The sequence below is a fragment of the Carcharodon carcharias genome, chromosome 16 (genome assembly GCF_017639515.1).
Source record: "Carcharodon carcharias isolate sCarCar2 chromosome 16, sCarCar2.pri, whole genome shotgun sequence".
NCBI classification, from domain to species: Eukaryota; Metazoa; Chordata; class Chondrichthyes; order Lamniformes; family Lamnidae; genus Carcharodon; species Carcharodon carcharias.
In genome coordinates this window covers 89390674-89527760 of record NC_054482.1, presented here as the reverse complement: position 1 = coordinate 89527760, position 137087 = coordinate 89390674, and the positions used below count along the sequence as shown (strand labels likewise).

Below are 137087 nucleotides of genomic sequence, written 5' to 3'. Positions count from 1 at the left end.
TTCAGCTACTTGCTGGCTTCTACAGCAAAGCAAGTGCAGCAACTAAATAAATCTTGAGTAGAATTTCCTTCAGTGGGTTTAGAGGCTGGGCTACAATTTTTAGCACAGTGGGAGGTAGTCAGGGACGGGGTTATGGGGAAGCCCGGCAGGTTGGGCCTGCTCTGTCCTCGGTGAGCACCCCTCATGAGCCCCCTTTCCCGATCAGGGGGCTCAACCCCTCCCCCTGCCCCCCAGCCCCCAACCTCACGTGCCCCGCCTGGGTGTCCCCACTCCCTCTGACCTTTGTGACCCAGCATCTGTCACCCCCATCAGGCCTTCTCGCCTGATCCTGCCAAAAGATCCCTGGACTTAATCTGCAACCTGGGCTCCCATCACTTGGCTCTGTGGGACACGGTGAATTTTCAGTAGTAGCAACCACTCCCGGTGGTGTTGCTGGGACCAGAGAGCTGCCAATCAGATGGTGTGGAAGACCTGCTTCAAGACAATTAACGTTCGACAAATTGTGTGGGCAACTGTCAGGAGTGGGGTGCATTCCCCACTGACTTTTTTTGTGGTGGGGTCGGAAATCCAGCCATTCGAAAACTTCTTCCCCTTAAATAGTTTGCTGTACTGTGAGAAGGCTGAAGAGCAGGAGGAGAAGGGAGATCTTTGCATTCCTGGAAGATGCCTCTACAATGAAGAACAGCAGATGTGACCCACAACTCTGCCAATAGTGACAAGACCTCCAATTTCTGCTTCCCTGCCCATCCCACAGTGGCTCAGTGGAAGTTAGAAATTTGGTTGTAGTTGATAACAAACTCACTTCCTGTCACCAGGCTATTTTAAATAAAACATTTCCTTCTGTGTACAACAAAACTATCAAATGAGTTATGAAAAAATACATGTCATGCAATGGTTGGTATACTGGGCAGAACTTTAATACCCGTGCCCTAAACCTGTTGCCAGGATAAAACCCACAAATGTTGACGGTGGGACTGAGAGAGTGACTTTTGGATGAGGTGGCTAATCAAATGACTGCCTCCAGGGAGCTTAAGTGAAGGAACCCTTAGGAGGAAGTGACCATAAAATGATAGAATTTACCCTGCAACTTGAGAGGAAAATGCTGCAATCAGATGTAATGGAATTACATTTGAATAAAGGCAACTACAGAGGCATGAGGGAGGAGCTGGCCAGAATTGACTTGGAGATGAGCCTAGCAGGAAAGACAGTGGAACAGCAATGGCAAGAGTTTCTGGGAGTAATTTGGGAGACACAGCAAAAATTCACCCCTAGCAAGAAGAAGCATACTAAAGGGAGGACGAGGCAACCATGGCTGACAAGGGAAGTCAGGGACAGCATAAAAGCTAAAGAGAAAGCATACTATGCGGCAAAGAGCAATGGGAAAACAGAGGATTGGGAAGCCTACAATGACCAACAGAGGGCAACTAAAAAAGAAATAAGTAGGGAGAAGATTAACTATGAGGGTAAACTAGCCAATAATTTAAAAGAAGATTGCAAGAGTTTTTTTTAGATATATAAAGGGTAAGAGAGAGGCAAAAGTGGACATTGGGTTGCTGGAAAATGACACTGGAGAAGTAGTAGTGCGGAACAAAGAAATGGCAGAGGAACTGAATGGGTACTTTGCGTCAGTCTTCACAGTGGAAGACACGAGTAACATCCACAAAGTTCAAAAGAGTCAGGGGGCAGAGGTGAATATGGTGGCCATTACCAAGGAGAAGGTGCTAGGAAAACTGAAAGGTCTGAAGGTGGATAAATCACCTGGACCTGATGGATTACACCCCAGAGTTCTGAAGGAGATAGCTGAAGAGATAGCGGAGGCGTTAGTGGTGATCTTTCAGGGATCACTGGAGTCAGGGAGGGTCCCAGAGGACTGGAAAATCGCTAATGTAACCCCCCTGTTAACAAAGGGAGTGAGGCAAAAGACGGAAAATTACAGGCCGATTAGCCTGACCTCAGTCGTTGGTAAAATTTTAGAGTCCATTATTAAGGATGAGATTCCAGAATACTTGGAAGTGCATGGTAAAATCGGGCAAAGTCAGCATGGTTTCATCAAGGGGAAGTCATGCCTGACAAATCTGTTAGAATTCTTTGAGGAGGTAACGAGTAGGTTAGACAAAGGAAAGCCAATGGATGTTATCTACTTGGACTTCCAGAAGGCCTTTGACAAGGTGCCACACAGGACGCTGCTCAGTAAGATAAGAGCCCATGGTGTTAGAGGCAAGGTACTAGCATGGATAGAAGATTGGCTGTCTGGCAGGAGGCAGAGACTGGGGATAAGGAGGTCCTTCTCAGGATGATGGCCGGTGACTAGTGGAGTTCCTCAGGGGTCAGTGTTGGGACCACAACTTTTCACTTTATACATTAATGATCTAGATAAAGGAACTGAGGGCAACCTGGCTAAGTTTGCAGATGATACAAAGATAGGTGGAGGGACAGGTAGTATTGAGGAGGTGGGGAGGCTGCAGAAGGATTTGGACAGGTTAGGAGAATGGGCAAAGAAGTGGCAGATGGAATACAACGTGGGGAAGTGTGAGGTCATGCACTTTGGTAGGAAGAATAGAGGCATAGACTATTTTCTAAATGGGGAGAGAATTCAGAAATCTGGAGTGCAAAGGGACTTGGGAGTCCTAGTCCAGGATTCTCTTAAGGTTAACTTGCAGGTTGAGTCGGTAGTTAGGAAGGCAAATGCAATGTTGGCATTTATTTCAAGAGGACTAGAATATAAAAGCAGGGATGTGCTGCTGAGGCTTTATAAGGCTCTAGTCAGACCACATTTAGAATATTGTGAGCAATTTTTGGCCCGATATCTCAAGAAGGATGTTCTAGCCCTGGAGAGGGTCCAGAGGAGGTTCACGAGAACAATCCCAGGAATGAAACGCTTAACATTTGAGGAACGTTTGAGGACCCTGGGTCTGTACTCGATGGAGTTTAGAAGGATGATGGGGGATCTGATTGAAACTTACAGAATACTGAAAGGCCTGGATAGAGTGGACGTGGGGAAGATGTTTCCATTAGTAGGAGAGACTAGGACCCGAGGGCACAGCCTCAGAGTAAAGGGAAGACATTTTAGAACAGAGATGAGGAGAAACTTCTTTAGCCAGAGAGTGGTGAATCTATGGAATTCATTGCCACAGAAGGCTGTGGAGGCCAGGCCATTGAGTGTATTTAAGACCGAGATAGATAGGTTCTTGACTGGTAAGAAGATCAAAGGTTACGGGGAGAAGGCGGGAGAATGGGGCTGAGAAACTTATCAGCCATGATTGAATGGTGGAGCAGACTCGATGGGCCCAATGGCCTAATTTCTGCTCCTATGTCTTATGGTCTCCCAGAGCCCTGTCCAAATAATGGGGTCAATCGGAGGTCTTCCAGCAGTCATTGCCCCACTGCCAGAGGTGGTTGCTGCTAAGTATGTTGGGAGGCACAAGTCATCTCCATTCCACAAGTTGCTGGTGTTAGAATCATATCAATCAAGACTGAAGATTTTTTTTACAAAATGGATCTGTTCATTGGATGCTAACCTGGGAATTTTTTTAAAAGGTCATAAGTTCACCTTGGAACTGTCAAGAAATCACCTGACCTATATGTTACTTGAGAAGGATTTGTTTGTGTTGAACTGAAAAGCACTTTAATGAAGCTGGGAGATGAAAAGACAATCACATGGGAGAGAGGGGAGAAGTTGTGAACCTGTTTGTTTTGAAGTCAGCCTTGTTGGAGAACAAGCTGAGAAAGGAAGGCTCCCTCTCTCTACTTTGCCTGAAATTGTGTGTGGCTATCAACCTGTAGCCAGAGAACCCTCCTGAGTGTAATTGGTCTGCATTTGTACTTGCAAAGCTGAACAGTTGGTGGGAACTTCCAGGCATCCACCAGCCCGTCTGCACATGAGAGAACTCCAGGTGGACAGTGTAGAGATCCAGTGGACTTTATCTTTTATTTTATAACGCCCATCCTCCAAAGCCCATTTCTGCAGAGTGACTCTATTTATTTGTCCTTTGTTGATCTATGTGAATATCTGTGTACGCTAAGGAATTCTTTAGGAAAAGATAGATAGTTATACTTCGCGATTACAATTGTATGTTAACCAGTACTTGCAACTTATTAAGAGAAGTTTTGTTTAAAATAAATTAACAATTCTGAGTTTTTGGAAGAAGCCTGGTCAGGGTCTCTGTTCTTCTTGTTACAGGTGCACAATTGGCAAGTTCAGTGGGAAAATTAAACATTTAAATTAATGGTATGGCCTGCAGAGTAGTGGGGCTTGATAATTCGAGCACTCCACTCATCCCAGTTGTAACACTGGCCACAATAGGGCTAAATAAGAGGGCCAAAATGCTTACGGCTGTTGAACATAAGAGGGGAAAGCCGTCCACAGTAATGGGCACTGCCATGGTTGCAGCCAGTTTTGGCGTGAAACCTTCCATATTGATTGGGCACTCCAGCTCCGATGTCTAGCATGCCTGCCGCTGGGAGCCTGCCGCTGTTTCACGGATGCTCTCCTGATGGTTACCCCATGCCCAGTCAGTATTGGGAGAGTGACCTTAATTAAGTCCTCATGGGGCTAAACTAGCTGACTGCTGTGATCAAACGCGTAACTATTCAGGCTATCGCCCCAACTCCTACATAATCCAATGGAGGAAGGAAAATTATGTGGAGCTGGCATGATGGGATTTCCCTGCCATTTTCAGGCCCACCCTCCTCTAGACCTGCCTTCATGGGCCATTGAAAATTCAGGCCGATATTGCGGGAACTTGCATCGCCTTTGGCAGGTCCATTGCTGAGTGGCAGAATCTCAATTCTGAGTCTGAAGTTCGTGGGTTCAATCTGCACTCCAGAGACTTAAGCATATATTTTAAGGTAGCATTTCAAAGCAGTAATGAAGTGCCATCATTCACACAAACCAAGGTCCCACATAGATATAAAATATCCCTTCAGATTATATGAAGGACAGGAGAATTCTCCCAATATCCTAGCCAACATGTTTTGCTCCGCAAACACTATTGAAAGGGGCTGGCTATTTAATCAGTGCTGTTTGTGGCACTGTATCTCACCTATGTGAAAATTGACTGCCATATTTCCTCACATTACCATAGTGGTAATTCCCAAGCTTCAAAAGTAATTCATTGCCTTGGTCATATTTTGGGCCATCCAGAAGGCATGAAAGATATTATATAAACGCAGGCTCTAAATCTTCATATGCTGGCTGTTCCCGAGTGCTTAGAAATAGGGTAATTTGCGACCTAAACTGTGAGCTCTGTGCTTCCCATCATCTGCAAGCTTGACTGTTTAGCAGGCAAACGTGCATCAGTCACATCTGACAAATTCTTGATTACTACTTGATTATTAGTTGATTTGTGGGGGTGTGGAGGAGGAGGAAGGGGGAAGGTGGTGGTACAGTGGTAACGTCACTGGACGTTAGTTTCAGGCTAATATTCTGGGGGCAAGAGTTCAGCTGGTGACATTTAAATTGGTTAAAAATAAAGTCTGCAACTGAAAGCTAGCCTCAGTAATGGTGACCATGAAACTAGCATCAACTGTTGTAAAAATCCATTTGGTTCACTAATGCTCTTTAGGGAAGGAAATCTGTTGCCCTTCCAGGATATGGCGTACATGTGACTTCAGACTCTCAGCGATGTTCTTGACTCTGAAATGGCCAAGCAAGTCATTCAGTTAAGGGGCAATTAGGGATGGGCAGCAAATGCTGGCCTTGCCAGTGACACCCATGTCTCATGAAAGAATACAAAAAAGATTAATATAATATGTTTGCATGTAACCATTTTCTAACAATGCATTTTATTAGTTTCAGGGCATCTGTTAAGGCTAAGGGGGCCTTGGCTTGTTTCTCTAAGTGGAGTTTTTTGATATCTCCCAGCCAAAGCTGTCAACCTGAAAGACTGACTTTAAAAAAAATTAGGGTTCCGATTTTTTAAAAGCCAGATGGAGGAGGTGGCATGGTGATATTGTCACTGGACCACAGCAGATGGTGGAATTTGAATTCAATAAAAATCTGGAATTAAAAGTCTGATGATGACCATGAAACCATTGTCGATTGTTGTAAACACCCACCTGGTTCATAAATGTCCTTTACAGAAGGGAATCTGCTGTTCTTACCTAGTCTGACCTACATATGACTCCAGACCCATGGCATTGTGGTTGATTCTTAAATGACCTCTGAACAAGGACATTTAGGGATGGGCAATAGCCTAGCCAGCCATGCCCACATCCCATGAATAAATAAAAAAAGTCTTTCAGGTCAATTTCACTGATTTGTTGCACTGCTGCTTCTGATCTTCAGGCAGCTTCATGGTTCTGATTTTTTTTTAAAGCCCACCAGGGGAAAACCACAAAGCTGCCCAAACATCAGCAGCGCAGCAACTGAGAGTGTTCCTGCTTGAATAATGGTAAGAGAAATCTCTACTTCAGAGCCAGTTGGACAGTGGAGGTTTATGGCGGATGGAGTGGGGACAGGGAGGTGGTTGGAGGGGTTGGGGGGGTGTGGGGCGTTTGCAGGCATGTTGGAGGGATGGGAGAGTTGGGGAGATGTTGGAGGGGCTGGTGGTGGATTTTGGAGGTGCTTGAGGTGTTAGGGGGAGTTTAGGCAGTGAGGGAAGAGTGGGGGAAGTTTGGGGTGTTGAAGGGGTGAGGGAGGTTTGGGGGTGGGAGAGGTTGAGGGAGTTGGATGGGTGGGAAAGGGAGAGGTTGGGGTTTGGATGGGTGTGATGGCACAGATTGGAGATTGGGGGATTTGGGAAGGTGAGGTGACTGGGGTGGCTTGGGGGGTGGTTGGGGGCAATGGAGTGCGGTGGGAGAGTCACTTTTTTTGCTGATGGAGTTTCTTATTTATTAATTATATTTTCCCATTTTAGGCTGCAAATCCACAATTTGTATGACAGTTTCTCAGGGAAAGGAGAAACAATCCAGTTGTTGAGTTAAGGCCACATTGAATTTATGTACCTTGTATCATTCTTCTCTGAAAAATTCTGATCAGCAATTCAATCTACATTTTTCCTAAGCTTCTGGTAGACTTCTGGGAATAGTGTCATTAGCACAAAAGAGGTTAGATGCCATTTATGGTATATAGTGTGTTGGTGCCAGAGAAGTAAGGATTGATTAGCTACAGGATTGAATTGTTTTGTAAATGTAGTGATTTATTTGTAACCACTTTCCTAATATCAGCTGATTGCTCTATGATTAATTTTTCTTAGAGAATCAGCATTGGGCATCTAATTGCAGCATTGCGACACTCTGGCAGATGTAGTGAAAGAAAGAAAAAAACTACATTTACAAAGCACATTTCACAATGTCTCAAATTGCTTTACAGCCAATTAAATACTTTTGAGTTGTAGTCACTTGTATAATGTAGGCAATATTATCAAATGGCGGAGCAACCTCGAGGAACCAAATGGCTTACTCCTGCTCCTAATCCACGTGTTCGTATGCATTCTGGATAGATCAGATGAGGTGGGCTAGTAGACCTTTTGTCATACATAATTATCTTTCAGACAGAGGATGGAATCATGGCTGGAGTTCTTTATTTTGTTGCTAATGGAAGTTTACTGTGAACAGGCTTAGTGGAGTGAAATTGCCAGGACAGGAGTGCATAATGGGCTCAGAGTGAATCAGTAACCTGTTTTATCCTGCACATGATTCTCAAGTGTCTTTTCCATTGACTTAATTTTTGTCCTTTTGTATACTTGCCTATTATCCCATTCAATTTTGGTACTTTTATGAGATTTTTGAGGAATGAAATATCATAATAAAGTTGTGTTGCCTGGTAGATATTGAAAATATATTGTATTGAGAAGCAGCAATCAGCAGAGTCTTCAAACTTTCTGATCAAGAAAACAAATAGAATTGTTAACCAATTCTGTCTTTGTCCTCTGGCCTCTTAAAAGTTGCACAGACACCTGAGGACTCCAACACTTCTCACTGACAGTGAAAACCTATGTTGTTCAATCATTCCACTTTGTTGCCCAGGGGTCACTTGATCTTTCTATCCTGTGAAATTACTGATAAAATAGAATCCAATTACACCCCTTGTATGAAATAATTATATTGAATAATATCATGCACAAAGGCAGGAGAAAGTCTTCTAATTCTTCCACAGAATGGAAAAGATTTTGTACAATTTATCTGGGTTGCAAGTATTAAATTTTTCCCCCAGATGTGAATTTACTGTCAGTGTTCTCATATGGTGCGATGTGCAGGACAACTTAATCAGGGCTGAGGCAGTCACCGAAATCAGTGTTGTCATCTGCACAGTGTTATAACTAATGGGATATTTTCCTGTCAAATTAACAATATTACACAATGCTGATAAAGTAAAATTTGTACTTGTTTTACTAGTTGTAGTGGGATCACTTAAAGGGTGCACACAAACTAACACTGCATTATAACATTTGCTGCTCTTAATATTAATGACCCATGCTGCATATGATCCATTGTACGTCCAGTGAAATATATCATAGATGATATATCATCTGATATCAGATACCAACAATTGGTGTTATCATTTTACTAGGACCTTTCTATGATTGGTGAATTTATTGATGAATCTTGAAAGGGGAAAATAATATCATGTATGATTGAGGGGGAGGGTTAAGTGGGGGTTGTGAGGAATAAGGGGCCTGGAAAGAGGAGGAGCACCAGGGCCCATGATTTCTCCCTCTGGCCCTGCTTAAGGTATATCATTTCTTTATCCCATTTGAACTACATTATGAATCTCGGGATAGTTTACAGCTCTTGGTCCCCATCTGCTGGTAAGAAAAAAAATAGCACCTGTCAAGATACAAGATGCAAAAGAGGATTTGAGAAGCTGAAACCCACAGCCAATCATTCGTGGCATAAGTGCCAGAATTTGTGGGGTCATCCAAATTAAAGATGAGTGGTAGATGTTATACCATCACTTGAGGAGCCTGCCATGGTGGTTAGGCTGTTAATTATGGTTCTAGGTGCCTATTCTGGGGGTGCTGCCAGAGATACCTCTGCTCCCACCTCAGGATCATTACAGAACAGTTTACAATTCTCACAAAATCTTTGAGTGCTTAGACCTGGAATTAGGGACAAGTAGGGCCAGCTTCTACTATTTGAGTGGCCAGTATGCCGTTTTCACTGGGTGCACAACATGTCAACTCTGTACCAACCTGGTTCTTACATTACGGACATAGGAACTACTGTTGCAGGGGTGCCCATCGTATACCACTGGCCTTGAATGAGTAAGCTTAGTTTTGATAGACGTAATCACTAAGAATCATCACATTGTCGTGCTTGGAAGTTACACATAGACAGGGTGACTTTCAACATAAAATTTGAGTATAAACATGGGAATGGAGCACTTGAGCCAAATAGGAGCAGTTGAGCCAAATAGTTTGTTACTGTGCTGTAAAAATACACTCCCCTTTTAGTAAGTAAAAAAATATAAATAGGCATTTCCAATCTTCGACACCCCTAATCACCATCCAGCATCAAATAGATACCAATCTGATTTAATTTTCCATGGTACCGGTTGCTGACAGCTCTCGTCTAACATCAGCTCTTGGAACAATTACAAGTTTAAAATATCTACTTAAATCTAGGGATAAATTTTATGGGATTCCACACTGCCATCGAGAGAGGAAGAAATTACAGGAACATTGGAATTACGAGATGATAAAAACCCAAGGTCCATCAAGTTCACCTTCCATAATCTTGGTTATTATAAGATGTAATAACATTAAAACAGCACTCCCTTATAAACAGCTTCAATTCCTTGGCAAGTTTTAAATTATTCTTCCCTTATTTCGAACTTCTTTAGTAATACAGCATGTTTTACAGGTGGCATATCAATTAGGGCAAAATGCTCATTGTCAAGAAAGAAGCGCACAGGTCAATCAACAAATCTGTATCCCTGATTGTTATGGCAATAAGGGTGAGCTGGTGACCTAGTGGTAATGTCCCTGGACTAATAATCCAGAGGCAAAGGCTAATGCTCGGGGGACACAGATTCGCATCCCACCATGGCAGCTGGTGGAATTTGAAAACAAAACCTAGTCTACTGACAAACACAAAACCATTGTCGATTATCATAAAAACCCATCTGGTTCACTAATGCCCTTTAGAGAATTAAATCTGCCGCTCTTACCTGGTCTGGCCCATGCATGACTCCAGCCCCACAGCAATATGGCTGTCCTTTAACTGCAATAACAAGCCATTCAGTTGTATCGAACCACTATGAGGTCTAAAAGGAATAAAACTGGATGAACCACCCAGCATCGACTGAGGCACCGGAAACAACAACAGCACATGTCGACCCTGCAAAGTCCTCCTTACTAACATCTGGGGGCTTGTGCCAAAATTGGGAGAGCTGTCCCACAGACTAGTCAAGCAACAGCCTGACAAAGTCATACTCAGGGAATCATATCTTACAATGTCCTAGACACCACCATCACCATCTCTGGGTATGCCCTGTCCCACTGGCAGGACAGACCCAGCAGAGGTGGCGGCACAGTGGTATATAGTCAGGATGGAATTGCCTTGAGAGTCCTCAACATCGACACTGGCCCCCATAAAGTCTCATAGCATCAGATCAAATGTGGGCAAGGAAACCTCCTGCTGATTACCATGTACTGCACCCATCCCCCACCCTCAGCTGATGAGTCAGTACTCATCCATGTTGAACGTCACCTGGAAGAAGCACTGAGGGTGGCAAGGATACAGAACGTACTTTGGGTGGGGCACTTCAATGTCCATCAACAAGAGTGGCTCAGTAGCACCACTACTGTCCGAGCTGGCTGAGTCCTAAGGATATAGCTGCTAGGCTGGGTCTGTGGCAGGTGGTGAGGGAGCCAACAAGAGGGAAAAACATACTTGACCTTGTCCTCACCAATCTAATTGTCGTAGATGCATCCATGACGGTATTGGTAGGAGTAACCACCGTACAGTCCTTTTGGAGACAAATTCCTGTTTTCCATCATGTTGTGTGGCACTACCACCGTGCTAAATGGGAGAGATTTTGAACAGATCTAGCAACTCAAAACACGGCATCCATGAGGCACTGTGGGCCATCAGCAGCAGCAGAATTGTACTCAAACACAATCTGTAACCTCATGGCCCGGCATGTCCCCCACTCTACCATTACCATCAAGCCGGGGATCAATGAAGAGTGCAGGAGGGCTTGCCAGGAACAGAACCAGGCATACCTAAAAATAAGATGTCACCCTGATGAAGCTACACCTCCGGACTACTTGCACGCCAAACAGTGGAAACAGCAAGTGATAGGCAGAGCTAAGCAATTCCACAACCAACAGATCAGATACAAGCTCTGCAGTCCTGCCACATCCAGTCACGAATGGTGGTGGACAACTAAACAACTCACTGGAGGAGGAAGCTCCACAAATATCCCCATCCTCAATGATGAGTGAGCCCAGCATATCTGTGCAAAAGATAAGGTTAAAACATTTGCAGCCATCTTCAGTCAGAGGTGCTGAGTAGATGATCTATCTTGGCCTCCTCCTGGGGTCCCCTGCATCACATATGCCAGTGTTTAGTCAATTTGATTTACCCCATGTGATATAAAGAAACGGCTGAAGGCACTGGATATTGCAAAGGCCATGGATCCTGACAACATTCCAACAATAGTACTGAAGACTTGTGCTCCAGAGCTAGCTGCACCCCGAGCCAAGCTGTTCCAGTACAGCTACAACACTGGCATCTACCAGACAATATGGAAAATTGCTCAGGTATGTCTTGTAAGTACAGAAAAAAGCAGGACAAACCCAAACCAGCCAATTACCACCCCATCAGTCTACACTAACACTCAGTTTGGGTTCTGCAGGGTCACTAAGCTCCTGACCTCATTACAGCCTTGGTTCAAGCATAGAATCACACAGTGAAGAGGAGGCTCTTCGGCACATCGAGTCTGCACTGACACATGAGAAACACCTGACCTACCTATCTAATCCCTTTACCAGCACTTGGCCCATAGCTTTGAATGTTATGATGTGCTAAGTGCTCATCCAGGTACTTTTTAAAGGATGTTAGGCAACCCACATCCACCACCCTCCCAGGCAGTGCATTCCAGACCGTCACCACCCTCTGGGTAAAAAAGTTTTTCCTCACATCCCCCCTAAACCTCCTGCCCCTCACCTTTAACTTATGTCCGCTCGTGACTGACCCTTCAACTAGACAAAAGAGCTGAACTCTAGAGGGGAGGTGGGAGTAACTACTCTTGACATCAAGGCAGCATTTGACCAAGTGTGGCATCAAGGAGCGCCAGCAAAACTGGAATCAGGGGGAATCGGGGAAAAACTCTTTACTGGTTGGAGTAATACGTAGCACAAAGGAAGATGGTTGTGCTCCCAGAACATCACTGAAGGAGTTCTTCAGGGTAGTGTCCCAGGTCCAACCATTTTCAGCTGTTTTATCAATGACCTTCCCTCTATCGTAAGGACATAAGTGGGGTTATAAGTGTCCATGGATCTCTGCACAATGTTCAGCACCATTCACAACTCTTCAGATACTGAAGCAGCCCATGTCCATATGCAGCAAAACCTGGACAATATCAAGGTTTTATAAGTACCAAGCAACATTTGCACCACACAAGTGCCAGGCAATGACCATTCCAACAAAAGAAAATCTAACCATTGCCCTTGACATTCAATGGCATTAACATTGCTGAATCCCCCACTGTCAACATCCTGAGGGTTACCCTTGACTAGAAATTGAACTGGACTAGCCATATAAATAATCTGGCTACAAGAGGAATTCTGTGGAGAGTAACTCACCTCCTGACTCCCCAGAGCCTGCCCACTATCTACAAAGCACAAGTCAGGAGTTTGACTTGCCTGGATGAGTGTAGCTCCAACACACTCAAGAATCTCGACACCATCTAGGACAAAGCAGCTCACTTAATTGGCACCCTGTCCACCACATTAAGTAACCTATCTGCCCACCACCAACACACAGTGGCAGCAGTGTGTGCCATCTACAAGATGATCTGCAGCAAAGCACCAAGGCTTCTTTAACAACACCTTCCAAACCCATCACCACCACCATCTAGAAGGACAAGGGCAGCAGATAGATGGGGACACCACCGCCTGAAGATCTTCTCCAAGCCACCTACCAACCTGACTTGGAAATATATCACCGTTCCTTCACTGTCGCTGGGTCAAAATCCTGGAACTCCCTTCATTACACCACTGTGGGTGTTCCTGCAACACATGGACTGCAGCGGTTTAAGAAGGCACCACAGCACCATCTTCTCAAGGGCAATTAGAGATGGCAATAAATGCTGGCCCAACCAGCGAAGCCCACATCCCGTGAAATAATAGGAAAACATTCAGATAATCTTCCATCTCCAGCATTACTCTTAAACTCTCCACCAAACGACTCTTCTGAACATTATTTCATGTCTACCTTTTCCACTAATTATATCCTCTTTTCAATGTTTGACACAATGTATCCCCTTACATATTGGTTCACCTTTATGTCACTGCCTTTGCTGGTTTTCACTCTTACCTGTTCCATTGTAGTGAGCGCAGTGGTGGATTTAGAGTTAGTGGGGCTCTCTGCACAGCTTCTTTTTTGGGGTGCCCTGTCCTTACCCCTTTACCTTCCTCTCACACTTTGGCATTCCACACTGACAGGCATAACATTTAGGAGCAGAAGTAGGCCATTCGGCCCATCGAGTCTGCTCCACCATTCAATGAGATCATGGCTGATCTGATAATCCTCAACTCCACTTTCCTGCCTTTTCTCCATAGCCCTTAATTCCCTTACTGATTAAAAATCTGTCTATCTCAGCCTTGAATATATTTAATGACCCAGCCTCTACAGCCCCCTGCTGTAAAGAATTCACTACCCTTTGAGTAGAAATTCTTCCTCATCTCTGTTTTAAATGGGCAACCCCTTACTTTGAGATTATGCCCTCTGGTCCTAGAGTCTCCCTCCCACAAGGGGAAACAACCTCTCAGTATTGCCCCGTTTCACATATTAAAAAGATTTTCGATTCACCTTGCAGCTTTCACAAAGGAAATTATGAAATCCTCTAAGATCGGAATTTGACAAGTTCACACGGCTTTTCCGTTGTGGTTTCCAAAATGAGGTTCGGTGCCAACGTTCAATAATTTTATTGCAGTTTAATTTAAACCGCAATGCTCCCCCCGCCTTCTTTGTGCCCGCAATTTGTTAGAAATACGTTCGTTTTTACCATAAGGTGTCCAGTCGATTTTAGTTTCCTTCATATTCAGATTTATGATGCCGGTTATTAATAACATTGCGGTCATAAAACAATGTTCTATTATTCTTGCTGAAATGACAATATAAAACTATCAAGTGTTACCGCTTAGCTGTTATGATGTGGTTCCTAACTGTTATCAACACCCAGTTCAGGTTTCAGTTACACAAATGTTATTACCTCTTAAAATATACTTTAAATACAATACCTGAATTCCTATCCAAAAATTTATTTCAGTTTTCGACACAATATTAAATGTTCAGTGCAAACCCCTCACAATATTCGGAACTACTCGGTAAAGAAATACAGTCGGATACCTAGTACAGGCGAGTCTATTTAAGCAGTAACATTGTTAAATCATACATCTTGCTCTGTAAGCTATTAATTCCTCGAATATTATCAGGAACGACATTATAAATAACCACCTCCCCAACAATCTAATCGCTCACCAATGTCCCGAGCCACCCTAATTTACATATAGTTGACACGATTTATTAATTCAAGTGGCCTCTCATTGTGAACTGGTCCTCGTATCTTTCACTTCTCCAATTCATTGCAAACAAACAACTAGTGCCTGTGTGGGCTGTGGTGGCGAGCGGATTCAAACGGGTGGCTACCACATTCAACAGCGTGTGCGGTGTTGTGGAAGGCTCAGCCGAGGGGTTTTGGGGATTACAAGCTTTTTGATCACATTTGTGAGCAGTGTGTGTCTGCCAGTTGCAAGGGCAGACAGAGCTGCTGCGTGATCAATATTCATTCAGTTCAAACTGCACGAAATCAGCTCTGCTTGTCCTCTCTCGCATCTCGTTCTCCCTCCCCCCGCTCCTACTGCAGCAATCCTATCACTAAACACATGACATTTACCACCACAGTACACAGCAACCGCCCCCGCCCCCCCACCCCCCAACAACCCAGAAAAACAGGTCTTTTCTAACGCTGTAAAATGTTCTGAAACAGCAACTCTATTTGATGATGCTAATCGATAATAATATCACATTTACAGATACCCCATCATTCCTGTGCCCTATATGTATGGGCTGGATGGATGGCTGCATGTGTAATTTATTTGGTTTGTGCGTATCTGGTAAATAATAGATTCACTTTTATATGGAGGATTTGCAGACGTGCAAACGTTCAAGATATTGTTTAAGTGTACATTCCATTTAAGAGAAAATATCTAGGAAAGATTCGGCAGTAAGAAATATGAATACGTAGTATGGTCTGTAATATGTGTTCCTATATACATGGGTCTGTACATAAACAGCTGTATGCTATGCCTCTCCACGCTTGGATCGACTTGGGGATATTAATTTCGTGTGTATTTGTACCATCACCAACATCAATCAATATGAGAGGAAGCATTATTGTACTATCTTTAAGAAGTGTTAAAGTAAGGCTTCAAACAATATTGATATTGCTGTAGATACGAGTATTGTTCATTTTGTTTCTAAATGATATCATGCCTGCCACTCATACAAGCTGTATCGTTCCAGACACGAATTTTGCGTCCGAATCCTTTAAATAATTTATTGTTAATGTTCAGTCCACAGACAAGGAAGGGCATAAGAAAGTGAAGTGGAAAGGTCAGATCCGTATGCAAACGCCAATTCAGCGTCCAGCAGCATGTTTATTGATCGTATATTTACTGACTCACACAACCACATCAGGATAGAGTGATCAGTAAAATAGCAGCATCACCCTGCTTTGTGATATGTTCTGTTAGTGAGACCTGTACAAACTGTGCGGGCAGGTCAACATATCACTTTGTTTCACGGTGAATCCACCACTGTGAGAGCGCATTTCCTCCAATGTCCTCTACAGTCTTCCCAAGAATTACACAATATTTCAGCTTGGGCTCTTCCTTTTCCTGTCCAGACACTATCTCTTGGTAACGTCAATTATAGACATGGGGTCAGTTTTTATTTGTTCTTTCATGGGATGTGGGCGTCGCTGGCTAGGTCAGCATTTATTGCCCATCCCTAATTATCCTTGAGAAGGAGGCGGTGAGCCGCCTTCTTGTGCACCCACAGTGCTGTTAGGAAGGGAGTTTCAGGATTTTGACCCAGCGACCATGAAGATCCTTACATAAATATGTTGACACTATCCTGTTCTACTTCTCACAGCAGTGGGCCACTAAGAGATGAAGAATAAAAGCAAAAAAACTGCAGGTGCTGGAAATCCAAAACAAACAAAAATACCTGGAAAAACTCAGCAGGTTTGGCAGGAGGCAAGCTGGGGCTGGGCAGTGCTAGGTTAGCATGTATGACAAGTTTCCTGTTGTGCTTTGAAGATCTATTTCTTTTTGCCTTTTTCTGATTATTGTTCATCTTCCATTTTCAATTCTGAAAAATATACGGTTATACATAATCACCCATCTGTTCTCCAAGGATACAAAAACAAAAACAGAATTACCTGGAAAAACTCAGCAGGTCTGGCAGCATCGGCGGAGAAGAAAAGAGTTGACGTTTCGAGTCCTCATGACCCTTCGACAGAACTCCAAGGATGTTAACAAAGCAAAATGCTGCGGGTGCTGGAAATCTGAAACAAAAACAGAAAATGCTGGAAAAACTCAGTAGGTCTGGACTCGAAACGTCAACTCTGTTTCTCTCTCCACAAATGCTGTCAGACCTGCTGAGTCTTTCCAGCATATTCTGTTTTTGTTAACTATCGTCGACGTGCTTCTAATGTTTTCAATTTTCCAGCATTTAGAGTTTTTAACTAGAATAAAAAAGGTTGTACAAAATCCTATTTTGCCAAACTTCCAAACAGAATGTGTTAACAATTTGGCGAACGCCATTTCTTGAAGGCAATGTCTCTTTACAATAATTGCATTCGTGAAGTTAATCAAACTTCTTCGATTCCCAATGGGTCGGACAACATTCTCAGATTTTAACTGAATGGTTCAAGGACAAACACACTGAATGTCAGAGTAAAAAGCAGAAAGTTTTTTTGGAATATTTTTTTCACAAGTGCTGCCCCTGGCGCAGCCTCCTTCCCGCAGTGAGTGTGGACTGAACAAAGCGGGGAATCTCTCTGGGAAACGCGGTCCGGCTCCGCTTCCTGAGCCTCAGCGGCACCCGTAACCCGCACTGTGCAGGCGCACCTCCCGCTCGGCGGCAAGTTTGAGCGAGAGAGAAATAGACATCGAAACACAGAGAAAGATGCCGCGAGTCTCTGCCAGCTAATGGTGAGAAAGCGGTGAAGGGATTGGAGTTGGAGACGTTGGGCGAGGAGCTGATCCCTGCAGCACCTGAATTAGAGAGAGAGAAACTGGGGTCAGGAGAGGGAGGGCCTGGCAGAGGGAGACCGAGACTGGGTCTGGCACAGGGAGACCGAGACAGGGACTGGCACAGGGAGACCGAGACTGGGCCTGGCACAGAGAGGCCGAGACAGGGCCTGGCACAGGGAGGCCGAGACAGGGACTGGCACAGGGAGACCGAGACTGGGCCTGGCACAGAGAGGCCGAGACAGGGCCTGGCACAGGGAGGCCGAGACAGGGACTGGCACAGGGAGACCGAGACTGGGCCTGGCACAGAGAGGCCGAGACAGGGCCTGGCACAGGGAGGCCGAGACAGGGACTGGCACAGGGAGACCGAGACTGGGCCTGGCACAGAGAGGCCGAGACAGGGCCTGGCACAGGGAGGCCGAGACAGGGACTGGCACAGGGAGACCGAGACAGGGACTGGCACAGGGAGATCGAGACAGGGACTGGCAGAGGGAGACCGAGACAGGGCCTGGCGGAGGGAGACCGAGACAGGGCCTGGCAGAGGGAGACCGAGACAGGGACTGGCACAGGGAGACTGAGCTATCACCTATGAAGTTACATAGGGAGACAACTGCAATCTAAGAAATCATATGAAAAAGGGGTACAAAGTATAATCAGATGTTAGGATAGAGTTATGCTTTCTGAACAGTTTGTGTTTGACAGACTGTGAATACAATGCTGCTTTGTTTGGCTTAATTATGTTTAAGAATAAGGCAAAATCAATAATTGCTTAGAGACCTGATCAGCTAATGACGTTTACATTTGGTAATAGATATACTGAGATTGATGAAAAATAAAGGGTAATTGATATAAAATAGCAGAAATTGAGATTGTAAAAGGGAATGACACTATTCAGGTGACTTCATAATATTACGGAAAAAAAAGCAATTAATAATGTGGGTGAGAACATAAACGTCAAGTTGAAACATAAGATTGAAAGGGGTTTTAAGGGCACAGGAATTGTTTAGGCGTGATTATAAAGTAGCTCAAATTAATCGGACAATGTTAAGGTTTTAAAAGTGAGCTCAGCTCAAAGGGAGAAGTTATAATGGAAGCTGAAAAGAACTGCTAAACGATGTTAAGACTTGATAACTGGAGTCACTAAAGCAGTGAATCAACTGCTCTGCAATGGAATAGAGAATCGAAGCTGAAGAAGTCCCAATGTTCAGTGATTATGGACTAGAGGCTGGACCGAGACAAAGCTGCCCCCGTTCAGCTCTTTGAGCAAAAGTCATTGGATGAGAAAAATGCAACTTCAAAGCTGATTGAATAAATAGATATTCTGACTTGCATTGGAATCAAAGTTTCAGAGAATGGTAAGTAAAGTAAGAGGCTGACTGAGTTGGCAGAACATTTAGAATCTCCCTTTCAACTGCCCTGTTTTAAATCAGGATATCCCAATCAGAACTGCAGCCCATTCTTTTGGTACTGCATTCACCTCTGAGTCAGAGGCTTGTGGCTTTAAGTGACAGTACAAAACTGAAGCACATAAAGTAGGCTGAGCATCCAATGCTGTGCTAAAGAAGTGGAGCGCTGTCAGACGTCCCATCCCTCAAATTCGATGTTAAGCTTAGGCTCTATTGGACTTGCATGAATGAAGTGGGTGTTAAAGACCTCGTGGCACTGTTTGAAGAAGAACAGGGTGTTTTTCCAGTGTCCTGGTCAACATATTCCCTTAACCAACCTGACAAAAAACTGAACTACAGTTGGTGAAATCTTGCTGTGTGTAGTTGGCTGCTATACTAACCTACACAATAGTCACTGCAGTTCATAGTAATTCATTATATGGGAAACACTTCGGAACATTTTTGATAAATATGAGAAGGCAAATCTTTCTTTAAACAAGATTTCCAAGCTGGCAAAACCAACCAACTTAGCAACTGTATTAGAAAACTGCATTCTTACCCCAAATACCAACTTAAGCTCTATCCATCAATGCATTGCAGGTTGGATGTATGTTTAGGACTTAAGACTGATTTTCTTTATATTTACTTGCCAAGCAAATGACCCAAAGTCTTTCATTAATGGAGAATTTATATTTAAAATATACTCAAAGCACTCTCCTTAGATTGCTTTCCATTTACAAACAAACCAGAATAATGGTTATTTAACAGCTATTGAAATCTTCCAAACAGAGATAAAAGCTAAATTGCATTTTTAAACTTTGTTTACATTACAAAAGTAATTTGACTTTGATTAGTAGAACAGCTTCGTTGTAACAATGTTAATCTTTCAACCAATTTCACTGAAAAAAAATCTGGTCATTATTGCATGGCACTTTGTGGAAGCTTGCTGTATGCAAATTGCCAATGTGTTCTCTACATTTCACAAGTTTCTTATTGGCTGCATAGCATTTCAGGATGGCCTGAGGTTATGAAAAGTGCTGTAAAAATGCAAGTGTACCTTTCTTTCTAATGTTTTGCAAATTTGTTACTTTCCTTCCATAGAGAAGAAGTCTAGCCCCAAGTCAGCTTGCCAAGCGAAAGCCAGGACATTTACCCGATGATGAGGATGCGGTACAGTGATCTAATACAAATTAGAAATGAATGAATGATTAATGTCTTTTATTTAGGCGCTTGTGTGTGTGTGTTATTTGAATCTGTGCTTTTAAGCTGTCATTTGTGAGTTGTTTTCCAAGTGATTGCTACTGTACCTGATGTGAATAATATTGTGACATAAAAATGGAATGTGTCTTTTGTTGTATATCAGGCATTTTAAGACATTGGTTAGGGGCTGGCAAATGTAAGGATGAAGCTCACTGGAGTGTCCACGTACGGTGAATGTGATGGCTTCTCAGTTGAAATTCCAGTTCTTCAGGTGAACCCAGTTGAAATGCAACGAAAATCAAATTAAATCAAAGAAAACATGTTCCATTCTTTATCACATGAAAAAAACACTGACCTGCCTGGACAACTTCTTGCAAATGATTGTGTTTGAATTGCAATATAGTGGACTTTCCTTTTCATCTCATTTCATCTAATGGGATGGGCTTCAGGAGGCCACTGGGGTTTTTCCTTAACTAGGCTTTTCACATGTCTTTAGGAATATTGCAGTCAAAGCTTCTGAAAAGATAACTGGAATTTCTTAGATAAAAACAAAAAACTGCGGATTTTGGAAATCCAAAACAAAAACAGAATTACCTGGAAAAACTCAGCAGGTCTGGCAGCATCGGCGGAGAAGAAAAGAGTTGACGTTTCGAGAACTGTTCTGTTGAAGGGTCATGAGGACTCGAAACGTCAACTCTTCTCTTCTCCGCTGATGCTGCCAGACTTGCTGGGTTTTTCCAGGTAATTCTGTTTTTGTACTGGAATTTCTTCCTCAAGCGCTGAAAATAATTGCTTAAAAAGTATAATATATGACGGTGTGAAATCAAATGAGGCAGAACAGGAGTGAAGATTGGCTGAAATTGAAGGTTTTTGATTTTACTGACTTAAAAACTTTAGGGCTAGGCGATCAAATCTGGTCTCCTTTTCTCATTTGAGAAGGGAGTCACTGGGCTAACATCCACATAGGATTATTTTTCATTGTGTCAGTACATGATGGAACTCTTGAATGTACAGCATCTTTGAAATCCCTGATGATTTGGTGACAGGACTGGATGGACTATTGATGAGAAAAGCTAGCTTATGTAGTCTGCGTAAGATCAAGAAGTATGAAATTTTAAAAATGGAATTTACTTTTTTTTACAGAATCCAAAAAGGCGAAAGGTGGGATCTGAGCATGACAATGGTAAAAGTTTTATTTCACCACTTCGGAAACCACTAACACAGCTGACCAATCGGCCTGTGTGCCTTGACAGCAGCCAGCATGTAAGTCACTAATGCTACAAGTAGTTGTTTATGGGGAAGGAACTTATGAGTGGGAGGGCCCTGCATATCATTAGGATATAGCTGAGGGTTATTGAATTCTGTTCATTACAACTATCAAGTTAGCTACAAATAGAGTAGAATCTACATAACTGTACAACAATCATCCTTTAATAATGCTTCATCAACGTGAGGAAATCTGGCTGCAGAATTTTGCCTCAATCCATTGATCATGCAGTGTGCTTTCAAGGTACATAGATCAGGTTTGTATGCTAGTCCAGGGTGTCTGTGCTGTTTACCTTTTGATTGTATGGAGTATCATGTGAAGCTTTAGATGCTAATGTTTCAGTCCACATATGCTAAATTGTTGATACCATCAGATCTTGATTTTCTGTTTAGGATTCATTCATTAATAATATGACAGTAAAACAACCCTTTTCAGGCTATAACAAGTGTTACGATCCTTGAAGAGACTGATAACTTGAAGAAAGATATTTGAATTTCCAGTGGATGACTAGCAGGATCGCACAAGATTTAAGGCTTTTACTGTAATAAGTGAACTAAAACCAACATTGTCTGAACACTATGCTGTCGGGAGCTTATATTTTAAACTACAGAAAAATTTAACTTTTACATTGACAAAAAATCCAGCTCCACAGTTAAACTTTACTCTGGCTCTTAAGTGGACACTTCTTCCTCCAGGAACAAGTCCAAAGCTATTCTCAGCTCCCAATGGCTTGCTTCATTTTTCCTTTACCAACCGAACAACTTCTAACCCCTGAACTCACTTTCACAACAAAGGACGAATTAGAGGTTCTTCCTCTAGCTAAGCTAAGCGAATCTTCCAGCCTCATTTAAATCCCACGAACTCGATCACTACAATCTGAGTGCATGCTCCCACCTGTGGTTCATGTGGTGACTGACAGGGCCAGTATTTTCTCTGCTTAAGGTGCAGGGCTAGCTGCCTCTTTCTTTATGTCTGTCTCTCTCTCTCTCTCTCTCTCCCCCCCACCCCGAGATTCTTGCAGACTGACTGCGTCTGTTAGGTTCGGGGAACATTTAGGAAAAACCTACAGCCCAATCCTACAATGGCTTCCTGTGGACCTCTCCCTTCCTAAAGCCCATTTGCATGGAAACATGAATAACATGGGCCTTGTATCCAAGGAGCGAGGCTAATTAGCTGCCCTCTAGATCCCCAACTCCATCCTATCTTGAAATTAAATAGACAGTGGCCTGAATTTTTCCCGCATCGGGCAGGCGCAGTGGGTGGGGCTGGTCGCGGAGCTGACCGCCACCCACGATCAGCTCCGCACCGCCAATTAAGGCCCGCCCAACATAATACGCAAGCGGGACCTGTGCGGTCGGGGGGAGGAGGGAGAGTCAGGTCCAACGTGAAAGACCGCTTCAATCTGCCTGAGGCACGGAACTGCCTCAGGGAGATTGAGATGCTTTTGAAAAAATAAATTAATGTAATAAAAACTTAATGAAACATTTCCCATCATGTGACTGTGTCTCATGAGATGGGACATGTTTTTATTTTTCAGAAAAACTTTTTATTTAACTCATAAAAGCTTTAGGAAACCCCATCCCGCTCGTGGATGAGGTTTCCTAAAAACCGTAAAGGCCGCTTGGCCTTTTCGCTTGCCCGCCAACCAAAAGGTTGGATGGACAGCATAGACTTGAAATTAATTACTTTGTTAATGGCCTTAATAGGCCTGTCAATTATCAGCGGTCATGCAGCCGACTCTGGCGTGCGCCCGCCAAACGAAATATCGCAAGACAGTGCGATGATGTCTGGACACATGCCCAACATCATCGCGTGTCATTTTATGCGCCAGCATGTTGGGCCCACCCCCGCACGCCAACTGTAAAAACCTGGCCAATGTTATGATCCCAGCTGATGTTACTACTGGACAAGTCAGATCCCAAAGTGAAACCTAGCTTGATAGATCCTAATTTATTTTTTTTAGAAACTGTGGAGCTAAATTACTGAACAGGAGTCTGCCGCTGAACTTTTAACAAAAGCAAAACATTGATTAAACAAGAAAAATGAACTGTATTACACCAGACAAAAAGGTTGAAAAGATCTCAATAAAAACACCAGAAAGTGATTCAACTGTTCACGATTCCTTCATTCCAGCTATATCTTTATAGCTTCATACAAATTCAGAAAGATAAAACAAATTACCATTTTTGTCTTCTGCTCTTAATGTTCAGGGTAAGTATGCAGTACATGTGAACCAACTGGTGAACTGTGAACAGACACACCACACTCTAAAGTAAATAGCAGATGCGACAAAGCAGACTCTATGGATTTCTCAGCAACCCACCCAGGTGCTTGTTAAATTGTGAGCCAACTGATCTCACCAAAAGTCTGTCTTTTCACGAGGATTTCCAATCTCCATTTTGAAGAACTTACCTTGAAATTCTCTTCAAACCAAAATCCACCTCCAGGGTTTCAATCTTGCCTTCTGAGACTCCTTTCCTCTGGATGTTCGCGTACACTCGAGCTTCACATTCCAAGCACAATTTCAGATCTTTGGCTGTGCCAATCAGAACATCACTTCTCCAAAGGGTACCTTTGCCCTTACGGCCTGCAGCACAGAGTCACCAACCTTTGGCTGTCCTCTTGGATCATCAGGGCTTCTCTTGAGCCCACTTTGCTTAAAGTCTGCTCTCTACAGCTCTCTCTCTTTAATTCGGAGACAGTTGCTCTACTCCTTTCTCTCAATTTGTTTAACAGGATCTATTTCTGGCCTCCATCCTTGTCCTTTACTTAGGACTGTCTTTTGGGATCTGTTAATGTCCCACTCCCTTGTCTGGGATCTTCTTCTTGGTTTTGGACCTTCTCACTGTCCCCCGCCTGTGTCCTGTTCCTTGGGATGCCTTCCTTCTAATGGCGTGCCTGTTCAGGTCACCTGACCTGTAGTTTTGCACTGTTTCAGTTTTCTTCTGCGCATATGCGCAGGACTGGTTCCCAGCCTGAAGAACTGAAAATGGACGAACTGCACATGTGCGGCCCTTTCCTGGCAGAAGTCCTAAGGCTCCACTGGGAACTGTAGTTCCCGAACTCTGAACTCCCAATCTAAAGTCAAGGTAAGTATTGGAGTATGTTACAATAGTTTTAAAGTATAACCATTTACAAAACCTGACATTCCTAACACCTCCCTGTGACTTGGAGACTGTCTATCCGCTGTCAGCACAGCTGCCCTGGTCATTGTTTACAGATGTGAATATCTCGCACCTTCTTCCCAGTAAGGACTACCTGGGCCCCTTTCTAACTTTTAACAATCAAGTCAAGCTTGTTGTTGGGTGGAGTTCAGAACAGGTCACTTCTGCTGCCTCTAAGTCCAATGACCCCCTGCATTCCTACGTTTTAATCTAAATTATAGAGACCGTCCCAAAACTTAACAATCTTACAAACTTCATATTTATAACATAGGACAGGCCAATGAAGGAGAAATATAAGTGCAATAGGACTGTGTTGTCTGTCTTTAAGACTTGTTTCGTCAAAGGTGGGGAAAGAGGTGTTGTGTAGGCTGATCTTAGTGGTAGGGCTCCTACAATTGGTCTCGCTTTTCCAGACTAAAGGGGAAGAACACAAGTTGCCTGGAAAGTGTATGTGTGGCCAGCATGTGAAGATAGGATTGAGTCTGGTTGCAGTGCATTTCAATCCCATTATGTGTTTTTAAGATTGTGTTATTTTCCTCCTCCTCCCAAGAGCAAAAATGAACAAATCTAAAAACCAGTGCACTGGCCACTTGGAGACATGAGAATAGCATGGTTTCAGTCGGCTTTCAAATTATTTATTATGTGAAAATGTATCAATTCGCAGCTCATAGTGCTAGTATGCATCCAATGAGGGATCACTGAATAGAAATGATGTAGGTGTAGGGGAATAGGAGCCAGAAACCTGGATTCTTTATTTTGTGGTACTGGACTTTGTTGCACCAAAGTGCTACATTATTGGGCACCAAGAAAGCTGTTCTGAACATATCTATTACCTAATGACAGAAAAAGTCTTCATGTTACCCAAATATTATCACCTTAACTGTTGATTATTCAACATGAAAAATATGGTGCAAAAAGAACAGTTTCAAAAAAAAAAACTAGAAAACTAATAATATCAGGCTCCCTTTGGGGTCCTACTCCTGGCATTGATAGAGATCTGGCTAATAAAAAAAATTGTATTTATATAGTGCCTTATTACCTCTCCTAGGAATATTCCTTTAGTGCTTTGCATACAATATACTGGTTTTAAGTGCACTCATTGTTGTACAGATGAATGTGGCAACTATTTTTGTGTGCGGAAACATTCCACAAACTATCAGATGAATGATCAGTTTTTCTGATGCCATTAGTTGATGAAATCATTTTGGCCCAGATTCCAAAGGAACACTGTGCTGTCCTTTTGAATAGTACCATAGGATCCACTTAAATCACTGCTACAGGCACCTACAGTAATGAATTAACATCTCATTCAAAGGATTGCACCTCTGGTAGTGCAGTTCTGCACTGAAATGTTAGTCTCCATTCTGTCCTCAAGTCCTGGAGTGGAGATTGAAGCCACATCTTCCTGATTGGCTGTAAACCTCTATTCTGATGTTTCGTTTTGAGTGATCTTGCTGTGTGCAAAATAGTTGCTGTGTTTTTCTATGCAATAGTTGTTACAATGTGAGAGAATGGCGTTCACTATTTCCCCTGTCACCCCGTCCCCCAACTCCTTTGGCTTATTAAGTTTAAACACTGGAAATTAAATGCTTTTACAAATGCACCTACTCTCAGCATCATGCAATCATAGGTCAGGCACAGTGCTGTTTACATGCAGAATAACACTAACAATACTGCATCAACAGAAGATGCTTCTTACTTTGCTTCCAATGTCTACATCAGCCATAGTTGTGGCATATCTGACAGACTATTTAGTCCTAAATTGGAGCTGATTCTGTGCTGAGAACTGTCCCATCCATTAGGACCCAAGGTGGCCTAAACCTATTTATTACTGAACCCATAGAGCCAGTGGATAGCAGTGACTTTTACCTATCTATTTGAGCTAGATTTGAAGTCAGATCCAAGAGATGAAATTACACTGCCCTTCTAATCAGTTAATTTTGAAGTTTTACACTCCTCTTTCCTAGTGAGGGAGTGGGCCATTACTTCAGAAAAAATTCAGATGATATTAATAAACTTGGGATAATGCCAGAGGCCATACCTTTTTTTGACAGAGTTGAAGTAAATCTCAAAATTGTTGTTTGGTAGTACAGAATTGAGTATTGTTGAAAAAAGAGACATGCTATTGAAGCTTTTCTCATCACTCATCAGGACAGCTACGGAAGATGAACCAACAGTGAAGGGAACAACAGTTTATACTGCATGAGAAGAAAGTGCTGATTGATTGGCAGATGGACTCTGATTGGTAGAGATGTTGCCATGGAGAATGCAGCAGAGAACTGTTAACTTCCAGTTGAAACTAACTGCTAGTTTTGATGATTGCAAGACAAAATGCTTCGATAGCATGTCTTTTTTTCAGCAATAAATCTCAAAACAGAATTAATTACAACATTTTGTTAATAAGCATATCAGTAGAAGTATACAGGATTGTAAAAGACCATTGCCTATCTATCATTTGACTATCTAGCCAAACTCAATGACAATAGAAACATATTTCAAATTGAGTTATCATCAATGCATTAGTAAGATTGCTGTACTTGTTGACTTTTTATCTTTCTGTTCCCCACAGGAGGCTTTCATTCGCAGTATCCTGGCCAAACCTTTCCGAGTGCCTATTCCAAACTACACAGGTATAAGCAGCAGTCTATGTAGAAAAGCCTGCTCTTTGAAATATTATCAATAGCACCTGGTAGAATATGGTAATGTGACTAGACATACTAACTAGATTATATATTGTAGAGCTGTATTGTACTAGCTGCCTCAAAAGTAGTAACTCTTAGTTGATCTGTTAACTTTGAAAATTGTAACTGGATCACTTCAAGATATAATGGATATGCTAAAATAAGTTCCAAGACTAATCTAATCAAGAGGCTTTGATGATTCATAGATCATATATGGAATCATTGGACAGCTTTTGAGAATTATGACACTAATCCAATCAAGGAAATCATAAAGTGCAAAGATGAAGACAAACAATTCATAAAACACTGAAATTAAATTGTAACCTTGAAGTAATTACCCAAGGCCCAATTTAAACTCACTCAAATCCCAGACACTTACGCAGAATTAAATTTGTGCCCTGATGTCTAATATTATTTACGATATTAACCTCTTATGGGGTATTGCTCATTAAAAAGTAATTAAATTTAAATTTTTAAATTCAACAATATTAAAAATAATCTGTTACCCTAACTATACATTATTTGTGGTCCATTTCATATTTATTTTGAAATCTTCTTCCTTCTGTTCCAATGTTTAGCTTGTAATCCTCAGTTTACATTTGTACTTGGTATAATTATCTTTCTGTCACAACTCCTTCCATTGTTTTAAAAATATTTACTTGTGCAAATTTAGGTTTACCTATTTCTATTTAGGAATCAAACATCTGTTTATTAAGGTATATTTTCCTTAACTGCATAAGTTGTGATTAAATTAGAGTTCTTTATTGAAGTAATTTTTTGTTACATATTTATAAATGGAGTGAGCATTGAAGTTTGAGCTATGCATGTAGCTGGGTCTAGGGAGAGGAGAGGGAATGAAGTCTGTAATTGTAGTACAGCTCAAGCTCCAAGCAAGATGTTCCATTAAACAGGGATGGAGAATTGAAGGCATGAGTGTTTTTCGGAGGACAGTGGAAGAGAAAGAAAGACTTGCATTTGTACATCGATTTTCGCGATCTCAGGTCTTCACAACGCAAATCACTTTACATCCAATGAAGTGGAGTCGCAACTGTAATATTGAAAATGGGGCAACCAATTTGTGCATGGCAAGGTCCCACAAATAGCAACATGATAATGACCAAATGATATGCTTTTTGTGATGTTGATTCAGGGATAAATATTGGCCAGGACACTGGTAATAACTCCTGCCACTCTTCTTCGGTACAGTGCAAAGGGATATTTTATGTGTACCTGAGAGAGCTGACAGGGCCTCAGTTTAATGTTTCATCTGAAAGACAGCGCTTCAAGCAGTGCAGAATTACATCAATACGGCCCTGGAGTGTCAAACTAGATTTTTGTGCTGAAGTCTCTGGAGTGGGACTTGAACCCACAATCTGCTGATTCAGAGGCAAGAGTGCTACCAACTGAGAGTGGAAGAATCCATTCTTGTGTGGGGGATTGAGGGGTGCTTATAAATTGGGAGTGTAGGCTTGGGTGTGTAAGACAACAAAATTGAGGCTAAGACAGGGAGGGAGGAGTGAAGTGCGTGGTCTGAGTTACTGCAAATTGGAAGGGAGTAGAGGAGACTGCAGAGAAGTCCAGGACCTGAAATAATGCAGTGACTTGGGGTTGAAGTCTGGTTACCTAAGGAAGGGAAACTTGCCCTAGAGGGAGTGCAACAAAGGTTTTACCAGACTGATCCCTGGGATGGGGGAATTGCCCTATGAAGGGAGATTTAGGAGATTAGGCCTGTATTCTCTAGCATTTAGAAGAATGAGAGGTGATCCCATTGAAACGTACAAAATTCTTATAGGGCTTGACAGGGTAGATGCAGGAAGGAAGTTTCCCTTGGCTGGGGGTCTAAACCAGGGGACACAGTCACAAGTAGGCCATTTGGGACTGAGGTGAGGAGGAATTCCTTTACTTAGAGGGTGGTGAATCTTTGGAATTCTCTACCTTGGAGGACTGTGGTGGCTCAGCCACTGAGTATATTCAAGACAGAGATTGATAGATTTGAGTTATTAAAGATATCAAGGGAAATGGGGATTGTGCAAGAAAATGACATTAAGGTAGAAGATTAGTCATGATCTAGTTGAATGGAGGAGCAGGCTTGAGGGGCTGAATGGCCATGTATGTGTGTGTGTAGACATATTTAGATGAAAGACAAAGTAAAAACATCAGGGTAGCTGCTGTTTTAGCTTTTATTTATGATATTTCACACAGTTGAGTGTAGGAAAAGGATCATATTGGAGTCAGCAAGGAAAATGGAGGTATAGAAAACCTAGTGATGGGTAAAAGTGTTAGTAACAAGGGGCCCGTTGAAGAATGCCAGTCTATTGAAGATGGAAAGGTAGAAGGAAGAAAAGTAGTAACAGGGCTGGACATACAAGATCAAATTGTTGGAGGTTAAATGGGAAACTGATTGCAGTGATTAAAAACTCAGAAGAATTCTGTAAGTAAAAGCACTGTGGGCATGGAGACCCAAGTACAAGACAAACCAGTAACCTTTGTACAGGTGAAAAGGGAAGAGTCAGTATTAGCCAAAGAGATGGGAAGTGTTCGCAATCTACCCAAAGAAGTTCTGAAGGGCAAGTTACAGAGATGTTTAAAGATTTTATATGCAAAGGGAAAGTATATCCATGTGTTCCAGGAAGAGCAGGAAAAACTGTTAAGATCTTAAGAGATACAGGGGTGAGCCAATCATTAAAGTTATGCGATAGTGCCATCTACTGTCCAGAAGGACATTATTGCAGGAGAAAATGTTAGTTAGTGGAATTCAAGGGGGGGTTCAAGTCTATTTCGTTATATAAACTAAATTTAAAAAGTGATTTGAAAGCAGAAGAGGTGACTGTTGGAGTGGTGGAGACAATGCCTATTGCAGGGATTCAATTTATTCTAGGAAATAATATAGCTAGATCGCAAATATGGACTATGCTTAAGTAGAGGAACCTTATGAGATGCAATCAACAGAGGTTTTAATGAAGGAGCATTCTAGATTGTTTCCAGAGTGTCTGGTGACAAGGTCACATAAGCTTAAACAAGAAGAGGAAGAATCTAAAAGACAGAGAGGATACTGAACCTCATTTGGCTGGATCTGTCTTTGAAAAGATTACTCAGGAGGAAAAGGTTGGAGAGGATGAGGCTGAGGTGTTTATTTCATTGAAGTTAGTGGAGTTACAGCAGCAGGATCCAGACTTAAAGCAGTTATGCCATATAGCTTATTCTGAAAAAGAAGCAGAATACATTCCAGAATGTTATTACCTTAAAAACAATGTGTTAATGAGGAAATTGAGACCACATCATGTCCTGGCAGATGAAAGGTGGGCTCTAGTGCACCAAGTAGTGATACCATCTGGGTACTGGAATTAAATTTTGAGAGTGGCTCATGAAATTCCAGTGGCTGGAAATTTGGGAATTAGGAAAACTCAAGCTAATATACAAAAACATTTCTATTGGCCTGGACTACATAAGGATGTAGTTAAATTCTGTCAAACACGCCATATATCAAGTGATCGGAAAACCTCAAGCAGTAATTAAACTTGCACCTTTAATTCCGATTTCAGCATTTGAGGAACCTTTTAATAGGCTCCTGATCGATTGTGTAGGACCCCTCACTAAGATTAAAAGTGGAAATCAGTACTTACTGACAATTATGGCTGTGTCCACGAGAAGCCATTTCTTTAAAGGAAGTCACAGCTGGGAGCATTTAGAGATATCAGGGCAAGTGTGGATAAAAGTGTAAAAGCTCATAATTTTGTGGCTGGGTAAAAAAGTGTTTGTGTTGTTGCTGGAGTCAGACGAACCGTTAAAGGTAAGGTTTAATGGAGCTTACCAAATTGAAAAGAGACTGAGTGAGGTAAACTACATAGTGAATACCCCAGCTAGAAGAAAGAGTCAGCGAGTGTGCCATGTAAATATGCTTAAAAAGGTACCTTGGCAGAGAGGATAAACAGAAGGAGATATTGATAGTGATAGGTGAGGACGAGGAAACAGAAATTAAGATTCTGAAATTGACCTTCCTCTAATTAAATTGGACAATGAGGAAGTATTTAAGAATCTAAATGTGATATTAAGTTATCTTCCAGAACACTATTGAAGTGATTTACAAGAGCTGTTGCAGTCACACAAAGCAATTTGTGGAAATAGACCAGGGAAGACAAATTTGGCTTTGCATGATGTTCATGTGAGGGATTCAGTTTCAATAAGGCAATGCCCAAAAAGATTAAATCTTGTAAAATTGGCTCAAGTGTGGAAAGAATTGAATTTATGCTTGAAAACGACATCATAGAGCCCAGTCACAGTAGCTGGAGTTTTCCCATTGTAATGGTGCTAAAACCGGATGGATCACAGAGACTGTGTTGGTTACCTCAAAGTAAACGCAGTAACAAAGGAGGATTCATATCCTATTCCATAATTGGAGGATTGTATCAAAAAAGTAGGACAGTCAGCGTTTATCACAAAAATTGACTTGCTGCGCGGATACTGACAAGTACCCTTATTGGGAAGGGCAAGGGAGCTGTCAGCTTTTGTGACATCAGATGGTTTATACCAATGCAGAGTAATGCCATTTGATGTGAAAAATACAGCGGCAACATTTCAGAGACTTACAAACAAAGTGATTGAAGGACTGAGCAATTGTACTGTTTATATTGATGACTTAGTTGTATTCACTCACACCTGGAAGGAACGTATATGACATTTAAAGGAACTGTTTGACTGACTACAGGAAGCCAATTTGGTGACAATTTTGGCTAAAAATGAATTTGCAAAAACAAAAATTACATATTTAGACCATTGGACGTGGTCAAGTGGCCCCATGAGGTCCGAGCGTAAAAGCTATTGCAGAGTTTCCAGTATCTAAAATGAAATGGTAAGTTTTGAGGTTTTTGGGCATGAGTGGATTTTATGGGAAGTTTGTGCCAAATTTCAGCAGAGTGTAGTTGCTGCACAGACTGGATCATTGAAAAAGAACAAGGAGATACTAACGGACACAGGAGGGTCAGGCTGCATTTGACAGCTTGAAAGCTGTACCAACCACTACACTCGTTCTAGCTGCACCTAATTATACAAAACAGTTTAAAATGGCTGTTGACACCAGTGATGCGAGTGTTGATGCTGTGTTGCTGCAGGAAGATGAACTGAGACTTGAGAAACCAGTGGGATATTTCTCACAGGAGTTGAATGTGCATCAGAAGAAATATTCAACTATAGAAAAAGAGGCTTTAAGTTTGGTTTTAGTGTTGCAGGCATTTTGAAGTGTATGTTGCAAACAATTCTTCAGAGACAGTTGTATTTACGGACCACAGCCCTTTGAAGTTTCTGGAAAAGTTTTGAGATAAAAATACTAGACTGTTCCGGAGGAGCTTGTTATTGTAACCATTTAATTTAAAAATCATACACATGGCTGGACGAGAGAATTTAATTGCAGATGCATTGTCAAGAGCTTAAGTTCAAAAAGACATGGATGTTGGGGAATTGAGAATGGACTAGAATGTATTTTATTCTTACAAAAGAATTGTGTATATTTACATGGTTGATGCTTGTACACCATTGTGTAATAGTTTTTTTGACAAATATAATAAATAATATGAAATGGGTTGAGAAAATGAAAACATCTTTTTGAAATACGATGTTTCATTTTTTCCGTTGAGAGGTGTGAAGGTGGAGTTTTAAAAATATTTTTGGGAATATGGTGGTGTTCTGTAAAGAAGGCTGTGTGTGTGTGTGTGTGTGTAATTAAACTGGGGCAAGGTTAGTAAATACAGCTTGTCTGTGGGAACAGAGAGATGAAAGGTAAAGGTGATAGATGCATGCATTTATAATGAGAGGCTATGGTGAAGTTGAATGTACGACTAAATGGGTTGGGTTTGAAACTTGCATTATAAGATAAGTAGGAATTTGTCTTTTCAGCTAAGTTTCAAAGGGAGTTTAGAAGTGACAAGAGACTTTTAAAACTTACAAAGGTTTTATAGGTAAACAAGAGAAGTTTATTAAATTTTATTTTACTTGAAAGTGGAGTTAATAGGAAAACATGAAAGATTTTTATATTTTGGAAAAAATTGAGTTCAAAGAGGTGCTTAGAACAATGGAGTCTAAGACCAAAGGCGTAAAGGATATTTAAGGAAAGATGTTTAGTTGAGTTGAGGCGGCTGTGTTGGGGAGATGTCCTGAGACCAGTTCTGTGCTGAGAAAAGTTGTGAATTTGAAGCAGCCATCCAATTTCAATCCAGAGAAGTCTTTGTTTTTAGAAAGCAGCCTGTTTCTGAACTTCCTTCAGTTCCACAGCAGAATGGAAGAGAGCAAGAAGTCGTGTGGTATACTTTATTAAAGCACCCGCGGTTTTTATGCATAAGCATATTATTAACTTCACCAAAGCATAAACACATATGTAATGTTTGAGCATAAATTGCTATATACACCTGCAACCAAATAAATGTGTGACAGATTGACAAACATTTGCACCCCTGGGTGAGAAGGTGGTGTTGAGTTCATTATTTAGGCTGCTGGTTCAATACATTAATGAAGGATTGAAATATTGTCAGAGGATATTAAACTGAGGCTCCATCTATTTGATGTTAAAGATCCCATGGCAGCATGGGAGAGAGGAACAATATTAATGTTTCAGGTCAATGATCTTTTGTCAGGTTAACATGTGATATCTTGAGATGATGTAACTACTAACGCAAATGCTGTTGTTTCTTTTTAAAGTTGATTAATAAAGAGTCACTCAGTATTTTTTTGGTAATCACTGAGACTTTAGTGATTCCAGAATTATTCTCATTCTGAGACCTAATTTTATGTCGGGCCCAATTCAGAGGAAACAACCTCTTACCAGTCTAGAGGCGCAATCTACTCCGGGCACCAACTGTCATTGTCCAAGGAGTTAGAGCAAAAAACCTTGATGGTCTATATCAATAGTGTGTGAAATTTTTGACTATAACTAATTCTTGCACGCATTGTGGTACTTAAGGTTCCCTTGGATTGAAGGCACTGGGGATTAAGCGTGCAGGAGCCAGACGATCTCTCCATGACCCATATGAAGAAGGTGCTTTGGTACTCTTTGACCCTCCACCTCTGAGTGTACATGACCAACTAAAGGCTGACAAGTGAGTATCATAAATTCTTAGTCAAAGGACTTATGTAGTGTAGCCATATCCCAGTAATATCATTACCTTACACTTGAATGCTTTCACCAAGAGTTAACGACCAACTACACTGTAAAATTCATGATAGTTTGATCCATTTTCCTCTTCTTGACATATAGGAACCTGTTAAGTAGAATCCGCTTGATCAAAATATCTGATCTGTATTATGGAGGGTCCATTCTTCAGCTTGGCAGTAAAAGCATAAGATTGGTGGGCTCATGTATCTAGATGCTTTTGGAGTACTAGGACATAACAGATTCTGAGAAGCAGCTGGTCACAGCACGGGACTCAACCTACCAGTGCTCAGGATTATATTTTGTTTGAATTAAACAATACAAGTCAGTTTGTACAGACTCTGTCCACCATTTCCCCAATAAGCATGTTGTATTCTCCATGTTATCCATGTTAGCTATATAAATATTGTGGCTACAAGAGAAGGTCAGAGGCTGAGAATTCTGTGGAGAGTAACTCACCTTCTGCCTCCCCAAAGCCTGTCCACCATCTAAAAGGCATAAGTCAGGAGTGTGATGGAATACTGTCCACTTGACTGGATGAGTGCAGCTCCAACAACACTCAAGAAACTTGATACAGTACAGGACAAAACAGCCTGCTGGATTGGCACCCCTTCAACCTTCACTGCTTCCACCACCAATGCACAGTGGCAGCGCTCACTAAGGCTCCTCCGACTGCACCTTCCAAACCCGACCTCTACCACTTAGAAGGACAGTAGATGCATGGGAACACCACCATCTGTGAGTTCTCCAAGCCACACACCATCCTGTCTTGGAACTATATCACAGTTTCTTTACTGTCGCTGGGTCAAAATCCTGGAACTCCTTTCCTAACAACACTGTGGGTGTACCTACACCACATGGACTGCAGTGGTTTAAGAGGGCAGCTCACCATCACCTTCTGAAGGGAAGTTAGGGACGGGCAATAAATGCTGGCCTAGCTAGCGACACCCAAATCCCATGAAAGAAAAAAAATGTTGATAAAGTTGATGGAACCTTTGACAAAATACTTTTTTTTGGTCCAGTTTAGGCTTAGTAACTGTTTCCTTTAATTCAGTCACTAGTCAAGGGGATTTGTTTTTTTAAATGGCTACAGTTGGATTCTTATCCTAAATTTAACTTGAAACAAATGTTGCAAACCTCATTAGTTGTCCGTTAAGTTTGAGGGAGGAACCAAGCTACTTTAAGTCCAACTCAACCTGTATGATTGTTTTGGCCTGTATCATTCATGTATGTGACAACCAGTTATTTTCAAATATGGTAGACTATTCAAATCTAGGAAATCCTGACAATGGCCTTTTTAAGGAGCTGTTAATGTTCAAACCTAAAAGTCAATTTTACAACCTTTAAAAGATGCCTTTTGGACAACCACAGCTTCTATACTGTTAAGAAAGTCAAAAGCCTTGGAGTACTTATAAAGGGTTTCTTAAAAAGTATAGCATAGCATTTGGATACTACCCTTTTTTATTACTTTGCTTTCAAAGAGAAAAATAGAAGAATTCCTACTGTAAATATAATACCCTTATTAATCTTTTGTTAAATTTGCTTAATATCTTAAAATGAGGTCTGATGTTGTGATGTTCTGCTGCTTCTGGAAGGTGTAAGTGAGTTCCTGCGGAAGCACATTTTAATTTTAATGCCTCAAATAATTTATAGAAGTTTGTTCTGTTCATTACTGCAGACTTCCGGAGATATCAAGGCCAGTGCTTTAAAAAAAATAATAAATTGGGACTCATTTTTGTAAACAATGTGAAATATGGGGACTGAAATTTTCCAAATAATAATAATATCGAAAACCCAAAAATGTATCGGAAATCCACTACTGTTCATAGATTTTAAATTATCTCCTTTTTTTCATTCTTTCACTGGTTAGGCCAGCATTTATTGCCCAATGTCCTTTCTTAATAAATGACTTCTACAGTGAGAATGAAAGCAGAGAAACTTCAGATCAGCACATTGGGATTGTACCTAATATCCGACTTAAAATGATTGTACTCAGATTGTACTGAGGATATGGAGGCATTGGAGAGGGTGCAGAGGAGGTTTACCAGGATGCTGCCTGGTCTGGAGGTTATTAGCTATGAGGAGAGGTTGGAGAAACTTGGGATTGTTCTCTCTAGAGCGACGGAGATTATGGGGCGACTTGATAGAAGTTTACAAAATTATGAGTGGCATGGACAGATTAGATAGTCAGAAGCTTTTTCCCAGGGTGGAAGGGTCAATTACTAGGGGACATAGATTTAAGGTGAGAGGAGAAAACTTTAGAGAAGATGTGTGGGGCAAGATTTTTTACATAGAGGGTAGTGAGTGTCTGGAATTCGCTGCCAGAGGAGGTGATGGAAGCAGGTACAATAGTGGTGTTTAAGAGGCAGCTTAACAAATACATGAATAGGATGGGAATAGAGGGATACGGACCCTGGAAGTGCAAAATGTTTTAGTTTGACAGACAATATGATCGGCGCAGGCTTGGTGGGCCGAAGGGCCTGTTCCTGTGCTGTACTTTCCTTTGTTCTTTTCTTTGTTCTTTGATTTATAAATAAAAAAAAATGAAAGGAGGAATTTAGATGTAAGAAAATGAAACCTGATCGTACAGACCTGGAGACACAATTCTGAAAATGTCTGATACAATTAAAATATTTGAGATATTGGGACAACTAAAGGATTAAAATTGCCTTGCGGAGCCGCCTTTGCTGCTAATTTTAAATATTAAGAGAATCATTAGGAAAATTAGAAAAATATTCCCAAGAAACATGCAATAATAAATGTGATGAGAGTCTGCTAAATAAAGTAGTAAAACCAGACATTGGTTAACCTATTAAATGTCAAGATCAAGCAACATAATTTGTGTAATTATGTTATTTGAATTTTCTCCTTCTGTCAGAGAGAAGCTTCCGGTACATGTGGTGGTTGATCCTATCTTGTCCTCTGTCTTAAGACCACATCAGAGAGAGGTGAGGTCAGGAACGTTTTTGGCATATAGCTGTTAATGTCATTTATGGATGAGAAAAGAGTTCTTTGTTGAATTACTCTGCACGTTAACATAATTGTTGCACTGTTGAAAGAAGTGGGCAAAGCCCCAAGTCATCTGAGTCTAGCATAAGTTAAGTTTATCTTTACGTGGGAACATAACAGGCTTTTAAGTAGGCCATATGTGCTTGGAATAAAGTGGCAGGAGTGGACTTGTACAAAACAGTGAGAATGGGAGCTGGGATTGCGCAGCGAGAGCAGGACCTTGAGATAGACCAGCATGAGCAAAGCTGAGATAGAACGATAAGAGCTGGAGCTGGCAAAGAGCAGCGAGAGCAGTAATTGCGGAGAGGGAAGAGTAGTGAGAGTGGGAACTGGGATAGACCAGCGAGAGCAAGAACTGGGATAGAGCGGCGAGAGCGGACGCTGGTATGGAGTGGAAATTGTGATAGAGCAGCAAGAGCAGGAACTGGAATACAGCGGCAAAAGCAGGAACTGGGATGGAGCGACAAGAGCAGGAACTGGGATGGAGCGGCGAGAGTGGGAACTGGGATAGAGCGGCAACAGCGGGAACTGAGATCGAGTGGAAACTGAGATAGAGTGGCGAGAGCAGGAAGTAAGGTAGAACAGCGAGAGCAGAAAATGGGTTGAGTGGAAACTGGGATAGAGCAGAAACTGGGATAGAATGGTGCGAGTGGAACCTGGGATAGAGTGGGGAGAGAGGAAGCTGGGATAGAGTGGAAACCGGGATAGAGTGGCGAGAGCGGAAACCGAGATAGAGTGGCGAGAGCGGAAACCGAGATAGAGTGGCGGGAGCGGAAACCGAGATAGAGTGGCGGGAGCGGAAACCGAGATAGAGTGGCGGGAGCGGAAACTGGGATAGAGTGGCGGGAGCGGGAACCGGGATAGAGTGGCGGGAGCGGGAACCGGGATAGAGTGGCGGGAGCGGGAACCGGGATAGAGTGGCGAGAGCGGGAACCGGGATAGAGTGGCGAGAGCGGGAACCGGGATAGAGGGGTGAGAACGGGAACTAGGATAGAGCAGCAAGCGTGGAAGCTGGGAGAGAGTGGAAACTGGGATAGAGCAGTGAGAACAGGAAGTAGGATAGAGCAGCGAGTGTGGAAACTGGGATGGAGCAGTGAGAGTGGACATTGGGATAGAATCGAAACCGGGATAGAGCAACCAGAGCAGGAACTAGGGTAGAGCGGCGAGAGCATGCACTGTGATAGAGCGGTGAGAGCAGAAACTAGGATAAAGTGGCAAGAGCGGACATTGGGATAGAGCAGTGAGAACAGGAACTAGGATGCCTGCCGTTGGTCATTTAGCTGCCCACGTAACTGACAGGTGTTCTCTGAACAGTAGGTGAAACTCCTGTTGGCCCCACAAAATCCAGCCTTCAGTGTCCTTCAGACTTGGGGAGGGAAATGTAATGCTGTGGTGTTAGAGTTTTGGAAATGTATTGCACTGCAATTAATCTGGCCTTGTGCCTGTGGCTTCTCCAAACTGTCAGTTGTTAGTATTGGCTGTGTCACTACAGGGAGATCCAGAGTAATAGTTCTTGCACCTCTGCAGGGAGAAGATAAATTAAAGGGCCTGGCCCAGGTGGATCTTGGGTATGTCCTAGCATCTGGCTATAACCTGCTAGTAACAGTGATCTGAGAGTATGCGATTATTCCATCCTCTCAGCTACAGAAGTTTGGTGGCACAGAGAGATGTCAGATGGGGGTGGGGGGCTGGGAAGAGGAAAGGAAACACTGGCTTCCACTCAGTGCCTTCCGTCAAGCAGTATGACTGAGATTAGGATCTGATTAAGATCATGTACCTTTCCACTTGAGATCCTCAAAAAATAATATACTGCCTCTGCCTAGTTTAAAGTAGTAGGTAAATTATGTGCCTGTCTTTCAGGGTGTGAAGTTCATGTGGGACTGTGTGACAGGCCGACGTATTGCGGATGGCTTCGGCTGTATTATGGCAGATGAGATGGGATTGGGGAAGACATTGCAGTGCATTTCCCTGATGTGGACCCTCTTGCGACAAAGCCCAAATGCTAAACCAGAGATTGAGAAAGTCATTGTTGTGACTCCATCCAGTTTGGTGAAAAACTGGTATAATGAGGTGGAAAAATGGCTGGCAGGAAGGTTACACTCATTGGCTATTGATGGAGGAACTAAAACAGAGATTGACCAGAAACTGGGTAGGTATTTTTTTTTATTTTTTTCTGGCAGTCAGTTGTTTGCCAAATTGGCATTGCTTGTAGCATCTTTATTTCTGAGTCAGAAGGTTATAGTTTTGAACCCCAGACCAGGACTTGAGCACTTAATTAGTTGGCATTCAAAGTACAGTACTGAGGGCTTGCTGTCTTTCAGGTGAGGTGTTAAATTAGGATCCTATATAAGTGTCAAGAAGTTGCTGAAGAAAAACATGTCTAAGTTTTTCGTTTTGCGCTTAGCAGGACACCCACAAGAATACCAGTGTAAGGGGAAAACAACAATTTATACTGTATGTGATGAGAGTGTTGATTGATTGGCAAGTGGTGTTTCCATGGAGAATGCACCACTTGCCAACCAATCAGTACTCTCATCACATACAGGATAAATTGTTGTTTTCCCCTTATACTGGTGTTCTTGCAGGTGTCCTGATTAGTGCAAGACGAAAAGCTTAGACGTGTCTCTTTTTTTTTCAGCAATACCCAAGTTCTGTACCACCAAACGACTATAAATGTCAAGGTAGGTTTATTTTGAAAGCTGCAATGACAGGATGATATTCTGGAAAGATGAGATCAAATAGGCTGAAGAATTGGATGAAGGGAGCTCCAAATTGTAAATAGAAATTTCACTCCCTCCCGAACAGCACTGTTGGTGTACATATACCACATGGACTGCAGCGGTTACTCACGAACACCTTCTCAAGGGCAGTTAGGGATGGGCAATAAATGCTGGCCTAGCCAGTGACACCCACGTTCCATGAACAAAAAAAAACACTTAGTAATTTGATTGGAAGCCAAGGTTGGTTAGACAGAATGAACTTATGCTTGGTAGCAACTGACTATGCTGCACATTTGATAGGAAGCATGCTTGGCAATAGGGAAATGTACAATTGTAATTTTGAAAAAAAAATTAATCCTAATTACAAAATTTCAGGAGTGAGTGTTGCATTCCACTATTAATTCACTCCTTCTTCTAAGTGTCAACGAGTTCAGTCCATTTAGAGACTGATCTTGGGTACATTTCTCTTCCTATTCAAGTTGTCAGCCTTGGCTCAGTGGTAGCACTCTCAGCCTCAGTGTCCAAAGTGTCTGGGCTCAAATTCCACTCGAGAAGATTTGAAGCACAGACATGGTAGGCTGAATGGCTCTTTCTGTGCTGTAACTTTTCTCTGGTTCTATAATCTAGGCTGACACTTCAGTGCAGATCTGTTGGAGCATTTCACTTTTGGAGGTGCCATCTTTCAAATGAGATGTGAACTGAGTCCCTGTCTGCCCTTTCAGAAACATTCGAAAAAATTTTTCAAAGACACCACAGATTTCTCCCTGGTGGCTTGGCCAATATTTATTGGTTAATGAAGCAGAATACTCGGAGGGGGGGGGAGGTGTGGTTCCAGATTAGAGGAGTAAGGTCATGAGGTGGTTTAAACATCAGGATGAGAATGTTAAATTTGAGGTGCTGGGAGACTGGGGGCTAATAAGCGAGTGGAATTTGGGTGGGATAGGATATAAGCAGCAGCAGAGTTTTGGATAAGCTGAAATATACGATTGTCAGCAATTGTAAGAAATTTTAAGGACAGAATGCCATACTGCAGGAGTTACACTAAAACTCATAGTTTGAAAATACCCAAAGTTGACATCTACATTGTAACTTACTGCTTTAGGTAGAAATCTATATACTGACTGATTTATTTCATTGTCCTTTTCCTCCTTGTACAGCTACGTTCATGAGCCAGCATGGGTTGCGGATCCCAACTCCAATCCTCATAATTTCTTATGAGACATTCCGGCTACACGCTGACGTGCTTTGCAAGGGTGCTGTTGGCTTGGTCATTTGTGATGAGGTAGAATGCCATGTAACTTTGTTTAACCTTCCTGTTATTTTGTATTTTAACTATACTCCTGTTTTCTGTGTGAAATCTGACCAAATTGGGTATATTTGGCGCTGGACCAACTACTTTTGCTTCATATTTTGCTTGGAGTAACTGTGTCTCAGCATGTATATGTGATAGCAGATATTCAATTCACAAGACCACAAAACAATCACAGATGAGGCAAGACTTTTGGCCATCCCGTGAGATTTGATCACCTATTTAATGATCCTCTCCCATTGTAGCATCAAATTTAAATGATTAGTTGGTTTCAGGGTTTTTGCTTCCACTGCTGTGCCTGAAGTTAATTCCACAAACTGATCACTCTTTGAATGAAATAGCATTTCCTGACCTTGGCCCTAAAGTTACGTTTTACTAGTTTGGACTCAGATCCTCTAGTTCTATTCCTATGGGTTAATTTAAAGTAATATTCTGGGTTAAAGCTTTCTATACCCTGAACAATCCTATTTCCTCTATAACTTTACTTTCAGAGACATACTTTCTAGATTGATTGCAAAGAAACAGAAAATCTATGGTGCTGAAGGAGGCCATTCAACACAATGGGCGTAATCGCCCAGATTTGCACTAAGTGCAGTAGTGGGCAGGTAAAATGATGTTCTACCCACCAGTCACAGTGGCAGCTTTTCACACCATTTGTCTCAAACCTGCTGCATTAATTAGGCACGCACAGGAAACACGTCGTTTCCATAGTGGGCGGGCTCTCATTCGCCCACCAATGTCATCACCTTGCCACTTCAGCACGCCAGGTGCCATATTTTAAGTCTAGCCGCATGCACACCTCTCAGTGCTTCCAGCCCACGACTGCTGCAAAGAAGACATGGCCCTGAAAGGCAAAAAGACTGCAGCTCCCAGGTTCAATGACGCATCCCTCGAGCGCCTTTTGAATGCAGTGGAGGTTCACCGTGATGACCTCTGGCTACAGGCTGAGCAGCAACCTCACTAATCCAGCTTGGGAGGCGGTGGCGGCAGTGGTCAGCACCAGTGTCCTTCAACAGAGCACATCACACTGTCTGATCCACACCAGGCGGCGGCAGGGACTTCCCAGGTGTCTGGCACTTGGAGAACAACTGGAAGCCAGAAATTTGCTGAGTCTGAGTCAGATGACGTATCTCTGGACTCGGTCAGTCACAGTTGCTGGAGCTGCAAATGCAAGCTCGGGAGCATCAGGAAGGGATGTCCGCTGCACTCCTCAGATTGCAAGGCACGACGGAGGAGTCTGTCTGCCTTCAGGCTGAGGTGATAGCGCAGGCATGCCAACGCACTGAGGTCAACACTGGTAGGAAGGTGGCCACCATGGAGATCTTGGTCTAGGACGTCGCTGCTGCATGGGCTCAACTCCTTTGCTGCCGCCATAGTTGGTTTCTAATGGTGTGTACGCAAGAAGGGTGTGAGGCAGCTCAATCTCACTCCAGCTACCCCTTATCCTCAAGGAGTCAGCCAGGGGCCCTTAGGCATCCATAGGGAGGACAATCAGCAGGTGGACCCTCTAGGGCCATCCATCCAGGTGACTCTGGGAGTGTCCGGCCCATTCGAATCCCCTCTTCCTGTGACCTCAGCAGCTCCAAATCCATAGGTTGAGGAGGGTGCCACTGCCACACAGCAGGACTCCGAAAGCAGGCCAGAGCCCTCCAAAGGACACCCGCTAAGGTCATCACAGACAGGGTGTAGCAGTCAGCAGACTGCATCTGCCTCCTCTGTGGATGGCCGGGAAGTACCAAGACATAGCGGCAGGGTTGGGAAAGTTAAGAAGCTGTAGCTGCACAGCATGGGTACGGGTGTTAATCACTTGTACATACTGTTAACTATTGTATATAAAGCTCGAAGAATGTCTCCCTGCCTGTGGCTCCTTGTTCTGATGAGCAGTGTTCGTGTCGCTCGGACGTGAAACCTTTCTGCACAAGATAAAGGCAAGTATTTCAGTCCAGGGCCTCTTCCCTGTGCTTTCTGCAGCTTTCAGACCAAAATGATGGTCCAGCCTCACACTCCCTGAACACATTAATGCCTGCACCTCGACGGTGCTTGATATTGCTGCCAAAATGTTGTGGGCAGGCGGCACAGAGTACTGTCATTCTCTCTATTTGCTCTCAGCACCTTTACAGTGCAGCTGACCCCCATCTCTTCAGCATCTGTGACTAGTGATTCTGTGCTGCTGAAGGGGTCAGGTGCTGAAGGCGGACAAAGGATCCGATGCGTTTAAAGTTTCATACTGCATCTCTGTGATATGACCCTGATCACAGAGCGCAAGCGAGCTACCCTTGGCCAGACAGAAGTCAGACACTCTCAGAGACTTTGTGAAGATCTATGGAGTGTCCTCACTGCATGTCGTTGTCGTCCTCCTGCAATTGAGCAACTATTAATGCCTCCACTGCGTCTCCATAACAGGAGCATTATCACAGAGGGTATGTGCGCTGCCATAAGCCAGACTGGAGTCAAACGTTCATAGATGCAATGTGAGGATCTATGGTGTCTCCTCACTGCATGCTGTCATCGTCATCCATAAATCTATGTGCTATGAGGGCCTCCCGAGAGCACCTGCCTCATGTGGCCAGTGCAAGGGCTTCCTCACCCTCATCTCTGTCAGCATCAACCTCATCGGAGGAGACCTCCAGCTCTTCCATTTCCTCCTCAGCCAGCTCCTCTCCCCATTGCAGCACCAGGTTGTATAGGGCCCAGCAGACGATAACGATGTGTGACACCCTCTGTTGACTATATTGCAAGTCTCCGCCATACCGGTCCAGGTACCAGAACGTCATTTTCAGCATCCCAATGATCTGCTCCACCAAGTTGCGAGTTGCAGCATGAGTCGTTATAACTTCGCTCTGCTGTAGTCTGAGGCCACTGCACGGGTGTCATTAGCCACATCCTGGTCCCCAAGAAGCCATCCCTGCAGCTTCTGTGGATCCAGGAAGACGTCAGGGATCTGTGACCAACTGAGAATGTAGGAGTCATGGACACTGCTGGAAACTGTGCAGACCTGCAGGATGCGATTCTGGTGGTTGCACATTCAGCGTAGTTGTGACGGAGATCTGAGCACCACGTGAGTGCAGTCGATGGAACCCTGCACCTGTGGGAAACCGAGATCTTGCACCCTGGTTGTTCTGGTCCCAGGCAAAATGTGCAAAGTTGTGTGCCCTCACAAAGATGGCATCCGTAACCTCATGGATTGTGATATCCCTCAGTGGTCACCTGTGGAGCCCTGAAAGGAGCCGATGGCATAGAAATTGAGGGCTGCAGTGACTTTCACGTCCACTGGAAGTGGATGTCCTCCATGTCCTTGTGGCACCTAATCCTGCAGTAGCTGGCAGATGTGACCGACAAGCGCAGTCTTCGGCGAAACTGGTTCTCACTCATCTGCAGGAATGAAAGGTGGCATTATAGACCCTGGGTCTAGCTAGGTGCTGACCAGAAATGGCTCTTTGGCAGTGTGGGCTGAAGGCCCAGCCAGCCCTTCTTCCAGAGGGTGCTGCTCCTCCCTCTGTGCAGCCAGGCACCTCAGTCACTCTCTTCTCCGTCGTCTTTGCTCTCTGTAAGCCATGAGGCTTACAGTTAGGTCACCAGGCTCCATGATCCTGTTGTACTTCACCTGCAGGATGAAAGAGAGAGATGTGTGGGTTAGCATGTCTGAAGGTCCCTTAACACATCCTGGCTACCATTTAGATGGCCAGAGATTAGTGCGCTGCATGGATGCCAGAAACCCCACCCACCTCCGCCCCACTCCACCCGACCGATTGGTAGCAGCTTTGCCCATTGGACTGCATACTGTGCTCTCAGCTCAGGCACAGTCATTCTCCTAACCTGCTGTGCAAGGCTGCATTGTTAGCTTGAACCATGGGGGAGACTGGTCCAAACCAAGATACTGTGACCAACTCCAGCAGTGACAGCTCCATGGCCAGCTTTAGCAAGGAGATTGTACAACGTGCCCAGTCGTCCAACGGTTGTGCAGTCCACTAAAATGCTCATTACTTTGCAGTCTGTGCCCGAAGGGTGAAAAGCTCTGGAGCACTTGGTGGCACTTTGATGTGTCTGCGTTGCTTGAGTGGGCAGAGATGCTAGAGACCCGATTCCTATCATATCAATGTGGCTGCGCCTGAACTATCTCAGCTGCAGAGGAATGGTCACTTTATACAAGGTGTCTCCAATGTGTGGCTGCTTCCCTTGCCCCCACATGCTCCCGCCACCCTCCCCCCCCCACCTCCCCCCAACCCTCCCTCCCCCAACAACATATCCGACACCAGCGGTTTCGGATGTCTCCAAAGTGAAATTAGCTATCCAGCCTTATCCCAATTTACAGCTCTTGGCCTGTAGCCCTGAAGGTTAGTGCATTTTAATTGCATATCCAATTATTTTTTAAATGCATTAAGATTTCTACCTCTATCAACCCTTCAGGCTTTGAGTTCCAGATCCCCACCACTCTCCTGTGAAAAAAGTCTTCTCAACTCCTCTCTAATCCTTTTATCAGTTACTTTAAATCTATGTCCCTTGGTTATTCAGCTCTCTGTTAAGGCAAACAGATCCTTCCTTTCCACTGTTTCTAGGCCCCTCATAATTTTATACACCGCAATTAAATCTCTCTGTTCCAATGATGTCTGTTTAAACAGCACTTATTCACAACTTGCTTAAGTTCTACCTCTTGCCTACAGATTCAGAACACACTGCATACAAACTGATAATTCACTCTTAACACATGCGACAGTAATGGTTCTTGTATAGCGTGCAGCAAATCCTAATGTTTTGTTTAGGTCTGGTATGCTGTGGGTTGTATGAGATTTATGTGCGTGTGATGCTGTAGATTTTGTAATCTGTGAACTCACCACAGCAGAAGGGCAGATATTTGAGAAGAGCATACAAGATGATGTTAAGGATCTCCAAGGGATATGGTACCTCTGTAATACTCTGCTATGCATATGTGATGTACAGTCCTGTGTGAATTAAATTAAGTGCCTGCTTAGGTGCAATGTATACTCTATACCTTTCACTTTCACCCTGAGTTAAATATTAATTTCTTTAATTTTTTGCAAATTTAAAAAAATTAAAAACATTTTAAAACCAAAAGAGAATTATTGCAAGTGAAAGCTTTCTAAAGTATTCCGTTCACATCATAGGGCCACAGGTTGAAAAATTCAGACAACCAGACATACCAGGCTCTGAACAATCTAAATGCCAAGCGCCGTGTATTGATCTCAGGAACTCCAATCCAGAATGACCTGCTCGAGTACTTCAGCCTTGTACATTTTGTCAATGCAGGAATACTCGGCAAGTATTTATTTACGTTTTATGATTTGCACAGACGTGTTTTGGTTAAAATTGGATCTTTGCGGGCATTTAACGTTGCTGCGGAATTTCTTCTGTAACTAGTTGCTGGTTGCACTCCATAAATGAAATATCAGTTTCTGTATGGCATTCCTTTGTGCAAAAATAATCTAGAATTTTAAGGTTCACTTTGTGGCTATCAAGAGTTAATTCTAAAGCAGATTAGTAATTGTTTAAACCTTTCTTAAGGCACCGCACAGGAATTTAAAAAGCGATTTGAATTGTCCATCTTGAAGGGGCGTGATGCAGCTGCAAGCGAACGTGAAAGACAGCACGGTGAGGAGAAACTAAAAGAGTTAATCAGCATTGTGAATAGGTAAGGGAACAGATAGTTAAGAAAATAAATAGTTGCCAAGAGAATTACTGGTATAATGCCAGAGTAACTCCTAAATCGTATTTTTTGTAATTGTTCTCGGGATGTGGGTAACACTGACAAGATCATAGTTATCGCTCATCCCTCATTGACCTGAGAAGGAGATGATGGGAGAGTTGCAGTTCTTAATGGTCATAGTTCTTAACAATGGTGTTAGGAAGTTTCCTCATTGTGATTCAGTGACAATGAAGGAATGGCAATAAGTATCCAAATATGGCAATAAAAATCCAAATGAAGAATAAGGACTTGAAACTTTAGCTCTGTTTTCTTTCTACACAGATGCTGTTAGGCCTACTGAGTTTTTCCAGCATTTTCTGTTTTTGTTTCAGGTTTCCAGCATTTGCAGTATTTTGCTTTTATCCAAATATGAGTGTTGTGTGTCTTCAAAGGGCACTTGGAGTCAATGGTGTTCTTGTGATATTGCTGCTTTTGTTTTTGTCAGTGATAGAGATCGTATGCTTCATCTTACATTATTCACTTTTTGTGGTTAAAAGTTCCTTCCTTGTTTACATATGAATGACCTTAATTGATAGGTTTGATCTGGGTTAACAAAAAGCGCCTTCACCTGGATTTGTGTTATTTTGTTTTATCTGACAAATCCTCATTTCAGGTGTTTAATTCGAAGGACATCAGATATCCTCTCCAAATACTTGCCAGTGAAGATTGAGCAGATTGTCTGCTGCAGGTAATAATTATCACATTTAGCATTGCATGTGTTTAGTTATAATATGCTTAATCCAGTTCCCTTAATGCATACCAGTTGACCCAATTGTATCAGTTTAAGTCCTTCACATTGACTCAGCATGTCTGAAGCAGGACACAGAATGATATACTCCTTTTTTCCTACTGACAGACAAGTAAACAATATAGTGAGAAGAGGGGTAATGTGTTCTTTATTATGTTGTGATACACAGGTATTCAACTCCTCCTGCATGCAGTTTAGGCTACTGAATCAAGAAAGTTGTATTGGCCTAAGAAGTTGTACAGCACAGATTCACCAGGATGATCCCACAGATTAAAGGATTAAACTGTGAAGAAAAGTTGCATTAATTTGGCTTATATTCCTTTGAATTTAGAAAGTGGAGGGGTGGTCTAATCAAGGTTTTTAAAATGATTCAGGGATTTGATAGCATTGATACAGATACATTATTTCCTGACTGGGGGAATCTAGAACAAGAGGGAATCATCTTAAAATTAGAGCTAGGCTATAAAGGAGAGAAATCAGGAAACACTTCTCCATCCAAAATCTGGAAAATTCGCCCTTCAAAAGTGGTGGATGCTGGGACAATTGAAATGTTTAGGATTGATAAATTTTTGTTTGTTAAGGGTGTCAAGTGATATGGAACAAAGGCAGATAAATGGAGTTGAGATACAAATCACCATGATCTAATTGAATGGCAGTATAGCTTAGAGGGGCTAAATGGCTTACTTTGGTTCCTATGTTCCTCCCATTGAACAAGATCAAGACTGACCTGACTGCATGATGCAACCTTTATTCTTTACTGGTAAACAGGAATAATTTTATGGTAAGCACTGATGTTTGTAAATAATACACTCTTAAAAGGCAAAAATGCTCCAGTGCATTTTTTTTTCTGAAATCTGTCCGGTAACTTCTATTCCCTGAGTATCAAGGAATTATTTCTGTTGAAGGGGAGGATAAAGTTAATTTGAGGAAGCTCAACTCTGCAAATACAATTATTGTGCTAATTGAGCAGGCTTCAGCTGTCATTATTAATGTTCACATTCATCAGTTTTGCAGTTGTAATGGTTTGTCCTGCATGATATATTTTAAATCAAATAATATATAATATGACCTTGGCAACTATAACTAAATTACATTTGTCCAATTGAACATATTTATGTAGATAGATGCTTCTGTCACTGGAGTCTGTTTTCTTTCATACACCCTTGCCTCCCGCAGGGAAGGATAAGAAAGTTAAGTGAATCTGCCCTTCTTCCCCGATGTCCGTCTATAATTTTAATTAAACCTCTGCCTCTTTTCTTCAGACTCACGTCTCTGCAGTCAGAGTTGTACAAGCTGTTCTTAAAACAAGCCAAACCGGCAATAGAAATGGAACAAGCTCACAGTGGGAAAATGAGTGTCTCTTCTCTATCTTCAATTACTTCACTGAAAAAACTTTGTAACCGTGAGTAGTAAAATAATTGGATTTGGATTTGTTGGCCCGTAACTTCCAAGCTCCCCAGTATCGGATTTGGGGATTACCCCAAAGATGCGCTGGGGAATCCCTCTGGCAAATTCCCAGGTAAGGGTTTGCATGGCAATTGCCCAGAAGTGCTAAATTCCTCCAAACAATTGCGCTGTGCTGGGAGCCATTCAAAAATGTGATTTAAATGGCAAACTTCGGATGGTTCTGCTGGGGTATTACCAATAGTTACCTAGAAAAAGTTAGAATTAAAACCTCTTCTAACTTCTGGGTAACTAGTGTAAAGGCCCAGACCGACCCCGCAGGACTCCCCGCCAGAACCCCACAACCGCCACCCTACCACCCCACCCCCGTACACCACCCTCTACAACCCCCAAATCCGATCCACTTACCTTAGACACTTACCTTCTCCCTGGCCTGTCAGTTTCCCTGGCCCTTTAAACTTACTTGCTTTACGGCAGCAAGTGCTGTAAAAAAGTGGGCATGACCTTCTTGAATTTGCTGGAGCTATACTTCATTGGGGCCTGCGAGGATTAATTCAATGCATGCTTCAAGCAGCTTGGGCGAACGGAAATGGCAACGCGATTTTCAAGACAAGGTAAGTACGTATTTACTATTTCTAATTCCTGCAGACTAGCACTTTCCGACGCTAGTCGGAGGTTATGGCCTAATATCTGAAAAGCCAGTTTTCTGAAATAGAAATTTGGCACAGTAACAATTTTTTAAAACTCAAATTTCCTTTTTATTGTGTAACCTAAGTAATAAAAGAGGAGGTTTAAGTGACTCCAACTATAATTTTTGCACTCTAAATTTTATAGCAGAAAGGCTACCCTTTCTGCTTCCAGTCACTAAAGCAGCCTTCTGTCATCATCCTCTGCCTCCTACAACTAAGCCAATTTTGAATCCACCTTATTAAATTACCCTATATCCCATGTGCATTTGCCTTCTTTATATGCCTCCCTGTGGGACCTTGTCAAAGGCTTTGCTGAAATCCAGATAAACTACATCAACTGCACTATCCTCATCTACACACCTGGTCACCTCCTCAAGAATTTCAATCAGATTTGTTAGGCATCGCTTCCCTCTGACAAAGCCATGCTGATTATCCCTTGCCTCTCTAAGTGGAGATAGATGCTCTCCTTCAGAATTTTCTCCAAAAGTTTCCCTACCACTGATAAGCCTAGAGTTCCCTGGCTTAACTCTACAACCCTTCTTAAATACGGAACCACATTAGCTGTTCTCCAGTCTTCTGGCACCTCCCAGAGAGGAATTAAAAATTTGGGTCAGAGCCCCTGCGATCTCTTCCCTTGCCTCCCTCAGCAGTCTGGGACACAAATTATCTGTACCACAGGGATGTGTGCTGGGTCCCCGATTATTCATCATTTATATAAACGACATAGATGACTATGTAGGGGGTAGGATTAGTAAGTTTGCGGATGACACAAAGATTGGCCGGGTGGCTAACAGTGAGATTGTGTCTTGAGCTACAGGAAGATATAGACGGGATGGTCAAATGGGCAGATAAGTGGCAGATGGAATTTAACCCTGAAAAGTGTGAGGTGATACACTTTGGAAGGAGTAATTTGACAAGGAAGTATTCAATGAACAACATGACACTAGGAAGTTCTGAGGAACAAAGGGACCTTGGCGTGTGTCCATAGATCTCCAAAGGCAGAGGGACACGTTATTGGGGTGGTGATAAAAGCATCTGGACACTTGCCTTTATCAGTCGAGGCATAGATTACAAAAGCAGGGAGGTCATGTTGGAGTTGTATAGAACCTTGGTGAGGCCACAGCTGGAGTAGTGTGTGTAGTTCTGGTCGCCACGTTATAGGAAGGATGTGATTGCACTGGAGGGGGTGCAGCGATTCACCAGGATGTTGCCTGAAATGAAACATTTAAGTTATGAAGAGAGGTTGGATAGACTTGGGTTGTTTTCATTGGAGTAGAGAAGACTGAGGGGTGACCTGATCGAGGTGTACAAGATTATGAGGGGCATGGATAGGGTGGATAGGGAGCAGCTGTTCCCCTCAGTTGAAGGGTCAGTCACAAGGGGGCAGGAGGTTTAGAGGGGTATGAGGAAAACTTTTTTACCGAGGGCAGTGACAGTCTGGAATGCACTGCCTGGGAGGGTGGTAGAGGCGGGTTGCCTCACATCCTTTAAAAAGTACCTGAATGAGCACTTGGCACGTCATAGCATTCAAGGCTTAAGGCCAAGTGCTGGGAAATGGGATTAGGTAGGTAGGTCAGGTGGTTTCTCACGTGTCGGTGCAGACTCAATGGGCTGAAGAGCCTTTTCTGCACTGTATGATTCTGTGATTTTGTGAGGGAAGGACAAAATTTCAATTTTGCGGTCCAAGGAAAGAATGAATTATAGTAGGGAACTATACAATGAATATTGATTTCAACACAACAGGCTGTCGAAAAAGCAAATAGGAAGGCATAGCAGCTTAGCAGGAATGAGGGTTCAAAGAATCAGGTCGCCCCTCAGTCTTCTCTGCTCCAACGAAAACAACCCAAGTCTATCCAACCCCTCTTCATAACTTAAATGTTTCATCCCAGGCAACATCCTGGTGAATCTCCTCTGCATGCCCTCCAATGCAATCACATCCTTTCTATAATGTGGCGAGCAGAACTGCACACAGTACTCCAGCTGTGGCCTCACCAAGATTCTATACAACTCCAACATGACCTCCCTACTTTTGTAATCTATGCCTCGATTGATAAAGGCAAGTGTCCAGATGCCTTTTTCACCACCCCGTTAATGTGTCCCTCTGCCTTCAGAGATCATTGGACACACACGCCAAGTTCCTCAGAACTTCCTAGTGCCATGCCGTTCATTGAATACTTCCTTGTCAAATTACTCCTTCCAAAGTGTATCACCTCACACTTTTCAGGGTTAAATTCCATCTGCCACTTATCTGCCCATTTGACCATCCCGTCTATATCTTCCTGTAGCCAAAGACACTCAACCTCACTGTTAACCATCCAGCCAATCTTTGTGTCATCCGCAAACTTACTAATTCTACACCCCACATAGTCATCTATGTCATTTATATAAATGCAAATAATAGGGGACCAACACAGATCCCTGTGGTATGCTACTGGACAGTGGCTTCCAGTCACTAAAGCAGCCTTCTGTCATCACCCTCTGCCTCCTACAACTAAGCCAATTTTGAATCCACCTTATCAAATTACCCTGTATCCCATGTGCATTTGCCTTCTTTATAAGTCTCCCATGTGGGACCTTGTCAAAGGCTTTGCTGAAATCCAGATAAACTACATCAACTGCACTACCCTCACCTACACACCTGGTCACCTCCTCAAAAAATTCAATCAAATTTGTTAGGCATCACCTCCCTCTGACAAAGCCATGCTGACTATCCTTGATCAAATCTTGCCTTTCCAAGTGAAGATAGATACTCTCCTTCAGAACTTTGTCCAATAATTTCCCTACCACTGACGTGAGACTCACTGGCCTGTAGTTCCTTGGCTTATCTCTACAACCCTTCTTAAATAGTGGAACCACATTAGCTGTTCTCCAGTCCTCTTGCACCTCCCCCGTGACCAGAGAGGAATTAAAAATTCTGGTCAGAACCCCTACGATCTCCTCCCTTGCCCCCCTCAGCAGTTCCGGAACGCAAATCATCCAGACCTGGAGATTTGTCCACTTTTAAGCCTGCCAACACCTCCAATACCTTGTCACTCCCTATATCAATTTGCTTAAGAACCTCGCAGTCTCTCTCCCCGAGTTCGATACCTTCATCCTCGTTCACTTGGGTGAAGATGGACGTGAAATATTCATTCAACACTCTAGCTATGTCCTCTGGCTCCATCCATAGATTGTCCCCTTGGTCCCTTACGGGCCCTATTCTTTCCCTGGTTATCCTCTTCCCATTGATACACTTATAGAATATCTTGAGATTTTCCCTACTTTTACCAGGCAGAGCTTTCTCATATCCCCTCTTTGCTCTCCTAATTGCTTTCTTAAGCTCCACGCTGCACTAATATAATTACCCTATTGTTATTGTTTTTACACAAAGGAGCATGATCATTGTAGTGGCAGTGAAATAAAGAGAGTTTGTCATGGATTTTGCTAATTTTGCATGTAGCAAGGTCCCATTTGAACAAAGAACAAAGTACAGCACAGGAACAAGCCCTTCGGCCCTCCAAGCCTGCGCCGATCATATTGCCCGTCAAACTAAAACATTTTGCACTTCTGGGGTCTGTATCCCTCGATTCCCATCCTATTCATTTATTTGTCAAGCTGCCTCTTAAACACCACTATTGTACCTGCTTCCACCACCTTCTCTGGCAGCGAATTCCAGACACTCACTACCCTCTGTGTAAAAAAAACTTGCCCCGCACATCTCCTCTATAGTTTTCTCCTCTCACCTTAAATCTATGTCCCCTAGTAATTGACTCTTCCACCCTGGGAAAAAGCTTCTGACTATCTACTCTGTCCATGCCACTCATAATTTTTTAAACTTCTATCAAGTCCCTCCTCAATCTCCGTTGCTCTAGTGAGAACAATCAGTTTCTCCAACCTCTCCTCATAGCTAATAACCTCCAAACCAGGCAGCATCCTGGTAAACCTCCTCTGCACCCTCTCCAATGCCTCCATATCCTTCTGGTAATGTGGCGACCAGAATTGCATGCAGTATTCCAAGTGTGGCCTAATCAAGGTTCTATACCGCTGCAGAATGACTTCCCAGCTTTTATGCTCGATACCCCTGCCAATGAAGGCAAGCATGCCATATGCCTTCCTGACTACCTTATCCACCTGCGTTGCCACTTTCAGTGACTTGTGGACCTGGACACCCAGATCCCTCCGCCCGTCAGTGCACTTAAGGGTTCTGCCATTTACTGTATAATTCCTACCTGTATTAGACCTTCCAAAATGCATTACCTCATATTTGTCTGGATTAAACACCATCTGCCATTTCTCCACCCAAGTCTCCAACTGATCTATATCCCGTTGTATCCTTTGACAATCCTCTTCACTATCTGCAACTCCTCCAACCTTAGTGTCGTTGGCAAACTTACTAATTAGCCCAGTTACATTTTCCTCCAAATCATTTATGTATACTACAACAAGCAAAGGTCCCAGCACTGATCCTTGCGGAACACCACTAGTCACAGCTCTCCATTCAGAAAAGCACCCTTCCACTGCTACCCTCTGTCTTCTATGACCGAGCCAATTCTGTATCCATCTTGTCAGCTCACCTCTGATCCTGTGTGACTTTACCTTCTGTACCAGTCAGCCATGAGGGACCTTGTCAAAGCCTTACTGAAATCCATGTAGATAACATCCACTGCCTTCCATCATCAATCATCTGTGTCACTTCCTCAAAAAACTCGATCAAGTTAGTGAGGCACGACCTCCCCTTCACAAAACCATGCTGCCTCTCACTAATACGCCCATTTGCTTCCAAATGGTAGTAAATCCTGTCACGAAGAATCTTCTCCAATAATTTCCCTACCACTGACGTAAGGCTCACCAGCCTGTAATTTCCTGGATTATCCCTGCTACCCTTCTTAAACAATGGAACAACATTGGCCATTCTCCAGTCCTCTGGGACCTCACCCAGTAAGGATACAAAGATTTCTGTCAAGGCCCCAGCAATCTCCTCCCTTGCCTCCCTCAGTACTCTGGGGTAGATCCCACCTGGCTCTGGAGACTTATCCACCTTAATATTCTTCAAGACGCCTAACACCTCTTTTTTGATCTCAACATGATCCAGGCTATCTACACACTCTTCCTTAGACAAATCGACTGCTAAGTCCTTCTCTTTGGTGAATATTGATGAGAAGTACTCATTTAGTATCTCTCCCATTTCTTCTGGCTCCACACACAGAATCCCACCTCGGCCCGAGTGGGCCTACCCTTTCCCTGGCTACTCTCTTCCTTTTTACATATGTATAAAAGACCTTGGGATTTTCCTTAATCCTGGTTGCCAATGACTTTTCATGACCCCTTTTAGCCCTCCTGACTCCTTGCTTAAGTTTCTTCCTATTTTCTTTATATTCTCCACGGGCTTCAACTGTTCCCAGCCTTCTAGCCCTTCCGAATGCTTCCTTTTTCCTTTTGACTAATAACTAGTTTTGACTGGTTTGCAAATGTAAAGATTCACAACTGAGGCTGTAAGTGTGTTCTCCTGAAGTTGCTGGGACAGAGTAGAAAGAACAAACTTGCTGTACATCTTCTGGCAACCAGTTGTGTCACAAAGGCCTGGGAGCAGTTTGCCTCAGAAGCTGGTGGAATCTAAAGAATGGGAGAGAAGATAAGCAAAAAGTACAATTGTACAGAAATCAGATTACGATTTTGTGACACTATGGACAAAGTAGATCCAAAATGAATAATTTCTTTACTGTGAGAATCGCTGCTACTTCTGTTTTTCCTAATGCTCTGTATCTTTTTCTGCCCAGACCCGACATTAATCTATGAGAAGTGTGTGGAAGGTGAAGAAGGATTTCAGGGAGCACTAGATCTCTTTCCATCAGGATACAGCACAAAATCTGTGGAACCTCAGTTGTCTGGTAAAACTTTAAGTCGATACCTATTAAATTTAGGCATGGGAACAAAATTTTCTTAACTCAGAAACTGGAAGAAATGTCACATAGCTTTAGCAGCTTCAATCAAATTGAAGTGCATTTCCAGATTTTGATTTGCATAAAGAATTGTCACTCGGACATGCTGTAAAATGTGCATGTAAGGGCATCAGGTGAGGATATGAATTGGGCTTGACAGTCAAGTCCCGTAATTGAATGGATTTTTAGCATTTACTGTCCAGAATAAAGGTTGCTTGGGCAAAGTGCCTGCAGGTGCCCAGAGTTCATAGAACCAATCTGAACATTTTGTGTGTTCTGTCCATTTACTGAGTGCAATAAGGCAGCAGCTGCCTTCCCTGGTGTGGCTGATATTGGTAATCAGCAGCTTTATGAAAGCAGTGTCTGGAAGCAAAGTAATAAGGTATTAGTCAGGTCTCATGAGTGACTCACTGATACAAGACTGGCATAATATATTTTTTCTACATTGTAGAAAAATATTTGCTAATGAATTTTATTGTGTGTGCTTCAGTGCAATGGTCCATCCCAATGCACTGCAGATTAGTGGTGTAATCACTCTCTTGGAAATAAGTTACCGTATATACTCGTGTAAAAGTTGAGTTTCTAAAACTAAATTTTTAGTCAAAAATTACCTGTGTTTACTGAAAATAGTGGGTCCTGCCGTCCTGGGATGAAGGGGTTATCCTATGAGGAAAGGTTGGACATGTTGGGCCTGTACTCATTGGAGTTCAAAAGAATGAGAAGCAATCTTATTGAAACATATAAGATCCTGAGGGGACTTGACAGGGTGGATGCAGAAAGGACATTTCCCCTTGTGGGAGAGACTAGAGCGAGGAGACACAATTTAAAAATAAGGGACCTCCCGTTTAAGATGGTGATGAGAATTTTTTTTTCTCTCTTCCCCAGAGAGTGGTGGAAGCAGGGTCATTGAATACTTTTAAGGCTGAGTTAGATAGATTCTTGATTGACAAGGGAAGCAAAGAGTATAAGGGGTAGACAGGAAGGTAGAGTTGAGGCCACATTCAGATCAGCCATGATTTTATTGAATGGCAGAGCAGACTCGAGGGGCCAAATGGTCTACTCTGCCTAATTCATATGTATGTTCGTATGTAATAGTTTTGCGAGGTTGAAATCCACCGTCTCCTATCGTCTTGCTATCGCAGAGTTGCCAGATTGGATATTGTTCCCACCACCCTGCCCCCAAAAGTAGCACAAAATATTTATAATATTTTTATTATTAAATTTTTATTTATAAATAAATAATAATCTCCGTGGGGGCAGACATTAATTTGTGTACACTAAATTCATCAAAAACAAAAAATCTATATAATTTCATTTTTTTTTCACAGCAGTGAAGAATATTACTTAGCAGAGAGTGCACTGTATTAAAAATCCATAAAAATTATCCTCCTCTTCTTTGTAATCAAATAATATATCCCAATGTGCTTCTTGAATGGTATCATCATATGGATCATCAAAATCATCTTCATCAGCAACCATATCATCATCAGTCATATCATTCCACAAATAATCATTGTCTGCACCATCAAATGCATTGGATATTACACATTTCTTGAATTATTTGATGGCAATCTCTGTTCCGATTTCACCCTAGGCCTCTACAACCCGTTCACACAGGGTTGCTGTCGTGCAGCCCATATGCTTCTTCCCTTGGTGTATGTCTTATCTCCTCCTATAATTTGGTCATTCTACTTTTTTTTTAATGCTATCCTTGAAGAGCTTGTTTAGAGAGACATGCAATAGCTGAACAAAGCTTGTTAGACTAATATCACTGTTTCGCTATCTAATTTCAACAACATCGTCGTCAAGGTGTATCTGAACATGTCTCAGATGAGAAGGCTTCTTCTTTACATAATCCTCCTGGTTGGAAACTCCAAACTTTCCTTAACCATATTTTCAAGCCACCTTTATCTATCCATCCTTTATCATGAATATGGATGACTACCCCTTTTGGGAATTGCTATTTTGGGAGGGTTTTTCTCTTGAATATTGGCTTAAGCTTTGTCCCGTCAGACTTACATGACAGCACAATGTTGAATCTACTCTTTTCAAGGCCAGTTTACTTCACTAACACTATCCAACTTTGCCTACCGCTCAACCAGTTGGCATGTCAAAACTCATGGGAGTCTCATCCATGTTCCCAATATGGGCCAATCTATATTCATTCTTTTGTTGTTTGATTATAAACCAGTGAAATGTGATAAGCCTGTCATCAAGTTCTGCTGGGGGACACTGTGAAATCTTGGTCTTCTGTCACAGTACAAAATTGTTTCTCTTCATAAACCTGGTACACTATCCAGGGCTGGCTTTGAAATCTGCATGGTCTAATTTTCTTGCTTGTTTCAGGGTGAAGATTCAGATAGATACGTGAGAAACTGAGAGTCCATCCTGGTGATTTTCATTGACTTATTTCGCAACTGAGGCAACATGCTAGGCTCCCCTCTGTTAGCACATTTATTTTTAGGCATCTGCCTAAACTGTGTAGAGAACTCCCTCGAACCTCTAACATTCTTCTCTGATATCTTGAATTCTCTAGCTGTTGCACAATTATTTGTCTGCTCTGCAATCTCAATGACTTTAAGTTTGAACTAGGCCGTGTATCTGCTGCACTTTCTTGATACCATGTTGCCATATTGGAGACTGACATGTGCAGACATGAGGAGCTGAACAGCTGCATTTAATTGTGCACTTTTCTCTAATTCTGTCAATGGGTAGGTTTGCACCAGGGCAAGTTTGGCTTCAGCGACGAGCAGGTGGTAAGTATAAAGAGTTCTGATTTTTTTGGCTAAAAGTCGGGAGCCAAGTTATACACAAGATAGGAAAAATGAATAATTTTTTGGGGGGTTGACTTTTACACAAGATCGGTCATTACTCGAGTATATTAGGTGCCTATGTTCACTGGAATGTTAAAAATACTGTTTGTTGCCCAGTCAGAACAAACCTGTGAAGAATGACTTGAGTATTTTACCCTCTGAAATGTTTTCTGGGATTAGTGTCATTGAGACCATCATATCTGTGTCAGTCAAGATTGAAGCTATCTACTGTCATCCCATTGTCATGCTCTTTCCCTGTATCCATTATTTCTTTTCAAGTATTTAACTAATTCCCTCTTCCAGTGTTTGACTCTACTTCAATATCCTTGCAGTGAATTCATAGTCTAGTGACTGCTTTGCATGACAAAGCCCTCCCTTTATGCTTTTAATATTGACCCTAAATGTATCCTCTCTGGTTATTGATTCACCACCTAGTAGAAATAATCTCTGTTTGCTCTCCCAAACTCGTCATGTACTTCGAGCAACTCTGTTAAAACGCCCTCAATTTTCCCTTGCTATAGTTTCTCAATTTGTCCATCGTAACTTGTGTTGAGGGGATGTCCAGCTGCAGCACCTGTATAAAGTAGACATGTTGCTCCTTTAGGATGGCTGATTTTACTGTGGTAGAATTTTATTTTCTGTGACATTTTGTCCTTGGAACATTCATGTGGATCCCACTTACACTGCTCCACTTACTGAATGCTGTACCAGCATGTAGCACAGTCAGAGAAGGTGATGTCCCAGCAGGATGGAATTTTTTATGATGCCCAGCTTCAGAGGCAGACAAAAACCAGTGAGAAAATTTCCTCATGGCTATCTTCAGATAAAGGCCTGCAATAACCAGGTTTCACCTCATTTTCCACTCTGCATGCAGTTACTCCGGGTTACCTCCTAAGTATAACTCTGACCTCAAGGAAATTCAATGTTACAACCGAACAGCTTTCTTGAACAGAATGTGGAATATTTCTTATTTCACAATTAAACCACAGGGTGGAAAATATGCTTTTATAAAATTATTTTAATCCTTACACATTATACTATTTCTTGTTTCAGGCAAGATGCTTACCCTTGATTATATCTTGGCCATGACTCGAAGTACTAGCTCTGACAAGGTGGTACTGGTATCAAACTACACACAGACTCTTGATTTGTTTGAGAAGCTCTGCAGAGACAGGAGGTGAGTTGCGTGACATTGCAAGTAAATAAGTGATGTACTGGAACCCTTTTAATCTCCTACAAAATGTGGATAAGAGAGGAAGAAGCTTTAAATATAGAATTATGTGACTAAATCCTACAAGATATTAGCCATGGTATTCTGAAGACAAAAAATAGCTACATAATTTGGTTATTTGATTTGGCTGAAAATGACAACAGCTGTAAGTCTTGGCTTCTGTGGTTGTAAACCCACAACCTCTGATTCATAGATATGAGAGTTACCAGATTGCTCAGTCGTGCTTCCTCTCTAATGCTACAAAATCATATCAAAAATTCACTTGTGTGTTTGTAATGTCAATCTTTTGAGGGCTGATCCAAAACCCAGTTGCCATGCTAATTCACACCAATCTCGTTCACCCAATGTGCTCCCTAATCTACGGTGGTTCCCAGTCTGGCAACACCTTAATTTTAGAATTCTAATTCTTGTTTTCAAATCCCTCCATGGCCTCACTGCTCCCTAAATCTGTGTTATGACATAGCAGTTGGTAAAGCTGAGTTATTTAAAAATCCCGGAGGGAAACTTCAGATAACTGTCATAACCTATATTTTTATTTTGTATGTTTGAGATGCAACTCTGAATTCAGGAAGCAGACCACCAGTTCTCGAGAGGTTTTTATATCAAATTACATGAGACATTTATTAGTTTATTCAAGTTAAACATATATTCATGGCTACAAATCACTACTATCATAACTTTTTACAAATTCCCAAACTAATCTCCACTAAGGCAACAGCATCCATTGACTTTAATCAGATACTAGGCAAAGCATTTTCACCGTACAAATTTAAAATGAGATTCCTTTCACTTTGGTGCTTTTGCAGACACAGTGGTAGGCTTACAGGCTTTGATCTCACATTGCCTCTGCCCTGCACACACACAACTGCTATCTGTTATACCTAGCTCGTCTCATTGAATGTAAATTCTCATTGTATCACCAGCCCCTTTGAACTCCACCTCTTCTAATGATAAAACCCCTTTCATAGTACCAATTTTATTAGTAATATAAACATTGCTTGGTTTCTGCTAGCTAGGTGCCACATTTCACTCCCCTTCTTGAATGCTCTATTCTACGAAATGCAAATGCACTTGACCTCTCTTACATCTCAAAACTAGTATACATCAAAGCACCCAGACTAGCTGGCTTTAATCCAACTAAAACACACCCACAGACTAAACCTCTATTTTTTAAAAAAATTTCTAATAATATTATATACATTAATAGCTCATGACACCCTGTAACCTTCTCCAGCCTTATAAACTTTTTGCTGTCTAGGCCTTAAACTCTGGAATTTCCTTTCCACCTCATCACCTCTCTCTTCTGCTTTAAGACTCTCCTTAAAACCTACGTCTTTGACCAAACTGTTTTTTTGAGCTCATTGTCAACCAATTAGAAACCATTTTTTAAACGAGGTTTGGATCACCTAAAATGATTCTCCATATGAGCTATACAAAAATAAAAAGAACAATATTTAAACACTTCTAAAAATGTTGCCTTGACCCAGTGGTGGCACTGTTGTTTCTTCAAGTCCCACTCCAGAAACTTGGGCACATATCCTAGGCTGACACTTCAGTACAATACTGAACGACTACTGCACTGTTAAAAGTACTGTCTTTTGGATGAGAGTCGTTGAACCAAGCACCTATCTCTCCTCTGAGGTGGATGTAAAAATGCTTGAGCATGATTTGAAGAAAAGCAGGAATGTTATCCTTGGTGGCCTAGCCAATACTTATACTTCAACCAATATTATTAAAATGAATTATCTAGTCATTATCTTTTTGCTGTCTGTCTGACCTTGCTGTGTGCAAATTAGCAGCCAGGTTCCCACATTACAACAGTGACTATGTCTCAAAGGTGCGTCTAAGGCAGTGAAGTGCATGAGATGCCCTGAAGTTGTGCAAAGCATTATAAATGCAAATCATTTCCTAGTTTATAGAAATATTAGGATTTGGATTTATTATTTTAAAATTAAGTTCTAACTAAAATGGTAAAGTGAGAAAAAAAGGTAGTAAGCAGAAGTTTAAAAAACCGAAGGGAATAGGGTTTAAGGTAATTAAGAGATATAATATTACTATAAGAAACTGCTACTTGCATCCAAGTGGTTTTATTACATTAACAGGAGAGCTTATTTCAACATTGTGGTATTTGAGCTGAAACCTAATGAGTGACTAGGGGATGCTTAAGCTGCCAACAATCTAAGAATTATATTTAAATAATTTATTTTTGAGCGTTGCAATAGAGGTGGTGCAACAAAGGCGAACAAGCAATAAAGGTGATGGAGACGGACCCTGAAGTTGTGCGCATACATTTTTTACATCTAGTTTACAGCTTTATTTACAGGGACTTTTATATTATACAAGTATATGTTACAGAAAAGAAAAGTGACATTGAGAACATCCTTTGGTGTTTATTTCTGTTTGAAGTAAGGTTTTTTTCTTGTTGTAGCTTTATAGTTCACACTGCAGATTTTGTAGATACTGTAACTGAACGAGATGGGCTGAATGTTTCTTGGTGTTTAGTATTAAATATTGTTTATTTCTTCCTCAAGGATGAATAACCTTTTAGTATGTTTTCCTTCTATCAGATACCTGTATGTTAGATTGGATGGTACCATGACAGTGAAAAAGAGGGCCAAGATTGTGGAACGTTTTAATAATCCCACAGTAAGTGACAGCATACGTTTTTGTGTAACATCTTGATGCCATAAAGTAATTTCTGATTCCTTTGCACAGAGATAATGTATCACATGACTTGAACTTTAAAGCAACAGCCAACATGTCACTGTCCCTCCAACATGGTAGTAACAATAAATGGAGTTACTCTACCTAGATACAGATGTTTCATATTTTTGAGAACATAGTGGAATATCTACTTATTGCAACTTGGTAAGCCCCAATAACCTTATTTGACACTAACTGCATATTTATCTAAGCTACATCCTGTTTCAGGCTGGCCTGGCATTAGAGATTCAGTATTTTATCACACTTTCAAGTTTCTTATACGGAGGTAGGTGTCCATGTTAGTAAAATGAAGCTGCAGATAGAAGTACTCCTAAAATTAATTCAAGGTGAGCTATTTCCTGTAACATCAGGCAGAATTTTACGTACCACAGGCGGGTGGGTGCATGCCCGACCCAAACGGGCATAAAATCGCATGAGATAACGTCGAGTGAGGGTCCCAACATCATCACGCACTCACGTGATATTTCACTCGGTGGGCACGTGCGGCCCAACAATTAAGCGGGTAATTAAGCTCATTAATGGCGCAATTGTCAGCGATGTTTCGTGGCCCGTCCAACCTTACAGTTGGCAGATGAGTGAATCAGCCAAGCAGCCTTTACATTTTTGATGAAGTCTCCGTTAGGAAATAAAATAAAAAATATATCTGGGGACAGTATTTGTATGAAGTATGCTTTCAGGTGCTTGATTGTGCTGCATGAACATTTTTTTGCAGCTTTTTTGTGCTTTATTTTATTATTTGCAGGTCTGCAGCTCCCCAAGGCAGCTGTCTGCCTTTAGGGAGATCTCTGGAAGCGATCGCCCATGCCCATGGTGAGGTGGTTGCCCGCCCTCTTCCCATCCCCTGCCCTCTTCCTGTCCCCACCCTGGCAGTGTTCAGCTTTTCAGCATGCGTTTCACATTGGCTGGCTGTTAACTGGCCAGCCAGCGTGAAATTGCAGTTGGGGGCCAGTTTCCCGACTCCTCCCGGGCTCATCAATCGCACATGCCTGATGAGGGAAAAATTCAGGCCATCCTTACCACACGGATACATTGAGATGATGGCTGCCAGCTTGTTTTACTTACAATGAATTTTTTTTTGTTAATGCAAAAATTAAGTAGTGTAACCTTTGTAGATTCAAAAAAAGCAGTGACATTTTAGGTACATTTTCGCAAGGAAAGGCCTTGTTTTTTTTCCACTGAGGTACCTCCTGCTGATATGTGATACATTATCTAGTTCATTTCCTAAATAATTTACTGCAGAGTTCTCAAATATGTGCTGAAAGATATGGAGAATCTGAATCAATGCTCTTATTTGGAAGGGTGCTTTTACTGCTATGGTATTTGGTGGTCTTTATTATCTTGACCGACCCTTTATATCTGTCCAACTGCCTGCTTTTCCTCCAATTCTCTCGTCACACATCATTCCTAACTGCAGGAAAGGGAGCAAAGAGAAGGAAATGTTTCAGTGACAAACTGGAAGAAGGTATAGCTTTTTTATTCAATCTTGGTGTGGGAGCATCACTGACAAGGCAAGCAATTATTCGCCATCCCTAACTACCTTTGAGGATGTGGTGGTGAGCTGCCTCCTTGAACGGCTGCAGTCTATGTGATGTAGGTAGACCCACAATGACTGTTTTTGGTAGCGGTTTAATGCAGCTGAGTGGTATGCTCAGCCATTTTAGTGGACAGTTAAGAGTCAACCACACTGCTGTGGATCTGAAATCACATGCAGGCCAGACTAGGTAAGGATGGCAGATTTCCTCTCCGAAGCTCATTAGTGAACCAGATGAGTTATTATGATAATCCAGTAGCTTCACGATTATTATTGATAAGACTAGCATTTTATTTCAGATTTATTCAAATTCCCCCAGCTGCTGCTGTGGGATTTGAACTTATGTCTGCAGATGATCTGTCTGGGTTTTTGGTTTACCAATTCAGGAACATTATCACAATGCTACCATATCCCTCGTCAAAGAAATTGGAGGAAAAATGACATCATATGGAAAGAAATGGAAGAAAAGCACTAAAGGAAAAAAGAAATGGAGAATGAGAATCTAATTGGAGGAGGAGCAAGAAGAGAGGGAGAAGTGGTAGAGAAAAAGGAAAGATAAAGAGCTAGCATTTATATAGCACCGTTCACATCTTCAAGATGTATCAAAGCACTCCACAGCCATAAATTGCTTTTGAAGTGCAATCACTTTTTTTTATATAGACAAATATGGCAGCCAATTTGCACACAACAAAACCCCTCAAAAAGCACATGAAATAAATGACCAATTAACTTGCTTTGATTGAGGGACAACAATTGGTCAGAAAACAAGAAAACGCCTCTGCTGTTTTAATCGTGCCACTATTAGATTGTTTACATCCACCAGAACTGGTTTAACGTCTCATCTAAAAGAATGCACCTAGGATAATGTAGTTACTTACATAGAACGTACAGCACCAAAAAAAACCCAACCAGTCCATGCAGGTATTTAAGCTCCACTTGAGCCTCCTTCACACCATCTAACTTTATCAACATAACCCTCTATTCACTTATCTAGCTTCCCCTTAAATGCATCTTCACTATTTGGTTCAATCACTTCCTGTAGTATCAAAAACAAAAACAGAATTACCTGGAAAAACTCAGCAGGTCTGGCAGCATCGGCGGAGAAGAAAAGAGTTGACGTTTCGAGTCCTCATGACCCTTCGACAGAACTTGAGTTCGAGTCCAAGAAAGAGTTGAAATATAAGCTGGTTTAAGGTGTGTGGCCCACATGTCTGTCCTTGGCTTGCTGCATTGTTCCAGTGAAGCCCAACGCAAACGTTTGCGTTGGGCTTCACTGGAACAATGCAGCAAGCCAAGGACAGACATGTGGGCCACACACCTTAAACCAGCTTATATTTCAACTCTTTCTTGGACTCGAACTCAAGTTCTGTCGAAGGGTCATGAGGACTCGAAACGTCAACTCTTTTCTTCTCCGCCGATGCTGCCAGACCTGCTGAGTTTTTCCAGGTAATTCTGTTTTTGTTTTGGATTTCCAGCATCTGCAGTTTTTTTGTTTTTATCCTGTAGTATCAAGTTCCATATTCTTACCACTCTCTGGGTAAAGAGGCTTCTTCTGAATTTCCTCTTGGATTTCTTGGTGATTATCTTATGTTGAAGACCTCTAATGTTCTTCCTCACCAATTGAAGCACTGTTTGTATCTTCTCTATCAAAACTCTTCATTATTATAAAAGCTTCAGTTAGATTACCCCTTTCCTGATAGGTATGACTTTTCATTTCTGCTGATATCCTTATGATTCTTTTTCACACCTTCTCCACTGCCTTTAAATCCTTTTTATAATATGGTGTAGTACTGTACTGAAATGTTATCCCAGTTTATGTGCTGAAATCATGGGCTTGAATCCCCAGAGTTTTGAATCAGAGAGGCAAAAATGCTACCATTGGCACCAGAGAAGTAAAGTAGGGAGGGAGAGAAAAGTGGAGAAAGAGCAGCAAGCACAGATAAATGAAGCAGAATTTTTTTTTCCTAACTCTCACTAGCATTCACAGTGAGGGGATACAATATTTTAGTGGGGACCTTGCTATTGTATTTTCGAATTAAAATTCTTCTAGGTGGGGGGAAGAAAATGGTAACTAGCTGTCTCCTGGAAATCTTGATTCCCTGTAGTCTTTTGCCATTTTTTATTAGCTAGCAGACTGTGTGAAGATGAGAAAGCTCAGTGGAAGAAAAATTATCAGGATGAATTGAGTTCAACCATTATTAAAACAGTGATATCTGCTGACATATTTTGAACGTGCTCTAATCTTCATTACCCTCTCCCAACCATGATGTCCTTCCTACCTTTGTGATTTTTGATTATTAGAAAGGCAAACTATAGCACACAATTACAATCAAATTTCTCGAATATAAACAATACTTGTATACAAGGTTTCCTTATTTTTGATTATTTTCAGAATCCTTCCATATAAAATGTGCAAATTCCAGCTGTATACAATGGTTTTAAAAAAAGTAGATTTTTAGATGCATCCCAGCTGAGTTACTTCAGCCAAAATGGTAGTTAAACTTCTACACTCTCATTGTATATTTCTCAATATTATATAGTATTTTATAAAATGCCAACATAACTATGTTCTATGTAGCTCAAATAATTATGCAACTAGCTTTTCTTGTTGGAATTCAGTTCTTATGAAAGGTCTAGACTTGAAATGTGAACCCATCCTGGAGTTTTACTTTCTGACCATTTCTCGGCCTGTTGGGATAATCTCCTCATATGATGCTCCTTGATAAGTCAGGAAAACCATGAAAGTTTATAATTTGATTTTATAGCTATCATGAATTTTCAATTTCAAGATTGGTTTTACAGGGGTTTCATTATTAATTTTCTTAGAGTCCAGAATTTATCTTCATGCTGAGTAGCAAAGCTGGTGGGTGTGGCTTGAATCTGATTGGTGCAAATCGGTTAGTCATGTTTGATCCAGACTGGAATCCAGCTAATGACGAACAAGCGATGGCTCGTATATGGCGAGATGGACAGAAGAAAATTTGCTACATCTACAGGCTTTTGTCGGTAAGAATCTGGTTCGTTATAAATACTGTTCACAGAATCACATATCCTAAAATGGTGCACTTATATGATAAGGGCCTGGAAGTAAATTTAAGGCAGTAATCCAGTCAAGTAGTTCCTATCCCGGGGCAAATGTGAAGTAGGTTGGGATCTTTATGAAGCAGACCAGGAGGAGTGTGCAGTAAGTCGGGATCACTATGAAGCAGACAGGATCACTGTGAAGTAGACTGGGAGAAGTGAGATGCAAGTCAGGATCACTGATGTGAAAGAAAGGAAAAAACAAACTGTGATATCACAGGAAGGCCATGAGTCGATTGGCTGGTGAGTATTGTAGCTTTGTTACCCTTTCTGCAAAGTTAGGAAGTTAGTCCAAGGAGCTGGGAAATTTAAAATATCAATTTATTTTGACAAGGATTAAGTAAAGCATTTCAATTAACCACCTTGTATTCAAGTGACAACAGAAGAAAAGAAGTGAGTAGCTGGTGAGTCTTTATTTTTCTAAATAGTAAGTTTCATTATCTAATAGATTGAGGAATAGCAGGGCAGTTCCGACCCCTGAAGTGCACGTCCTCTTTCTGTGCGAACTCCAGGACATTTCCTGTGTCCTGGATAACCATATGTGCAGGAAGTGTCATTGGTTGCAGCAGCTCAAAATCAGGTTTCGGAGCATGAGCAGCAGCTGGACTCACAGTGGCGCATCTGCAAGTTTGAGAGCTTTGTGGATAGCAATTTAAAAACATGATCACCATGTAGCTTAAGGGTATGCAGGGAGAGAGGGAAAGGGTGACCACCAAGCAGTCAAGAAGGATCAGGCAGGTAGTGCAGCAGTCCTTAAGTGCATCTCACTCTCCAACCAGTACTCAGTTCTGAATACTGATGAAAGTGATGGTCCATCTGGGAAGTGCAGCCAGAGCCATATTCATAGCACCGCGGCTGGCTCAGCTCTACAAAGGGGGCATGAAGAATACTGAAAAAGCATCAGTGATAGGAGATTCGATAGTTAGGGGTACCAGCGGGCATTTCTGTGGCCACAGACATGAATCCAGGATATGTTGCCTCCCTGGTGCCAGGGTCAAGGAAACTGCAGAGCACCCTGAATGGGGAGGGTGAACAGCCAGCAGTTGTCATCCACTTTGGTACCAACACCCTGTACCTTTTTAACAATGTCTGTTCCTGCCTTCAGGTATAGGTACACTTTTGGTAACATTCCAGGTGGGGTGGGGTTGGGGTGGGTGGGTGGCAGAGAGGGAGGTGGGGAGGCAGGGGAGAAGCAACAAATGCTTGGTAATTGCTATTGAACTTTACTTATAGAGACTGAAGTGAGAGGTACACTAATGTTTAAAAACATGGTCCTTTTCTGATTCGAGCATTGAAATTTGCAATTGGTTCAACTACCTTCAGAGAACTTAGCTTGATGAACAGATCTAGTCACTTAAACATCACAAGTTGCCATAACTAAGTTGAATTTTTCAGAACAAGCAATAGGATTTGATATAATTCACTAGCACGTATTTAAGCAAATAAATAATACTAATCTATATTTTTTTCAGTTAGCCTGGTCTTAATCCTACTTTCAAGTGTCAGAACTGTCACTTCTGAGTTGGAAGATTGTGTGTGCAAGGCCCACTCCAGGATTTAAGTACATAATCTAAACTAACACTTCACCACGCTACTGAGAGTGGTATATTGTGAACTGATGTTTTTTAAGTGAACTCAGGTCATTTACCTCAATTGCTGTTTGTGGGACTTCACTGTGCACAATTGGCTGCTCTGTTTGCCCAGATAACAAGTGATTGCACTTCAGAAGTAATCCATTGTTACAAAGCTACAATGCACTTTGCGTCACCCTGAGGATGTGATGAGGTGCCATCTAATTCCATTTCTTTTCTTTTGAACATTTTCAGGCCCTCCCATTAGTGGGTATTCTTTGGTACTACCTCTTTTTGCAAAGCAATGTTTTTTATACTGCATAAAGAGGAAAGCTTTGAGCTTTCCTGTGTAGTTTTGATAGCAACATTTTATAATGTGAATTCCAGCAAAGAAATATTTGAGTTGAGATTTGTTTGTTTAATTTTGAATAAGTTGTTTTTAATTAAATGGAGCATCCTATCCGATGTAAAGGTCTGGTTCCAAACATAATGAATAATGATTGCTTTAGTTGACTCAGTATTCAAGTAAATAATTAATTGTATGAAGAGTTTTACAAGATTATGATGTGATAATGGTGATAATAGCTATGTAAATGGAAATATTGTATTAAATGGGGCCAAAGATGACTTTATCATAACAGTATCCTGTGATGTTTCAGACAGGAACAATCGAGGAGAAGATTTTCCAACGTCAGACTCATAAAAAGGCTCTGAGCAGCTGTGTTGTGGATGAGGAACAAGACGTTGAACGACACTTCTCCCTCGGAGAACTTAAGGAGCTCTTTACTCTAAATGAGAGCACAGCCAGTGACACACACGATAGGTAATTATTATAACTAGATCAATTTTAGAGCTAACTTGATCAGCAGCTATTTTCAAATGTATCAAAAAAACATAAGGTTATAAGGGATTGGTGTGAAGTGGTGTTTTGATTAATGTTGAACCTATTCTCTTGATGGTGGTTAAGTTCATGAGGCATATGAATAACAAGTGCAGATGGCACAAAGCTTCCCACAGGGAGAGATGGAATTAAAGATATGACTTATCCCGGCACTTGAGAATATGAATAAGTGTGCACTAGACCAGGGGAAAGATGAGCTAATGGAGAAGAAAGTGTAAAGCACAGATGAGGGCTTCAATGTACTTTCTATTTTTCCTTCCTTAATATCCCTGTACCACATATTGTTCCTGACATTAAAATGGCTGTCAAGCATTCCAGCTCCTACAGAGGTATATTAGCAATCCAGAGTGACTTTATTGTTTCTTCTTCCCTGACCATGGCGAAATGACACGTGTTCATCAGGGATCCTCAAATCATGGTTGAATCTGTAGCACTTCGCTTGTAACATTGGCATAAAACACTGAAATTAAACAGAGAACTGAAGATAGCTGACCAGTTAAAGGACTAACTGTGCCCTGTCAATCATTCTCTAATTCATAATAATGTCTGTTATTACTTTACTTAGTAAACTGCAATAGTTTTGTAAATGTTTGCATGTTTATTAGTTGCCTGTATCTGAAGCTCCTGTAACATAACTGACCACCTGTATCCTTTCTGCAGGTTGAAGTGTCGCCGATGTGTAAATGGACACCAGGTGCGCGGTCCTCCTGAGGACTCAGACTGTACATCTGATCTCTCTCAGTGGAATCACTGTGCAGATAAACGTGGACTACGAGACATGGTCCTTCAGTCTGCTTGGGATGTTGCAGTCTCCTTTGTCTTTCATCACCACTCCCACGAGCAACAGCGTGGAGTCATCTGAGATGGCTAGAAGCAGTTGCAAAATTGTGATGAATAAAGACTTGTCGTTAATCAACAATGCGTTAAATGAATTTCGTGTCTGCGAAGTCTGATTGCAATACAGACTTGACAGTGCTGTGCTTTGTGGAAACCCTCAACTTCATTATGGAATATGAGTGAGCATCAGCAGGCTCCTCAGTCCATCTTGACTTCACTTGATATTTGCATATTGAAGCTCTGCTGTCTTGTACATGTAGTTAAAATATCTATCACTGTTCCTCGAAGTGCTCTTGGGTATTGTATTTTTTTCCATATAAAATACTCCTACGTCTTTTCCACTGTACATGAAATGTGAAGGACTGAACAGATAATGCAGGGGAGTTTTACGATCTATTCTGTGAATGGGAGTGTTTTTCTGAACTCTACTTTTGTATATATTGCATAAGACATTGGTAAATTCTAATTTTCAGGGGAAATCAGTGGTACTAAAGTGTAAGTACAATATACTTCAAGTTTCCCTTTTTTGGAGAAATTTCTGGTTTGTAAATTCAAACAATTTGAGGATGTAATACTATCATTCCTGTCTGTTGTCATCTATGATACCCTCAAAAAGCCAGTTCAAATTAATTTTTGACATCTGAAGCCCATGCATCTTTAAGCCACATACTTAATTTAATAGTTCTGTACAATTATGGTCAGTTCATGTGTCTGTAATTGAGAGATGGGCCTCTGGAAAATGTACATTTTCTTTGTTCAATATTAAATGTTTTCCTCACTTGTTTTTATGGAGATAGTTTTTTTTTTTGCTTCTGACCTAAAACACTATGGGCTGAATTTTACTAGCCCTTTGGAGATGGGCTGGGAGCTGGGTAAGGCGTCGGGAGGGCAGCCCAATGTTTTCCCACCGCCGTGACATATTGTCAGCAGCGGGAGCCTTAGCAGCATGTAGGTGGCCGATTGAGCCACTTTAGGGCCTAATTAAAGGCTACGTAATGCATCCGCCAGCATTTTATCCATTTCAGGAGGGCCCTCCACCACATGGAGAGACTGCCAGATTACTGCTGACAGCCTCCCAGCAGACTCCCTAGTGCGAGAAGACCCCTCTTTACAGCTGGTCTGCAGAGAGCAACTGGTGCACCACAGCCCTCCACACCACCACTCAGCTCTGATCAGCTACCTGGCATAGGTTTTCTCACAAAACCTTACTTGCTCTTCAAGGGGGCCTTGGCACTGAGGCACTTTTTCCCTTATGCTGCAGCCTCAGTAGCAGCTACCACTAGTGGTGGTACTACCATCTTGGCTCAGGAGGATGGGCAGCTGCCCTCAATTTTTCTTATTCTTTTATGGGATGTGGTGTCACTGGCAATGCCAGCATTTTCTGCCCATCCCTAATGGCCCTTGAGCTGAGCAGTTTGCTAGCCGGTTTCAGAGGGTAGTTAAGAATCAACCACATTGCTGTGGATCTGCAGTTACATGTAGGCCAGACCAGCCAAGGATGGCAGATTTTCTTCCCTAAAGGGCATTAGTGAACAAGATTTTTTTTTACAGCACTTGATGATATCTTCATAGTCACCTTTACTGAGACTAGCTTATCTTCCAGGTTTATTAATTGAATTTAAATTCCACCAGCTGGCATGGTGGGACTTGAACCTGTATTCCCAAAGCATTAGCCTCAGCCCTCAAGATTACTAGTCCAGCAGCATTACCACTATGCCACCATCTCTCCAAAATTGGATGCCAGTCCCAGGAGTGGCCTGTTAATTGGCTGCAGCCAGAAAAAATGTGCCTCCATGGTTACGCCACCCACTAGAATAGGATTGGCTCCCACTTTCATCCCCAACTGCAAGATTTGACCCTCAGCGGAAAAAATTAGCCCCATTTGTCTGTTCAGTTAAAATACCACTACTCAAATTATATATTACAGTTAGAATCTGTGACCTATCACTAATCAGGGAAAGCAAAGCTACCGACAGCACTTGGCTCACCACCATATTCTCTAGGGCAATTAGGGATGGGCAATAAATGATGGCCTTGCCAATGACCTCACGTCTCGAATGCACAGAAATCAATTCTGCCCTCAATCAATCTCTTGCAGTTTCCAGAAGTTATTGTTTAGGAAAGAAGAGTGGGCACTCCCCAATCCAGGTTGGATTATAATGGGCCATTAAACTTCATACCAGGATCAATCCTGTCAGGGATCGGTGATCTGGTTCATTCTTACTGCTCAATACTGAACTAATCCTGAGGCCTGGCTTTGAATTTGCCTTGGACTGATGAAACAAATCAGAGGGATATTTTCATATTCAAACAGAAAGTATGGTTGAAGTAATCTTAAACCTAATTTACAGTGTGTCACAACAGAGGCTGGTGTAGCTGGAGAAATTACTCAGTAGGAAATGCCTGCAAGAATGGGGCAAAGTAAAGGTAGCTCTACTGATTTATAAAGTAACCATTTTACATTCTCTAGTATCGATTGTTCTTAATTAACTTAGTCACCTAATAGTTGTGAAAGGATACACAATAGAACTGAGGGACAATAGGATTCAGGATACAAGAACAGGATGAGACTGTATGCACATAGAATATATGTGTGCCAGGAATTTTCTTGAGGAACCTCCTGATTGACTCCCATAACTTCAGCAGAAACACCCTTTATCTGACATAGCCAGGGTTTCAGCAAGAGTTGTGGTGGCTGACTGAAAAAAACCCAGAAGAAAATCCTGGCACCGATGGGCAATGTTTGGTCAAGAAGATGGGTACACGATTTAATGGGGGAATTTTAGGGCAAAATTATAAATTATGGGCTCTTTCCTTTTATTCGTGAGGAAGAAATGTTATGACTGCAAAACTTGGACTAACTACCTCAGAGCAGGTTAAGATCCTGATGCCAGTGAGCCAGTAGTTACATGTATACAAAGGATATTACTAGCAAATAGATCCTATTTCTTTATTGGGCCAGATTTATAGTTCTGGAAGCTTTTTTTTTGTAATGGTCACACAGGCGCCAGCTGATGAAAAAGTGGAATAAAGTTTCTGAACCATGATTTGTTGTCAACTTGTAACCCATTGCTAAGTGCATTTGTGCAAGAGCTAAGTGCATTGTTACTAGGGCCAAAGCTCTGTCTATTTCACTACAACAAACAAAGGTTGCAGTAGGAAGCTTGGGAGAACACTTTGTCCTGCATGTAATACTTCTGCAGAATATTTTTACCTGGTAAAACGGACAATGCAATCCAAACACCAAAGTCCTACTGTAGAATTCTGCATTGATCAACAATGCTGTAACTTTTGCACAATTTGCACCATAAACTCTTCGCTGAAAAAAGAGACATGTCAAAGCTTTTTGCCTTGCACTTATCAGGACGCCTCGCTAGAATACCAATATAAGAGGAAAACAATTTATACAGCATGAGAGAAGTACGCTGATTGGTTGGCAAGTGAACTCTGAATGGCAGAGGCATTGCCATGAAGAATGCACCAGTGATGGTGACTGGTGCGTTCATCATGGCAACGCCTCTGCCAGTTACAGTCTACTTGCCAACCAATACTCCCCTTCTCATGCAGTATAAATTGTGTTCCCCTTATATTGGTTTCTTGCGTGGTGTCCTGATAAGTGCAAGGCAAAAAGCTTTGACATGTCTCTTTTGTCAGCGATACTCAAGTTCTGTATTACCAAACAACTATTCATTAACTCTTTATGAAATAACTACCAAGTAATGTTCTGGCAGTCACTTCTGTGAAGAATGTTTCTCTTGATATAATAAAAAATCACCCTCTCTGTGTAAATGTACAATGTGAGTCCCCAAAGCATCATATAGACTAGTCTTTTACCTTTTCAATAAGCTGCTACAAGGACACAAATAATGAAGTCCACAAACCTGAGTCAGTCTTTACCCACAACAATAATGAGAATGCAAGGTAAGTGTTATTTTGCTCACCAAAATGTTCAATGCAATCTCAGGCTTCAAAAGCCAGGACAGGATCTTTCCTGCATTCAAAAAATGAGGGTAGATTCAGTTTAAGGGTTGAAGTTCTCCAGCATATGAAAAATTGCTTGCCAATTAATTGCTGCATTTGAAGCAGTCCATGTCCAAATGAAGCAAGACCTGGACAATATCCAGGCTTGGGCTGACAAGGGGCAAGTAACATTCACGCCACACAAGTGTCAGGCAATGACCATCTCCAACAAGAGATAATCCAACCATTACCGCTTTATGTTCAATGGCATTACCATCACTGAATTCCCCACTATCAACATCCTGGGGGTTACCATTGACCAGAAACTGAACTGGACTAGCCATATAAGTACTGTGGCTACAAGAGCAGGTCAGAGGCTAGGAATCATGCGATAAGTAACTCACCTCCTTACTCCTCAAAGCCTGTCCACCATCTACAAGGCACAAGTCAAGAGTATGATGGAATACTCTCCACTTACCTGGATGAGTGCAGCTCCCACAACACTGAAGACACCGTCCAGGACAAAGCAGTCCGCTTGATTGGCACCGCATCCACAAACATTCACTCCCTCCACCATCGATGAACATTCGCAGGAGCGTGTACCATCTACAGGATGCACTGCACGAATTCACCAAGGCTCCTTAGACGGCATCGTCCAAACCCACAACTACTACCACCTGGAAGGACAAGGGCAGCAGATAGATGGGAACACCACCACCTGTAAATTCCCCTTCAAGTCACTCACCATCCTGACATGGAAATATATCGCTGTTCCTTCACTGTCGCTGGGTCAAAATCCTGAAACTCCCTTCCCAACAGTACAGTGGGTGTACCGACACCACATGGACCGCAGCAGTTCAAGGCGGCAGCTCACCACCGCCTTCTCAAGGGCAACAAGGTATGGTCAATAAATGCTGGCCCAGCCAGCGAAGCCCACATTCCGTGAATGAATAAAAATAATGAGTATTAAGCGCCATACACTAATCCCCCCACTCCTTTTCCCCTCTATATCTGATACAGAAACGGGAACAATTTCTTGTTATTTTGTGCTGGTTACGGCTGCTGTGAGGAACATAGGAACATGAAGAGGCCACTTAGAATAATAGAACTTTACAGCACATAAAGAGGCCATTTGGCTCATTGTGTCTGCACAGGCCAACAAGTAGCCATCCAGCCTAATCTAACTTTCCAGCTTGTGATATGTAGCCTTGTAGGTTACAGCACTTCAAATGCATAATCCAAGGGTTTCTGTATCCACTACCCTTTCAGGCACTGAGTTCTGGATCCTCACCACCCTGGGTGAAAATATTTCCCCTTGAATCCCCTAAACCTATGCCCCTAGGTTATGCACCACTTAACCAAAGGGAATAAGGCATGAATCTCAATGACTAATAATTTTATATACTTCAATGAGGTCACCCTTCAGCCTCCTCTGTTTCAAAGAAAACAACACCAGCCTTTCCAAACGTTCCTCATAACTAAAATTCTTCAGTCCAGACAACAACCTCGTCAACGAAAACAGAAAATGCTGGAAAAACTCAGCAGAGTGCTTATCCTTGTCCTGCTATTATCACACCCTGCTTTCTGACCTTAATGCCACCATCCTTTAGCCAGTACCACAATCATTAACACCCTTTTGTTATTTTGTCCACAACATCTCTGGCAATCTCTCCTTTACCTCCGCCTATCACTGGCCTTCTTTCCAGCTTCACCTGCTCCACGCTGCTTAAACAATATAAATTTCATCACATTTTCACTACTCTTTAGCTCTGAAGAAGAGTCATACGGACGCGAAACGTTAACTCTGTTTTTTTTTGTTAGACCCGTTGAGTTTTTCCAGCATTTTCTGTTTTTGTTTCAGATTTCCAGCATCCACAGTATTTTGCTTTTAACAACATGGTAAATCTTCTCTGTACCTTCTCTAATACAATCGCATCATTTAGCACTTCAAGTCTGTTCAATCATTCAATGAGATCATGGCTGATCTCTGACCTAATTCCATATACCTGCCTTTATCCCAAAATCCTTAATACTTTGGTTAACAAAAATTTATGAATTTCCAATTTAAAATTAACAGTTGGTCTAACACCAAATGCCATTTGCTGAAGAGAGTTCCAAACTTTTACTAACCTCTGTGTGAAGTTTCATAATTTCACTGCTGGAAGGTGTGGCTCCAAATTTTAGACAATGCCCTCTAGTCCTAGATTTCCCAATCAGTGGAATTAGTTTCTCTCTATCATATTTCACCTCGTATATTGCCCCTTGACATTCAATGGCATTACCATCACCGGATCCCCCACTATCAACATCCTGGGGGTTACCATTGACCAGAAACTGAACTGGACTAGCCATATAAGTACTGCGGTGACAAGAGCAGGTCAGAAGCTAGGAATCCTGTGGCAAGTAACTCACCTCCTGACTCCTCAAAGCCTGTCCACCATTTACAAGGCACAAGTCAGGAGTGTGATGGAATACTCTCCACTTGCCTAGATGAGTGCAGCTCCAACAACATCCAAGAAGCTTGACACCATCCAGGACAAAGCAGCCCACTTGATTGGCACCCCTTCCACAAACATTCACTCCCTCCACCACCAATAAACTGGGGCAGTAATGTGTACCACCTACAAGATGCTATCAGAAACTCACCAAGGATCCTATGGCAGCACCTTCCAAACCCACGACCATGACCAAGTAGAAGGACAAGGGCAGCAGATGCATGAGAACACCACCAGCTGGAAGTTCACCTCCAAGCCACTCACCATCCTGACTTGGAAATATATCACCGTTCATTCACTGTCGCTGGGTCAAAATCCTGGAACTCCCTCTCTAACAGCATTGTGGGTGCACCTACACCACAGGGATTGCAACGGTTCAAGAAGGCAGCTCACCACCACCTTCTCAAGGGCAATTAAGGATGGGCAATAAATGCTGACCTAGCCAGTGACAACCACATGCTGTAAAAATGAATTTTAAAAAAATTTGTTCCCTTAATATCTTATAAACTTTGATCTGATAACCACTTCTTAAATTCCAGAAATACAACACTAGTTTGAGTAATCTCCCCACCTAATTTAACCCATGGAGTCCAGGTTTCACTCTGGTAAATCTAAACTGTGTTCCCTCCAAGGCCAATATATTCGAAAATGTGGTGCTCAGAATGCTCACTGTACTCCAGGTGTAGTCTACCAAGGCTTTGTATAGCTGTAGCATGACTTCTACCCCTTTGTATTCTCGGCCTCTAGGTATAAAGGCCAACATTCTATTGGCCCTTTTGATTATTTTCTATACTTGCTCACGACTTTTTAATGCTCAACAAAATTACCTGTTCCCCTGCACTCCACCCACCACCACCCCACCACCACCGCCCCCCCACCCCCCCCCACCACCCCCGCAAGCCAAAGTCTCTTTAGCTTTTCATCATTTAACAAGTAAACTTGTTCTATTGTTTTTAGGTGCAAAGTGAATGACATTACATTTGCCTGTACTGCAATCAAACCGCCAGTTTTGCCCATTCACTTAATCTATTAATATATCTTTCTTATATTATGCTTTGATCAACATTGCTTCCAATGTGTCACTGGAATACTTTGATATGTGGCTTTCTATCCCATCATCTAAATTAGAACATAAGATGTAGGAGCAGAAGTAGGCCATTCGGCCCATCGAGTCTGCTCCACCAATCAATGAGATCATGGCTGATCTGTTAATTCTCAACTCCACTTTCCTGCTTTTTCCCCATAATGCTTGATTCCCCAACTGATTAAAAATTTGTCTATCTCAGCCTTGAATATACTTAATGACCCAGTCTCTACAGCCCTCTGCAGTAAAGAATTCCACAGATTCACTACCCTTTGAGAAGAAATGCCTCCTCATCTCTGTTTTAAATGGGCGACCCCTTACTCTGAGATTATGCCCTCTGGTCCTAGACTCTCCCACAAGGGGAAACAACTTCTCAGCATCTGCTCTGTCAAGCCCCCAAAGAATCTTATATGTTTCAATAAGGTCGCCTCTCATTCTTCTAAACTCCAATGAGTACAGGGCCAACCTACTCAACCTCTCCTCATAAGAAAATCCCTCTATACCCGGGATCAACCTAGTGAACCTTTTCTGGACTGCCTCCAACGGCAGTATATCTTTCCTTAGATAAGGGAGCCAAAATTGTTCACAGAATTCTAGGTGTGGTTTAACTAGTGCCTTGTATAGTTTTAGCAAGACTTCCCTATTTTAATACTCCATTCCCTTTGAAATAAAGGCCAATATTCCATTTGCCTTCCTTATTACCTGTTGAACTTGTATGTTAGCTTTTTGGGATTCATACACAAGGACTCCCAAATCCTCCTGTGCTGCAGCCTTTTCCCATTTGAATAATATTCAGTTCCTCTATTGTTCCTGCCAAAGTGCATAACCTCACATTTTCCCATACTATATTCCATCTGCCAAGTTTTTGCCCACTCACTTAACCTGTCTATATACCTCTGTAGACTCCTTGTGTCATCCTCACCACTTACCTTCCCACCTATTTTTGCATCATCCGCAAACTTGGCGATAGTACATTCACTTCCCTCATCTAAGTCATTAATATATATTATAAATAATTGAGGCCCCAGCACTGAACCCTCTGGCCCTCCACTAGTTACAGGTTGCCATCCTGAAAATGCCCCCCTTATCCCAACTCTCTGTCTTCTATTAGCCAATCCTCTATCCATGCTAATATACTACCCCCAACACAATGGGCTCTTATCTTATCAAGTAGCCTTTTGTGTGGTACCTTATCAAACACCTTTTGGAAATACAAATATATTACATCTACTGGTTCTCCTTTATCTATTTTGCTTATTACCTCCTCAAAGATTTCTAATAAATTTATTAAGCATGACTTTCCCTTCATAAAACTATGCTGACTCTGCTTGATTAGATTATGTATTTCTAAATGCTCTGCCATTACATCCTTTATAATAGACTCCAGCATTTTCACAATGACAGATGTTAAGCTAACTGGCCTATAGTTACCTGTTCTGTCTCCCTCCCTTTTTGAATAAGTGTGTTACATTGGCTGTTCTCCATTCCTCTGGGACTTGTCCAGAATCTAAGAATTCTTGGAAGATTACTACTTGTGCATCCACTATCTCTGTAGCTACTTCCTTTAATATTCTAGGATGTAACCCATCCGGTCCAGGGGACTTATCTGCCTTTAGCCCCATTAGTTTCTCTAGTACTTTTTTTCTAGTGATAGTTATTGTACTTATTTCCTCTCATAACTTTTGCCCCTTGATTATTTAGTATTTTTGGAATGCTATTAGTATCTTCTACCATGAAGACTGAAGCAAAGTATTTACTCAACTCCTCTACAATTTCCTGGTTCCCCATTATTATTTCCCCAGCCTCAATCTCTAATGGGCCTATGTTCACTTTAGCCCCTCTTCCTTTTTATATATTTAAAGAAACTCTTATTGTCCGTTTTTATATTGCTTGCCAGTTTACCCTCAAAATTTATTTTCTCCTTCTTTATTATTTTTTGGTCATCTTTTGTTAGTTTTTAAAACTTTCCCAATTATGTTAATAAACACAGTGAATAGTTGAGGCCTCAGATCCCTGTGGAATACCACTCGTCAATTCTTGGCAATTAGCCCTATGCAGCCACTCAGCCAATTTCCTAGCCAAGTCAATAATTTGCCTTCACTTCCATGAGCTTCAATTTTAGCTAACAGTCTCTTATGAGGGACTTTATCAAATGCCTTCTGGCCCCCTTTAAATAAAAGCCATTGACTTTCCCCCATCCACTACTTAAATTGCTCTTCAAAAAATTCAGGTACGATTTACCCTCTACAAATCCATGCTGTCATCAGCCTGAAACATTAACTCTGTTTCTCTCCACAGATGCTGACTTGCTGAGTATTTCTAGCATTTTCTGTTTGGAAGATTATATTATTTTGCTTGCATTATTTTTCATAAGTTCCCATCCTTGATTCACGATGTTTCCTTGGGAGGTCTGGCATGTTATTAATTCCTGGGATGGAAGGATTGTCCTATGAGGAAAGGTTAAATAGACTGGACCTTAATTATCTGGAGTTTAAAAGAATGAGAGGTGATCTCATTCAGACATACAAAGTTCTTACATGGTGGATGCAGGAAGGATGTTACCCCTGGCTTGGGTGTCTAGAACCAGGGGCCATTGTCTCAGAATAAAGGGTAGGCCATTTAAGACTAAAATGAGGAGAAATTTCTTCACTCAGGAGGTGCTGAATCTTTGGAATTGTCTGCCCTAGAGAGCTATGGAGACTCATTTGTTGAATATGTTCAAGACTAAGACTGATAGATTTCTGCATATTAAAAACATCAAGGGATACAGGGATGGTGCAGGAAAATGGAGTTGAAGTAGAAGATCAACCACGAACTCATAGAATGACTGAACAGGCCCAAAGTGCTGAATAGCCTACTCCTGCTCTTATTTCTTGTTATGTTATCCATTTCCTCTACTATAAATATTCAAAGTGATTATTTTCACAGATATCATTTGCCAGTTTTCAAAGTGCCAATATTGTTCCTGACCACTCTCTTTTCCCTAACAGTAAAATACTGTGTGTTGATTTGGCACTCCTTGCAAGTTTCTTTTCATACTCCTTTTTTGTAGTTCTTACCAACTTCTTGTCACCCTCTGGTACTCTTTGTATCTCTCCCATTCACTAGGATCTGTGCTTTTTTGCATTTTTGTACTTTTTTTTCTTTTAATTACCCATTGTCTCCTACTGTTTATTTATCCATAGCTTTTGTTTTATGCCAAGTAAAGCTTTTTCCCAAAGGGGTATAGACTGGTTCTGTATCACAAATTCTTTTTTGAATAACTGATCTCTTGTCATTTCACCCATTATCAAATTTATCCAGCTCACTGTGGACAGTCACTCTTTTATCGTATTGACTTCAACCTTACCTAAAACTAGAATCTTAGTAGCTGTTTCATACAATTGCAGGGTCTAACGATCCAGGTTAGGTCTTGTACTGGTGGCAACCTTCCATCTCATAAACGATAGTTTGTGCTGTGGTGGTCAACTCTGTGTGATGCATCGTCTGATGTGGCTCAGGAGACCCACTCTGAAATGACAGAGTCTGTTTTCCTCCGCAGAGAATGCAGCACTGAGCTGAGAAGGTGCACAATTTGCTGGGCTCTAGTTTCTCTGGGCCCTTTTATTGGCCAGCTGAGCTTTCCATTTCTGTTTGCCTCTTCCAATGCTCTTCCCAGCAATCAGCTTCCAGAGGTCACTGCCACAACTGTCTCCTAGTTGTCAGCATCAATGTCCACTATTTTCAATTCTTGCTTGCAGGGCTCCTTGTAGCGGAAGTATGGATGCCCAGGAGGTCATGACCCAGTGGCCAGTTCACCGTACAGAAGGTCTTTGCATATACAGCCGTCATCCATTTGACGAACCTGGCTGAGATTTGACCTTAGTGTGATCCAAACCAAAGCTTATCTTAAATCACATTTGTGTAAAAAGAAAATAAGCCACTTTGCTAAGCAAGGAACTTTATGAACATGACAAAGCTTCACAATAATTACAATATTGAAAAATACTGCTTAGAAAATCAATGTTAGGGGAGTATAAAAAGCCATATTTATTAACAGGCAGCCCAACATGCTGTGAAGGGGCAGTCGATCCACCCTCAAAAAAAGATGTCTACCCTAGTTTTTTAAAAATAGAAAAAGGAAAATAAAATACTACAGTACAAAATGCTACATTCTATGAATTCTAATAAAAATTAAACTCCAAATTCATGGCTCATTTTGCCTCACAAAAATATGCTTCGAAGATAATCGAAGTAGCTCATCCAATTATACTTGAGTAGGTGCTTTAGACTAACTTGGATCCTGAGCCAGCCAAGCAAGAAAGAAAGAATGATAGCTTTTCAAGTACATAATTGGTGAAATTTTTCCTTGGAGTTGCATTCACTTGTTTAAATTAACAGAGGCACTGAATGGCTCTGGTTATAAATGAAGTAAAATAATCAAGACGTCTGAACCTGGTAATTTATAATAGTTAACAGTGAGGCCTCTGGATGTGCAACATGTTGGAATGTCTACATGACACTGATGTGGTCAGCAAATGCTTGTAATGGCTCAGTAAGTGACTGTATTGTGATTACATGACATTTGTTTTTGAAGAGTTCAAGTGCCTCCTGAGTAAGTGCAGGATCTCTGAAGAATAGGTTCTCGCTTACGTTTAGTTCCTTTAGTTTCAGCCCACCAGATAGTTCTGACTCGGAGGTCATAAGGAGCCTTGCAAACTTGAGTAATCCATTTCCTCGAATACAATTTGCACTTTAAAAAAATTAGTGAGATTTGACTCAATTAGAAATGCACCAAAGATTAATTTCATCAATTGTATTATATAATAAATACTATTATAGAATCATAGAATTTACAAAGCCCAGCGTGTCTGTACAAGCACTCCGAATGAGCAATTCACCGCCTTCTCCCCGTAACCCTGCACATTCTTCCTTTTCAGATAAGTCTAATTTCCCTTTGAATGCCTCGATTGAACCTGCCTTCACCACACTCAGGCAGTGCATTCCATACCCTAACCACTCGCTTTTGCCAATTACGTTAAATCTGTGTCCTCTCATTCTCAATCCTTTCATGAGTGGGAATAGTTTCTCTCTATCTACTCTGTCCAGACCCCTCACGATTTTGAATACTTCTATCAAATCTCCTCTCAGCCTTCACTTCTCCAAGAAGAACAGTCCCAACTTCTCCAATCTATTTTCATAGCTAAAGTTCCTTATTCTCGTAAATCTTTTCTACAAAGTTCAGTGTTTTTCTGTGTTCCTGAATCACATCAAAACATAAACAAAGTGCATAAATTGTTAACTGGCTCTGCAACTTGAAGGGAGTGCTTCAGTCAAACAGAGGAAATGAAAATCTCTGTTGGTCTAGGAAACATAGCACCAATAAGAGATGGTTTTATCTATAACCATGATATGCTACTTCAAAAGATAGCTAAAGCTGGTTAGAATGGTGAAGTACCAATAGAGAGTGTTGAATAAAAGTACATGCACAATGGTCATCCGCCACAATCTTGGTTGCCGGTCTCAGCTGTAGCAAAAATTGGAAGCCAGTCACTTTTCTACTGGTGGAAGCCAAATGACTATTCTACTGGAAATAGTTACCCTGGGCTGCTCCCTACATCTCAAAGTAACCAATTTCAAAACAGCAAAAACAGGGGCCTGAGATAGGTGCCCTGACTTGTAAGCTGAGAACAACGTAGGGAGATATAGGGTGGAGAAATTTTGAAAAGAGGGAATATAGGAAACTTCAGCCTTATTTGAGAATGAACGAAGATAAATGCATCCCTGCACCTTTTGTTGTACTGAATGAATAGGTTCCAAAGAAGGTGGAAAAACTTATTTTCTTGTTCTGAAATCTGAGCACAGGTAATTTCATGCCATTCTTGAACACCTACTAACTTGGACCAACTCAATTCAATTCATTTCCTCAGCCAAGTAGAGAATGCTGTATGTGGAGTGAAGAAAAGATTTAAAAAAAAATGATTACCTCACATTCAGGCTGGAGATACGTGATAAAGAATCCTCTGTAAAGAGTTTCGCCAATGAGAGCAACCCTTCGTTGCCTGGTAAGGACAAGAACAACATGTGACATAGAAGCTAGTAATTAAGAACGGCCACAACACCAGACTTTTTGAATATTTTTCTGCAAAAAGGATTTGAAAAAGAAAATTATATGCTAAGTTTCTGAAGGACAGTATATTCACAGGTTTGGAGACAGGGAGATGGGTTTGGGGAAGCAATTAATTGAAAGAAGTTTAAATATAGAATTCTTTTCCCCCAAAGACTAAACAAGCAAATTGTTAGCTTCTCTTGGAACTGCTGCTTCCTTTACAACTTCATTTCAGAGCAAAAAACAGTACCTATCAAAGATCAGCTGTATTTCCCATCCTTCCAATAAGAAACGTGTAGTGTTGGCAACTCACCAACTCATTATTAGTGAAGTCACCCACAAAATACACATTGGACATATCAGAGCAGGAACAAATCAAAAATCATAACATATTCATATAATAAGAAAATTGTCAAACCAAACTAAAAGCTACAAGGTAATAAGATGCAATGAGAATTTTGGATGACAAGACTCAGGATATCTAAAGTGAGCATTAGAATTGACAAGACAGTATGAGTGATGGAAAAGCAGCAAAAGATAAGAAAAACATTAAGCTGCGCAAATAGTTGTGTATTAACTTAATTCTCACACCAGCCTTCAGAGGGGAAGGCTGTTGACAGATTCCAAAAATGGCTTGAAATTCTAATAGTTAGAGATGGTTCTTCATAAGTCATGAATGAGCTTAAATATTTTAATGACTACAGGTACCTGAAAAAAACCGAGGAGCAATAGGTCAGAATACTTATATTATTTAATGCTGGTTTACAGTCAGGTAACATTTCCATAAATGAAACAGTGCCAAAAAGTATGCGAACGATGGTGAGACATGTTCCATTACATTTGAATGCACATTTATGGGATCCTGCTTACAGCTGAAGCAGAATTACCACCAACACAAAGCATAGTGTATTGCAGCTACAAGAATTATTGCTCTTGTATATCTGTCAAAAATATATAAACCCATTGTTAGACTGTATGTATTCCTATTTCATGTGGCACAACTGGAAAACAGCTGGGGAACACAGTCTGTAGCATGGTTGAGAAAGGCTGAAGGAAATTTTATTTTGAGACAATAATAAATTTTGTTTCTGGTTTATAACCGCAGAGATACAACACAGCGAAGAGGAGAGTGAGGATAAAACGAGGTGTACCAACCTAATCGATTTGCTGGTAAAGACAGGAATTTGAGGGACTGATTTTGTTTCAGAGCAGTGACGATTTCAGACACAGTTTCTGCTGCTTGCCTTTCAAACAATCGACAATTATCCAATGTTAAACCTATGAACGTGAAGCAGAAAAGACATTTCTTAGTTATTGTGACAAAGGCCTTTGCTGTAAAGTCAAACTGCAGATTCATATTTGCAACTCCTCAAACAGTCAATACATAAATGGAAGGATTTGCATTAATATAGTGTCTTTCGCAACCTCAAGATATCCCAAATGTTTTACAATCAATGGAGTAGTTTTGGAGTTAGTAACTATTGTAGAGAAACATGGCAGCTAATTTACACACAGTAACTCTTTTGAGTACAAACCCATTTCCATCTGTTTCAGATGAAGTTACATTGTTTCATAGTTTGCCATTGTGAGATTTGAACAGTACCATAACCACTTGGCTATTTAGGGCAAGCTTTACACACAGTAAGGTGCCAAAAACAGCAATGAGATAATGACCTGATGATCTATTTAGATAAATGGATAATTGGTTTATTGAAAAATCACCATGGCAGCAGTTGCTAAATTTTGATGATACTAATAAAACAAGTAATCATAATTTATAACAGTTACAGATAGTTAAAATAAAGTATAAAATAATAAAAGGATTCCATAATTAAGAACATTTTAACATACAAATAATTACAATATGTTGCAAAATGCAGGTCTCCTTAATTTACAGAATAAAAATGAAAGGTCTACTCCAATCTGCATTTTGTACTAAAGTCCATAGATCGTATGTTGGCAGGTTGAGTTAATTAAATTCTCAATTATTTACATACCAATTATGAGTTTTATCAAGTAGGGGATTGGACTGCCTCGTATTCTATTTGTTCTATATCTTATTCACAGAATGGTGTTTTTCCCTTAATTCCATTGCATATTTACTTTTGTGTGGTTGTGGCAAGTGATTGTGACAATGGGAGTTGGAATTCAAGATTTTCTAGCGAAACCAGACAGTGCTTTTTACACCTTTCAGCAAGAGAACACATATTCAATTGTTTAATTGTGTCAGGAGAGCTTTGGTACATAGGATCAGTTTCAACAATCATTTCTGAACACTTTCGAGCTTGCTCACATGCCCTTTGGCAAGTCTAGCATCCCAAACCCTTATATTGCATTTTCAAAAATGGGTCTTACGTAATTGTTAAACATAAGTGAATAGTTCAGTTTGAGATAGGTTGTGATGCTTGAGAAGATGTAGCATATGAAGTCTTCCATTTGCTCCCCTTAAGCATTTCACCTCCATGGTAATCCCATTTGAGATCACTTTGAATGTAGGTTCCTAGTAGTTTAATGCATGCTTCTTACATAATCTCAACATCATCTAAGTTGATGAGAAACGAATTGGGGGCGGGGGGGTGGGGGGCGGTGGAGTTGCACATGAAACACAATTCCATAGTGTTGCACTTTTGGAGGTTCAGTCTCATGTGATTTGTTGTTGCCCATTCGCTCAATGAAGTGATTGCCCCTTGCATGTGAGATGTGTCACCTTGTTTATGATACGCCAGGAGGGTCAGGTCATCCACCTAGTTAATGTGATGAACAGGCATGGTGATATAAATACAAACATTGTTTATGATGGCTAAAAATATAATAGGGCCTAATTTGGTTCTTTGTGGGACTCCAGCATGCAGAGTTATCCAACGGGAAATACTCAATTTGTATCAAACACATCATTGATTTAATGGTAAAATAAAAGCAAAAAACTGCGGATGCTGGAAATCCAAAACAAAAATAAAAATACCTGGAAAAACTCAGCAGGTCCGGCAGCATCTGCGGAGGGGAACACAGTTAACGTTTCGAGTCCATATGACTCTTCAACAGAACTAAGTAAAAATAGAAAAGAGGTGAAATATAAGCTGGTTTGGGGGCGGGGGGGTGGGGGGGGGGGACGAGAGCTGGGATTTAATGGTGTTGGTTGAGATACTGGTTATGACACTGGAAGAACGCCCTTGCTTCTCTTCAAATAGTGTCATGGATCTTTTACATACACCTGAGAGTGCAGGCAGGGCCTTGGTTTAAAGTCTCATCCAAAAGTAAAGAAAAAATTGGAGTGAACTAACCCAGACCATTTCTGAGTACCTCCAGTAACCAATTTAAGTGATAGTTACAGAGCCCTGAATTGATCTCATTCTTGCCAGGGGCACTGGGGACCTAATTCCTACATTTCAGTCCTAAATTTCAGGAGAAGGTATGAGAAAATAAGATGACTAACTTCTGGTATGTATTTTGCAGCAGAACTTGCTACTTCAGAGGTACAATTACCTATTTTATATAGGTACAGTGCCTCAAAACCAGCCACTTCAGGACCAAGGCCATGCCAGATTTTGGATCTTGCTGGATTTCAGATCTGACAATTTGGGCTGTGGGCGGTTTGGGCCAAGCCGGGTTGGGTGGAGTCAAGGGTTTCTTGGAAATAGACTGGTGCTGCAAGTGGTGAAGCCAATAACTAGTCCAGTGCAACACCGCACCAATGCAGTGCCCAGCTGAATTGTCCAAATTAAGTTAGTTTTTTTTACTTTACTCAATTAAAATTGATGCATGGCATATTCTAAAACTGTCTGGTTTTTGGACAATTCTTGTTTTTGAACAGCCAGATTTGACACTGTACCTATATTGTGTTACAATCATTATTGACAGCTACACACAGTTCATACAACAATTGAAACTCAATATTATCTATTACTACACCATTTACATGTTCTCACCTTTAAGGGGAGCACTATGCAAAAGATCTAGAACTTCTTTAAAACAAACAGCAAGATTAACATCCTGTATGGTAACCCAGTCTAACGCTGAGAGAAAGTCTAGGAGACAAAAATGTTTGTTACATCGTTAAATATGCTGCTGTGCAAATATAGATAACATTTCAAAAAATATTGGATTTCATGTTGCCAGATCAACAAAAGTTTCTCTTTTTAGACTATTCCCCTACTATTATATTGGAAAATATTAAAAGTAAGCACCAGAAAAATCATTGAAGTTGTCAAGCAATGGGTCATCCAGGTAAGGAGAAGGACTAATGAACTCAGTCAATACATAATTATTTGGAAACATGCTTCTCTGGAGTCAGTTGTGCATTTATTTGCTGCAAAGAAAACTGCAGATTTATTTGATTGTTTAAAGATAAGGGAATCAGTATCACATGGCATACATAAAATATGTTATGCTAGCAAAATCTTTTAAGATTAAAAAATACATTTGACAGACTAATCCCTTTAGTGTACATTACCACGCACATGTAGTTGCATGCAGCAGTTTGCCAAGTTCCTCTGGAGCTCCAAATGATGCCCTGTGTAGACACAAACGTCTGAGGAATTTCAATGGCCTTAAAACAGGCAGCAGCAAGTCAACCTGTAGGGGTTTGTCTGTGCAACTCAGGCTCAAATCCTCCAAACAGCTATCTGAGAAAACACAGCAGTGACCAATTAGAGAAAATTCCAAAGTGAACATCCAAATCTTAATAGCATTATCAACCATTTTTCATTAAAACATTAAAGCATAGTTGTGCAATTGTTGGGATGACCATTAACTATGAGGGTTAACTGAAGTTCCACCACCAATCGTCTACTAAATTTAAAAAAAATATACATTTCAACCTGAGTGACACTCCTGCTACTCTACCAGCTTTCCTGCCAATTTTCTGTGCTCTGACCAGAATTCCACAGAAAGCAAGAGGGACAGACATGATTAGGCATATTTTTCCTGCCCAACCAACCTGAAGGCAAGTTGGAGTAAATCATTAGCTTTCAAAACATGTTTATCTTGGAATAAGGGTGTATTAATTTTATGTATTTTTTTTAAAAGATACAATAAAAATGTATTTCTGACCTGTTATCTCTGCAGCAGCCATCAACAACTCATTTTCCAGGGACTCATTTTGTATTTCCAGCAAGAAGCCCATGTGCAATGTGCGGAGGCGGGGGAAGATGCCAAGCAGGATTTTAACCAGCTTTATGATGGGAAGGTGAAGGATATCATCTTTTAATACAAGAGTGGAAAGGCTGTTGTCATGGCATCGAGAGAGGACACAGAGTTCCTTGAGAATTGGAAAGATGGCAGGACCCAGGCCTTAAAGAGAAACAACAAGAGAGTATAACCAGTGCTGTCCATGTAAAGCAGGAAGCATGACCATGATTTCTCAGGTGGTAAATTAAATTTTTTGCATAGTGCTGTGGCTGAGCCAATCTTAACTTACTTGCTAGTTAGGAGGATGTTGAGAGTTATTAATAGGTGACTTGCTGATCTGATCGAGGTTGGGGAATGCTTTGGATACAGAAATTTATTTTTAGCTTTTCTTTAAATTATGATGCAAAAGCCATTCACTAAACCATTTACTGGGATATTGAAACAGCAACATAACTTGACAACGTATACTGAATCAAAATCCCCAGCCTCAGACATAAACTGAAAAGAGGTGAACAACAGAGACAAAAAATTCAAAACATTAAACTGATAGCATTTCTGACAAGTGGACATCATCTTATAATACTTCCAAGATAACTGCAAATGGTAAGTGATGGTAAAAAAAAATTATGGCAAAACCTTCAGTGAAGTGTTCAAAACTTAATGTCTAATTCTTGATTTTCTTTTGGGAGGGTGTGGAGGAGAAATCCTTTACTTTGATGTGAAATAAGGCTCATCTTTTGCTGTTGCATAAACATGGAATAGGTCAAACATTCATTTAATGTGTTGAACATAATGCAGCTTAATAAAGCCAGCTAATGATGAAAAAGGTTGTTGTATTCCAAGCTGCTGCTTTGGAATAACTATAGAACCAAATTATGCAATACTTTTATATCATCTCCATGAGCTTTACCAACTAACCATTATATTCCAAGACTAGTTTCTGGAGGGACACCCATGAACTGAGCAACTTGCACAGCATCCTGGAAGACTTGTATGACAATGAGACTGATGTCATTTCCAACACCGACACACTCCTCAGGTAGAGCTGAGGAGAGCTGGAAAGAGATGTGTTGTCCACTTGCTCTTGGCCAAAGAAATCAGAGTTATTCAAACCTTCCAGTAGGTTGCCAGTGTTTTCATCAGTTCCTGAGGTGTTCTGCTCAATGTCTGCTTTCTTTCCACCTATCATGAAAATATAATCATAGATGTCCTCTGGCTTCTCAGTTGCTTCAGATAAACCAGTAATCTTTGATTTTTCAGCTGACTCAATGTTAAACATATCAGTGAGTCGTGGCTTCTTACATGTTCTTTGGTTTGTAAAACATGACACTAGATCTTCTGAGGTCCAAGTGCTTGAACTGAGGAGGCATGATTCTTCCAAAGTTCTATTATGTGCATTTGTTGATTCAGAAATTGTACCAGGAGATAATGGACCTTCTGAAAAACTCCCACATGTTGAGTATGTTCCTTCCTCTGTAATTGCAGCAGTTTGTTTTTCAGCATCATTAGTAAACTCACAATGAGACACTAGCTGTTCTGAAGTCCCAGTGATCACACTGGATGATGATGGTTTGATAAATGTTCTGTCATCAGTTTCATGGGAATAATTTGGTTTTTCTCCAGAACCATCATGATACTGATCAGGACATCTAGGTTTTTTCACAACCTTGCTGCACGCATAAGGAAGCTTCTGCCCATTACAACAATTGCTTTCATCACAAATCTTGCCAGGCGTATATGTTGGTCTCTGCTCTAACTGACTGCTATATGCACAAGAATTTGGCTCTACCAAAGCCATACCATGACTTCCAGAACAAGGCTGCACTTCTGAAACAACAGTGTGTACATCAAGGCTGCTCAGTGTTCCACACATTGTGCCACAGGATTTGCGCTTTTTGGGGCAAATCCTATGGGCTCCACAACAACTAGACCTACTCACCAAACAAAGTTTCTCGTATGATGTTTCTTCAGAATTTACACAATGTGTACTTGGAGGTATCAGTTTAGCAGAAGGCATGTTAACACTGGGAGACATGATTTTCTTACCAGCAATGTTTTCAGTAGTAGTAAATGTCCAATTAGGTAAAGTACAGTATGCAGTCTTTTCAAGCTGTTGATGGCAACAATCCAATATATTACTCTGAACTGTTGGCTCCATTGATTCAATACCCATCTTTAACCTGCCCTCATCACAACAATAAGTACCCTGATCTTCCCTCTTCCCTTCACACCAAAGTCCTGCACTTGTCCTCAGTATGTGAGATAATAATTCAGGGTAGGGTTCATTCCAATGTGACAATGCCACCTCCTCCACAACTCCATGGTGAACAAGGCTATGAAGCAACTTTAATAGTGAGTGTTCTAACAGTAGATCCACAGAACGCAGATGTTGAAACACCAATTTATGCACTGTGCAAGTCAAAGGGGTACAAATGCTTGGATTATCAGCAAGTTCTTTCACTCCTTGGAGCTTGTTGCGTATGACCAGCTTGCTTACATGTCGTGATCCGAGTACCAAGGCAGAAGAGCGAGAATTAATTAAACGTCTGTCATTCAAAATGTCCAATGTTCCCCACAAGACACCATGAAAGAATGTTTGCAGGAATTTTTGCCTCCAGTTAAAAGGTTCCTGTAGTATTGAAAAAAAGACTGATCAGTACACAGAAGCAACTACATCCCATGATGACAACTTAAAGTCAACTTCAGAATTCCTAAGAAGAATCTTTAATTCCGTTTTCTCTACACTCTAGCACACTTTTCCCCAAGCAACTTGTGCCAATGCTTATGCTAATACTACCTGGAAATCCAGAAGCGTGTGTCCTTTTTCTCTCTATGAAGAGGAAAATCACAGCATCCAACCATTGGATCTGGTGGGCTCAGTTTTTATACTGCAAAGAAACAGATCCTGTCTGCTAATGTTGAAGCAGCATTACTGTGGAGAATTAGCACAGGAGCAGCAAAGTATTGTGTCACAACTAAACCATAAAGTTGTTGATCAGTGTTGTGCAATATTAACAATTTTTTGAAGAACTTCTATTCATGTCAAATTGATAGGAGGTGGTCCACTATAACATCTTCACCTTTCTTAGGTCTCATTCCGTGTAAAAATATTCACTTTTCATTTGACTATTGCAGATTGAGGCATGAACCCACTATAAGTCACTCTGATTAGATGAGTAATCAAAGAGAATAATTTCTATTTACCCATTTTAAACTTTCTTATATTTGCAAAATATCCTGCAGAATCTAAAAGCACATGAATAATTTGCTAGCACTTTCCATCAATAGAATAGCAATTTTTGCAGCAGTCTATATTTTTAGAAAATTTGCAAAGGCAGCAACAAAGCTGTGTAGAATTCCCTACTTTTAACTTCTAGATGTAGTAGTCACATAAAAAACTGACAGCATTAAAGTTAAAAGTGGGATAAACTTACTGTTCTTATTTTAGGGTTAGTCCCAATCAAATCCTTCCAAAGCTGCAGCCAAAGAGCTTGAGTTGAAATGCCTATAAAACATATTAAGATACAAAATAAAAGTATACCAAAGAGATTGGGAAACTGTTATTATTGCTATCACAAACTGGGAATATAGTTAACAGCAGCCAGACAGGAGGCTGGTCTGATTCAGAGAATCAAGCAGGTTGAAAGAGGAAAGAGGAGAAAGCAAAAAGGAAGCGCATCAAGGTTCGTGAGTCAACACTGCACAGACTTCATCATCTGACCCTATGATTTACACGTGCACCCAGTGCAGCAAGGACTGTCGCTTGAGAATTGGACACTTCAGCTAAGGCAAAGTAATTAAACTATTTGGGGTCTTACATCATTGTCTTTTGAGATGAACAACTGCCATTAAAATACGACATTATGTGAGGGAAGGAGTAGACATGTTACAAATGCATTAACCTTTACAGATAGGAATAAATGTGGCATTTTAGTAAATTTGTTTCCACTTATATAGTGGCTTTACATATTGAAACATCCCAGAGTTTTGCAATGTGCCTTTACTTGAATGTAAAAATGCAGCTGCCATTCTGTTTTGGCAACATCCCATGTAAGGTCATATAAAAGGTCAAGTAATTGTTTATTTTCATAATATTGTTTTAGGGAAAAAGTATTGGTCAGAACACTGGCTAGTTCTCCTGCTCCCCTTCAGACCATGTTACAAGTTCTTCAAGATCCATCTGAACCAGAAGAAGTTTAACAACAAACCTAAATGAAAAGCAACTAAAAGTTTCTTAGCATGAACATACAAGTAAAGGAAAACCAGTATTATCACATAAGCCTGAATATTATTCAGTGGATTTTCAGTATAACAGCTTTATGTCACTCAATCCTCCCTTGTTCTTAAATTTATCTTTCAAGCTATTAATCTGACACTATGTTGGAGCAGATAATTGTGAATGGATCCTAATCCAAGTAAGTACTTCTTTACACTTGCTTGGTTGTACAGGACTTGAGTATTGCTGAAAAAGAGACATGCTTTTGAAGCTTTTTGCCTTGCACTCATCAGGACAGATGCAAGAATGCCAAATTTCAAAGGGAGCAACAATTTATACTGCATGAGAGAGAGTGCTGATTAGTAGGCAAATCAAATCTGATTGATCAAGGCATTGCCAAAGATAATGCACCAGTGAAGTATTACTCCATGGCCCCAAAAATGGTCTGTGTTTCCATGATTGGACAGCACTTGCTGAACAATCCCAAGCGTGTTAAGAATTACACTAACAACCAATTTAATATTGTCAGTCAGGCTTGCAATATGGCTTACTTACATTTACTAGAAGTTACATAGATTCACACACAGGGACCTGTCCTCTGCAGGCAAAAAGAACATGTGTAGGCATTGTGCCTTTTTTGATTAAAGCCTGGGGCATTCTCCATGGCAACATGTCGACCACAGTTGCATCTATCCTGATGAGTGCAAGATGAAAAGCTTCAACAGCATGAATCTTTTTTCATCAGTTATTTTTTAAAACTACTTTGCTAATCATGACATTATCCAACACATAGCCAGAAGTGTACAAAAAAATTCAGATGCTCAAAGATCAGATAAGCTTCCTGTATCTAAACTTTTTCTTCAGTTGTAACAATATTAAACAAGATCCACATTATCCAATCAATTGCCTGGATTTCTGGTTATGATTACAGGTGGTCATATCTAATTGTGTTATATGTTAATTCAGAAGAAATTCCCCCAGAACTTTTCTTTTGATGAAGTCATAAGCATTAAAAGTTAAAATAAATAAGAGAAAAGGAGCATATTAAAATGAATAATAGTTATAACTTTTAAGAATATCCCAATCCTGCAAAGATTTCAAAGATCCAAATTAATTTTCCAAGCAGATGGTTTACAGGAATTTGAATATTGAGGGTGAAATTCCTGAAGTAATTTTACCTTTTTTTACGACGACCTCTTCAATCCTCTCCAGATCATAAATGTTAAGGAACTGCAGCAGCTCTCGAAGAATTGCAGTTGGCAAATCTGTGTATGGAACGTAACACAGAATGGAGATTTAGAAGCGGCAGTTACAAGTGCAAACTTTCCGCTGAGTAACCAACCTTGATAGAAATAGGCTGCATTAAATACAGGTTTTTGTGACCAGTGGGCACCATAGAAAGTAAATTGTCTAATACACGCATCATGATTCAGTTTTTAAAATTTCTAATTGATTTTGTTACTTCTTTAAAAAGGCAGCATGTGCAAACTTGTTGCTAGATTTTCTCTCTGAGTCTAACAAAGATCGTTCGCAACTTTGGCATCGGCGTCCTAACAGGCTGCCTGAGCCAACTTCCCCTGATCTCTGACTGACCCTGTACCAAAGAGGTGACATTTTCGGAGCTTGGGCCTCAGTCACCGAGAGATTCAATGAGGTGTTGTCGCTGTAGTTATAGCTTCAAGTCTTACCGCAGACTCCCTGCTCCAGCCTGACCATGTTCTCACTGACAATCTTTGCACAGACGGTGAATAAAGTGGGCACATGACGACTGAGGCTATCCTCCTCCCCGAGATAGCCCGGCTCCATCCCCCTCACCCCGTTGCTACGCCGCCATCTTGAGAAGGTCACCGGGTGGCTCCCGGCTCCGCCATCTGAATGAAGTCCGCCAACTCGATCAGTTTGACACAGTAGGAGTTTTTAACAGTATCGTGCACACGTTGGTAGCTCAATCCAGTAGTAATGGTAAGTAACGGCTAAATGTCAAGATTGCTTTTAATATGATAAAATGAAACTAAGGAAGTATTTATTCCCAGTTAATTTTAGAAGCTGCAATTTAAAATTTGGAGGACGGAACGTTTAACCTGGGAGGTGGTTCCCTCCGGGCCCTGTGGTGTGCATGGAGGCGGGTAAGATGGCAGCGGTCAGGGAACTTCGGTCTTTTTCTAACTGGACCCTGGCTGTCAGGAACCGTTGTCATCTCCCACTTGGGCTCGGTGTGGTCTCTGACCAGCTCCGCACTTTCTCCATGTCCGGCACTTTAAATCAAGCCGAGAAGGAGCAGGAACTACAGAAAAATCCCTTTTACAGCAAATACCAGACCAAGATCCAGGAGCTGCGGAGGTGAGGGAGATGCTTTATCATCTGATGTGGTTCATTATGCGTTTATATATCTGCATCTTCAGCCAGAAGTGCCGAGCAGATAATCCATCTCGGCCTCCTCCTGAGGTCCCCACCATATCCATGTGATATCAAGTAGTGGCTGAAGGCACTGGATACTGCAAAGGCTATGGGTCCAAACTACATTCTGGCAATAGTACTGAAGATTTTCTGTGTTCTAGCCACACTTATAGTATATCTATTTTGGTACAGCTGTGACACTACCAGGAATGTGGAAAATTGTCCAAGTCTGTCCTGTCCACAAAAAGCAGGACAGATCCAATCTGGCCAATTACTGTCTCATCAGCCTACTCTTGATCATCAGCAAAGTTGTGGAAGGTGGTGTTGGCAGTGCTCTCAAGCGGCATTTGAACAGCAATAACCTATTCACTGATGCTCAGTTTGGGTTCCACCAGGGCCACTCAGCTCCTGATTACAGCCTTTATCATGCACAAAAGAGCTAAACCCTGGTGAGGTGAGAACGACTGCCCCAAGGCAGCAGTTAACTGATTGTGGCATCAAGGAGCCCTATCAAAACTGGTCATTGGGAGTCGAGGGAGGAAAACTATCAACTGGCTGGAGTCATACCTAGCACAAAGAAAGATGGCTGTGGTCACAGGACATCGCTGAAAGAGTTCCTCAGAGTAGTGTCCTAGGCCCAACCATCTTCAGTTGCTTCATCAACGACCTTCCCTCTATCATAAGGTCAGAAGTGGGAGGTTCGCTGATGATCGCACAGTATTCAGCACCATTCACGACTCAGATACTGATGCAGCCTGTGTCCATATGCAGCAAGACCTGGACAACATTCTGGCTTGGGCTGACAAGTGGTAAGTAACATCCATGCCATCCAAGCACCAACCAGTGACCATCTCCTAACGAAAGAGAATCCAATAATTTCCCCTTGACATTCAATGGCATTACTGTTGCTGAATTCCCCACTATCAACATCCTGGGGGTTACCATTGACAAGAAACTGAACTGGGCCAGCCATATAAATATATAAATACTGTGACTACAAGAACAGGTCAGGGGCTGGAAATTCAGCAACAGGTAACTCTCCTTCTAACTCCCCAGTGTTGTCTACCATCTACAAGTCACATGTCAGAAGTGCAATGAAATACTCTTCACTTGTCTGGATGAGTGCAGCTCCAACTGCACTCAAGAAACTTGACACCATCTAGGACAAAGTAGCCCATTTGATTTGTAACCCATCCACCAGCTTAAACATTCACTCCCTCCACCAGCCACATGCAGTGGCAGCAGTGTGTACCATCTGCAAGATGCATTGCAGCAATTCACCAAGACTGCTTCAACAGCACTATCCAAATTCACCTAGAAGGACAAGGGCAGCAGATGCATGGGAACTCCACCACCTGCAAGTTCCGCTCCAACTTGCACACCATCCTGACTTGGAACTTTATCACTGTTTCTTCACTGTTGCTGAGGCAAAATCCTGGAACTCTTTTCTTAACAGCAGTCAGTGTACATTTACCACATGGCCTACAGCAGTTCAATAAAATAGCTTACCTCCTCAAGGGCAATTGTTGGTCTTGCCAGCAATGCTCACTATCCCATGAATGAATTTGTTTAAAATGCATTTAGCCTCTCCTTAAATGCATATACTTTTGGATTTTAGGGCAAAACCAGATGAATATGAGGCTCGTATGGCAAAGAAAGAAGATGTTAAGAGGCACCCATTAGGACATTCAAAACAGGGCGAGTTTATCAGACTCATGGAACAGAAGGCAAGACTCTGTAATTTTCTTCATTAAAATATGTTGTACCTTAATTGTTAAAAAGGAATTCTCTTTATGAACACCTCAATTACATCATTAATTACAATGTTTCCTTAAATTTGTATTTGTTAGAGGGTGAGTTCTGTGATTTTATTTTCTTTGAAACATTTGTAATAGTATGGAAGCTATTTAGGAACTACCTGGGTGGAATTATTGGGCATGACAAAGCAAGGGAGCTCCATAGCTATACTTTAATTGGATGGTAAACAACAAAGTGCCTTATTAGCTATCACACTATATAAGCCTCTTTTTAAGAACCATATGCAACTGGACATATTGGTGGCCAGCGAGTGGGTGATGCTGCAGAGCAATGTAACTTTCCTTAGGGCTTTATTCCATTCCAGTGCTGTAACTTCATTGGGAAAACTGTTTATTCTTAGAAATACAATGATAGAACATGAGAATCTTCATGGAAATTCACAGTGATTATGTTCTAAAATGTTTCAAATATTATCATTTCTGTGACTGCAGTTAAGCCAGTGAAAGATTTTTAATGACAGTTTTTTTGTCATATTGCTAAGCTGTTGTTGTACATGATTTACATCTAATTAATATTTCTTGCTTTAGACTCTACATGTCTGTTGGCTTATTACAGGCATCAATCCATGGAAGAATGAAAATTGCTCCTGTAAAATGTCTGGGAGCTGCCAGTATTGAGTCAGGAATAGTTGTGCTTACCTGCATGTAATCAGTTGGAAACATGGCCTGTGCTGCACTGTTTCATATGGTCCAGGTTTTATGGTCAGCAGTGAAAGTACAGCATTCACTGACATCTGTCCAGATCTTTTGTAGACTTCTGAGTAGGAACTTGTCATTGGGTGACTGATGCAGTGTGGCATCCTGTACAGGTGGTCTGATGCACGTTTCAGCAGCTTAAGCAATCAGATTGAAGAATTCTCAGACTTGCAGAATCTAAAGCATGAAATGTAAATTAGACTTAAATCGTGTACAGAAAATGAAGTCAAGAGGAAAGGACTGATGAAATTGAGAGAGATAAAGAGAAATAGAAAAAGGTTTTTAATTTCCAACTCTAGTTAAATTCTGAAAGGATGTGATTCCACACTTGTAAAATTAAATTGTCAGTGCCACAGAGGTTGTTTGGAAGTAATTATGACTTATAACACCTTTTAAAAAAATTACTTATACTCAATGCAGCAGCCCTAACTTTTTCAGTTGTGCTTAGTGTCTGTCAAGTAGGTAGTTTTTACAATTTTACACCCTTACATTGATTTCACTGCCAAGTCTGTTTGTGAAATACTAGTGTAGCACAGCCTGTAGATGAGGAGAGTAACTTGGACTGCAGCTTCTGCATTTAACTGCATGTGTGCGGACTCTGGAATTTGCTATCTGTTTTACTCCATAATAGTGATGAGCATTGTTAGCTTCACCATTGTTTCCAATTGAGGCTTTCTAATGACAATCACTGCAGTTTTACAAACTATTTTGTAACAATATTACTTTTATTTGGACTAATTTTAGTATTTTAGTTATGACTATTTGGGTGGATCAATTCTAAGACAGGCTTTCACAAACTGACTAACAGGTTAACTTCTCACATCAGGAACATGAATTACAAAAGGTCAGCATGCAGGTGCAGCAAGTAATTAGGAAGGCAAACAGAATGTTGGCCAATATTTCAAGGGAGGATGGAGTATTAAAGTAGGAAGGTCTTGCTACAACTGGAGAGGACAATGATGAGGCCACATTCGAGTGCTGTGTACAGTTCTGGTCACCTTATTTAAAGAGGGATATATTTGCATTGGAAGCAGTTCAGAGAAGGTTCACTCAGCTGATTCTTGGGATGAAGGGGTCTGCCTAATGAAGAAAGGCTGAGCAGGTTGGACCTATACTCATTAGAGTTTAGAAGAATGAGAGGTGATCCTATTGAAACATGTAAGATTCCGAGGGGGCTTGACAGGGTAGATGTTGAGAGGATGTTTCTCCTAATTGGGGAATCTAGAACTAAGAAGCACAGTTTCAAAATTAGGGATCTCCCATTTAAGAGGGAGGTGAGGATTTCTTTCCTCAGAAGGTCATTAGTCTTTGGAATTCTCTTCCACAGAGTGCAGTGGAGGTCAGGTTATTGAATATATTCAAGCTTGAGTTAGACAGATTTTTGATCTACAAGGGAGTCGAGGGTTATGGGGGCAGGCAGGAAAGTGGAGTTAGGGCCACAATCAGATCAGCCATGAACTTATTGAATGGCAGAGCAGGCATGAGGGGCCGAATAGCCTGCTCTTCTTATGTTCTTACATAGAAAAGAGAAAGCTAAAACATTTTGATCCACTGAAAGTAGAGAGTCTTGTCTCTAGTTTACAGCCATTTTGCATTCCATTTCTCTCTCAGCAGCACCCATTCAGGTTTTTTTCAATGCAATGCAGGTTTCATATGTGAAAATCAATTTTGGGATAATTTGTTTATTCCATTCCATTCTCCCAGTTTCTCCATCTCTGTCACACCTGTTCAGATGGTGTAGCCTTCCACAACAATGCTTCTGATATGTCTTCCTTTTTCCTCAACCATGGATCCCTCCCACTGTAGTTGACAAGGCCCTCAACCATGTCCGACCCATTTACCATACTTCTGCTCTCGTCCCTTCCCCTCTCTCCCAGAACAGTGATAGGGTTCTCCTTGTCTTCACCTTCAACCCCACCAGCCTCCATATTCAAAGAATCATCCGCCACCATTTCCATGATGCCACCACTAAAAACATCCTCCCCTCCCATGTCAGCATTCTGAAAAGACTGTTCCCTCCGCCACATCCTTGTCCACTCCTCAGTTATCCCAACACCTCTCTTCCCATGGCACCTTCCCATGCAATCACAGGAGGTGTAATACCTGCCTTGTAATCCTCTCTCCCATCCGGCCAAGGATCCAAACACTCCTTCCAGGTGAAACAGCGATTTATGTATACTTTTTTCAATTTAATGTAATGTATTTGCTGTTCATAATACAATCTCTTCTACATTGGGGAATCCAAATGTAGATTGGGTGACTGCTTTGCAGGAACACCTCCTCTCAATCTGCAAGATAAGCCCGAGCTTCCTGTTGGTTACTATTTTAATTCGCCACCTTTCTCTCACGCTCATCTTTTTCTCCTCGGCCTGCTGCAGTGTTCCTGTGAAGTTCAATGTAAACTCAAGGAGCAGCTCCTCCACCTTCCAATTAGGCACTTCACAGCTCAACACTGAGTTCAACCATTTCAGACCATGAACTCTGTCCCCCATTTTGGTTCTGTTTTATTGCGGTGTGCCAGTCTTGATCTTGTGACTTGAGCTGTTCATTATTCTGCCATTCACACTCACTCTGGACAAATGCTTTGTTTCTTTACAACAAACATTACCACTCCCTTTGCCTTTTGTTCCATGATGTCTTTGTTGTTTAATTTTTCCTGTCCTTTATCCTATCACAGACCTTCCCTTTTGTTCTTCCACCCCGCCCCAGCATGAAACCCATCACATTTCTACTTTCCTTCATTCCTGAAGAAGAGTCATATTCGACTTGAGATGTTAACTCTGTTTCTCTTTCCACAGATGCTGCCAGAGCTATTGAGTGTTTCCAGCACTTCTGTTTTTATTTTAGATTTCCAGCATCTGCAGTATTTTCCTTTTAGTAGAATAATTTGTGTTTGAATATGTGAATATGTTCAGATTATTTTGGAATACTTAATGTTGTGCTCATTTAGCTTTTTAAATGGAATGTATTAGTAATAAGTGTGAAATTAAATCAGTGATCAGTCTCATGGAATCATTTGCAAGTTCCTTTAATTAAATTACTAGCTGCCTGGATTTGAGCAGTAGACTGCAATGGAGTGCAAGTTAGGATTTTTTAAATAGATTCATGGTTAGACCGTGCTAGGTCCTGGGATGGCAAGAACCTGACTGCCTTTGAGTTTTTTTGCATGTTAATTTCTTTTTTTTCGTAGTCAAAAGAACTCGGCGAAAGAGCAACTGAAAAGACAATTGGTTTCAATAAGAGTAAGGTAAGAGGTGTCTATTCTCCTGAAACTCTGAAGCTGCAGTTTATTAGTGGCATTCACCCATTAATATCATACTTGACAAGTTTACTTGAACCATGAGATTAAATTGAAGCCTTTTCTTAGTTTTCTGATAGTTTTCAATAAATTGCGCCAAAATACTATGATGGTTAAGATTAGCATTGTGCAAAATCTATAACTGTTTTGATCTCTTGCATGCAGAATAATGCAAGGGGATGTCGTCCAATTAGGTTGAGATTATTTTGCAGTTGTAAACCTGAACTGGATTATAGTTGAATCAATATCAATGCTGTGATTACCTGTTTTGAGTGTTGAGCTCAATATGTTGAGCTAGCAATATGGAGCTTGGAATTTTCCTCACTCCATGATGAATAGAAGTGAGCTGCTTTCCAAAGGAAGGTTGAAAAATTCTCACAGCTCTAGTGAGAGCTCTAGCATCTGTTTATAAACCAGCAGTTATTTTCAGATAGGTCACCTTGCCCTATCAACTAGGAATGGTATAAAGTTCATAAAGGAAAGATAAAGAAGATTTAAAAAGAAAACAAAAAACAGCTTTCACTACTTTTAGTCTTTGGTAATTGCTCCTGATTACTTTGTCTAAATATAAATCAACATTTCCAATTTCTTTGCTCAGTTGATTTGTCTGATGTTTGTTGAATCTTTTTGATTTATTCTTGTTTTAGACACTTCATTCAATTCTCAATATGGATATGGTGAAAGAAAAAACTCCTGAGGAAATAGGACAGGTAAGTTTATAAGAAGTCAAATTTTAGAAAGAAAGACCAATCACTTTATCAAAGCATCTTATTTGGTTTTCCATTAACTAAGAAGCTTTGTGTTTCTTATTTTGATAGCACAATGCATTGCACAGTTTGAGATCTATATAATGCAATCTTTTAAAGTTTTTCAAAAAAATATTAATATACAATTAGCACAAAATTCATTGTTTATTTAATCAATAAAAGCTTGAGTTTTTAAGCATACAGAAATCTAGCATCTGACCATTATTAACCCAACCCCATTACAGAAGGACTTTTCAAAGAATCAAGAAGTATGTGTCCAGCTTTTGAAACTTCAGGCATGTTTATTGGACTGACACGAATAGGTTAGCAAGTATATTTTATTTTCTTTTGTCTGGTTTGGTGGGAGCAAAGGATAACTCTATAACTTTGCTCCACTACTAACAAATAGAAAATTATTTTTTAAATAACTTCTTGCTCACAACAGCGGATTACTTGTAGCAAAGTACAATTTTTCATTTAAAACATTTGTGTATTTTCAGGCTGCTTTTTCATTGCAGCTCTAGTATCATTGTGAAGCAGTTTCACTTTGTAGCGCTACAGTTGTGGTGTAAATATTGACCTGAATCTGGATTGATGTGAAATGAGAGGGTAGTGGAAATCTGGAGTTACCCAAAGATGCTGAATGCTGGGCTATATTTTGCATTAGTTGGAACTACTGCTATATAAACAAAACAAATACTCTTTCCTTTCGATGACCTAATGAAGGCCATCTTTTTAGAAGTGAATTGCAACTGCAACTAGCTCAGGATTACTAAAGCCAAGTAAAACGCAGAGCTCCTACTATTTCCTCAGCTGAGATGAGTTTAATCCATCATAGCCTGGGACCAAATCTTTTTGGTCCGTATAACTCAGGTATACTATGGCCTGCATTTTAAGCTGAGTGGCAAAATGACAGCATATGAAAAGATCTGGCTATTTGTGTGGGGTGGACTTCACCTTTCTCAACTTTAATGTAATTTCGACGTCAACTATAGGGGATCGCTGGCATTCAACAACAGTGCTGTCATCAAGTAGGCTAAGGAGCCAATTGCATTGAAGAATTCCCAGGCAACAAAAGCCACTTGCTTCACTTTTTAATTATATGAATAAGGAGCAGGACTAGGCCATTCAGCCCCTCAGCCTTCTCCGCCACTTAATAGGGTCATGGCTGATCTGATAGTAACCTGAAATCTGCATCCCACCTACCACCAATAACCTATCACCCCTTTGCTTACCAAGAATCTATCCACCTCTGCCTTAAAAATATTCAAAGGCTCTGCTTCCCCCACCTTTTCAGGAAGAGAGTTCCAAAGACTCACGAACCTCTGAATGGAAAAATTTCACCTCATCTCTGTTTCAAACAGTGACCCCTCCCACAAGAGAAAACATCCTCTCCACATCCACCCTGTCAAGACCCCACAGGACCTTATATGTTTCAATCAAGTTGCCTCTTACTCTGCTGAACTCCAGTGGATACAAGCCTAGTCTGTCCAATCTTTCCTCATAAGACAACTCACCCATTTCAGGTATTAGTCTGGTAAACCTTCTCTGAACTGCTTCCAACGCATTTACATTCTTCCTTAAATAAGGTGACCAATACTGTACACAGTACTCCAAATGTGGTCTAACCAGTGCCCTGTACAATTGAAGCATAACCTCCCTATTTTTGTATTCAATTTCCGTCTCAATAAACGATAACATTCTATTAGCTTTCCTAATTACTTTCTGTACTTTTGTGATTCATGCACTAGGACACCCAGATCCTCTGCACCTCGGAACTCTGCAATCTCTCACCATTTAGATAATATGCTTCTCTTTTATTCTTCCTGCCAAGATTGACAATTCCACAATTAACTTACTCTGCCAGATCTTTGCCCACTCACTTAACCTATCAATATCTGTTTGGGCTTCCTTATGTCCTCTTCACAACTTACTTTTCTACCTACCTTTGTGTCATCAGCCAATTTGGCAACCATCCCTTCATCCAAGTCATTTATAGAAATTGTAAACAGTTGAGGTCCCAGCACTGATCTCTGTGGCATGCCATTCAGTACATCTTGCCAACCTGAAAAACCCATTTATGCCTACTCTCTGCTTCCAGTTAGCCAGCCAATCTTCTATCTATGCCAATATGTTACCACCCCCCATTCCATGAGCTTTTATTTTCCGCAATAACTTTTGATGTGGCGCTTTTATCAAATGCCTTCTGGAAATCTAAGTACAGTATATCCGCCAGTTCCCCTTGATCTACAGCACATGTTACTTCCTCAAAGACCTCCAATAAGCTGGTTAAACACAATTTCCATTTCACAAAACCATGCTGACTCTGCCTGATGACTGTGAGCTTATCCAAGTGCCCTGCTATAACTTCTTTAATAATAGCTTCTAACATTTTCCCTATGTTAAGCTAACTGCTCAGAAACTTCCAGAACTACCATCTTGTGGTCAATGGCAGCCATTTTCAGTTTAGCCGTTGTCTATTTAAAAAAAAAACAGAATTTAAACAAGAGAATAAGGAAGAGAAATAAATTTATTTTAGATTTTTTCTTCTTTGTGGAGTCTTGCCGGGTTACCCTGAATGCATCTTACTCAGAGGGAGAAAAATACTTCTTTTTCAAATTTAAATATCTTTTTTTCTTACTTTCTTTATTTGGACTATTTAATTGATCCATGTGGATATACCATTGGGCCAGTTTCTTATACTTGAAGAAGAGTCATATGGGCTCGAAACATTAACTCTGTTTCTCTCCCCGCAGAAGCTACCAGACCTGAGTATTTTCAGCATTTCCTGTTTTTATTTCAGATTTCCAGCATCTGCAGTAGTTTACTTCTATTCTTATGCATAGTATATGTTTTGTTGGGGAATAGAGAGAAAGTCACATGTTTAAGGGTTTGACTGTTGAAAAAGAACATTTGTTGGTTTCAAAAGCTGTTTAAACCTTGGAGGTAACTTTATTGTGTTCCATTCATATTTATGTATTTTCAGATTTGGAATCAATATTTTGCTTTGAAGAATACTATCTCTGCAGTAATTCCTGTGAGTATGGCTTTGATTTAAGCATCATGTGAGAAAATTGATTGTTTTTGGTCTTTAAATTGCATCTTTTGTAATAGTTTTGTTTTCCTTTGAAAGGGTGCAACATTTGATCTGATGCACAGCAGGTCACAGAAATGTCCCACTGTGAGTAAGCAGCACTGTTCATTGTCAACACATTGAGATCTTTATTTTAAAATAATATGTGACTATAAGTAGCTGAATTTGTGGGAAAAAAATCAATGTGCATTCTGCTTGTTGCTTTAGTGTAAATTTTGTTTGTGCTTCAAATATTTGAGTTGCAATGCATGCAATTTATCAAATTGAACACAAAAATTAAAGAAACCCATACCAAACATGAAGGCACAATAAGTATATTAAAAGTCTTGCATATTGCATGCACATCTCATAATTAACACTTGTTTTCCATGAAATTTTTTTGTCATTATGTTTCTCACATACATTTACTGGCGTGCTATTTCTTTCACAGATGTCTGCACTTTTTTGTTACAATTAAACTTAACTGCTGGATCCTCTGATAAGTGACGCTGTTGCCCCTGAGCTCTTTTTCTCGCAGTTGCTTTGCAGTTTAGATCTGGCTTTTGGCTTGATGCTCCTGCCTCTCTGGGCTGTCAGTCTCTTTTCTTTGATAGCGGGGTAATGAGGCTGTGGTTCTGGCTGCATGGTACATGAGTGATGGTGAGGATTTCTTAAAAGAGTTTGTCCAACCGTGATCATATAAATTTATTATTTTAAGATTAAAAAGAGTAGGGATGTGATTCAAGACCAAAAGAGAAGGATTTTTACTAGGTAAGAGCACTGAGGGCCCTTTGAGGTGGAGGTCAACTTTGATCTATTGAATGGTGGAGCTGGCCCAAGGGGCACAGCTCCTGTTCCTAATGTTCCAAACTGAACAGAATCTATTTTAAACCATAGAGGTTATTCCTGGGACAATATTTTTCTAAACTTAGGAGGAGTAAAATTAATTAATTGTAGAAGGAAGGAGGGAAAAACTGAATTCCCCAACCCTGAGGTCATGGGAAAGGAAACTATCCATGGGATGGATGGGGGGAGGTTGGAGAAAGGGCAGTGCATATGCAGTTGAGAAGGAACATGATGGAATTTTTTAAAAAAAAACAGACCATATTAGTATTGGTAATAGCTGGTTTATTACAGATGTGATTGGCTGGAGTTGAGAACATCAAAAGGGGTAATTGGGATCGTCTATCAGGCCAGTTACTCCTATATCTTACGCAGATGTGTGGAATGGTTTAGAAGAAACTCACCAAACATAGGAACAGTATTCAAGCCTAAAAATTACTCGGCACAAAAGAAGAAATCATGCTTTTTCATATCTAGCAATGGACCAGATAGTGAGCTCAAGATATTGTGTAGAAGCAATCCAGCAATGGGGGTGTACTTCCCTTTGGTGCTTTTCTCTTCCATTTCCTCTCTGTGATGCAGCCCAGGTTCAAAGCTTTGTTGTGGCTGGGTTCAGAGGTCTGATATTTTGCCCAATCTCCTTGGCATTTCAAGGAATGACCTGACAAAAAATAATTCTCCAGTCTTGGTGACTAAATTCTAGAAGGGCTTCTGGTGATAGACATCCCTGCTGTGAACTGTGTGCTTTGTCATTTACTGGTATAAACTCATGATTCCTGGCTGTACATTATAATGTTTTCCATGCCAAAAAGTATCAAAGAGAACGCCTCATGTAGTTCCTTGAGCTCATGTGTTGATAACTGTCCTGCTCTTTTTCAGTTCTTGTATGCTTTGCCAAGACAAACAGGTTATGAGTTCTTTGTGGGTCAGTGGTCTGCGACTGAGCTTCACTTTTCTTCCTTAATAAATCTTCAGGTATGTGACTGACTGGAAGAGGAGCTTCAGAGTAAAAAAACTGATGTTGGAAGAGACACTTCTTTTACAGCTTTTGGTGCACTGTTGATGTGTTAACAGTTACTCTTGATAATTATACCTGCGTCTTTCAAACTTACCCTATCACAGTTACTCAAAAGGGGTATCATATAGAACTTTAACACAGTGGCTCCCAAAGAAAGGGCATTTTACATTGTGGAGTTGTAACTTTATAGGCTGAATTTTACATTCGTCGGGCAGGCGGAGCTGACCCAATCACAGGCAGGTGCGGACCCGATCGCCATTTTACGTGGGCAGGCCAATTAAGGCCCGCCCAGCGTGATGTCCACAGGGAAGCGCTATGCACTCCCTGTGCAGGCGGGGGGAAGCCCTAAAATTGAAAGTGTGCTCTTTCACGCATGCACACAAAAGAGTGCACTCATCTCCCTGAGGCTAAGTGCAGCCTCATGAAGATCGCTTCGACTTTTAAAAATATTAAAAATAGAGAAAAAAGTCCCTTACATGCCCCCTCATGTGATTGGAACATGTTCATAACTTCCATAACAACTTTATTACAATTTTTAAAACTCTACATGAAACCTCATCCCGCCACTGGATGAGGTTTCATGTTTTTTCTAGTTGCCGCTGGGGCTCCTGGCCAACCCGCCAGCCTTAAGGTTGGACGGGCAGGTCCTTTTAATTGCTTAATTGATCCTGTTAATGACCTCAAGTGGCCATTGACAGGTTGGCAGGCCCGCGGCTGATTTTGCTGTGCCCCCACCTTCCTGAAAATTTAAATCGGGCAGGATGATGTCGGGGGTTCCGCCCGATGTCATTTTAAACGTCAGCGAGTGGGCCCTGCCCTCTCTCACCGACGGTAAAATCCTGCCCTATGAATCTGTACGGCTGGTGGATGAGGTTTTGTATTGGAAATAGAGACCGGTAAAATTACTCTTACAAGGTTCTTGAGTAAATTCAGTGTTTTGTGCAATTTTTAGACACTTTTTAAAAAAAATAACAACTACATGGGGAAAGTGCTTCAAAGGCGTCTGAATCTGAATCTGAGTCTCATTCTGTCTCTGAATCTCTGAACTGTAATTAATTTGTAACATACTCCTAGTTATCTAGTGTCTGGCTGACTATATATTACATAGCATGAGTAATCATAAACTCACAGGCTGTGCATTAACGCTGTTTTGAAAATATCTATAATGAAAGCAGCATATCTCAGTGAATTTGTTCATAGTTGGATCTCCTGTGGTATTGCTTACAGGTATAGTCTAGACTAAAGTTGTCATATTTAACTTAGCCTGTGCCTTTAAGGCCAGTGTGATTAGAGATGTTAAAAGGGCTCTCCAATGGTGTTGCTCATGTGTTCTAGGGTTTTTTTCTAAATTTTTAAAAAATTCAACACATTAGCAAAAATAACCATTTGACAATAGTTAGCTAAACACTGATTTAACTGTTGCATTTCATGTTGATGTTTGGACATCATTAGTCCAATGTCAGTCTCTCTAATTTATGAGCTCTCAATCTTTTGCATGTCATATCCCACCAAAAAAAATCACAACTTCTCATGCTGTATTAGTCATGGCAAACAAATTATAATATTGGCTATGTGTCTGCATATTTTATAGTGCTTTTCTCGTTATTAGCTGAGCAAACAGTTGTTTTCCTGCTCTGTGGTGCCTGTCTGCAGCTAGCATGTATCTCAGCAATATCCGGGGTGTGCAAGGGGAAATCATTGTTTTAAAAAAATCATTATGGCTGCACTAAACCACAATGGTTTTTAATCCAACCATCCCACTGTTCAACAATCACTGAGGTGACAAGCTTCTTAAGCCTCTTTTAGTCCTTTCCAATATTTTCTTTTCTTTGCCTTGCAGTCTTTGGGGATGAATTCACCAAGTCAGCTTATAATATATCATTATCCTGATCTCCAGAAAGAGAAGGGCATTGTGCTTCTTACTGCAGAAATAGACACAACATTTCTGGTAAGAAATTTCCTTTTGCTACATAGTAAATGTGCAATAAATCTCCATCAAAAGTAGTGACTGCTGTGGCAATTAACTCCTTTCTGGATATCTGATTGGGAATTGAATTGAAAATTGTAGGGTTGGGATAGACAGACTATTCTCACAATCACTCGAGCTAGACTTGTATTAAACTGATTATGGAGTTTCTAATTTCAGAGTTAAAGAGAAATGAACACCACTGCTATTTGATGAATACTACAGTCAACACTCAATGTGTAAATGCTGTTTTGGCAGGAAACATACAATGTTCATAAGCAGTTTTTTTGAAAGGCCTAGTCTTTATCTCCTGTATATGTGGCACATGCTGACGACTAGAGACCTCCTGAGGCAAGATGAGTGTTTTTGTTCTATTCTGTCTGATCTCCCATAGATGGTGCTGTCAGCAATCTTTAAGAGCTGCACAATATCAACTTTTATGTGCATCCCTTTCACACAGAAAATCAGTTAGTATGGACACTCAAAAATTGGAGAAAAGTCATGAAAGTAGTCTCTGGAAGGACCTGTACTTGATTTCCTTTCTCACCCTTCTCTGGTAAAGGGCCTTATTGACCATTCCTTGGCCACTCCATACTCTTGTGTGCCAACTAAGACTGAGTATGCATCACTATAAGTGGGGCAGACAGTAATGCAAATGCATGCTGTACCACAGCAAGCCATTGTTTTAAAGAGCAAGAAAAACTGTTGAACAGAATGAAAGGAAAATTATAATTTAAGATTAAGAAAGAAAACATTAAAGTCTGATGTTTCATGGACTTATAAGCAATTTCTCCAGTAGTGACAGTTAATTTGAGTTTTTAATAATGGAAAATGACAATGTTTTTAAAACTTCCAAATATGTTTTAGATTGCAAATTTAAAAATGTGAAGCTATTGCCTTTGTTAACAAGAACACTTAGCCTTTGCCATTCTGAACAATGGTCACTTATAAAAAGGATAAATATAAATAGTTTCACAAAGCTTCTTGTCCCTGTGGAAATATCTCAATTTTCATGGAGAAGAGGATGGAGCTACCAAATAAGTCTTGGTTTTTCAATCATAATGAAACAATAAATTAAAAAGACTGGGCTGCTGACAGCATTACAATTGAAAAACCTAGGACATAATGTTGGCATTTACTGAACTTTGTGTTTCTGACTTACAGAATGTACAAGAGGCACAGTGTCTAGCCAATGAAGCACAACTCTTTTACGCCACAGACTGTCAAAAGATCTACAATCTGGTGGAGACATTTAACCACAAATCTAGTGATTTCAAACACACGTCTGTCATTGCTGAGATCGAGCAATGTGGAATTGGAGGCTCGTTGATGGGAAATAAGAGTGCAAAGACTTAGGACTTGTGCAGCTATGAAGAAAAGGCTGAGATATAAATAAATCTGAATGACTTTTTGTTATGGACCTAAAAAGGTTGACACTGAAAGTTTTATATTTTTGCTAGCCAGTTTCTATGAACAACATTGTCTGGAACTAGTTATTTCCAGCAGCCAGGGGTGATCCCCTATTACTCCAAACTGGCAACCCCTCATGAGAATGTCTGAAGTTCAGACTTTGAATGTGGTGAAGTAGTAGTTGACTTTGCAGAGTTTCAAATGAAGCACTATAACACATGAACAAGAGACTCATTAAAACTAAAGGGTTTCAATTTTGGGTAAAGTAAAAGCATAAGAAATAGGGGCAGGGGTGGACCACAAGGCCACTCGAGTCTGCATAGCCATTCAATAAGATTTTGGTTGATCCTAAATCTGAACTCCACTTTCCTGCCTGATCCACATATTTGTTGATCTAAAGATTCACAACCCTCTGAGTGAAAAAATTCTCCTCATCACAGCCTGAAATGTCCATTGCCCTATCTTGATACCAAGCCCCCTAGTTGTAGATTCCCTAGTCAGGGGAAATAGCCTCTCAGCATCTACCTTGTCAAGCCTTTTCAAATCCTTATGTGTGTCGTCTCACATTTTTCAAATTTCCAGAGAATATAGGCCCATTCTGCTCAATCTCTCCTCAATAAACAATCCTGACCCAAGGGATCAATCTAGTAAATCTTCATTTCACCCCCTTTAAGACAAGTATATCTTTCCTTGCAACATCAAAATTGTGCACAGTTTTCCCGGTGTGATCTCACCAAAGCCATTGCAGCAGGACTTCCTTACTCTTGTACTCTAACCCTATTGCAATAAAAGCCAACCTACCATTTGCCTTCCTAATTGCTTGCTGCACCTGCATTTTAACTTTATTGAATTTGGTGTTCAATAAAAATATAATTTCCCACCATTTAAAAAGTAATTTTTTTCTATTCTTCCTACAAAAGTGTGTAACCTCACATTTCCCTGTTATACTCAATCTGCCAGCTTCTTACTGATTTGTTTAAGAAATCTCTATCCCTTTGCAAACTGTGTCCTCCTCACAGCTTACTTTCCTTCTAGCTTTGTATTGTCAGCAAACTTAGATATATTGCACTCAGTCTTTCATCTAAATCATTAATAAAGAAGAAAGAAAGACCAGCTTTTATATATTATCTTTCATGACCACTGGATGTTTATATAGATTGTAAGTAATTGAGGCTGCAGTACTGACTAGTACTGCAGCACTCACTAGTAACCTACCAACCTGAAAATGACCTGTTTATTCCTACATTTTGTTTTTGGATTTCTGCCCTGTGTGGTAGGTATAGTGAAATCTTAAAAGCAGAAATGTTGAAGGTGTTTAAGACATAATTAACCTGTAATTCGTAGCAAGGAAGTCTACTAAAGTGGCTGTGGAAGTGACAATTCCCCCCCCCCCCAAAAAAAAAGAACAATTAGCTATACATTCTCTGCAATAATTGAAATGACAGCTTGATTATTGTGGAGCCATTTGGCAATATGTGCAAAAATAGTTTGTGTGTTTGATTTGATGGTATGTTCATAAATACTGCAATGTATTGAGAGTGTCCAAATATTTCTTTTGTCCACCCTGCATGTCTGAGCTGTATTCTAACTGAGTCCTTACAAATGAAAAGAGAGTGTTGTAACTGTGCCAGTTGTTTTCCATCATTGTTCTCTCACCTATCCAAACTGGATAAAGCTTTTGATCCAAATGCCTTATAGCAAAATAGGATATTTCCTCATATGCTAAAATAATCATGATCTAACTCAGTAATACATAACAGTGACACTTATACATATTTTTAAATGAGTGCAGATATGGTTTTGATGTATTCCAAACTTCCAGATGTGCAATTCATTCATTTATGTGAAATATCATAGTTAACCTAAAGTTAACCTAAATTATCCCTCTGTTACTGAAATATAACTCTCTACAACTAGTCATGAAGAGTGGTGGACAATTAAACAGCCAACTGACAGGCAGCAATGTGCAACTCATCCACCACTTTAAACATTCACTTCCTCCACTACCAATACCAGATGCATTGCAGCAACTCACCAAGCCGCCTTCAACAGCACCTTCCAAAACTCATGCAGACGCATGAGAACGCCACCACCTGCAAGTTTCCCTCCAAGTGTGCTGAATTGTAATTGTATCACTGTTGCTGGGTCAAAAACCTGGAACTCCCTTCCAAACAGCACTGTGAATGTACCTACAGCAGATGGATTGCAGTAGTTTAAGGCGGCAGCTCACCACCACCTCAAGGGCAATCAGAGATGGAAAAGAAATGTCAGCTTTGGCAGGAATGAGTAATAAAGAAAAAAAATGTCGGATCTAAAAACTTGACAGGAGCATGTCATGTAAATCTCATGTGAGAACTTATGAATAAACAAGTTACATATACATTTGAAAACTGGATTGCATTTGCATAATACTTTTAAAAAAGAGAGCTTAAATATAAAAAAGTTATGTCTTCCTAAAGCATAGTTAGCATAGTACTGAGTAATCTTTCATATTTAGCAAAGTGTTTGAAGCTTTAGTTGATGCTATACTGATCAAGGCAGTATTGAAAATACTAGTCATTAAAAATTTCACACAAAACAGCTTCTAACTTGCCAAGACTGCCTAAAAAAGTTCCTGAAAGATACTTCTCAGCTTACCTAATAGCTTTGTTCAAAATAAAATTAATCTCTTAACCAGTTCAGTCCCACACTTGCCTAATACTTTCCGGTCAGGAAAATGATTTGTTCCCAGGCTAATCTCACTGCAAATGACCGTTAGGAGATGCAAAGGATTAGTTTGGACATAGTTGATCCTTCCACCTTGCAACAGCATGTGCCCATAGGTGCAACCTTTAGTACTTTCACATTATTCAATTCACTGTATTCTTGAAATATACATAAGAACATAAGAAATAGGAGTAGGCCATTTGGCCCTATTTTTAAACTTCAGCCCCCAGGCCAAAATTCCATTTGTCTTAATTACTTGCTGTATCTGCGTGCTAGCCATTTGTGTTTCATGCACAAGAATGCTTAGATCCTTCTGTGATGCACTCTTTTGGAGTCTCTCTCCATTCAAGTAATAATCTGCCTTTTGATTTTTCCTACTAAAGTGCATGACTTCACACTTTCCTACATTAAATCCTATCTGCCAAGTTTTTGCCCACTCATTCAACCTATCTATATCCCTTGTCTTCATCACAACATGCCCTCCCACCTATTTTTGTATTGTCAGCAAATTTAGATACACTACACTCTGCCCCCTCCTCCAAGTCATTAATATAGATAGTAAATAATTGAGGCCCTAGAACTGATACTTGTGGCACCCCATTAGTTACATCTTTCCAACCTGAAAAAGACTCATTAATCCTGACTCTCTGTCTTCTCAGTGTTAATCAATCCTCAGTCCATGCTAATACATGACCCCAAATACCGTGAGCCCCTATCTTGTGTAATAACATTTTATGTAGCACCTTATCAAATGTCTTCTGGAAATCCAAATACAATACATCTACCGGTTTCCCTTTATCAACTCTGCTTGTTATATCCCCAAAGTACTCTAGCTAATTTGTCAAACATGATTTCCCTTTCACAAAACCATGTTGACTCTGTTTGATTACATTAGGCTTTTCTAAATGACCTGCCATTTCTTCCTTAATGGACCCTAGCATTTTCCCAATGACAGATGTTAGGCTGACTAGCCTATAGTTTCCTGCTATTTGTCTCCCGCCCTTCTTAAGCAGGGGCATCACATGAGTGGTTTTCCAATCCACTGGAACCCTCCTGCAATCCAGTGAGTTCTGGAATATTTGGATCAATACCTCCACTATCTCTGCAGCCACTTCCTTTAAAACCCTTGGATGCAGGCCGTCAGGTCCCAGCGACTTGTCTGCCTTTAGTCCCATTAATTTGTCAAATACTTTGTGCCTCATGATAGAGACTGTTACAAGACCTTTCCTCCCATTAGCTCCTTGCTTATCTGATACCTTTGGAATGTTCATAGTGTCCTCCACTATGAAGACCAATGTGAAATGTTGGTTTAAATTATGTGTCATTTCCCTGTTTCCCGTTATCAATTCTCCAGTTGCATCCTCCAAGGGTTCCATGCTCACTTTAGCCACTCTCTTATATACAGGTAGAAGGTCTTGCTGTTTGTTTTTATATTTCTTACCAATTTACTTTCATAATCAATTTTTTCCCTCTTTATTAGTTTTTTTAATAATTCTCTGCTGCTTCCTAAAAAATTCCCAATCCTCTCGCCTACCATTAGTTTTCGCTGCTTTGTATGCCTTAATTTTTGATTGGATACTCTCCTTGACCGCCATTGTTAATCATGAGTGGTTCATCCTTCTCATCGAGTCTTCTTTTTGGACTGGGATAAATTTTTGCTGAGCCTTATGAATTATCTGCTTAAATATCTGCCACTGCTCATCCACTGACCTTTCCTTTAGTCTGTTTTCCCAGTCCACTTTAGACATCTCTTTATTCTTACCTTTGTAATTGCTTTTACAAGTTTGAGGTTTGAGACCCGAATTGCTGAATTTCAAATTCTACCATGTTGTGATCACTACCCCAAAGAGGATCCTTAACTCTTATTAATCCTACCTCATTACACATTACTAGATCTAAAATAGCCTTTTCCCGGGTTGGCTCTGCAATGTATTGCTCTAAGAAACAATCCCTGATGCACTCTATAAATTTGTATTCCATGTTACCCCTGCCAATCTGATTTGTCCAGTCAATATGCAGATTAAAATCACCCATAACAATTGTAGTGCCCTTCTTACACACCTCCATTATTTCCCAATTTATACTCTGTCCTACAGTGAGGCAACTCTTTGGGGGCCTATAGGTGACTCCCACGTGTGACTCCTTCCCTTGCTATTCCTTATTTCTACCCAAACTGATTTCACGATCTATGGTACTATATCACTACTCGCCACTGCACTGATACCTTCCTTTATTAACAAAGCTGCCCCATCTCCTTTTCATTTTGCCTATTTTTCAGGAACATTGAATACCCTTGAATATTGAGTTCCCAGTCTTGATCACCCTGCAACTATGTCTCTGTAATAGTTATCAAGTCATATCAATATATTTCTATTTCTGCTCCAACTCATCTATCTTGTTACAGATGCTGCATGGTTTTAGATAAAGAGCCTTAAGCTTCGGCTTTTTACCATTATTACTCGTTCTTGTTCTAATTTCTGGTGCACTCTTCTGCTTATATTTTCTGCCCCTTCCTGTCACACTTTGATTATCGTTCACCTCCTCACTACCCTACACTTCTGCTCTCTCATTTCCTTTTGATTTTTTTAAACTTCCCTTCAATTGAACCCTCCCCTACTAATTAGTTTAAAGTTCTACCTACAATCCTAGTTATACGATTCGCAAGGACATTGGTCCCAGCGTGGTTCAAATGAAGCCCCTTCCAATGGAACAACCCTCTCCCCAGTACTGGTGCCAGTGCCCCATTAATCGGAACCCATTTCCCCCACACCAATCTTTGAGCCAACATTTACCTCCCTAATCTTATTTACCCTATCCCAATTTGCACACAGCCCAATTGTAATCTGGAGACTATTACCTTTGTGGTTCTACTTTTTAATTTAGTCCCGAGCTGCTTGTAGAAACTCTTTCCTAGTCCTACCTATGTTGTTGGTACCTACGTGGACCATGACAACTGGGTCCTTCCCCTCTTACTCCCAAGTTCCTCTCCAGACCAGAAAAGATGTCCTTAACCTTGATACCAGGTAGGCAACACAGCCTTCGGACTCTCTGCTGCAGGAAACAATATTTATTCCCCTAACTATGCTATTCCTATTACTACTACATTTCTCTTTTCTCCCCCCACTTGAATGGCACTCTATACCACAGTGCTACGGTCAGTTCATTCATCTTCCCTGCAATCTGTGCCCTCATCCATACTAGGAGCAAGAGCTTCATCTCTATTGGACAAGGGCACTGACTGAGACTCCTCCAAAATTAAATTCTGGATTCCCAAACCTGCCTCACTCACAGTCACACCCACTCGTCCCTGACCATGGACCAAATTTGATGTAATTAAGCTAAGGGGTGTGACTGCCTCCTGAAACACAGTGTCCAGGTAACTCTCCCCCTCCTTGATGTGTCGCACTGCCCGCAGCTCAAACTCCAGCTCATCAACTCTGAACAGAAGTTCCTCAAGCAGCTAACACTTACTGCAGATGTGGCCACCTTGGATCACACCAGCAGCCACCAGCTCCCACATACTACAGCTGCAACACATCGCCTGCCCAGTCATCTGTATTCTATTTAATTAATTAATTTGGATACTAAATATTTTAGAAGTGAATATTTTAACTGTACTCTTCAGCTATATGAACGTCTACTGATTTAAACCATTTAGCCAATCAAAAGAGATATGGAAGAGATACCCACCAATCACCTACTGTTTTCCTGTGACGTCAGACTTCAGCCCTGACAGGTAGAAACAGATTGAAGGGGCTCTCTGCCACCTGTTTTTATCTCCTGTCACCACTACCCTTTTCACACAGGTCCATTCTCCATGTGCTCCCAGCTCTCCTCTCACTGTTTCAAACTGGGAAAATCCCGGCTCTCCTCTCACTGTTTTAAACTATGAAAATCCCGGCTCTCCTCTTGCTGTTTTAAACTGTGAAAATCTCAGCTCTCCTCTCACTGTTTTAAACTAGGGAACTGTGAAATTCCCGGCTCTCCTCTCGTTGTTTTAAACTGTGAAAATCCCAACTCTCCTCTCACTGTTTTAAACTGTGAAAGTCCCAGCTCTCCTCTTGCTGTTTTAAACTGTGAAAGTCCCGGCTCTCCTCTGACTGTTTTAAACTGTGAAAATCCCGGCTCTCCTCTCACTGTTTTAAACTGTGAAAATCCCAGCTCTCCTCTCACTGTTTTAAATTGTAAAAATTCCAGCTCTCCTCTTGCTGTTTTAAGCTGTGAAAATCCCAGCTACCCTCTCGCTGTTTTAAACTGTGAAAATTCCGGCTCTCCTCTCCAGTTTGGAATTGTAAATTGTGACTGCAATCATAACTTAATTTGACATAGATGTCAAAACACTTACAGCAGTATTTGGAGAACAAGTCTGTACTGGAGTGTTGCTTTGGGCGCATTAGAGTGCTTAAGTTGGAGTTTGAATGAGGGAGTTCAGTGTAGCTGCCTCTTACTTTGCTACAGGAGAAGAAGCAGATTGGGAGTCCATAAAGCAGTGGAGAGAGGGAACCAAGAGTTTACTGATTAAACCTGAAAGTGACATCACAGGAATCTCATAAGTTGGTTGGTTGGTAAGTATAGACCTTTCCGGTCTCAGCACAGAAGAGTTGATTGGTGGGTGACAAGTGAGTATATTATACCATACTGTAGTAAACACTTTAATTTAAGGTATGTCAGTGTAGCTCAGCCATGTGAAACGTGCATCCTGCAGGATGTCGGAAGTCGTATAGGCACAAGGTGCCCTTGATGACTACGTCTGCAGAAGTGTCACTAGCTACAGAACTTGAGTTCCAAGCTGTGGAACTCGAGCGGTGGCTGGAGTCACTGTGGCGCATCTGCAAGGCTGAGGATTACGTGGATAGCATGTTTAGAGAAGCGGTCACATCACAGCTCAGAAATACGCAAGCAGAGAGGGAATGGGTGACCACCAGAGTATCTAAGAGAAACAGGCATGTAGCACAGGAGTCCCCTGAGGCTATCTTGCTCTCTAACCATTTTTCCATTTTGGATACTGCTGAGCGAGATGGTTCTTCAGAGGACTAGCAAGAGCCAAGTTTATGGCACCATGGATGACTCAGCTGCATAGGAGGGGGGATGGAGGAGTGGAATTGATATCATGGTAGGGGATGCCACAGTTAGGGGAGCAGACAGGCATTTCTGCAGCTGGAGTCATGACTCCAGGATGGCACATTGCCTCCCTGGTGCCACAGTCAAGGATATCACAGAGTGGCTGCAGAACTATCTTCTGGGGGAGGGTGAACAGCCAGAGGTCGTGGTCCACATTGAGACCAATGACATAGGCAGGAAAAGGGATGAGATCCTGAAAGCAAATTTTAGGGAGGTAGGAAAGGAATTAAAAAGCAGGGCCTCAAGAGCAGTAATCTCAGGATTATTCTCAGTGCTAGTCAGCATAAGAATAGGAAGATTGAGCAGTTCAACACATGGCTGGAGAAATGCATTAGGAGGGAGGGCTTTAGATTTCAACAGGAGGATCAGCATCCAACAGAGGGCGGTAGTGAGAAATGACTGAGAAGCATTCTGGGAGAAGTCAGCGCAGTCACTGTAACTCAGAAAGGGATCGAGGAGGACCCACTGTCAAAGAACGGAATAGCCCCAAACATTAAATTGCTGTAGTGCTTCCATCCCTCCGTCCTCCTCAAACCAAAAAAAAAGAGAGAGAGGAAGAGGCAGTACCTTCAGGAGTGCACCAGACCTGCAAGGGACACTCTTCTGAAAGTGGATTTTAAAAAACGCAGCTGATTGGTGAGTAAATCCTGGTGAGTTTTTATTTTCTATCTATTAAAGTAATTCATTGCTTAATACTGAGGTAGGAGCCTAAAAAAATGTATAGAGTAGTACTGTACAAGTATAATTAGTCAAGAAACAAGGTTCCTAGCTAACATAAAAAAGGCCCCAAGCTAGTGTACTTTTTAAGGGAGTAACTAGCTTAATCAAGAGGGATGTCATGGCAGGAGAACTCAGACCCATGATATGCTCCTCCTGCAGGATGTGGGAAATGAGGGACGCTTCCAGCGTCCCTGGTGACCATGTGTGCGGAAGGTGTGTCCAAGTGCAGCTTCTAGCTAATCGGATTTCGGAGCTGGGGCTGCGGATGGACTCATTGTGGAGCATCTGCGATGTTGAGCAAGTCGTGGATAGCACTTTTAGCGAGGTAGTCACACCGCAGGTGAAGATTACGCGGGCAGAAAGGGAATGGGTGACATCAGAAACAGTAAAAGACTCAGGAAGGTAGTGCAGGAGTCCCCTGTGGTCATCCCCCTCTCTAACAGATATACCGCTTTGGATACTGTTGGGGGGGATGGCCTCTCAGGGGAAAGCAGCAACAGCCAAGTTCACGGCATCTTGGGTGGCTCTGCTGCTCAGAGCGGTGGGAGGAAAACAAGTGGCAGGGCTATAGTGATAGGGGATTCAATAGTTAGGGGCACAGACAGATGCTTCTGTGGCCACAAACGTGAATCAAGGATGGTATGTTACCTCCCTGGTGCCAGGGTCCAGGATGTCATGGAGCAGCTGCAGGACATTCTGGGGAGATAAGGTAAACAGCCAGTGGTCGTGGTACACATTGGTACCAACAACATAGGTAAACTAAGGGATGAGGACCTGAATGCAGGACCTCAAATGTAGTAATCTCAGGATTACTCCCAGTTCCACGTGCTAGCGAGAGCAGGAATAAGAGGATAGACCAAATGAACATGTGGCTGGAGAGATGGTGTAGCTGGGAGGGATTCAGATTCTTGAGGTACTGGGACCGGTTCTGGGGAAGGTGGGACCTGTACCAAACCGGACGGGCTGCACACAGGCAGAGTTGGGACCAGTGTTCTTGCAGGGGCTTTTGCTAGTTCTGTTGGGGAGTATTTAAACTAGTGTGGCAGGGAGAATGGGATCCCAGGAGTAGGATCAGATAGGTCAGATTCAGATCAGAAAAATGGAGGTAGAACATTAGCTAGGGACGTTGTGACAGACATGGAGTTACAGGAGAAGCAAAGTTTACAAAGTGTCCAGCAAGGGAAATTGACAGGGTTAAACTGTTTATACTTCAATGCAAGGAGTATTACAAACAAGGTAGATAGGTAGATGAGTTGAGGGCACAGGTAGACACATGGCAGCAGGATGTCATTGCTATAAAGGAGACCTGGCTAAAGGAGGAACAAAACTGGCAGCTAAATATGTCTGGTTATAGAGTCTACAGACACGATAGAGTAGGAGATAAAAAAGGAGGGTGGGGAGGGGTTGGGGTGGGGGGGGGTTGTTGGGGGGAGGTGGTGGTGGTGGTGGGTAGCACTAATGTTCAAGAATCAATTCCAGTTGTGAGAAGTGATGATACACTAAATGGGTCAACAAACGAGGCTTTATGGACTGAGCTTAGAAATAAAAAAGGGGCAGTCACACTACTGGGAGTATACTACAGACCCCCAAATAGTGAAAAGGAGATAGAAGAACAAATATGTAGGCAAATTTCTGCTTGAGAGGGCAATAATAGTAGGAGACTTCAACTATCCTAATATCAACTGGGATTCAAACAATATAAGGGGCAATGAGGGAGAAAAATTCATGCAGTGTGTCCAGGAAAAAATTTTCAACCAATTAGTATCAAACCCAATGAGGGGAGATGCAATTCTAGACCTAGTCTTGGGGAATGAAGAAGGGCAAGTGGATGAAGTGACAGTTAGCGACCATATTGGGGACAGTGATCACAATTCAGTTAGATCTAGCATTACCATGGAAAAGGACAGAGATAAGGCAGGAGTAAAAGTCTTGAACTGGGGGAAATTTTGCAGAAATGAAAAGGGACTTGGCTGAGGTGGACTGGACAGCACTGCTGGAGGATAAAACAGTGGAAAACCAGTGGGAAGCACTAAAAAGCAAGATCCTAATTATACAAAGTAGACATGTCCCCCTACAAAAATAAAAGTGGTACTGCCAAATCTAGACCTCCTTGGTTGTATAGAGGAATACAAGGGAAGATCAAACAGAAAAAGAAAGCGAACGATAGATACAAAGAACTAAGCACTGCAGATAGCCTAGACGAATATAGGAAGTGCAGGGACGAAGTAAAAAAGGAAATAAGGAAATCAAAGAGAGGGCATGAAAAAAGACTAGCAAGTAAAGTTAAAGATAAACCAAAGATGTTTTACCAATACATTAATGCTAAAAGGTTAGTTAATGAAAAAGTGGGATCTATCAGAGATGAAGATGGAAACTTGTGTGTAGATGAAGAGGCTGTGGGAAAGGTTTTGAATGAATATTTTGTCTCCGTGTTTACAAAGGAAAGGCAGGGTATAGATATAATAGTCCAGGAGGAACACTGCAAGATATCATATGGGTTAGTCATAAAGAGAGAGGAAGTACTCGAAGGGTTGAAATCCTTGAAGATTGAAAAGTCACCAGGGCCAGATGGATTGTTTCAAAGGCTACTGAAGGAAGTCAGGGAGGAGATAGCAGATGCTCTGAGGATGATTTTCCAATCTTCACTAGATACAGGGGAGGTACCGGAGGACTGGAGAAATGCAAATTTAGTTCTATTGTTTAAAAAGGGATTAAAGGAAATGCCAAACAATTATAGGCCAGTTAGTCTTACATCAGTGGTGAGCAAATTAATAGAATCAATCCAGAGAGATAGGATTAACTGTCATGTGGAAAGGCATAGACTAGTCAGGGATGGTCAGCATGGATTTGTTAAAGAATGTCTTGCCTCAAAAATTTGATTGAATTCTTTGAGGAGGTGACAAGAAGGGTTGATGAAGGTAGTGCAGTGGATGTTGCGTACATGGATTTTAGCAAGGCATTTGACAAGGTCCCACATGGCAGACTGCTCAAGAAAGTAAAAGCCCATGGGTTTCAGGGTAATGCGGCAAACTGGATAAAAGGTTGGCTTTGTAACAGGAAACAAAGGGTAATGGTCGGTGCATGCCCTTGCGAATGGAAAGTTGTCTCAAGTGGTGTTCCACAGGGCTCAGTATTGGGACCCTGGCTGTTTGTGTTACATATTAACGATTTGGACATGAATGTGGGGGGCACGATTGGGAAATTTGCAGATGACACAAAGATTGGCCGAGTAGTGGATAGTGTAGAGGATAGCCATAATCTCCAAAACGATATAGATGGGCCGGTGGAGTGGGTGGTAAAGTGGCAAATGGATTTTAACATAGAGAAGTGGGAGGTCATACATTTAGGGAGGTCAAACAGTTACAGGGATTACACAATAAATGGGAATATACTAAGAGGTGTAGATGAAGTGAGAGATCTTGGCATACAGGTACACAGGTGCCTGAAAGCAGCAGTTCAAGTAGACAAAGTTGTAAAGAAGGCATATGGAATGCTCTCCTTCATTGGCAGAGGTATAGAATATAAAAGTAAGGATATAATGTTGGAATTGTGTAACACACTGGTGAGGCCACAACTGGAGTATTGCGTGCAGTTCTGGTCACCACATAACAGGAAGGATGTAATAGCTCTGGAGAGACTGCAGAAGAGGTTTACAAGAATGTTGCCAGGGTTAGAAAAGTGTAACTACGAAGAGAGATTGGATAGGTTGGGGTTATTTATCTTGGAGCAAAGATGGCTGAGAGGTGACTTGGTTGAGGTGTACAAAATGATGAGGAGAATAGGTAGAGTGGACAGGGTAAAATTGTTTTCCTTGGCGGAGAATTCTAGAACCAGGGGACATAGCTTCAAGATAAGTGGCAGAAGGTGTAGGGGGGACATGAGGATGAACTTTTTTACGCAGAGGGTAGTGGATGTCTGGAATTCGCTGCCCAAGTTGGTGGTAGAGGCAGAAACTCTACACTCTTTTAAATAAAAGTACCTGGATCTGCTCCTTATGTGCTGTAAGCTGCAGGGCTATGGGCCGGATGCAGGAAGGTGGGATTAGAAAGGGCACCCAGGTGTCCTCGGGCTGGTGTGGACAAGATGGGCCAAATGGCCTCCTTCTGTGCTGTAACTTTTCTGTGGTTCTATGGTTCTATAATTCTGTTAAACTGTAGGTAAGTGAGACAGATACAGATCTAAAATCAGTGAATATTAACTTGGTAAGCAGTCAAACAAAAAACATGCATCTAATGTATATATATTTAATTTTGTCTGCAGGTACATACTCAATTACAATTTATGTTGCTGTTAGCAAAAGAGAATTCATCTCTTTTATCTCTGTTGCATAATTGATAAATCTGTCTCATTTTTATACAACTTTAATTAAATCGTTCTTCTGTAATTAGAGTTTATATTCTCTGTGGCCCTCTGTCTAAAGGAAAGCAGCACTACAAATTATTGTGTTCTTGTGACTGACTGCTGAGCCTCTGACTCTGTTAAGATGTTGGAGCTGTTGGATTTAGATTTCTTTTCTATCATTTTCAATTGGTTTTATTTATGGAAAGGGATTTCTTGGTTCCAACACACTGAATTAAGTGAATTTTCAAATAATTTTTCTTCCTTTAAGTTCTCCTTCCAGCTCCATGAATGGTAATATATCATCTTAAAAGGATCAGTCAGATAGGTCACCTCCCCTTCCTTTTCACAATTGATGGTGATCTTGAGCTGGCTTCTAAAAGGTGCGCTGTAACGGATTGGGGATGACTCACCCATCAATTCATTTGTAAAAGAAATAGATGGAATAAATAGATACAGGCTTCTCTTTCATATTTGAAACAAATTAAGCAGATTGTAAAATGACCATTGGCCTGTCGAAAAGTCATCTTGTTTAATCTTTATTAAAACTTATTATGAAAACTATTCATTAAAAGGCCAATTGATGTAGTTTCTCTGTATGCCAATATTTCAGAATGCAGTAAGCACAAGGCTGATACTTGATAACTGCTGGGTCTGGTGGTAAGCCAAGTTTAAAAGCTGCTAGAGTCAATTCAACTTGAATACATAATTCATCATATACTGAGACTGAAATAATAGGACCATAACACGTGCAAAAATCTATCATTAGCAATGTTATATATTGGTCAAATCATTTAAGATAATTTAGATACAATGAAATCTGATTTTTAAAAAATACACATAAGCTGGGAGTTTTCAGAGGCAGCAGAGGTTCTGCTGCTAGGGCCGAAACTGGGTTGCTGGGGTGGGTGGGGGGGGAATGGGGAGGTGGGTGATGGCGACCCCACTTTGGTTGGTAGGACCCACGCCACATCTTACAGGTGGTAGCCAGTTAATCGATGGACATGTGCCATCAAAGTAGGTTATTACACACCAAAGCTACTCTGATACAATCAAACAACTTAACGTGTGTTCCCTTGCTGAAATGCAGGAAAAGCTCTGCCTGGACTTCACTAGGAAACTCACCTTCCATTGCCACGATTTCTTGCCACAACCACACAAAAGTAAATGTGCGATGAGAAAACCACAATTCCACAAATATGATACAGAATGAATAGAATATGAGGCAATCCAATCCCTTACTTTATAAAACTCATAAATACCATACGAGCGACTGAGAATTTAATGGACCCAACATGACAACATATGATTAATGGACTTTAACACGAAATGCAGGGTGCAGTAGACCTTTATTCTGTAAATTAAGGAGACCTGCATTTTGCAACTAAGAATACGTTGAAATTATAATTCTCGTGCAATCCTTTTATTATTTTATACTTTATTTTTCTTTTTATTTTAATGATTGTTTTATGATTATGATTACTTGTTTTATTTGTATCATCACCACAATTCGGCACCTGCCACTATGATGATGATAGGCAGGTGCCAGTGAGGTGAGGGTGAGGGTCCGCAGAGGTCAGGCAGCATGATGCCCAGTGGGGGGGTGGGGCCTTGATGGGCCAAAGGTTGCTCAAAATGGAAGGCTCCATCCGGAGTCTGCTGGGTGGCTGACAGGGGTCACCAGGTGCTATCCCCATGTAGCAGAATGCCCTCCCCCACTGGTAAATACCAGCGGAGGCAGGAAGAGGCCCCTAATTAACAAGTTAAGTGGCTCGAATGAGCTCCCGGGGGTGGGCTGGCAAAATGGCATGGCAGCTAGAAGGCGTCAGATGTGCCACCTGATGCCTTCCTGTGCTATTTTGCCAGCCTTACCGTCTCTTAGACTGTCCGCAAAGACCTGGTAAAATTCCAGCTGTACAGGTGGTTGACTTATTGTTCTGTGATTAAAGATTTTCCCAAATGCATCCTGTTCCATTTGTATTTAGATTTAAGCTACAAAACATACTGTTGAAACCAATTTTGGTAGTGCTTTCAAACCACCAAATTAGCAATTTCTGAAAGTATGTGATTGAAAGATGCAATATTATTACAAATAGTAAAATTTGAAAGTTGCAAAATGCGTGACAAGAGCAGTTAATCGTACATAAATATTCAGAGGGTTAGAGAATATCTTTATTGTTTTCGATTTTATTTTCTCTGAAGAATTCTTGCAAAACAGTTATAAACTGTACAAGTTATAAACAGGTATAAAAGAAAAGAGCTGCAGCTCGAATATATAGAAGATCTCATGTAATTACAGAAATAGCTGGAAATACAAAGTAGGACAGTCAGCTTATAGAATTGATAGGGAACAGTAATAAAAAAGACTGAACATCTTTACACAGATTTTGGTAAATATTGGAATATTGTCTGTGGAAACTGGGCGAAATCGTCTTAGATTTGCACCAAGTGCAGTAGCGGGCTGGAAAAACAACGTTTTACCCACCAGCCACAGTGACGGATTTTCACGCCTTATCATCCCAAACCTGCGGTATTAATAATGTATTCTCAGGATACATGCTGTTTTGATGGCGGGGTGGACTCTGGTTCGCCTGCCACGCCATCACCTCACAGCTTCATCACGCCAGGCACCACATTCAAAGTACAGCTGCGCTCAGTGCTTCCAGCCCAGGAGGGGTATAGATAGGATAGACAGGAAGGAACTTTGCCCTTTGGTGGAGGGGTCAATAACCAGGGGACATAGATTTAAGGTGAGGGGCAGGAGGCTTAGAGGGGATGTGAGGGGGAATTTTTTCACCCAGAGGATGGTGGGAATCTGGAACTCACTGCCTGAAAGGGTGGTAGAGGCAAAAACCCTCATAACATTTAAGAACTATTTGGATATACAATTGTGTTGCCATAGCATACAAGGCAATGGGCCTAGTGCTGGAAAATGGGATTAAAATAGCTAGGCACTTGTTTGAACGGTGCAGACTCGATGGGCCAAAGGGCTTTTTTCTGTGCTGTAGACCTCAATGACTTTATGACTATGAGGACAGCAGAAAAGAAGACATGGTCGCGAAAGGCAAGAAGACTGCACCCCTCGAGTGCCTTTTGGATGCCGTGGAGGCCCCTGCAATGTCCTCTACCCCTGCTCTGGGCTTGGGAAGGACAATAACATTACCACTCCGGCTTGGTAGGCGATGGCAGTGTGATCAGTGCCAATGCTGATTGAAGAGGTTGCCCATCCAATGCAGATAGATGAGAATGACCTCATCTGTGCAGCTAGGGTATGGCAACTGTCTCCTCACTCTAAACTCACACACTCAACCCTACCACACATTCACTGGCATCTCACCCACTGCCAGCTCAAGAGACATCACCACCCATTCTCACACACATACTCTCACATGTCCATCTGGCCTCATCTCCTCTGGAGACTGCCTCCCCAGTTCTCACCATCTTGAGGCCACTTGCACAGATCAACATGTGCCCCCACACACACCCTGGGTTACCCTCCTTCCCCATTACAGCCCTTGCCCTGCAGCCTTTTTCCTTGCTTGAGGCCACTTCTTCCCATTCTGCAAGGAAGCCCTAGCCCTGCAGCCATTGAAAAGCCACCCACACATGGCTGATCTTGTAAGTAGAGGCCTGTGAGGCCCCCTAAAAGTGATGGGACTGATGACTGCAAGCACAGACTGAAGCAAGGTAGGCAAGCAAACAAATGTTGAAGTCCCGAGCAAAGTGCAGCCTACGAAGTGCACGCCTTATATATGCTGTTGTGAAACACATCGGCGTGTTTTCCTGCTTAGGTGGGTGGACGATCCAGCCTGGGCGGTGGGCGGGGGGAGACGATTCTGGTGGGCTGGCCTAATAATGATATGCTGATGTGTTACAAAGAGGTTCCTGCCGTCCAATGGCGGGAAACGGAGCCTGTGATCAGTGGGCTGAGCAACTGATCACAAACTGCTTTCACACCATCATGAAACTGATCATGTCATATTGTCCATTCACACCACCAAATACACCTGACGCCAATGAGCATGGAAAACCCCAGCAGTGAAATGGATAGTGTGAACAATATCTACAGAAAAATGATTGAGGAGTATGTGAATTAAAGTAATGAACAACAGGCAGAATCCATGTTTTAGTCCTCCTGGGCCACACAGTTGCAACCTGTACTCTTCCAGAGTTACATATATAAACTTAAACCCAGGTTCCCTTTAAGTTGCAGATCTCTGGTGTTGCCTATACCAAGTGATCTTGTTATTCTGTTTTAGGATTCATTCACCTCCAGACTTGAGAACCTACTGCTTCTAGCCTTTTCAGTTTCCACTCTCCATGAACTTCAGCTCATCCAAAACCCTTCTGCTGTATAAGAAGTCCCATTCACCTATTTATCACCCCTGTGTTCAATGACCTACATCGACTCCTGGTACAACAAAGCATCAACTTTAAAGTTCTCATCCTTCTTTTCAAGTCCATCCATGGTGTTGTCCCTCCCTATCTCTAACCTCCTCCATCCCTATGACGCCCACTCAACATCTTTACCAATTCTGGCACATTGTATTCCTAATTTTCACCACCCTGCTCATGCTGGCCATGCCTTCAGATATCTATGGGCCCTAAGCACTGGAAATCCCTCTTCTTTAAGATGCTCTGAGCTGTTTGAACAAGCTTTCAGTCACTTATGATAGCTCTTTATGTGACTCGCTGTCAAATTTTGTCTGATAATGCTCTTGTGAAATTCTTGGGATGTTTTACTACATTAAAGGTGCTATATAAATGCAAGGTGTTTTATTGGTGCAAGAATAGAACAAAATTCTTTAATTTCAATTCAGATTGATACATAATTTGCAGCAATTTTCCATTTTGACACATCATGAATCTGCGAAGCTCAGTTGCAAAGAATACATTTTAATTTTCAAAGATCCATTGAATTAAACAAGTTGATTTGAGAATTCATGCAGAGGCAAGAAGGAGCTGTGAAATGATAATTGCTGCAATTCCCAAACACAATGATGTACTGTCCAGAGTTCACACAGGAAGGAAATACATTAGAGCGGAAAGCATTCCTTTAGAGACAATGAAACAATCCCTCTGAGCTTCCGCTCCAAATTTATGTTTAGGCCTTCTTAGAAACAGGAATATTAATTACTTTCTTAACTCTCAATGCATGTGCCACTGCTGGAACTGTGGGTGTGAGCAGGTATCCCTCTGAGGAGAAGTAGAATATGAAGAGTTTAGTGAAAAATGGTGAAGATTTGAAGAGGCTGTCCACACTGTTAGATTAAACACCTGCTAATGATTATTAAACCTCTGTGGTTCTTTAAACTTATCAGGGGTTTCTGATTTACTACATTTGAAATATCCTTTCTTCCTTGATTCCTCACTTTTGGGGTGAAGTGGTATGAAGCCAAAGTCTACATGGTGAAAGTGGCACACCTCCAATAAACAAACTGCAGAATAGTGGGAGTTGGGTTCATGTTATTGTTCCTCCCGCATCAAGCTTCCACTCTGACCTGTTGTGTCAAGAAAGGGCAGAAATGAAGATGGTAAGGGTAAAATGGGAGTGGTTAATACCTTTGGGTTGAGAAAGATTTGGAGGTGTTCTTAACATCATCTAGATATTTATTTAAAGAATAATATCACCAGCACCCCAGGTGTTGCTTCTCCTTTCACACCACATAACCAAGAAATTATGTTCACTGAGGATTAGATCTAAAGAAATGGAGTCACAGAGCTATGGGGACAGAGCAGGGAAGTGGGACTAATTGGATAGCTCTTTCAAAGAGCAGGCAGAATGGGACAAATGGCCTATTTTTGCTCTGTATCATTCTACAACCCTATGTTCTTCCATATGCAGTCACTTCCTGTCTATGATTCAGTTCCTGTTCTGTGAATGACCTGCTATCTAAAAATACTTCTATTTACTTGTTCATTCTGAAAAATTTCTAAATCGTTTTGTTATCTGCTGATCCTGGTGTACTTTAACGTATGTTGGTAAATGTTCTGAAATGGCTACTTGTAATCTGCAACTTTCAATGGCTCAGTGAGCAAACTGTGCTCAATGCCAAAGACCACTCTAAATAAGCTCTTATTTTATTTGAACCAAAACGTGATACTACATAAAGGATACCTAGCACTGTGCTACTGCCCAGAGGCAGACTAGCCTTAATTACTGTAATGTGCTTAATGGAATATCTTGGGCCTTCTAGCATTCTTCCATTCTTTGAGTAATTAAAGAATAAGCTTAGGTTATAAGCAATGAATTAGATTTATTAAAATTAAAAATTAAAAAGCAAGTGGTCAATACAACAATTTTCATTACATTACAACATTTGGATACTGTGCCTTGATTCACAAAATAAAAAAAGGTGCATTGCTGCATGTTGCATTTCATACGTTCCATGAAGCCTTCACAGATTCATTTTTACATTGAAGGAACAAGAAAAACTGCTAAACTAGCAAAAACTGCCAAATATATTTCTCTGCCTGGGCAAGGAGCTGTTAATAAGACTTATTTCAGGAAAAAGGAAGAATGAAGTTATCAATTGCAGTCGGGTGGAAAGACACAAAACTGGTGTCTCAGAGACTGTCTCCTGCCATCTATTGTATTTTCAGGACAAAGCAAAATGATGAGTGCCTGATGAGGTTACCCTGCTTGCAAGAGACCCACACAAAGTGCCAAGCTAACAACCTGCCAGACTTAATTGATGGACAACTATAAGCAGAAAATTAATTGTCAGGGAATGTTCTGACAGTGCATCAACACATGTAATTAAAATGTAGGGGTCATTTGCCTCATAAGGTTGTCTGAGTTTAGAGATAAATGGATCTGCAATTCCCAAACCTGAGCTGAATTTTGTCGTTGCATAAAGGGGATCCTGATGATGGGATGGAAAGCCAGTGGTGACATCACCTTGGCTGTTTGTGGGACCCCTTGGTGCATTTTACAGGGGCCAGCCAACTAATTAGTTGCTGTCTGGGCTGCTATCCTTTTGAAGGATGTTTACCTGCCTTCAGGAGCTGCCCTGGGAGCAGTGGTCACCACTGGAACTGGGACTGGAAGAAGGTGATGCTATGGAAGCAGACCACCCTCAACCAGGTAGTAGGGTCTGGGAATGCCAGGGCCAGTCAGACAGGTCTTAGCAGGGTGTTGGTGAAGACCAATGTATAGCTACAGGCTGGCCATTGTCACGAGGGGCCTCTCAGCGGGCAACTGAGTGCCCAAATAGGAGGGCTTCTCCCCAAAGCCCACAGGGTCACTACCAAGGTTCACCGGACATTGTACTCAAGTGGTGGAGAAACACCCACCCTGCTAAAATGCCAGCGGCAGCAGGAAGAGGCCCTTAATTGGCCACTTAAATGGCACAATTGTCTTTTTGGTGAGAGGGCTGTCCTCTACCTTCCCCACCACTGTTAAAGTGCCATGCCATTGGGAAGATAATGGGCACTCCACCTCCCACCTTCCCTTGCCATTTTACACCTTCCCTCCCCCCACCCCCACCCCGATTCCAGCCCACTACTGCCCCTGTGTCCCAACCAATCCTAGAGGATGAGTAAAATCTAGCCCAGAGTGTGGAATTTTTTAAGTTAACTTATTTTAACTATCCAAATTTCTTAAAGGAATTAAAACAAAACAGTAGCATGGGCAAAATACTCAAGTCATGAACATTTTTGTTTTCCAAAGAGGGCTGCCTTATTTCAGTTTTGGCATCAGTACCCTCCTGCGTCCTCTCTTGAAGGCAATAACTACCTTCCAGGATCCATGCAGTAGTGGAACATAGGAACAGGAGTTGCATAAGCAGCCCCTTGAATCTATTCGGCTATTTAATTAGATTTGGCTGCCTGCCTGAGCATAACCCCTGAAATCCTCCCTAACAAAAATATATCAATCCTCAATTTGAAAACTTCAGTTGTTCTAGCCGCAACAACTATTTTTGTGAGAGAGTTCTAGGTCTTCCACTACTCTATGGGCTGGATTTTACAAGGTGCCACAGTCCTTGACCTCACCCCCTCCCCCGCAGCCTGCATCCCGCACCCCCCGGGAACCCCCCTCCCCCCGCCCCACAAACAGCTAAAATGTTGAGTAACTTTTTGCAGCAATTTAATACTGGGAGCAGCATTAATTACTTTAAGGAGAGACTTCCATCCCTTTCTCAGGAGAAAGCCCTGCCTTGAAGCCTGGAAATGCTGGCCATTGCTGGGATGCAGGCAGTTCCACCACACTGAGGAGCCCAGGTAAGTCCAGGGTGGGGCTCTTGGTGAAGGGAGAATGGGTTGAGGGGAGTGAAGAGTTGGGTCCAAGAGGTACGGGGGGTGGGTTAAAGAGGGATAAGCTTTGGAGGGGTGCCTGATGGGGTTAGGGGAGCCTACGAAAGATGTCCCTTCCCCTTGCCTGGCACCAGCCCACACAGATAATGCTGCCAGGCTTCCTGCATGGCATGGCATTAGCTTCCCACTTAAGGGCCTCAATAAAAGCCTCCCTGCAGGTCAGGAGCAGGCAGGTAGGTGGCAGGAAGGCCACCCACTGTAATTTTATGTGCACCCCTTGCCTTCAAACCCACCAGCAGGGAAGCATAAAATCCAACACTTTGTGTGATGAAGTACTTTCTGCTCTCCACCCCAGATCAGCTTAATTCTAATTTTAATTGACTTCTGCATTCTCTACCATAGGAGACAATTTCTCTCTATCTACCCTAAACACCTCAACAGGTTGCGTCATAATCTTCAGTCAAATGCTGCCTTGATGTCTTACCTCACATCCTTTAAAAAGTACCTGGATGAGCACTTGGCACATCATAACATTCAAGGCTATGGGCCAAGTGCTGGTAAATGGGATTAGGTAGGAGGTAGGTCAGGTGTTTCTCATGTGTCAGTGTAGACTCAATAGGCCGAAGGGCCTCTTCTGCACTGTGATTCTGTGATGTCAAGGGCAGTCACTCTCACCTCACCCCTGGAATTCAGCTCTTCTGTCCACATTTGGACCAAGGCTGTGATAAGGTGTGAAGCTATTTGGCTCTGGCAGAACTCAAACTGTGTATTGGTGAGCAGGTTATTGCTGGGCGAGTGCCGCTTCATAGCACTTTCGATGACACCTTCCATCACCAATGACCGAGAATAGACTGATGAGTGGTAATTGACCAGATTGAATTTGTCCTACCTTTTGTGGACAGGACATATCTGGTTAATTTTCCACATTGTCAGGTAGATGCCAGTGTTATTGCTGTACTGAAAGAGCTTGGCTAGAGGCGTGGCTAGTCCTGAAACACAAGTCTTCATTCAGTGATACAGCCAGGATGTTGTCAGGGTCTGTGCTGTATCCAGTGCCTTCATGAGTTTCTTGTTGTCAAGTGGAATCAACTGAATTGGGTGAAAACTGGCGATTGTGATGAGGGGATCTCAGGAGGTGCCTGAGATGTATCATCGACTGCGAGATGGCCCGTCCAGTTTTAATCTTATTTGACTTTTCCGTAGCAGTTTTATACAACTGAGTCGCTTGCTTAACTGTTTCAGAGGGTAGTTGAGAGTCAATCACATTGATGTGGGTCTGGAGCCACAAGTAAGCAGATTTCCTTCCCTGAAGGGCATTAGTGTACCAAATGAATTTTTTATGACTATCCAGTGGATTCATGGTCATCATTTACTGAGTCTAGCTTTTTGTCCCAGATTTTTATTAATTAATTGAATTTAAATTCCTCCATTTTCCATGGTGGGACATGTCTCCAGTGCATTAGTCCAGGCCTCTCGATTGCTGATCCAATAACATAACCATTATGCTATCATTCCTGGTAAATTCCAGGTTAGATTTGCAAATCTTCAAAGTATATTCAAAACATAATTAAAAACACGAGTCACTCTCCCATGGTGTTGGCAACATGGGTAATACTTTTCGCCTATTATCTGTCTCTGCTGTTTACTGAGCCAATGCGGATGCCAGAATTGAGCCTCTCCCTGTCTCTGTTTCTTTGGAAATTGAATTGATATTGACCTAAGAATGAGCAGCTCTCTCCCTTCCCTTTCTCTCACCTTCATATGCCTGTATCTCACTACCAATCTCTCTTATCCCTGTCTATCTCTTCTTTTGTTTTGTTTAATATACTTTCTGAAGTTTAAGGAACACATACCAAAGCTACAATGCACCTGTAATTAGTATATAGCCATTTTTAAAATTCTCTTTCCCAAAGACATTTGCAGACATACACAACCTCCCCATTTAAAATATACTCAAAATGCACTTTACCTCAGGACAAATGTTACAAGCTCAAGAAAAATATTCTAAATTAATGGCAATAATGCATTTAAACTCAGCACAGAGTCATAGCTCTGGGCAAAAATATTTGCCTGGAATTTCTATTGGAAAGCTGCAGTGGAAAGTTGTTAGAATCCCTGCGGTGACAGTATAAATGACTAAAAGTTTATGCCTTTCTCTGTGGCATCTGCTGATCTCCCACTAAAGTTGCAGCAAGATTGGGAGATTTCTGAGAAATGTCAGTGCTATCAAGTCCAAGTTTAGGCGATAAATAAGGTCTGAGGTCTTCAAGTAAAAAAATACATTACTAGGCACGAAATGCTATTCAATGGAAACATTTAATGATTGCTGTGAAATATATATGTTTTTAAAATTTTATTTAAACTCCTTTTTTGAAGTTTTATTATCAGGTGAGGAGGGGGCGAATGGCTCCCCTCTTTTCCCTCTCCTCATTTGACAGCAACAGATTTCTTTGTTTTGGAAAGGATATACTTGCCTGCTTATTGAGCACTTAACTGTTTATGCATGGTGATCATAAAAGAGCCAAGTGGACAGGTCTTCTTCAGTTTAACAAAGAAAGGGGTTAGTTTTATTATACTTAAAGCGATCCAAGTAAAATAATAAAATAAGCTCTGACTTTCATGCACACACACTCAAAGGTCACACAAGGACACAAATAGATTACCGGGTGGGGAAGGATAGGTTGGTCAAATTAGACGCCATAAAAATAAAAGGAATATACAATATGTAGTTTGGTACCTTGGCTGGCTTCAGGCTAAATTTGGTGGTCTTGTTACTTTCTTTTGGTTGTCCTGATGCTTCCAATTTAAAGACGCAGACAGCTGATTTGGCTGTTCTCCTGGAGATTCGACATAAAGCACGAAGGTTAGACAAACTGGGCTTTTTTCCACTGGAGTTTAGAAGAGCGAGGGGAGACTTTGTGGAAGTATATAAGGTCTTGAACGGTCTCAACAAGGTGAACGTGGAAAGGATGTTTCCTCCTGTGGATGAGTCCAGAACTAGGTGGCACTGTTTTAAAATTAGGGGTCATCCTTTTAGGGCAGAGATGAGGAGAATTTTTTTCTCTCAGAGGGTTGTACAAATTTGGAATTCTCTGCCTCAGAAGGTGGTGGAGGCCGGGTCATTGAATATTTTTAAGGCGGATTTAGATAGATTCTTGTTAGGCAAGGGAATCAAAGGGTATCGGAGGTAGATGAGAATGTGGAATGCAAAACACAAACAGATCAGCAATGACCTTATTGAATGGCGGAGCAGGCTTGAGGGGCCAAATGGCCTACTCCTGCCCCAATTTCATATGTTTGTATGTTCGTAGTGTTGCATTGAGTCCTTTAAGAAGTTTCTGTCTGCAGCTGAGGTGTCCCTGCATGGACATGGTCAGAAAACAAGGTTTGAAGCTTGCAAGGTGTCAGAAAACAAGGTTTGAAGCTTGCAAGGTGGATTGGAGAGAGAGGGAGGAAGGAGGGAGCCCATTTAGGTCTTCTCTTGTCAGTGTCTCAGCTGCTTGTCCTCTTGCTGCTGAGAAAGCAGAAACCTAAAACACACAAAGGGGATAATTTTCCGCACCCACTGGCCACGGGAGTGATCGGTGGCGTGAGTGGACAATATGGCGCAATCGGTTTCACGACAACATGAAACCACTTCGCAATTGTCCGCTCAGCCCTCAATGGAGGGCTGCATTTCCTGCCATCAGACATCAGAAACCTCATTGTAATACATCAGCATATAATCATCAGGCCAGCCCACCAGAATCATTCCCCCACCCCCCCACCCACCCCACTGAATCATCCATCCATGTCAACAGGAAAGCACGCTGATGTGTTTCACAACAGCACATAAAAAGCGTGCACTTGTCGGGCTGCACTTTGAAGGGGACATGGGGGTGAGTACACAGTATTATCACGCAGTGCTCGCCCGGGCTACCTGTTGGACTTCAAACTTCAGGGGCGTTGTGGAGTCGGGGTTAAGGACAGCCCAGCTGTTGAGGCGACCTGTGGGGTTGGACAAGGGGAGCCCAGCCATTGAAAATAGCGCACAAGAATTCAGGGTGGCGGGTAGAGTGGATGAGGGAAGTGGCCACGCATTAGGGAAACCTCTATAAAGTGACCATTCCTCTGCAACTGAGATGGATCAGGCACAACCACATTGATATGATTAGATTCGGGCTTCTAGCTTACCTCAAGCAATGCAGAGGAATCAAATTGCCACCAAGTCCTCCAAAGCTTTTCACACCCCAGCACCCCCACCCTGCCCACCACCACCAACACACCACCGCCCCCACCCCCCCAACCCCACCCCCCCACCCCCCGCCGGCACAGACTGCAAAGTCATGAGCATTTTAGTGGACTGCAGGATAGTTGGATGACTGCACAGGTTGTACAATCTCCTCGCTAAAGCTGGTCATGAAGCAGTCACTGCTGGAGGTGCTCACAGCCCTTGCAATCATCCCGGTTTGGATCAGTCTCAACCATGGTTCAGGCTAACAGTACAGCCTTGCAGCACGGGTTAGGAGAATGCCTGCACCTGGGCTGAGAGCACAGCATGCAGTCCAATGGGCAAAGCTTCCAGCAATCGCTCGGGTAGAGTGGAGCAGAAATGGTGGGATTTCAGGCAGCCATACAGCGCACTAATCTCTGGTCATCCAGTTGGTGGCCAGCACTCTCTGGGAAACATTAAAGGCTTTCACGCTTAACCAGGACAGGTTCTTAGTACACCCATGCTAACCATGTGTCTCTGGCCTCCAGCAATCCTCCAAATGCTGGATGCCAGGAAGGTCCCTGCCACTGCCTGATGTGGATCAGACAGTGAGAAGTGCTCACCAGGTTGTGATCCCGAGGCTATTCTAAAGCTAGATCCCACTGAAGTCTGTGTCTCTGCGCTGGTGGAGGGTGTGGGTGAGTAGCGTGCCAGGACTTCATGGACGGTGCCTCCAGGCTCCTCTTCAGAGGTTTCCTTGGGGCTTGATTGGAGGCCCTGGATCGGTGACTTCATCAGCTGTGTGGCAGATGTGCCTGCGGAAGCAAAGGGAGATAATTAGTGCATGGCAGTGGCCTGTGAAACAGGACACATCACTCACGGCATGGTTGTCTGATGGATGTTGCACTGCTGAATCCTCACTTGGTAAAGCACTGCTGACCTCATCATCAGCCCAGGACTGGTCCAGATCATCACCGGCCAGCTGGATGGTTCTATTTTCAAAGTCCATGAGGACCTTGGTTTCAAGCATTCCTCCACTGGTTTGAGACCACTTCCTGTTGTTATGTGC

General features: G+C 41.6%; 3 protein-coding genes across 7 annotated transcripts; 2 read left to right on the top strand and 1 right to left on the bottom strand.

Moving 5' to 3' along the window:
- The first annotated feature begins 17277 nt into the window (after positions 1-17277).
- Positions 17278-71232, top strand: rad54l (RAD54 like). 3 transcript variants are annotated; one of them, XM_041208873.1, is made up of 19 exons: positions 17284-17390; positions 18606-18784; positions 19916-19984; positions 21158-21277; positions 27015-27075; positions 34076-34211; positions 37143-37212; positions 39134-39422; positions 41151-41275; positions 46426-46576; positions 46823-46949; positions 47617-47691; positions 49014-49153; positions 55601-55711; positions 59629-59752; positions 62374-62452; positions 66888-67067; positions 69373-69536; positions 70275-71232. In XM_041208873.1, exons 2-19 carry the CDS (start codon positions 18782-18784, stop codon positions 70474-70476), a joined length of 2226 nt encoding a protein of 741 aa, XP_041064807.1. In that variant the 5' UTR covers positions 17284-17390; positions 18606-18781; the 3' UTR covers positions 70477-71232. The 3 variants fall into 3 exon arrangements, with proteins under 3 accessions (XP_041064805.1, XP_041064807.1, XP_041064806.1); XM_041208871.1 differs by having other exon boundaries at positions 17278-18784; XM_041208872.1 differs by lacking the exon at positions 18606-18784 and having other exon boundaries at positions 17293-17390.
- Positions 71233-81913: 10681 nt separating this feature from the next.
- On the bottom strand, positions 81914-95289 carry lrrc41 (leucine rich repeat containing 41). The gene is made up of 10 exons (XM_041207971.1): positions 95110-95289; positions 94600-94686; positions 92640-92710; positions 90124-91834; positions 89128-89367; positions 88536-88700; positions 88005-88103; positions 85234-85356; positions 83956-84031; positions 81914-82722 (listed from the first exon to the last, which is right to left on the bottom strand). Exons 1-10 carry the CDS (start codon positions 95225-95227, stop codon positions 82482-82484), a joined length of 2931 nt encoding a protein of 976 aa, XP_041063905.1. The 5' UTR covers positions 95228-95289; the 3' UTR covers positions 81914-82481.
- Positions 95264-112311, top strand: atpaf1 (ATP synthase mitochondrial F1 complex assembly factor 1). 3 transcript variants are annotated; one of them, XM_041207974.1, is made up of 9 exons: positions 95264-95383; positions 97437-97545; positions 101522-101578; positions 102277-102339; positions 105362-105412; positions 105509-105556; positions 107171-107266; positions 109150-109257; positions 110440-112311. In XM_041207974.1, exons 2-9 carry the CDS (start codon positions 97465-97467, stop codon positions 110629-110631), a joined length of 696 nt encoding a protein of 231 aa, XP_041063908.1. In that variant the 5' UTR covers positions 95264-95383; positions 97437-97464; the 3' UTR covers positions 110632-112311. The 3 variants fall into 3 exon arrangements, with proteins under 3 accessions (XP_041063908.1, XP_041063906.1, XP_041063907.1); XM_041207972.1 differs by lacking the exon at positions 95264-95383 and adding an exon at positions 95535-95761; XM_041207973.1 differs by lacking the exons at positions 95264-95383; positions 107171-107266 and adding an exon at positions 95535-95761.
- The last annotated feature ends 24776 nt before the right edge of the window (positions 112312-137087 follow it).

Excerpts from the sequence above, each read along its gene's own strand:
- rad54l (XM_041208871.1), top strand. Across the intron at positions 46,577-46,822 it reads TGTCAATGCAGGAATACTCG|GCACCGCACAGGAATTTAAA; the intron begins GCAAGTATTTAT and ends ACCTTTCTTAAG. Across the intron at positions 67,068-69,372 it reads ACATCTACAGGCTTTTGTCG|ACAGGAACAATCGAGGAGAA; the intron begins GTAAGAATCTGG and ends GTGATGTTTCAG.
- atpaf1 (XM_041207972.1), top strand. The coding sequence starts at position 95,538 with ATGGAGGCGGGTAAGATGGCAGCGGTCAGGGAACTTCGGTCTTTTTCT. Across the intron at positions 105,413-105,508 it reads CTATCTCTGCAGTAATTCCT|GGTGCAACATTTGATCTGAT; the intron begins GTGAGTATGGCT and ends TTCCTTTGAAAG. Across the intron at positions 107,267-109,149 it reads CTTCCTTAATAAATCTTCAG|TCTTTGGGGATGAATTCACC; the intron begins GTATGTGACTGA and ends TTTGCCTTGCAG.
- lrrc41 (XM_041207971.1), bottom strand. The coding sequence starts at position 95,227 with ATGGAGCCGGGCTATCTCGGGGAGGAGGATAGCCTCAGTCGTCATGTG. Across the intron at positions 85,357-88,004 it reads GCATAGTGCTCCCCTTAAAG|GTTTAACATTGGATAATTGT; the intron begins GTGAGAACATGT and ends TCACGTTCATAG. Across the intron at positions 82,723-83,955 it reads ATCTCCAGCCTGAATGTGAG|TGCAAATTGTATTCGAGGAA; the intron begins GTAATCATTTTT and ends ATTTTTTTAAAG.